The sequence below is a fragment of the Emys orbicularis genome, chromosome 1, assembly GCF_028017835.1.
Source record: "Emys orbicularis isolate rEmyOrb1 chromosome 1, rEmyOrb1.hap1, whole genome shotgun sequence".
NCBI lineage: Eukaryota > Metazoa > Chordata > Testudines > Emydidae > Emys > Emys orbicularis.
In genome coordinates this window covers 358,617,166-358,736,733 of record NC_088683.1, presented here as the reverse complement: position 1 = coordinate 358,736,733, position 119,568 = coordinate 358,617,166, and the positions used below count along the sequence as shown (strand labels likewise).

Here is a 119,568-nt window from a genome sequence, read left to right as displayed (position 1 = left end):
TCTAAAACAGTTCAAGCAATGAATGTTGTTCGTTCCAGGCATGTCTGAGCCACCACTAATATTCCCAGACAGGAGGGCTTAAAAACTTTGAAGCACGGAAATAAAAGTCATTCTTGAGAACAGATTGCTGTAGTTAAGAACATAAGAACAGCCTTACTGGGTCAGACCAAAGGTCTATCTAGCCCAGAATCCTGTCTTCCGAGAGTGGTCAATGCTAGGTGCTTCAGAGGGAATGAACAGAACAGGTAATCATCAAGTGATCCATACCCTGTTGCCCATTTTCAGCTTCTGGCAAAACTGAGGCTAGGATCACCATCCCGACCCATCCTGGCTAATAGCCATTGATGGACCTATCCTCCATTAATTAATCTAGATCTTTTTTGAACTCTGTTATAGTCTTGGCCTTCACAACATCCTCTGGCAAGGAGTTCCACAGGTTGACTGTGCATTGTGTGAAAAAAATACTTCTTTTTGTTTGTTTTAAACCTGCTGCCTATTAATCTCATTTGGTGACCCCCTATTTCTTCTGTTATGAGAAGGAGTAAATAACACTTCCTTATTTACTTTCTCCACACCAGTCATGGTTTTATAGTCCTATATCATATCCCCCCCTTAGTCGTCTCTTTTCCAAGCTGAAATGTCCCAGTCTTTTTAATTTCTTCTCATATGGAAGCTGTTCCATACCCCTAATCATTTTTGTTGCCCTTTTCTGAACCTTTTCCAATTCCCATGTGTCTTTTTTGAGATGGGGCAACCATATCTGCACGCAGTGTTCAAGATGTGTGAGTACCATGGATTTATTTAGAGGCAATATGATATTTTCTGTCTTATTATCTATCCCTTTCTGAATGATTCCCAACATTCTGTTCGCTTTTTTGACTGCCGCTGCACATTGGATGTTTTCAGAGAATTATCCACAATGACTCCAAGATCTCTTTGTTGATGGGAATTTATATATCATGCCATTGTCAGATAAGGCATTACCTGGCATTCTGGCTGATTCCAACACCCAGAATGTAGGAAGTAGAAATGAGGCATTAAAATCAATCCAGATTTGGGCAGTACTAGTGCAATCATTGTCAAGTGTATTAGAATGATTCTTTACCCCCACCCTCTAAATGATGTTCAGTCTCATAATGTCTCTGTTAAAGTATGTTCCATCTACAGATCTTAGCTTTTTCTATGGCACATATTGTACATATTAAGGCCAAAAGGGGCCATGAGATCGTCCAGTCTGACATTCTATGGCCTGTGATACAGAGGAAGCCAGACAGTTACTCTTGTACTGAGACCAATAACTTGCAGCTAAAGCGTATCTTCCAGAAAAGCATTCAGTCTTGATTTTGGACTTCAAGAGATGGAGAATCCACCACTTCCCTTGACAGTTTTTTTCCAGCAGTTAATCATCTGCACTGTAACTAAATTGTGGCTTGTTTCTCAGTTGAATTTGTCTAGCTTCAGTTTCTAGTCATGGGTTTTTGTTATTCCTTCCGCCACTGGATTAAAGAGTCCCAGGGCTGGTCTACACTGGGGAGGGGGGGTTCGATGTAAGATACGCAACTTCAGCTACGGGAATAGCGTAGCTGAAGTCGATATATCTTATTTCGACTTATCTCGGGTCCTCACAGCGCGGGATCAACGCAGCGCTCCCCCGTCGACTCCGCTACCACTGCTCGCCCTGGTGGAGTTCCGGAGTCGACGGGAGCGCGTTTGGGGATCAATATATCGCGTCTAGATGAGACGCAATATATCGATCCCCGATAGATCGATTACTACTCGCTGATTCGGCGGGTAGTCTGGATGTACCCCCAGTTAGTGGCCAGGTCACCATAGTATCTTCTCAAGTTGTAAGGCTTTTGGTTGTGTGTGTACACGCAGTGCCTAGCCCAGTAGAGTTCTGGCCTGTGATTGGCAATACAAATAATAAGAATACGCACAGAAAAGCAGCAAAGTTCCAGTATAGCCATCTTCCTTCTCAGTTACAACCCCCCTCCCATGCACTCAAAAACAGAATCGTTTCCTGCCTTTCCCAGACTCCCTGTTGCACAGCTATGGAGACAGCCCCTGGCTATGCCATGCAGAAGTTGTTACTTGCCACAGAAAGTCATATTGCTCTACCACAACGCCAGCCTCAGCCACTTACTTGTCTGCTCTTTACACAAATGTCATTGCACTTATTCTGTGCCATCCCTCACCTTCCCTGAACTCAGGGCCGGCCTTAGGGAAAGTGGCACCCTGGGTAAACTTGTATTTTGGTGCCTTGCTGCCTCCCTGGACTCCCCGCCCACCCCATCCCATTGCCCCTGGATCTCACTGCCTCTCACAACCCCCACTCATCTCCCCACGCCTCTGCCAGCCCCCCTCTGGCCCCTGCTGCCTCCCCATCACTCCTGAGCCCCGCTGCCTTCCCCCCCATTGCCCCAAGCTCCCTTCCATGGCCTTGCACTCCGGGCTTGCCCTGCTCCTTGCCCCTTGATCACATCGTCCCCATGAGCACACCGTCCTGGGCAGTCACCCGCTTTGCCCACCCATAAGGCCAGCCCTGCCTGAACTGATCCATAAGGCTGCTACCCTGCCAGTTCTTTTGAGTGCCACCTCTACCAGGATGCCATAAAAAACCAGCCGTCATATGATGGTTGGGCTGAGATGCAGTTGGGGAAAGTCTATAACAGGGGTCGGCAACCTTTCAGAAGTGGTGTGCCGAATCTTCATTTATTCACTCTAATTTAAGGTTTTGCGTGCCAGTAATACATTTTAACGTTTTTAGAAGGTCTCTTTCTATAAGTCTATAATCTATAACTAAACTACACCTCTACCCTGATATAACGCTGTCCTCAGGAGCCAAAAAATCTTACCGCATTATAGGTGAAACCGCGTTATATCGAACTTGCTTTGATCCGCCGGAGAGCGCAGCCCCCCCCCGCCCCGGGAGCGCTGCTTTACCGCGTTATATCCGAATTAGTGTTATATCGGGTCGCGTTATATCGGGGTAGAGATGTATTGTTGTATTTAAAGTAAATAAGGTTTTTAAAATGTTTAAGAAGCTTCATTTAAAATTAAATTAAAATGCTGAGCCCCCCGGACCGGTGGCCAGGACCCGGGCAGTGTGAGTGCCACTGAAAATCAGCTCGCGTGCCGCCTTCGGCACACGTGCCATAGGTTGCCTACCCCTGGTCTATAATTTCCTTATTGATTCGTCTCATTACAAACCAGAATAAAAGCCAGTGAACACACAAATGTATGTGTATAAAACAGTAAAGCTTTGCCGGCATTGTTCTCTCCCACCCTTCGAATGTCATTGGATTAGGTGCTAAGGAGACAAAAAAGTCTATTGAAGTCAATGGAAAGACTCCCATTGACTTCAAAGGGGTTTGGATCAGGCCCATATACCCTCTACCCCGATATAATGCTGTCCTCGGGAGCCAAAAAACCTTACCGCGTTATAGGTGAAACCGCGTTATATTGAACTTGCTTTGATCTGCCGGAGTGCACAGCCCCCCCCCCCCCCCCCGGAGCGCTGCTTTACCGTGTTATATCCAAATTCGTGTTATATCGGGTTGCGTTATATCGGGGTAGAGGTGTATGTTGAAAGCTCTTTGGGGCAGGCAATGGATCTTCCTATTTATTTGTACAGCAGCCAGCACAATGGGATGCTGATCCTCATCAAGACCCTTGGACACAACAATCGATCAATCGTTATTAATAATAAAAACACGCTGGCCCCAGTTCTCCCAATACAAGACACAAAACTCGCTCTGAAGTCCATGGGATCCAATGAGTGAAGAATCAGGGTCAATATCAGCAAATAAGCAAATTAAAAATAAAGAAGTTCTGTTCACTTAAAATGACGTTAAATCCATTGAAAACAGACTTTTAGCTGCCCGGATTCCCCAGCCCCCATCAGAGGAATAAAGTACACAAGACAAATGGCATTAAGATACTGCACAAGCAGGGAGAGATGGAGGCACTCCACCAGTGCTAAGTACAAAGGAAAATGAGAACGCTGGCTCCTGTCCTATTAAAACTTATCTAAGATTAATCACTTTAATAAAGTTCCATTTCCCCCTCAGTTCACTAGCAGCTCAAGGCCTGAAAGAGCCCCTCAGAGAGGTAGTTAGTCATGTCAGAGGCATACGATTCCAATAATCAAAAATAGGATCTACAGTCTTCAGAACACCTTCTAATACTGCTCCTAAATGATGGGCTTTGGTAGTGGTGAGATCTGACTGAGAAAATGCTCAGAGCGGAAAGGTTCATTGTACCTTTCTCGCTCATCAAGCATGTGACAGGAAAGAGAGGAAACGGAATGATGAAGCTCAAAGGAGATTCACAATTGGTGCTGACCCACTTGAAGGGGGGAAAAATGTGTCTACCCACGAGTCAAACACCTGACCACACAGACAACCTGAGTGATTTACGAACTCAGTGGGTCTAGTCGTGGGCACAGGAAGAGAGAGGGTTTTTCTCTATGTTGCTAGTCAAAGAGCAAGTGAAGTGTTTTTGGATGATGTCCCTTTAACAGGAGAAAGGATGGGATGCTGGGCTCATATGGTTCTGGGGCAGCTGAGAGCAGCGGCAGTGAGCAGGCAGCTGAAGAGGAGATGACCTTTGGGGGTGGGTAGTTGAGAAGCGGCCAGTGGATAAGAGAATTGGGAGGGGGTGGCTGGGAGTGTGAGTTGGCCACTGGATTGGGAGTGGTGGCTCAGAATGACAGTTGGGAATCATGGTGGCATCTGGGAGTTAGGAATGCCAGTCTGTTTGGTGTATTTATTATTTAAGTGTTCCCATCAAACAGTCTTCTCTGGGGGCATGAACAGAGTTCTTTAAAAATAATACTAAAAAAAAAAAAAAAGACACACCACACACTGATTGCAATATTTGTTGAGCCATGTCAACTAGATTAAGGCCAGGTCTACACTACAAAGGTACATCAGTAGAGTTATGTCTCGCAGGGGCGTGAGCAACATAGTTATACTGACCTGGTGTAGATGTAACCCACTCACCTCCTGGGTGTGGTGTTCTGTCCCCTCTAGTGGCACCGAGACCACTTAGAGATTAATGAGGCTGCTACAGCCTCAGCTAAGAGCCACGTGGCTTTTAGCTCATGCATTTAGCTCCAGAGATCCCAGGTTCGATTCTGCCTGCCAACGACTGTGGTCTGTCGGTGTTACATAGATAACGCTACGGCAACAGGAGAGCCTCTCCCATTGACATCTCCCATTGGCGTAGTAGCGTCTTCACTAAAATGCTGCAGCTGCACAGGTATAGCTACGCAGCACTGTCGGTGTGGACAAGCCCTTAGATAGATTTGCTCAAAAATAAATGTACAAAAATGGGTACACCTCCGACATAAAAGCTGTAGTGCCTAAAAGTGCTCTCAGATTTTGGGTGCCACGAGTTCCCGATGGCCAGCTCAAAACTCCTAATTAGCAGAGATGCTGAGGGCTCACTTTTCTAGCTGACGCCAGTAGGAGCTACAGTTGCTTGGCACCCTTGAAAAATCAAGCTCAAGCTGTCTCAGATTGGGCCCCCAAAACTGGAGGTACCTTAAACTGGTGGACAAGTTCAACAGTGTTGGCTTCAGAGGACACAGTTAGAGGGCCCTCCATTGAAAATGTCCTTCCAGGAGCCCGTAGAGATTTCAAATCTAGATAAGGTTAACAAGAACATATCAGCTAATTTGAATGTACACAAGGGTGCAGGGCATAGGATGGAAGCAAGGGCTGGAATGGGGCTGACTGGAATAACACCTGAGAGCAGGGAGTTGGAATTAGGCAGCTGGTGACTGGGAATGATCGCAATCAGGCAGAAGGGAGTGAGCAAAAGGAAGACAGAAGACGGTGTAGTGAGAGCAACAAGTCCCCCAGGCAGAGCAGAGAAACGGCCTAATCAGGGAAGAAAGGTTGAGCTGGGAAATAAAGGAGATAAAAGTGACCCAAAGAAAGCTTCTGATGCCAGTTTAAGGCTTGGTCCTAATTTCTAAAGGAGTTTATGGCTCAAGTCCCAGCTGCATTTCAGCCTATGAACCACTGTGCCAGCTGTGCTTCTCTGGGACAACACAGATAGCAAAGCCCAGGACGAAACACGTGAGAGCTGGAGACAAAGCATTCTGGGTCTAGGGAATCCAGGCATGGAACAAACTTCCAGAGACAGCCAGGAAAATCTAGAGTCTGTCAGTCTTCAGGAAATGCTGCAAAATCTTCCTCTTTGAAAAAGCCTTTCCACCATCAGAATTACAGAACACTGATCACTGCCACCCGCCCCCCCCCCCCAATCCCCAACCAACCAAAACAGGAAATTCATAACATCTAAAAAAATTAACCGATCACCCCACCCCAAGCAGAGTTTTGGCCCCCACAAGGGAGAAGTGCCAGGGATTCCATGAAGTCTACCAGGGACTCCGCTATTACTATTGATTTTCCAGGGGTGGGGCTAAGATATGATGCTGATCGGCAGAAGTACAAGAACAAACGAACTCTGCTCAGAAAGGTAAATGATGTCCTGGGCCCATCTCGCTGCACTGAGAGGCATGAAGCGCTTGAACAGCTTCTTTGGTCTTTGTTTCTATGGTAAAAGAGTTTCTTTCCACTGCTGTTGAATAGCATTGTATTTTGTAAATGGCAATTGAGGTAAATAGGTTCAGGGGAAGCGCTGAGCCATTGCAGCCAGATGCTGTGGGCCTCCGTAGAGAAGCAGGGGTTTGGCATCATCCATCTTTAGTGACACTGAGATCAGGCACCCTGTGAGCTCTCCAGGAAGTGTTGTGCCATCCCCACCGCTGCAGGAATGTTCAAAGGTGCCAGAGTCACTCCGCTGGCATGGCCCTTCATCGCGGTTGGAGGCTGCAGTGGTGCAGAGAGGCTCTAGCCTCTCCTCCACTGGGAGGCCTGCAGCTGGCTAGCTGCACCCAAAAGGCAGGTGATGTTGGCTTGCAAGGAGGCATGACCAAACAGAGGCAGGGGACGTGCTGATTCAGGGCAGTCCCGCAGCAGCTTCCGCTAGCGAGAATCCTATGGAGCCCCCGGTGGAACTTAAAGTTGCCCCCACAGTTGTGGTGAAAAGCTACCTTTTGGCACAATCTGTATCCTCCAGCACTAGGAAAAGCAAATCCAGCCCTCAGGTTCTAATACCGCCATTATATAAACAGGCATGTCAATTGGTCAGGAAATGTGAGTTCAAAGTCACGTAACTTGTGCCGTAGTGGGGCCATCTGCCTCCTGAGCGCCCCCATGTGGCAGAAGTCACATCAATCTGTGGTGCCCTGCTACCAATGTCCCCCCCATCAAGGCCCCTTAATAACTCACAGTCCACAGGTCATTACAACATTCCTCGGTGCTATTTAATGAGTCCTTACACACTGGCCCTCCAAACCCTGGTTCGGTCACTCTCTCCCCTTCTTCCCAGAGCTAGGTCCCCATTCAATGTCTCGCCAGCTTTACCTGGCTCAAGGTCAGCCATCTGGTTCCAGATGCCAGGCCCAAACCCTTTTCTCAATCAATCTCAAACTATACATATAAAATGATGGGGTCTAAATTAGCTGTTACCGCAAAAGAAAGAGATCTTAGAGTCATTGTGGATAGTTCTCTGAAAACATCCACTCAATGTGCAGCGGCCGTCAAAAAAGCGAACAGAATGCTGGGCATCATTAAGAAAGGGATAGATAATAAGACAGAAAATATCATATTGCCTCTATATAAATCCATGGTACGCCCACATCTTGAATACTGCGTGCAGATGTGGTCGCCCCATCTCAAAAAAGATACATGGGAATTGGAAAAGGTTCAGAAAAGGGTAACAAAAATGATCAGGGGCATGGAACCGCTTCTGTATGAGGAGGATTAATAAAATTGGGACTTTTGAGCTTGGAAAAGAGACGACTAAGGGGGGATATGATAGAGGTCTATAAAATCATGACTGGTGTGGAGAAAGTAAATAAGGAAGTGTTATTTACTCCTACTCATTACACATGAACTAGTGGTCACCAAATGAAATTAATAGGCAGCAGGTTTAAAACAAACAAAAGGAAGTATTTCTTCACACAATGCAGAGTCAACCTGTGGAACTCCTTGCCAGAGGATGTTGTGAAGGCCAAGACTATAACATGGTTCAAAAAAGAACTAGATAAATTCATGGAGGATAGGTCCATCAGTGGCTATTAGCCAGGATGGGCAGGGATGATATCCCTAGGCTCTGTTTGCCAGAAGCTGGGAATGGGTGACAGGGGGTGGATCACTTGATGATTACCGTTCTGTTCGTTCCCTCTGGGGCACCTGGCATTGGCCACTGTCGGAAGACAGGATGCTGGGCTAGATGGACCTTTGATCTGACCCAGTATGGTCGTTCTTATATTCTAATCAGAGCTGGCTAGCCCTGGCCCTTAAGGGGCAAGCCACCCCTTACATGCGCCAGTCTGGCATTTACTTGGTGTGCAATACAAGCATAAATTATACCCCCTTATTGGCATTCTGTGAAAATACAGCCCTAACATAAGGGGATGCAGCTCCCACTGAAGTTAATGGAAATTGCGTCTGCTTCTGCCAGGCCTCTGTTTGCTACCTGGGGATTTGCGGGAGGTGCAGAAGTAAGTTAAAATAGGGGGACTGCTTTATATTACACCCTCCTGCCAGTCATTTTCTGCCAACATCCCATTTTCCTCCCTCTCAGCATGTAAATCACACTCATTTTGCACACTCCCTGAATTCCGGAAGTCACACCCCGTAGCCACTTATGCCCACCTACACCTGTTGGCAATTTACGCCTGATGTGTAACTTACATCAATTTATGTTACTGCTCAATTTCTGTAGGAGATTTGGGGGATTTGCACTTACTGACTACAGGCTGAGTGTGACTGAATTTGCTCTTGTATCTAATCTAGATGGCAAGGACCCAATTCTGCCCTAAGATGTGTGGATATAATAATAATAATTAATAAGCAATAGCAATAATCCCTAGCTTTTATTGAGTGCTTTTCATTAGTAGTGCTCATTATCCCATTTTACAGATGGGGAAACTGAGGCACAGAGAGGAGCAGTGGTTTGCCCAAGGTCACCCAGCTGGCCAGTGACAGAGCCAGGAATAGAACAAAGGTATTTTGAGTCCCCAGCCAGTGCTCTATCCACTAGGCCATACTGTGAATGCCATTGATTTTGCTGGGACTTTTGCCTGTGTTTCAGAGGGCAGGTTTGTTATTTCCAGCCTCCGTTGATCATTTTCTGCCACGTTTGTGCACTGCTGGTGCTCAGTAAATAAGGGATAGTAATGAAAGTGGTACATTTTCTCAGGCTAAATAAAACCACCATGGTAGATCACCGCTTCAAAGAAAGCCACTTGTTTGACAGACTCTGGCTGACCAAGGGTTGCAAGCATTAATGAATAAGGAAGATATAAACCTTTGCAAAGGGGGCAAAAAATGGATCCTGATTTTTGGCCCTGCTTTGCATCACCCACCTGCACGAAACAGCCATAGAGCTGTTTTTCATGGCCCCTGGAGAATTCCCCATGCATGGGGACATCCTTGTATGGCTTGGTGACCTTTCCAGCATCTAGCATAGGGATGTGGCCAGGGAAAAGAGAACATGGCCCAGTGGTCTCTATTCTCTGGCTGCTGGAATGGCCCCTTGCTCTAATTTAGGCAGGGACCAACTCTGTGGCTGGATTTCCCTCTGGCTCAAGGGAACACAAAGGTCGCTGAAAGCCACAATTGTGCATACCCTTGCTGATCTGCACCAAGTACAGCTTGTCCTTCTGGACTATACGCCGGGCATCCTCCAAAGGATCGGTTTGGCTGGCAGTCTGGAAAATTCTAATTCCCTCCAGGGTTCAAAGAAAGATTTTAAATGCCTTGTTAAAACAGATTGCACTGAAGCCAAAATGGGTGAGATTTTGCAGGTCTGGAGCTGGAGCTTGGGGAGGGGAGGATGGCAGAGGAAAAAGCTGTATGAGAAGACAGCGCTGCAAATGCCTTATCTTTACCGGGAGCAGCAGCAGCTGTCTAAAAGCCTGTAGAAGCCAAAGCATCAGTGACAGATTGTTTTATAAGAATCTGGAGCTAGTCCAAAGTAATTATAGTTCCAAAGTCAAGATCCACCTCGATGGCTATTTCTGAGAGTACAATACAAATGAACACCTTTCAGGAGAAAAAAAATATACCCGCTGCTCAGTTTAGGTGCCATGGGGAATTTTTTTTTAATAGCAGGAGTTTTGATAGGCTGTACCTTTTCCTTTAGGTTTCCCGTGCGGGGGGTGTGGGGGGCTGCCAAGCTGTGACAATGTGAGAGATTTAAATCATTCATGACTCAGTTTTTTAAATGGCTCATTGGGACATGGTGCCAGTGCTTTCATCATCAGCGGGATGAGAGACAACGAGTAGGCAGGTAGGAGTGCGAAATTGCTGCTGCAGCTTTTTGGTTGCAAGAGGAAGAGGAAGCTTGAAGAGCTGGGGTTCCCTTTTAGCATAAAGGAGGAGGGGGATCATTTGACACAGTCATTGTCAGAGAAAAAAAGTGTGTTTGAAGCCCAGGAGTGGGCGCCAGGAACTCCTGGCTCCTAATCCACCAGGCTCTCACACTGACTCACTGAGGCCATGACTGCACTACAAACTTTGGTTGATGCAAATTACATTCATAGATTCATAGATTCATAGATTCTAGGACTGGAAGGGACCTCGAGAGGTCATCGAGTCCAGTCCCCTGCCCTCATGGCAGGACCAAATACTGTCTAGACCATCCCTGATAGACATTTATCTAACCTACTAACCTACTCTTAAATATCTCCAGAGATGGAGATTCGACAACCTCCTTAGGCAATTTATTCCAGTGTTTAACCACCCTGACAGTTAGGAACTTTTTCCTAATGTCCAACCTAAACCTCCCTTGCTGCAGTTTAAGCCCATTGCTTCTTGTTCTATCCTTAGAGACTAAGGTGAACAAGTTTTCTCCCTCCTCCTTATGACACCCTTTTAGATACCTGAAAACTGCTATCATGTCCCCTCTCAGTCTTCTCTTTTCCAAACTAAACAAACCCAATTCTTTCAGCCTTCCTTCATAGGTCATGTTCTCAAGACCTTTAATCATTCTTGTTGCTCTTCTCTGGACGCTCTCCAATTGCTCCACATCTTTTTTGAAATGCGGTGCCCAGAACTGGACACAATACTCCAGTTGAGGCCTAACCAGCGCAGAGTAGAGCGGAAGAATGACTTCTTGTGTCTTGCTCACAACACACCTGTTAATACATCCCAGAATCACGTTTGCTTTTTTTGCAACAGCATCACACTGTTGACTCATATTTAGCTTGTGGTCCACTATAACCCCTAGAACCCTTTCTGCTGTACTCCTTCCTAGACAGTCTCTTCCCATTCTGTATGTGTGAAATTGATTTTTCCTTCCTAAGTGGAGCACTTTGCATTTGTCTTTGTTAAACTTCATCCTGTTTACCTCGGACCATTCATTGCCGTACAGCTGCCAAAGTTTGTGTATTGACCAGGCACACGCAGACTTGACTGCTTGCATTGGTGTTGCACGTAGTCACCAGGAGTGCTTGTGCTGATGCAAATTGCGGTGTGCCATGGGTAGGTATCCCAGTGTGCCATATGCTACCATCTGGTGCCAGGCCTTTTGGGAAATTTTTGCAATGTGTTGTGGGATAGAAATGGCTCTCCCAGGAATCTAAGGGTCAAGTTCCCAGCATGCACCTTTCTCCTTCCCATAATGCCATCCGTATCCCATAATTTGCACACCTCTTTTTAAAAATCCCACAAACCTGTGTGGCACTTTTCAGTATCCGCCATCCCTGACAGAAGCACGGAGCCTGCAGAGCTCTGTGCTATTGTGATGAATGTTGCAAATACAGGATGCATAATTCTCCTGTATTTGCAGATCGACAGCAAGTTTTGCAGTAATGGGGGGTCATGATGATTTCTCGGAGGACAGTTTACTGAGGGACACAACAAAAAACAATTCTAGGTTGTTCATGACATTCCTCGAGCAGCTGCAGATGGTGGAGGAGTGTCACATCTGGGCCTGAGAAACAAGCACTGACAGGTGGGATCGCATCGTAATGCAGGTGTGGGACAACAAGCAGTGGCTACAGAACTTTCGGATGTGAAAAGCCACATTCCTAGATCTGTGTGCCATGCTTGCTCACCCTAACACTTCATGACAGGAACACCAGAATGAGAGCTGCATTGACAGAAGCAAATGACACTCGCACTCTGGAACTTTGCAACCCCAGATTGCTACTGGTTAGTGAGAAATCATTTTGGAGTTGGAAAATCCACAGTGTTGGTTGTTGTCATGCACATGTGCAGGGGCATTAATTGTCATCGGCTACACACGACTGATTCTCTGCAATGTGTAGGACAGAGTGGATGGATTTGCAGCAATGGGGCCCCATTGCCTATCCCTATTTTGGAAGCACACACATACCTGTTTTGATACTAGGGCACCTTGCCACAGAGTACATCAACAGAAAGGGCTACTTTTCTATGATGGATCAACGGGGATACTTCATTGACATCACTGTGGGCTGGTCTCGGAAGGCGCATGATGCTCACATCTTTAAGAACACAGGACTGTTCAGAAAGGCGCAAGTAGGAACATTCTTTCCCGGCCAGTGGATTACCATTGGCGATGTAGAAATGCCAAGTGATTCTGGGGAACCAGAGTATCCTTTGCTCCCCTGGCTCATGAAGCCGTACATTGGCTACCTCGACAGCATGAATGAAAGCTTCGGCAGGTGCAGAATGACTGTTGAATGCGGTTGAAGGGACGCTGGTGGTATTTACTCGCTAGATTGGATCTCAGTGAGCAAAATATCCCAATGGTTAGAGCTGCCTGTTGTGTCCTGTGAGGCAAAGGGAGGAAAAGCTGCCACCTGGGTGGAGGTGCAGCAGCGGCTTGGTGAGTTTGAACAGCCAGACACAAGGGCCATTACAAGATCCCAACGTGGAACTATGCGGTTGAGGGAGATTTTGAAAGAGCACTTTAATGATCAGCCATAGGAGTGTTCTCTGGACCTGGAGCTTTGGGTGCTGTTAGAAATTGTGTATTGCTCGCTGTACATTTATAAATATGACTGTTTGCTTTCCTGAGCTTGTGTGTGGTGCATGCTGTACATTTACAAATACTGTGGGTTTTGAGTATCGCTATGCATTCTGCAGTATGTATTGTGAATTGATAAAGATAACTGTTTTCTCCATAAATAGAACTTTATTGGGTGAGAAAAACAAAATGTGCAAAAAAACCCAAGGCAATGTCATACATAGGGCCCTACCAAATTCACAGTTCGTTATGGTCAATTTCACGGCCTTAGGATTTGAAAATTGGTAAATTTCACGTTTTCAGATGTTTAAATATGAAATTTTACAGTGTTGTAACTGTGGGAGTCCCAACCTGATGGGGGAGGGGGTCAAAAACCTGTTATGGGGGGAGGGGTCATAGGATTGCCACCCTCACGTTTACGTTGACATGGTCCAGCACTGCAACATTTTCAGTGTACACATACCCTAAGGAAAACCCACCCCAGAATATTCCATAGCCCAGGGCCTAGGACACTTTCCTGCAATATGAGAGACCCAAATTCAAATCTCTTCTTCATATCAGGCAGCGAGGGGAATTAAACTTGTGTTTCCCATGCCCCATGGGCTAAAAGTTACAAGGTTGGTAACAGCTGAACGTCTTTGTCTGGCTGTGTTGTAAACGGTGTTTAAAAATTACAAGTTGATACGATCTGGCAAATTCATGTCAAATTTACTGTGGGAGCTTCAGGCTCAGGTGCATCTCCATCCTTCCTAGTCTCTCCCTGTAACACATGACAATCTAGTCTCCTGTGGGCTGTAATACTTTGGTCTCATTTCGGTTGATAGGTTTAGTGTGCAGGTGCTGGCTGCTGGCCTGTGATATGTAGGAGGTCAGACTAGATGATCTGCTGGGATATGTAGGTCAGACTAGATGATCTGCTGGGCCTTTCTGGCCTTAAACTCTATGGCTCTAAATTCACTATTAACAAATAACCTATTTGTCCGAAAAATGTGCCTCCCTCTACTGCTGAGGGGCTCTTTTATTAGCGATGGGGAGGATACAGCTCTTCCTTCTCAAGGGCATAGCACCAGATGACTCAAAAGATTTTCGGTGGCAGAGCTTCCCAACCCAGGAAACCTTGACAGCAGCCAGCTGCTCGGCTCCCACATCCCCACCCAGGAACCACCACTGCAGTTGGCAGCAGCAGACGAGTTGGTCAGCAGTGAATTAGTTAACAGCCTTGATTGGGGTCTGCCCTCGTTAGGTTTCAGGGTTAACGCCTGGTCGAAGGGAGGGAGGGAGCTCGTGGCCCCCAGAGCCTACAGCGCTCCACCCGGCCTGCGGCGGCGCCAGGCCTCTCCGCCCCGCCCCTCTTCCCTCCGGCCCCGCCCTCTGCTCGCGCTGCCACACTCCGCATGGCCCCCGACGCGCGCCACGCCCTGCCCCCTGATTGGGCGGCGCGGGCGTGCGGGCGCGCGCCCGTGTGTGGGCGGGGCGGGCGCGGCGCGCGCCGAGTCCCGACTCGAGAGCAGCAGGCTAGGTTGCGCTGTGCGTTGCGAGCGGTTGCGCCGCGCTCTCTCCCTTGGTAACCGGAGTGCGGGCGGAGGGGCGGCGGGGACTGTCCGCCGCTGCCAGCAGCCCCGGGGCCCCTGCCTGGCTCCACCCACCCGGCCGCCGAGAGCGCGATCGCGGGTCCCGCCGCGGGGAGCGGAGCGAGCGCGGGGCGGCGGCGGCGGCTCCATCATGTCGACGGGCGGCGACTTCGGCAACCCGCTGCGGAAATTCAAGCTGGTTTTCCTGGGCGAGCAGAGCGGTGAGTGACCCGGCCCCGCCCCGCCCCGCCCGGGGGCTCCGGCCCCTCGCTCGGCCCCGGCCGGAGCAGAGACCCCCCGTGACCCCCCCCGGCACCCCGCGGGAGCAGGAAACCCGCCCCCGTCCCATCGGGGCCCCGCTGAGCCTCGCACGGGCCCCGGCCTCTCCCTCGGCGGCGGGGCGACCGGTCCCCTCGCCCGGCCTTGGAGCGCCCCCCAGGGTCCCCCGTCCATCGGGCTCTGTCCTCGCCCCCGGGGGAGCTGAGCCCCCCCCTGCCCTGGAGCCGTGGCGGGGGAGCAGCCCCTCGCCCCACCGGCTAATGGAGCCTGCCCGGCGATCACTCTGTGGGGCTGGGCTCGCTGTCGGCCGGGGAGGGCTTCTCGCTCTGCGCGGTGGGGTGTGGGGTTTGGTGCTGCTGGGGCCCAGAGCCGGGCCCAGCCCAGCCCGATGGGGGAGGGTCCCTTCTCCTGGGGCGATTGTCATCTTGCTCGGAGAACGACGGGTTGGGAAACTGCTGCGGGAAGCCGCCCTCTGTCCCCACCTTTCTGTGCATTGATTCATTTCCCCCCGTTGAAATGGTGTTGCTTTCTCAGGATGCAGCTGAATGATGCTTGACTGTGATCTTTACCTTTAATGTTTTAAATTCAGCCTCTCTCTTCTCCCCCCCCCCCCCAAAAAAAAAGAATCAACTGGTGTTTGCTCCAGTGGGGTCAAGAGGGGGAAATGAGAATGGCCAGTACTCCTCTGAATGTATTTTAATTACTATCTATTTGGTAATGGGAGGAAGAGATATCAAATAGTGCAGTTGTGATAGAAGCAGCTGCTGATTTCATATGACCTGGGTTTGGTTGGTTTCCTGGGGAGGGTGGAAACAGAGACTGGTAATTCTGTTAAATAGTGGATTTTTTTAGGAAACTGTGAATTACATTCCAGCAAAGTGTTTCTAACACCTTAAATATTTAATGTAGCAAATGCGAATTCTCTCCCCCTCTTTGATGGAAGAAATCTGAATGCCTGCTTCCTCCTCAGCAAAAGGCCCTCGCTATCTCACCAGTGCAGAGCAAAATCCTGATTTCACTTCCTTGGGAGTGGATTGCTTTATTGAAATATATTGTGTGCATTTGTAAGATGTACTATAATGAGACACTTTGATTAAAGGGGAGCAAAAACATTTAGTCTCTTCTGTCCCTGGGTGGGGTGGAGTTTGTATCTGCTGCCACAGCCAGCACTAATGCGGTTTGACATCTGCCTGGAAAGGGATGCTAATCCTTTTACCTTCTCTGAAATGACTTACATTTTGGTGTCGCTTCAGTCTACTTTAAACTGTCTTGGTGGTGGGGGACTGCTGTTAAAGCAAATCAAGCCATATACACGGGCAGTTCTCTGCCTCTTTCCTTTGTTGGGAGAGAGCTCCTTTCCATATTATGCTCATGGGGTGAACACCATGTGCACAACTTGTATATCTTTTTAGGTAAGTAGCCTAATACATAGGGTGACCAGATGTCCCAATTTTATAGGGACAGTCCCGATTTTTGGGTCTTTTTCTTATATAGGCTCCTATTACCCCCCACCCCCGTCCGGATTTTTCACATTTACTATTTGGTCACCCTACTAATACAGAAAGTGAGGTGCTGCCTGGACAGCCATTTTATGAGAATTTCAGGAGAGGGTTGTGTGTAAAGACACTGTTCATACCAAGTAAGTATTGATAAAAATGAGTTAAAAGTGCTTGCTGCACACCCCTGGGATGCTGCTGCCGCCTGTTTTATGGTGTTGCTGATATTTAGTTTGGGAGAAGCCTTTTAGTGTGGGTCTCAAAGGAAGATTTTTAGCTTCTAGTACTGCTTATTACATCTCGGTAGGTAGCTTTCTTAGTTGACAAATGAATTTCTCACATATTTCAGTTCTATCCAACATACTGCAGACTGCCTAGTGTCTAAATCTTCCAATCCTGTTCATTTTTGTGCTTGAGCTAATCATATATGTACCAGAAAGGTTTACATGATTCCCATTGATAAAAACACATGCATATTTTGGGGGTGGGGGGAAAGGAGATGATCCTGAGTACAATGTAGCAGAATGCTACCAACTAACGCACACTTCTGACGTACATGATTAAATGAGGTCCTCATGTACAGTGGAAAAATCACTACTTTTTCCATGCTGTCAAAGTGAGGTTTAGACAGCTCCACGCCATCTTGAAGTAATTGTGTATGAATTATTTTTTTAGTAGCCTATGTTTGACTTTTCAAGCACTATATGTAATGGTAAGTAGATAAATGTGCCCATAGTGATGTTCTTCTGTGCAATGAAGATAATGCACATGCATCTTTCATTATGCAGTGGCTCAGTGCTGTGAATTTTAATACTGGATTTTGCCACCATTTAGCTCATTCTCCTTGTCCTTTCGGGATTGGTGAGCGAAGGTGCAGAGAAATCTAGAAACAAATGGACCCTTGTAGAATAGCAGTATTTACAAATCAAGCATCTGTTTAAAAACACTGCAACTGGAATATCTTTTTCACTTCCTGTTTAGCTAAATCATTGTCTGCCTTGTTGGAAGGCCATAATTAAAGGTATCCTACTGCTGCTCAGAGGAGAACAGAATGCTGCTTTTGCATTGTTTTCTTTCAGTCACTTCAGAATGGCAAGTGAAATGTTATAGTGGGCTCTGCTGCTGATTAGCTGGAGATGCATGCCAGGACTAAGATCAGGCCTCTTGTGTTGCCTGCAGTCAGTCTTTTCAATAAATGTATGTGCTACTGTTCCGTGATTCTTAATTGGAGTTTGTTAAAGGTTTTAATAGCTTGCACAGGCGATGTAGTAATGTGATCAAGGATAATAATTTGCCATGTGAAACTGGATATGTTTGTGGAGATTTCCGTTTTAAATAAGACACAGAAAACAAAGTTAACAGTAAAAGATGCAAATCACATCGATTGTATTAAGCCATATTACAGCAGCCTTCTCCCTAGGCATGTTTGCTTGGACTGCAGAGATTCTTCCTGATTATGCTATTCCTTGTTATCTGCTGCAGGTTCTGGTGCTGTACTAAGATGCTAGTGCTTCTGATTGTTTTTTTTTTTTTTTTTTTTTTAAGATAATAAACCTCCACCTTCTCCCCATTTCCGGTGTCTCCTCAGTTACTTGTATTGCCTGCCATTCATGCTTAGTTGAATCAATACCTTGAGAGCTCTCCATGCTGGAGAAGGAAAGCTGACACACTGCTGCAGTCTTCTGCCAGTGCCGATCAGTCCGTGGTGGTGTGTTGGCTGGATGACATAAAATCACTTGCAGCTTCTTTCAGGATTTACTGCAAGTTGCTGGTTCTCAGCTGAAGTACATTTTTATTTCCAAACTAGATTAGCAATACTTGCTGCAAATGCTGTGGGTTCCTCACCAGCCTGCAATTTATTCCTTGTCTGGCTAAAAAGAGCTCTGTTTGAACCTTGTCTTTTTTGTCTGTGGTATAAAGACACTTATTAGGCTAGCAATGAGTAAAATTTAACTGGTGCTAGCCTTGATTGAATTACTATTTCCATGATTGCAGATTACATAGAGTTTAGTAGTGTTAAATACGTTAATCTTCCCTGAAAAGACAGAGCTTTGTGCTGAGGATTTAGATGCAGCTAGAGTAAAATATAATATATATATAAATCAGTCTCCTTAGTACCTTCTGATCTTGTTTTCTTTCAGGTGATTTCTGGCAGCCTAAATGTCTCAAGTTAATATTTAATTGCTATTTCTGAGTCAGATTATCAGCTAGAGTGGCACAAACCACCCTTATTAAAGTAGTTTTCAAATAAAATTGCTGTGTGCTTGAAAACTATAGAAAATGTTCAGCAGTCTTGTCCTCTTCATTTTTGTCTTGCATGTATGCTCCTCCTTTCATTCTTGTTATACGTCACCAGTTTCCTATCTGAGCATGCAGGAAGAATTGTATGCCAGTGGCAGGTAATAGAAGTATTACTCTTGCTGATTTCATTGCATGTGTTTATACCGTGAGTTTTATTAGAAAGGAAACCCGGAGGGCATCTATACAGGGACATCAAACACGAAGCAAGAAATCACTTGCGTTGGTATGTCAGGTAGGGGTGGGGAGAGAATGTCTGTCTGCCTTTTCCCCAGGCTGTGGATGCTGCCCTGCAATGGATGACCAGAAAAATCAACTACGTCAATCTGTATCTATCTTGTAAAGCACTTTATCACCATGGTATCTAAGTGTTGTGCAACAGCTAGGGGATATATTTAATTGTGTTTTGAAATGACTTGACTTAATTGGATTAGTTGACACAATGCTGGCCAGTATAGAGCAGGCCGAGTCATGGTTTCCATGTCAGCTAGCCATGGGACCAGAGGCTTGCGTGTGACTACCTGACACAATGGCTATCTCAGCTTGGTCACCAGCAGCTGAGAACAGCATCACCATGTAACTTGATTCTTTAAGTATGATTAAACTTCCAGTGAAGACAAGTCTGAAGAAGCATTGAGCTTGCCTGCCAAAGATTAAAATCTTGTATCCTTCTCTCTTTCTCATGTTTACCCCGTGTGCCATTGTATTTGGGCTATTCTTATTGAGGAAGGGTTGTCCAATGGTTAGGGCTGCAGCCTGGGATTCAGGAGACCTGGGTTTGATTCCTTGTTCTTCCACAGACTTCCCATGTGTCTTTAGGCAAGTCAGTTAAACCTCGTCTGAGTTCTCCATCTGTCAAATGGGATAATAGTATTTCCCTACCCTACAGATGTGTGGTGACAATAATACATCAAGGCCTAGTCTACACTTAACACTTAGGTCAACCTAGCTACATCACTCAAGAGAGTGCAAAAGATGTAGTTAAGCTGCCCTAAACCCTAGTGTAGACGCAGGCTGATGGAATAATTCTTCCATCGACCTAGCTACCGCCTCTCGAGGGGGTGGATTAACTATACAGGGAAAACTTTTCTGTCGCTGTAGCAAGTATCTACGCTACAGTGGTGTAGCTGCAGCTGAGCCACTGTAGCGCTTGTAGTGTAGACATATCGTAAGGGTTGTGAGGCAATCTGATACTACAGTAATGGGGGCCAGATACGTGTTGACTATATATCATCTGTTGGAGGATGGCTTCATTAGAGAGAGAGAGAGATCTTGTGTTTGGATCCAAAGACAGTAGCAGGTCTGTCTGCATTTATGCAAATGCTGTCTACAAAATGCATAGAGATTAAATGATCTTCCCTGCCCCTAAAGGTGAACTGAGTTCTAAAAAATACAACTGCTTAAGGGCTTGTCTACACTACCCAGCGATCGCTCCAGCGGGGGTCGATAAATTGACTGCTGAGCGCTCTCCCGTCGACTCGGTACCCCACCAGAACGAGGAGTACAAGCGGAGTCGATAGGAGAGCGTCAGCTGTCGACTTACCGCAGTGAAGACACCGCGGTAAGTAGATCCAAGTACGTCGACTTCAGCTATGCTATTCACGTAGCTGAAGTTGCGTATCTTAGATCGACCCCGTGCGGTAGTGTAGACAAGCCCGAGTCCACCAGTTAGCCTTTGGATGTAGATATTAAGTAGCTAATCTTTGCCTCACTGTTGTGAGGCAGTGGGTAGATGTTATCCCCATTTTACTGTTAGAGAAGCTAAAACAAAGGTGAAGTACCTTGTCTGAGCCTACTTGACCAATGGCAGAGCCAGGATTAGAATTTAGGGCCCCCGGGCTGCTAATTCCATGCTCTTTCTTCCGGACCACAGTGACTTGTTAAACTCCTTAAAGAAGACAGGTAAGATTACATCTGAAAACAAGAAACAACAATTAGTTCCCTTCTCACTTGCCTGCTAAGACCAGGGTTTGCAGTTCTTTGTTAATTCTAAAAAATTGAACTTACAGACGCCTCAGTTGGCATAAGGAGTTTTATCCCCATATGTGGTGCAGGTGCTGTGATGTATGCTACTGCAGGAAAGAGCTGTGTCTTGAGGACCTGAAATACGGCCCAAATGGGGTAAATGGCTTTTCTGCTCACCTTCTACGTGTGACCGTGTCCTTCTATAATCCTGTAATATCTGAAATTCTCTTGTGGTCTCTGGATCCCTAACTTTCTGGAGAAGTTAGCTAGTGACAGCTGCTTCTGTGCTGGGAATAGTCTCTCCCAAAGGGAAGATTTAAGTCCCTGAAAACATCTTTCCTAGTATGACTGAGCCTAGTGAAATTCCAAGTAAATACCTGCACTCATTTTATTATTTGAGCCCCCTGCAGACCTGTTTATGTGCACAAGCAGACTTGGAGCTCACTCTTCCTAAGTAACTCTTGCTGGCTCAGTGAAATGCTTCTAAACTATGAGGAAAAACTATTTTGACTGCAGCTCTAATCCAGCTCTTCACCATGGTAGTGACCCATGTTTAACTTATGTGAACAAGTGGTGAATTCTTAGAATACTCTGATTGTCTCGACTGGCTCCTTGAGGGGAGTCTGATCTGTTTTGTTCTGCATACCATTCTGAATTCTGCTTCACTGCTGGCCCACTCTGAACCCTGACAAATCACTGCTGTAGCCAGAAGTCCAGCCTGGGCTGCGCTGAGCTGCTAAACAGTTAAATCTTTTCAAAGCTTATTTCTTAGCCCTCAAGAATGCCTGGTCTTAAATTACACTCCTATAAATTGGTCTTGGGACAGTCGTGTGCGCACACACACCCCTCTCCCTCCCCCCAGTAGTTGCACAAAGGAGGTGGAAGATCAAACTGTTGTTCAATGTTTGTTTTGGAATTTTATTTTCTTTCTAGCATTTTCACAAAGACAGAGATACAATCCTTAACATACCAACTGCCAGTAGATGCCAGCCCCAACTAAAACCAATACTTGCCCCAAAGTCCCTCCCCTTCCCCCATACCTGATCATTCTACTGCCATGGCAACAAATTACAACGTAACACCCCCAAGTTACATATGCAGCCCTCCCCAAATCATGTCACTAAACTGTTACCAGAACTGCAGCTAACCCCATCCTACTTGAATAGGTCAGATTTTAAAAATAGTCAACAAAACATAAAGTCGATACCAATCCAAACCTCCCAAATTCAGGGTCTGTTGTACCATGAAGGGGAGGGAATCCCAAAGGTGGGGACTCTGCTTCTGTTCCAGGGAGTTAACCCAGCAACCCACACAGCAAGAGCATCTCAGTCAATCTCTACTGCCATATGTGGCATAGGGTGAGGTGTATCTCCCTGACGGTTGAGGTCAACAGAGATGAGCAGTAACTTGAAATGCACTTGTAACTGACTAGGAAGGAATTGCAAAGCTCTGGGCACTGATGTTCCATGCTCATGGCAGTCACTTGTTACTGCACAAAGTCTCAGGATAGCCCTCAAGAAATATCCCTTAGTAGAGTGCTTGACAGCCTCTCCTGGAAGTGTCAGAAATGGATGCCTATTACAAGGTTTGCACCAGAGAGGAGCAGCTAGAGCTTCCTGGCCTTGTCTGAGTCAAAGGACACTAAGGGCCACTGTGATACCCAAATATTTAGGAACTTTGATAGATCTAATAAGCTATTCCCAAGGCTGAAACATAACATGGGGATTGCCATGCTGTAGGCCTTGCATAAACAATGCAAAAAGAAGTAAGGAAACCGAGGTTAACAATGGACAAAGCATAAACTCGCAAGTGGCCTTGTAAATGATATATAGTGAGATTAAAAAAAAAAAAAAAGTGAGGAGTTGTTGATAAGCTTGCAGCTGCAGCTTTGCTCACTAGCACACTTCGTAGCTCGTGGACAGTTCATGATCTGTACAGGGATTGGTTACAAAAATTAGTAGATTAATCATAAATTAGATCAGTCATAAAGTGCACGATACACTTAATACTATTGATTCACGATTATGTACATTGGATGTGTGGTATGCCCTGTAAACTCCCCCGCCCCCAACTTGAGTCTGATCAACTCAATTGTAGTTTGATTGTATGCCAGTAAAGAAACCGCAGTGATAAGTCTGGGGTTGAACTGATTTGTTGGATTCCCAAGAACTGGATAAAGTGTTTCCCCAGAACTGGCCAAGGTGTTCTGGATAAAGTGAGTGGAAAAGAGCTCTGAGAGAATCCCAACACATGCCAGATTAGCTTAACAGTCCGATATCTTGTCTTCATCCGTGGGCAGAATCAGCTGCTTCAGAGGCATGTGCAAGAAACTCTGCAGTTGGAAGTGATGGAATAACCCACCCCACAAAGAGAACTTCTTCTAACCTCCCTTCATTTAGAGGTTGGCTTATACTCTGAAACATGTGGGTTCAGATCCTTTCCAGCCCTTTAAAGTCTTGCTGTTTTAACTTCAGACGTTACTGTTCTTCTTTAGCAATGTATTTTGTGGGAATGAATTCCACAGTTAACTGACTGAACCATTGTATCAAAAGATAAGGCAACTTACTCAGTAGTTAGCATAGAGGCCACCTAGGCTCATTCCTCTAAATGTTTCCCCTTGTCAGCAAGCACAATTTGCATCCGATTAGGTTTGAGTTGCAGCCAATTTACTTTCTTACAGTTCTTGATCTCTCAAATGCTAGGAAAGTAGTGGAAACTTTATAGTCTGCGTTAGATGAAAAGGAGATGAGACCTCCTAAGGGAAGAGCCTCATTAGCAAAGCTACAGAGGGTCCTGTGGCACCTTTAAGACTAACAGAAGTATTGGGAGCATAAGCTTTCGTGGGTAAGAACCTCACTTCTTCAGATGCAAGAAGAAGAAGTGAAGAAGTTGCATCTGAAGAAGTGAGGTTCTTACCCTCTGTTGCTTTTTACAGATTCAGACTAACACGGCTACCCCTCTGATAATTGGCAAAGCTGTGAGCACAGGGAAAGCAGTCAGTAACAGAATAAAATTGATGTGATCCTTATCAGTTTCACTGCTGCCAACAAGGTTCTGGATAGCTGCTGTGGAAACTGACAACTCTGGTCAGTTTTCGTATCTGTAGGTTAGGAAAGCTCTGAGCCAGGGAGGCAGTGGAGCAGTTTGCAGTCATGGGAAGACAGTGCTGCCTCAGTCCGCTCTTGGAAAACTTTCTTTGCGGAAGTACTTAACTTCTTTTAACGAAGGTGTTAAATTCTGGAAAAGTTGGAGGAATTGGTTCCTTACCCGCTCCCTCTGCCCCTGCCAAAAAAAAAGGGGGCTGGGAGAAAATCCAGTGGATGTCTGGGTTGGAGAGGGAATGAGAGAATATCATTTATTGTAAATACGAAGAGCAAAAGCGCACCGTGCACAAGGATGTGAGAGCAGCTGGAGCTTCGAATTCGGTAGAGGGCATTAGAAACGCAGGTAACTGGAGAACACTTTCTATTACAGAGGCAACTGAATTGCCCAGGAACTTAGTCCCTGGTGCACAGTCAGTTCTGAAGAAATGAACAGGGTTGTTCAATTGTTCGTTTTTAGCTGCATGATTTGGCTGTGTCTAGCACCTGGTCCACAGCAGATTTTAATTCCTCCTTGTTGTAATAGACCTCAGCAGACAAATCCCAATGCTGGAGGCTTGGTGCCTTCTTTTGGTCCTTCCCGAGAGCTGCTGTGACCGGCTTGTTCTTCTGGCTTCACGTTAGTGAGTTTGCAGCAGCAGCAGCAGCTTTTAAATAAAATGTGTCCACAGCTCACTCAAAATGGCTGAAACTCCAACTAAAGAAAATGCTTCATCCTGCAGAACTACTCTGGAGACTTCTGGGATAGCTTTACCTAAGCAGTGCCTGCTGCTACAGCAGACCATCCCTATGCATCTGTGGCCACCTCAGGCAGGCTGTGCAGCAAAAGGAGGCTCCAATTAAAAAGGCTGAACAGACTGATAGCCCCAAAGGAGTTTGGCACAGAGCCTCAGGCAAACCCAGAGCTTTCATCTCTGACCTCTCGAATGCCTTGCATAGTGCTTCCTTGAGAGCAGCTGGAAGGAGCCTGCCCCTGTTTCCGGACCAACCCGTCAACTCATGTTCCCACAGCCTCTACATCCAACAGCCTCAGCCTTCAGAGCCGGCTCCTGCAATCAGTACTTCATGAGCATGCCTTAACTGTCTACTCCTCCAGCTCCCTCCGTTTCCATTACTCTTAAAACTGCCTCAGTTTCCTTTAATCCAAATTTTGCCTCTTCTGCCAGACAACCACCTCTAGTGCCTTTCACTTCAGATCATAAGTCTTCCCTGGCAATTATGGCCCCATCCTGGCTTCTCCTTATTTTAGTTGCTATATAAATCCCACACGCTCTAGAGGAGGACGGGCCTTTTTTTTTTTTTTAAAGCGCCCCAGGTGGAACGCAAGGCTTGTTTCCTACCAGTTTCTGCCTCCTTTCTCTATCGGTGGATGATCTAATCTGTCTCTACACTTGAGAGAGGGCTTCTGAGCCTATAAGAGCACTCAGAAAAATGTACAGTAGCAGACCAGTCCACTCTACTAAATGAAATGCCCCAAGACCTTTCCCTCTTTACCCAGAAAAGGCCTCATCCAGTTAAGAATATGTTGTAGGGAAGTGATGCAATATTTGTGTGGTGGTTGTCTAGATGCCCCAGTCACGAACTGCGACCCTGTTGTACTAGTCACAGCACAAACTTGTAATGAAAAGACAACCCCTGCCCCAGGAATTTGCAATTTAAATAAAAATCCAGAGAGAGATGTTCCTGGTCTACTTCGCTGTGAATTCCCTAATTTAATCCCTTTGGGAGAACCTTGAGCTCTGAAAAGGAATTATTTGGGGATCCTCTCCTGTGGTTCTTGGTCAAAGTTAGTCCTTCGCCCGAGTTCCTGAATGACTGTGTGGATAAAGTGGGTGTGGTAACTTTAAACAAACCAAAAAACCTAACCTTTGACTGTAACTATCATAATTGAATGAGGAGTGCTTGTGGCACCTTGAGACTAACACATTTATTTAAAAATAAATAATAAATTTGTTAGTCTCTAAGGTGCCACAAGTACTCCTTGTTCTTTTTGCTGATACAGACTAACACGGCTACCACTCTGAAACGTATCATAATTGAGTCTTTCTGCACACAACTTGGCCATGTGAGAACGGGTCAGACATTCCAGATCAGCTACTAGCCCTGTCTGTCTGATTCCTGGTTTCAGTGTTAGGCTCTATCTCAGGGGTTGGCAACCTTTCAGAAGTGGTGTGCCGAGTCTTCATTTATTCACTCTAAGGTTTCGCGTGCCGCTAATACATTTTAACGTTTTTAGAAGATCTCCTTCTATAAGTCTATAATATATAACTAAACTATTGTTGTATGTAAAGTAAATAAGGTTTTTAAAATGTTTAAGAAACTTCATTTAAAATTAAATTAAAATGCAGAGCCCTCCGGACCGGTGGTCAGGACCCGGGCAGTGTGAGTGCCACTGAAAATCAGCTCGCGTGCCGCCTTTGGCACGCGTGCCATAGGTTGCCTACCCCTGATTCATACACTCCCATTCTGCTACTTGTTTTAGCCTTTTTAAAGTCCCTTCCACTTTTTCATGCATAAACTGATGGGCTACATTAAGGTTGCCTACCCCTGCTCTATCTTGTCTTTCCAGCTTCTTTCATGAGACAGCACAACAGCTCTTGAGGGCATTGACTGACTTCCCTTACATTTCAGGTGTCTGATCTTTCAGCAAAATGTAAGCTGCTTGCATTACCTTTTCAGAGGACGGGAGGGGGAGGAGAGGAAAGAATTAGTTGAGTGCCTACCTGAGACATGTAGGGAGTGTCAGAATTGCTTTCTTTGGTATGTGTCGAATATTTCAGAGATTAACGCCTGGCAAGTACTTGTCTGAAATGCCTGATTCAGATAGGCCAGACTGCTTGTGGTTGGTCTCTCCAGGCTCTTTGCTTTCAAGGAAGAATTATTTTTTTCAATTGAGGACAGGGGGAGCAAGGAGATGTGGCTCTTGAGGGTTCGTTCTCTCTCTCTCACTCACACACGCGCACACACACGCGCGCACACACACACCAGCTAACCCGGGTTCCTGTCTGTGGTTACAATAGCACTGAAGACCTGGCACTTCATGTTAACTGCTCCAGTTAAATCCTATAAAGGAGCCTGGGGTTCAACTCAAGCATCTAACCTGAGTGAAAAGCCAAGTTGCTGTTTCTTCACTGCTTTTTACCTCAGCTTACCTAACATGGCTTAAGAACACACTTTTTGCAATGTAAACATACCTCCAGCCATCTGCTAAACTGACCACTAATTCCTCATCAGTCTGAATGGAAGTGGGAGGGGAGCTCCTGTTCCGTGTCCAACCATAGATCTTAAAACACTTGTAAAGGTGGACATTTTCACAGCTGGCAGAGGACTGAGGCTCCGCAGCTGTGACTCATGCAGCATTGTGTAGTGAATTGGCAGCTGCTGAGCTGGAATAGAATTTGTGTCTCGACTCCCAGTGTAGCGTCCAATCCACAGGACCACAGTGCCACTTAAAAGCAGTTCCTCCTGCCACATCGAATGAATGCTCTTAATTGTCTGTGTTTTGGAGGGTTTTAGAAAGAAGTGAAGAATGGTTCTAATTAATTGCAAGAACCAACAAAGGTATGTCCCTCCAGTGCTAGATCAGAGAGGGAGGGGTTTAGCATTATTCCTCCTCTGAAGTGTATTGCTTAAGGGGAAGCACATTTGCTCCAAGATATGCACATGCATGGTGCCTCATCTAAGCTTTAAACAACCTGCTGATCAAGAAGAACTGCAGAATGATCCAGTGGACTGGGAGTCAAGAGATTGTTTCGTTCCCAGCCCTGGCACTTACCTGCTGCGTGATTTTTTGGGTCAGTTACTTAATCTCTCTGTGCCTCTGATTCCTCTCCCAGCATTTGGCTCTTTAGAATGCAAGCTCTTCAGGACAGGGACTCTCTCTTGCTGTGTGCTGTGCATATTGGTCTCCAATTTTAGGATGCCTAGGATGTCTATCTTATCAATGAGATTCCATCTCAAGATCCTCACTTTTACCATGAATATCCATTGAGCCCGATACCTTCCAGCCCGAATATGAGAGCCTCATGGAATCCTGCAGACCTTGCTTACACCAAGAGTCTCTAGATAGTTTGTAGGACCCACTGGTGAGAAATTGACAGAGGTACATGCTGTGTAAACTGGGACAGTCTTTCCTAGCTTCACGGTTATGAAGTCAGTCTAATATTCTGAGGGTAGCAACATCTGGGCACAATGACATTGGATTTATAGGGAGAAACTTTGTGGCAGCCATTAAATAGACTAATAAAGTATATGTAATGGCTTTGTCTTTAATGGTGTAATGTCTGTGGAACGTGGGTAATTGGGTTTTTCTTTAAAACAAAACAAAAAAACCCATAATTAAGCTTCACTTTTCCTTAGCTTCTCTTTCTAAAAAGGCTGCATTTTGGGGGAATTTAACAAGTGTTTTGGTCCGTGCTTAGTTACGTTGGTGTATCATTAACTGGTCTAATTGATTTTTCTGTGTTGCTGTGGAATTGCATCATCTAGGTTAAACGTCTCTGTGTGGCATGTAACCCAGACAGGATTGTGTGCAGCTGTGGTTATCTCAGAGCAGTCCCAGGGTGCTCTTCACAGGTATTTGTTGCCAGTTTGGCTCAGCAAATGCTGCCCAAGTTCTTACGGCGTTGTATGGTAAAGTGCACTGAATTTAAGTGAGCACTGAATGTTCATTCTGCACAATCTCTTCTTGCCTGTCTGTCACCTTCTGAAACCTCAGTCTAAATATATGTCTTAAAACTGAGCTAATGTGAAGATTATTCTGAATACTTCTCATGTCCTTCCCTCCCATCCCCCCACCCATATCTCAATTGTCTGTGATTGCGGCAAGGGTTGGAGAGAGAAGAGCCACTAAGGTGGCTGAATTGGGAAGTTCTGTCCCTTCTGCAGAGGAAGAGTTAAGACCAAATGCTAGTCTTTCCACAATTGGCTAGGGAGTGCCATTCATAGCATCTGTCTCCTTCATAGACAGTGGGAGCTGGAGCTTGTCTGAGCCCCATCTTTCAAGCAGGAGGAAAACTGCTGCTGGGCAAGAGGAAAGCTGTTGGCTGCTGGTGGGCATGGTTGGCAATGACCGGGCATGGTGGGAGTGAATTTTACTTGCTGGAGACGGGAAAACATTAGGAGGAATTTAACTTGTGCAGGGAATGGAAAGAAAAAATTGCACACGGATTATAGAGCAAGTATGAGCCCTGATGCCAAGTGAATAGTCTACAACACCACCTTCCTGAATACCTTGTAACACCTTTCTGAGGTACAGTATCCTGATATTTCCACAATGTTCATATGGGGTGGAAGATATTTAGAGAGGTCAAGTGATTTGCACAATGTTGCCCAAGAAGTCAATGGCAAAGCCAGGTCCCCTGATTCTCCTCTTGGCTGCAAGGCCACAGAACATGCTTTCAAGGTTTGTACAGAAAGTACTAAGCAATAGGCTGAACAGATAGACAGCGGCGACTTACAGATTCCACTTGGAAACTGGCAGGGTGGTGATAAAGGGGAATAACTACCAGATCCCCTGTTTGCATTAAGGTGGAATGGCAAAGCCATAGGTAAGGTTGCCTCAGAGAATAATGTTAACAAGGTAAAAGAATGGAAGTAGCTGCTAAATGTTTTGCTTCAGAAATATATACCAGTGCCACCCACCCATACATCTGCAAGCGCATCCTGATTGTTCTCTGCCTCTGGACATTCCCTCGTCTAACATCGCTTTCAGGGCCTGTGAAAAGTCCTTGTGTGTCAAATACTATGATGCTATGAAGGAGGAATTTCTCCCAGGAGACCGATTTAATTTGCTATATATAAACTGTTGCCATTGGACAAATGCTTGATAATGACCAGCCTTGAGGAGCAAGGGGTTCTGCCAAGCTATTTTTTCTTTTATAACTTCTGGGGTGCAATTGTGGATATTCTTTTATGAGTTCTTATTGCTGCTCCGTCGATCAGATAAAACAAGCTCCAGCTCATTAAATTATGTAAATGAAGTCATTGTCTTCCGTCCCCATTCAAAAAGAGAAAATGGAACACAAAGAAGGGTTTGGATACTTGTACCAGCCCATCCACTTGGGGGTGGGAAGGAAGGTGAAAGGGCAGCAAATACAAGACTTCCAAATTGTTCTTTTCATAATCAACTCATTTACAATCCACACGCTTCACCATGGTGACAATGATCTCTGCCTTGAGACTGGTGTTTGCAAAACTACCTTTTGGGCTGAAATCTCTCTCTTCAGACATGACTAGCCCGGCTTTTACGATTCTCCTGAAGCAGTTGCAGGTTGGGGGGAGGGATAGCTCAGTGGTTTGAGCATTGGTCTGCTAAACCCAGGGTTGTGAGTTCAATCCTTGAGGGGGCCACTTAGGGATCTGGGGCAAAAATCAGTATTTGGTCCTGCTAGTGAAGGCAGGGGGCTGGATGCGATGACATTTCAGGGTCCCTTCCAGTTCTATGAGATAGGTATATCTCCATATATTAAGTAACGCTTCAGGGAAAGTCTTAACATCCTGCTAATCTCAGTAGTGCCTGAGGACCACCCAAGAATGGGCCCCATTGGACTAGGTGCTATACAAACACACAGTAGTAGACAGTCCCTGCCCCAAGAGCTTACGGTCGAAATAGACGACATGCTGTTCGGAGGAAGGGATATCACGCAAGCAGAGTAAGCAGTGTGATGGCAGCGAATGTCATGTTAGTTCTGTGACTCTTGTGGGGGGGAATAAATTGTTAGGCAAAAGTCAACATGGTTTCTGTAAAGGGAAATCATGTCTTACTAATCTATTAGAGTTCTTTGAAGGAGTCAACAAACATGTGGACAAGGGGATCCAGTGGACATAGTGTACTTAGATCTCCAGAAAGCCTTTGACAAGGTCCCTCACCAAAGGCTCTTACGTAAATTAAGTTGTCATGGGATAAGAGGGAAGATCCTTTCATGGATTGAGAACTGGTTAAAAGACAGGGAACAAAGGGTAGGAATAAATGGCAAATTTTCAGAATGGAGTGAGGTAACTCGTGGAGTGCCCCAAAGGCCAGTCCTAGGACCAATCCTATTCAACTTATTCATAAATGATCTGGAGAAAGGGGTAAACAGGGAGGTGGTAAAGTTTGCAGATGATACTAAACTGCTCAAAGCAGACTGTGAAGAACTTCAAAAAGATCTCACAAAACTAAGTGATTGGGCAATAAAATGGCAAATGAAATTTAATGTGGATAAATGTAAAGTAATGCACATGGGAAAAAATACCCCAATGATACATACAATATGATGGGGGCTAATTTAGCTACAACTAATCAGGAAAGAGATCTTGGAGTCATCGTGGATAGTTCTCTGAAGACGTCCACATAGTGTGCAGTGGCAGTCAAAAAGCAAACAGGATGTTAGGGATCATTAAAAAAGGGATAGAGAATAAGACGGAGACTATCTTATTGCCCTTATATAAAATCTTGAATACTGCGTACAGATGTGGTCTTCTCATCTCAAAAAAGATATACTGGCATTAGAAAAGGTTCAGAGAAGGGCAACTAAAATGATTAGGGGTTTGGAACGGATCCCATATGAGGAGAGATTAAAGAGGCTAGGACTTTTCATCTTGGAAAAGAGGAGACTAGGGGAATATGATAGAGGTATATAAAATCATGAGTGGTGTGGAGAAAGTGAATAGGAAAAAATTATTTACTTGTTCCCATAATCTAAGAACTAGGAGCCACCAAATGAAATTAATGGGCAGCAGGTTTAAAACAAATAAAAGGAAGTTCTTCTTCACACAGTGCACAGTCAGCCTGTGGAACTCCTTGCCTGAGGAGGTTGTGAAGGCTAGGTCTATAACAGGGTTTAAAAGAGAACTAGATACATTGATGGAGGTTAAGTCCATTAATGGCTATTAGCCAGGATGGGTAAGAATGGTGTTCCTAGCCTCTGTTGTCAGAGGGTAGAGATGGATGGCAGGAGAGAGATCACTTGATCATTACCTGTTAGGTTCACTCCCTCTGGGGCACCTGGCATTGGCCACTGTTGGTAGACAGGATACTGGGCTGGATGGACCTTTGGTTTGACCCAATATGGCCATTCTTATGTTCTTATGGGGTGAGGTTTAGTTAGGAGGGATAAGCTGAAGGGGAGAAGGAGAATGAGGGGGCGGGGCAGGACACGGGAGGAGTGAAGCTGAAGTGAAGAGACTGAGGAGACAGGGAAAAGGTTGGAACAAACACCCAGTTAGCACAGGGCAGAGATAGTTCAGTCAGAACTGTAGAAGGTTATCTTGTCCCTGTCCAAAGGTCCCTGTTTTGGCTGCCTCTGCAGCTGCTCTGACCAGCTGGAGTCTCTGGCTGGTTCCTCTCTGCAGGTTTTTCACCAAGACTATATGGCCGGAGGGAGGGGAGACACCCCTGGATCTTAGTCCCTCATGGAGTGGGTGGGAGGGAGTCTTAAATACAAGCGACCTCAATTGCAGTGGGTGCTCCTTCTGCTATTTTAGAGATGCAGACAAGGGAGAAAAGATTTTCATCTGAGATTTAAAATGAGCCTTTTCCAGTTGGCAGGAAGGAGAGAGAAGACCTTGATGCCAACAGTGGCCAGATGTTGAGGAATGGAGAGGAAAGTGCTAAATGAGCAGGAAAGGCAAAGTCCATGAGTGAAGCTGGAGTGAATCCATGAAAGGCTTGAAAAACCAAAGGCCGCCCCTGGATCCTGGCACAGATTAGTGAGCCAGTGGGATTGGGAATGGGGTGCTGTGGCCATGATGTTTTCTGTACGTGAACAGCATTCTGCATGTGCTAGAGTCTGCTTTCCTCACCAGGAGCCTTGCCTTTAAAGGTGAACTACAGGGCTAAAAATGAACCAGAGATGTGCTGACTTTTTCATCTAACCAGGAAGAAATAAATGTTAGTGTTGCCCCTGCCTCAGTGAAATCTTTTGGAAAATAAGACTAGATGTAGCATCAGTAATTCAGAGCATGGCTCATAAAGATGGCCATTTGCAGCCCTAAGTGTCATTTTTTTGACCCTCTGTGTGCTCCTTAGTCACCCAGCCAAATGTACTGATTTGTATTTCAGTAGTCCCTTGAGGCTTGCAGTCAGGATCAGGGATCCATTGTGCTGTAGAAACAAAGCATGACAGTCCCTACCTTGGAGATCTCAGAGCCTAGATTTGTACCAAGATTTCTGTGCTTCAGACTGTTCCCAGTGTGACCAGCTGAAGCAGAACACTAGGTTAAATGATGAACATTAATCCATATTTGCAGTTTTGTAATAACTTCATTTTTATTTATGTAGGTAGTGAAAACTATTAGAGACCCCGAGGGACCAAGCTGTGACTACAGACCTCTTGTTACAGATGACGAGTCATAGAAATTGGACATAGGGAGGGGTTGGCAGAGGAAAAGACCTAAAGGGATGACATGACCTTGCACTCACGCTGGTCATTAGAAATGACCAGTGTCGGAGGAACGATATTCCAATAGCTTGTGTGCTAGCTTGGGACTTGGGAGGCCAAGGTTCAGTTCCTTGATCTGCCCCAGATTTTTGTGACCTTGAGTAAGTTATTTTAGTCTCTCTGTAGAGTGGGGATAATAGCACTTCCAACCCTCACAGGGAGAGTGTTGTAAGGATAAATACACTAAAGATTACGACATGATCAGGTGCTATGGTAACAGAGATCATATAGGTACCTTACATCCTTCGTGCCAGGAAGCCCTAGATGGCTTTGTTGCTTTTGTTCTGTACTGTACATCCTCAAAGCTAGTGATCATGATCACATGGCACCTTTACAAATGTCTGGTCGGATTAAACTGGTCCACAGAACAAATGTAAGCCAAACTCCTTTTATTGGTAGCCACCATTTATTTCCTTTGGCCCAAGCTCTTGGAAGATGCATCCCAACAATTGCTGACACATTCCAGTCAGTCATGCACTTTCTCAGGCTGCTGTTAATCCTGCTTTCCTGCCTTTGCTCCAAACATGCCCCTTCCTTTCTTTAAAGGTACAGTGCTGTGTATTATCACTGACAAGTTGTTCTTGAGAGAACTTGTATCAAATATTGGAGGCATCGCGGTCCATTCTTTCAGGGGCTTAAAGGTGAGAACTTCCAAGAGGTGGAAGGAAACTTTAACGTAAGCAAATCTGTGGGTGTACTGTGAAGGGAGGTCATTATTTTAGGATTTCTGCAGTATTTGTTGTTTTTAATTTTACAGAATCCAGCCTCTGATTTAATCTTCAGCACTTGTTGCACAGCCTCCCCTGAGTCCAATACCAGAGTAATGGGCACATTAGATATACGTTAATTCAATTTTGTGTCTACCTTGTTAACCTAGACGTTCAGGAAAGTACGGTGGTTGTTTCTGGTGACAAAAGGAGGTATGTTTACTCATTCGCCACTCATCTTTTATGTTGATGTCAAAGGTGAACTGGGACCGCTTAAATTAGATACAAATCTGAACCAAACACTCTGAGCTTTAGGGAAGCTCCAATTTGGACATCCTCTCTAAGTGAAATGCAGTCATAAGGCGTAACAATCTAAGTAAGGCCTTATCCCAACTGGGAGCAGAACTATGCTGGCTCCTGCATAGACTAAACACTAATTTTTGCAACTTCACCCCCACATTTATTCCCCACTTACCCATGGGGGTGTCTCCTTTTAGCCACTCATTCTCCAGAACTAGGTTTTCCTGTCTTACTAACTGAGGGAGATTGGAATTGTCCCTGCCTCACCACCTTTGGAATTTTTTCTACTTAATATTCCAAATAAAAGGTGTTGCCTTAAGGGTGTGATGTGCAATTGTCTTTTTTTAAAAAAAAAACCTTTGGGCTTCTGCCTTTTCTGAGGTGCCCTGTATACAAAGAAGATCTGAACATTTTTCCAGAAACAAACTTCTAAGAGTGGTGTGTTTTTTTTTTTTTTTTTTTTTTTTTTTTTTACATTAGAAGAGTTTAGGTTTTATCTATCCTTGAAAGGGTCTATGAATAAGTGAGATGAGTTCGGGAGGGGAAAAAAATCAAGTGACTAAAAATAAGCAATAGAGAGGATGGGATTTTTTTAGTCACTGTTCAAAACAAGACAAAAAAAAATCTTGCTTTGTTTATACTTCTCTTCAGTGACTGATAAAGATGTCCTCTCTCCAAAACATTAGTCCCTGGAGCAAAATAAGCAGAAACAAAGTTTTTGAAGTCAGTCTAAAATTTCCTCCCCTCTGTTTCTCATTTTTGCTCATTTGGCTTTTGCAAGATCCTCATCATTTCACTTGTTCTCCAGTCATCATAGCCTAGTCTTCTAGGCTAAATAGGCTAGTGGGATGCTAATTGTCCCATACAAATGTACACAAGTGAACTTAGATCTCTTTCAAGTCTTGAGGGTGGAAGCCAAATGCAATTCAGCGTGGGTGGCTTGTATAATGTGCACTTGATCATCTGTATGCACCATAATTAACCAACAGAAACTGGTTGTTTGCCCACTTCTTATCAACAGTTTACTGGAGGAGGAAGGATGGGCAGTGGTTAGGTCTCTAGCCCGGACTGGGAAGACCTGGCTTCAAGTCCCAGTTCCACCAGGCTTGCTATGTGGACCTTGGGCAAGTCACTTGACCTCTGTGCCTCAGTTCCCATCTGTAAAATGGGGATACTAGCACCATCCTTTTGCACTAAAGTGTAGTGAGGATAAATACATTAAAGGTTGTGAGATGCTCAGATACTATGATAATGAGGGCAATATAAGTACTCTAGGTAGACCCAACCTTAAACCTAGCTGCAAAAGTGACCTTTGAAATGTCAAATTCTAAGATGAAAAATAAAATGTCAACTGAGCTTGCTAAAAAATATTCCAGGCTTCAGTTGGCTTTTTCCATTGTAAGTATGTTGGAAGCAAAAATGTACATAGTGGGCTAACGAATTATTAGTTTGCGAGATCTATGGTGTCTGACTGGAAGATTGCTTGCAAGGTCCTGCACAAAAAAGGGGCATAGCTCCAAAATTGTCTTCCTCTTCCACTCCCACAGCTTCCTCTGCTGCCTAGAAGCCCCTGCCCCATTCTCCCTGTCACTCACTCCCATGTCCCCTTTTCCTCTCCATAACCCTCCCCTCCCAGTAAGCATTTGCTTGTGTAGTTTTTCTTTTCAGAAAGTAGTTTCAATGCCTTCAGAATATTGTGCTGTACTCAGATTGTTTCCCCAAAATAAAAAACTCACTTCAATAGATGCAGATTGGAGCAATATGCCTGTTGGTTTTACTTCAGATTTCTGCCCTGGGTTAGATGTGAGCTCAGTGTCTGGGATAGTGCTTAGGTTAATGAGTGTACCATACCAGCAGAGCCACCAGGTCCTGTGATAAAGTGCATTTTCCAGATAGTTCGCATCTCTCTGCACCTGCTCAGTGTGATCCATTAGATGCATTAGCCTTAGCATGCCTAATTGGAGAAACAAACTCTTTTTCAAATAATATTTTAATTTGATTTTCCACAAAGGGCTGGTGGGTGCTGTGTACTCTGCTGGGAGAACCATGGAGCATTTGAGACACTGGTTCAGTGATGGGAGTCCTGGTTTGCTCATTATCTGTAAGCAAAAAAACTATTGCCAGAATTCAGAGTAGCAGCCGTGTTAGTCTGTATCCGCAAAAAGAACAGGAGTACTTGTGGCACCTTAGAGACTAACAAATTTATTAGAGCATAAGCGTTCGTGGGCTACAGCCCACTTCTTCGGATGCATATAGAGTGGAACATATATTGAGGAGATATATATACACACATACAGAGAGCATGAACAGGTGGGAGTTGTCTTACCAACTCTGAGAGGCCAATTAAGTAAGAGGAAAAAAAACTTTTGAAGTGATAATCAAGATGGCTCAGTACAGACAGTTTGATAAGAAGCAAGTGTGAAAATACTTACAAGGGGAGATAGATTCAATGTTTGTAATGGCTCAGCCATTCCCAGTCTTTATTTAATCCTGTGTTGATTGTGTCTAGTTTGCATATCAATTCCAGCTCAGCAGTCTCTCGTTGGAGTCTGTTTTTGAAGTTTTTCTGTTTTAAGATAGCCACCCGCAGGTCTGTCATAGAATGGCCAGACAGGTTAAAGTGTTCTCCCACTGGTTTTTGAGTATTATGATTCCTGATGTCAGATTTGTGTCCATTAATTCTTTTGCGTAGAGACTGTCCGGTTTGGCCAATGTACATGGCAGAGGGGCATTGCTGGCACATGATGGCATATATCACATTGGTAGATGTGCAGGTGAACGAGCCCCTGATGGTATGGCTGATGTGATTAGGCCCTATGATGATGTCACTTGAATAGATACGTGGACAGAGTTGGCATCGGGCTTTGTTACAAGGATAGGTTCCTGGGTCAGTGTTTTTGTTCAGTGATGTGTGGTTGCTGGTGAGTATTTGCTTTAGGTTGGGGGGTTGTCTGTAAGCGAGGACAGGTCTGTCTCCCAAGATCTGTGAGAGTAAAGGATCATCTTTCAGGATAGGTTGTAGATCTCTGATGATGCGCTGGAGAGGTTTTAGTTGGGGGCTGAAGGTGACAGCTAGTGGTGTTCTGTTATTTTCTTTGTTGGCCCTGTCTTGTAGGAGGTGACTTCTGGGTACTCGTCTGGCTCTGTCAATCTGTTTTTTCACTTCAGCAGGTGGGTATTGTAGTTTTAAGAATGCTTGATAGAGATCTTGTAGGTGCTTGTCTCTATCTGAGGGATTGGAGCAAATGCGGTTATATCTTAGAGCTTGGCTGTAGACAATGGATCGTGTGGTGTGTCCTGGATGGAAGCTAGAGGCATGTAGGTAAGTGTAGCGGTCAGTAGGTTTCCGGTATAGGGTGGTATTTATGTGTCCATCACTTATTAGCACAGTAGTGTCCAGGAAATGGACCGCTTGTGTGGATTGATCTAGGCTGAGGTTGATGGTGGGATGGAAATTATTGAAATCATGGTGGAATTCCTCAAGGGCTTCTTTTCCATGGGTCCAGATGATGATGTCATCAATGTAGCGCAAGTAGAGTAGGGGCGTTAGGGGACGAGAGCTAAGGAAGCGTTGTTCTAAGTCCAACATAAAAATGTTGGCATACTGTGGGGCCATGCGGGTACCCATAGCAGTGCCGCTGACTTGAAGGTATATATTGTCCCCAAATGTGAAATAGTTGTGGGTGAGGACAAAGTCACAGAGTTCAGCCACCAGGTTAGCTGTGACATTATCGGGGATACTGTTCCTGATAGCTTGTAGTCCATCTTTGTGTGGAATATTGGTGTAGAGGGCTTCTACGTCCATAGTGGCCAGGATGGTGTTTTCTGGAAGATCACCGATGGATTGTAGTTTCCTCAGGAAATCAGAAATAATGCAATAAGTATAAATAACTTGTCTTCAGTGTCTCGGTAAAAATGCAAAGTGTAAAGAGTGGGATCGTTCAAAAAATGTGCTCACTGTTTGGCCAAATTCCGCTCTCATCGAAGTTATTGGCAGTTTTACTACTGACTAAAATAGGAGCAGAGCTAGGCCAACGCTGCATGCGTTGGACAATCCTATCCAAACAGCATAAACTGTCAAAATTGCCTTATTTGAAGTCTTAACATAGCTAAGGAAACTTTAAAAAAGACTTCGGTAAAACATTCTAAACAAATGGAGACAGTTTCTGATTAGGAGCACAAAATAAGTACTAAACATAATCTGTTTCGACCCTTTGGTTTCCTAGTTGCTACCTAGTTGCGCAATTTAAATGTAAAAAGCAACAGAGGGTCCTGTGGCACCTTTAAGACTAACAGAAGTATTGGGAGCATAAGCTTTCGTGGGTAAGAACCTCACTTCTTCAGATGCAATTTAAATGTAGTCCTACTTGACATCCCTTAGGACACTTGAATGACAATCCAAAGGTGATGGGTTTGCAGTTTCACCAGTTTTAGGAACTTTGGCCAAATATGCAATATCTACACAGAACTTGAATTAGCTCTCATTCACAGTTCCATTGGGAATGTGAAATCCACTTTTAAACTTCCCTAACAGAATTGCTTAGAAGCCTCTTGCATCTTTCAGTGCCAAGGTATCTGTAGTAATGGAATTAAATATAGGATTTATTCAGTAAGGGAAGACTTGCATTTTAAGTTGTCACTTAAACCAACATATGCTGCTCTTCAGGGAAGGGCAGATTTTCTTCATCAGCACTTTTTTCAGAGCACCTGACTGAGACAGAGAGGAATATTTCTAGGCAAGATTTCATATCCTTTTTCCCCCAGAAAAGTTCGTGACAATCTGTGGCTTCTTGTCTAGTATGAATTCTATTTGCCATATAAATTAGGAATTTAATATTCTAAGTTTAAAAAAACCAATCTGGAAATGAGACTTTGCTATGCATAGTTTCAATTTAAAAAAAAAAAAAAAAAAAGCTTCCTCTCAAAAGCAGTGTGAAGGCTGTCAGCAAAGTTAATAAGACTTCATGCGAACTGGTTTCTGTATCCTATTACCATGGTATGGGTATCTAGATTTTCCTGTCTGACATGGACCCTGATCATAGAATCAGTTTGCTGTCTCCAGGTTCAGCTACTGCAATATGCTGTACCTGGGCTTAACTGAACGCAATGAAGAACCTCCAGATGGTATAGCATGCAACTGCCAATCTTCTTACTTGCGTAGAATGGGAAACTTGATCCTCTAATGCAGAACACACCATGCCAGCTCTTGATTGAATACTGAATCCATTTTAACATCCTGTTGATCTTAAAGATCTTTAGTGGGCAGGGCCCCGAATATTTTACACATCCTCTTTCCATGGCCTCGACCTATTATGGCAACTGCACTTCTCAGATACTTTGGCCTACAGCTTTGAAACTCTCTTCTATGAATGACTAGACTACAGATCCTTTCACCTTCTCAACAAAAAACACCTATCTCTTTAAATTAGCTTTCACACAAGAATCTTCATGAAAATACCATGCACACATCATTGAAATATTTGAGGCAAGGGTAGGATAGTGAATCTTTCATGGTTTGCTCTCTATTGTTTTGCTCATGCTTGCATACCACTGTGGTAGGTACGTTACAAATATTTAGAACTTATCAACAGACTCTCTGCATTTAAAATGCCTGTATACTTTCTCCACACTGTTTGTCAGAGATTAACTGTACTCCAACAGATTTTTGAAGTGGCCGGAGGTAAATGAGGAAGCAATGAGTATAATGTTTCTTGCCTTATTAAAGAATGCTCTTCCTGCAGCTTGGAACCCATTATGACTAAAACCATGTGTTTATAAAGGACATGAAATGTGTAAAAAATGAATGAGATTCTGAGAAAGAAACGAGAAGATGTTGCTTTGTTACATATTTTCATACTGCAGTGCTTTGACTCTGATCCTCTTAACCAGCAACATGTGGCAGATTTTCAACCTCCTCTTTTCCACTACTGGAAAAATACAATGGAGAAGTGACTCCATTGTGTTGGGATTTGGAAATGCACAGCTGATTTTTGTGGTTACGCTTCTCAACTTGACTGACTGTGATGAATGGCAGTCTAATCTACAATCTGGACAATGGAACAATGCCATTGGCCCATGTAGGTTCTTTTTCTTGTCTAGACACGACTACTTATATCAATCTGGTGGCGGTTTTTTGGTTTAATCCAAAATATTTAAAGATAGGAATTTTTGTTCAGATTCCACTCTGAACCGTGTGTTTAAAAGAACCCCAAAAGAAGTTGAATTACCCTTTTTGTGTGTAACGGATTACTTAGCACAATACTAACTAACCTCTTAAACACTCTTTCAGATGTTCCTTATTTTGAATAAAAATGCAGCTCATTACTGATGGCTTAATCAAATCTTGTTTTCTATTTATCACAATATATTTTTATTGAGAGCCACAAGGACTGTGTTGTATCCCAAGGGAGACTTAGCCATGCATTAGTAATTAGAGCCTCAGTGTTTTGTTTGCATTAACTGTGGCAGCATTTGTTGTGATTTAAATCATGGTGAATAATGGTGAATCTTGAGCAGGCTACCTTAATTCATGAGACTCTAAAGCATTTGCATTTGGGCAGAAAGAGTGTGCCTAGATGCTGAAATTACAAATAAAAAAATTGATGTCCAGCTTTACGTGTGGCTTGTCGGTGGCTTCTAACTTGGGCTGTGCTAAGCCACTAATAATATCCAGCCTCAGTGTGTAGCATTCGATTTTTATATCCCACATGAATTTTTCAGCATGGATATCGGTAACTTTCATTTACACTAGTGTTTTTTTTACACCCGTTATACGTGAGTTTCAAAAACTTGCAACTATCTTGTGTGTTAGTGAAATAATAGAGCTGGTGCTGGTGATTGCTCTGCTAATACCTAAAGGATGGGATACAAGTGGCTGAAGTCCAGAGACTGCAGCTGAAAAAGGAGTAATAGTTACAAAACTTCTAAACATCTGTCTTTTCCTCTGTTTTTCTAGTGATTGGTGTTGTCATAATCACGCTTCCCAACATTGTCAATCACTAAATAGTCAGTGAGTGAATCTCTGAGTTGGACAGAATTGAATTTTCAGTTGTGAAAACCTGTGAGGTTCAAGAATATTTCCTTCTGAGGCAGGTGGGCTGAAACCCAGGGCAAAATCCAGCAGCCAGAAGGATAGACTTCTTGTAGCTCTTCTCTTGTGCCTTGACTTGACTGTTCTGCTGCCCACGAGGTGTTCTGATCACTCTGGCACTGCCCATTGCATTCTTCTGAATACTTGAAGCTTTGTTTTGAATTCAGCACCAGTACCCTAGGGAGTCCCCGGACAAGACCAGATGTTACTGGATTGAGAGGGCCATGGGGGGAGGGATGGAATGTCTAGTCTGCCTGTGATGGATGAGTTAATCTATTGCTGTCAAGGCTGGTTCCTAGAGAGCAAACATGCTTCTGTGTGCGTGGTCTCCTTTTCAATAGTAGCACTTACAGTAGCATGTGCAAGGCCTTGAGAAATGCTAATATTTAAACTTCCTATTCATTTCCCTTTTAACTTCTTTGAGATCAGCATTTCAGCCCCCTTACATACCTGATGAAAAACAGAAGACTTCTGAAAAATATTCTGATTTTATATTAGTATTTCTGGTCCCTCCTGTTTGAAGGGCAACTTGGTCAAACTTATTTTTGGACGTCCCGTCTGCTCCTGCTGTTCACCATCTGATATAGTCAGGTCTAGCCCATGCTCAAGTGTGAACTACAGCAGTGTCACGGCTGTGGTACCTAAGCTCACCAGGCTTAAGCTAGCATAGGTATGTCTATTTCAGCTGCAGTCATATTCTTTGATTGCAATGTAGACAGCTGCATAGGGATGATAGTGCATCAGTTACACTATATTCTGCTTTGGAAAGCTCTCTTCACAGCTCCAGTACTTCTGCTGTTTGAAGCTTGGCTAATGACAATAGAATGGACTATTGCTCTTTTAAAATGTTCAGCTGTTGATAGCCATCAAAATTGAGCTCCACACCTCTCCAGTTCAGTGTCTTTGCTGCTAGGGAACTCCTTGAAATCCTGCAGTAGAAAAAAATTGAAAGCAGGAATGGAACGGTCTTGTGTCTGGAAGAGATCCTAATAAAAAATACCTTTTCCCACCTTTTGGCTATTGATAACTTTTAAGTACAAGCACCAGTTTTTCCCCTCTCCCTGCCAGTCCTGACGTGCCTAGAAACAGTATTAAAAATGTACTTAAACGGCACTGAGCTCTTAGATCTGTGGCGTAGTAGACCTTTATCCAGTCATCCTTCAATATGTAGCTGTCAGCTATAGAAATCAATTTTCTTTATATTGTGGCATTTGAATCTTAGTGGATTGATCAGATAAAGGGAGATCCTTGAGAGGAATTAAATTACTGTGCTTGGTAAGGCAATTTCATGTCCATTTGGTGCCATTTAAAAGATTGTGTTTGGAGTTTAACGCTTCGGGTCACTGAGCTTTCCTAAACGCCATGTGAGCAAGTAACTATAAAGTGGTCTTGCAGCTGCAGTGTTTTGAAAGCTTGCTGTTGCGCAACTCCTCATTGTGCTCTTGTTCAAAGTTATTAGTGAAGTGCATATTGAGGATGCTCTAGCAGGTGTTGCACAGAGGTGCACTGGTGCCGGTAAGTCTGGCGCTTGCTGTTTGGAAGAGCTGATCAGGTTCTCCTTTGAGCTCTAGGGAAAACGTTGTTTTTTAGTTTTCATAGGCTAAATAAATCACATTCTGAACTTTCCCATGACATCAGACCTGTTCTGTCTCTGGTGTCCTGGGTTTTCTGAGATAGTTTTGTCAGCCCTTCCTGTTAGTTTCTGATGTGTGTTCCTGTGAATGAGTATTTCTGGGTTCCAAATGCCACCAGTGTGGACTGAAGCTGAATCCCTCTTCTGACAGCCAATGAAAGAGCAGCATTTTCATAGCTATAGCCATCTTCTGGGATGTCTCTCCCAATGCACTTCCTGTCTCAGATGGAGTGGCCATGTTCATAAGCAGCTCTTTACAGACAAGCATCTGCCTTTGTTCCTTCCACTAGGTGCACAATATGCAAGTCTTGCCTTCTAACATCCTTCCAGTAGTGTTGTGCAGAAATGGAGTTCTGTGTAAAGTCTGGTGTCTCTGCTGTGCTGGTCCTCCCAGGCAGGGAAGTGACAGACCGCTCCTCTTCCCCCCCCCCCCTCCCCACACCCATCCAGGGAAAAGGTTTTGTTGTCATTAAGGTGGTCTCTTCAATAGAATATTTTGAAGATCAGCAGAAGCTTGTTCAGGTCACTAAGCAGGCTGTGAAAATTAAATACATTGCTTGTAAATACATACAATCCTTCCTTCCAAGGATGGTATCGAAAGCATGTGGAGAGGCTTCCCTTTCCTTGTCATGTACCAAAATAAGCAGCTACCAAAGGCAGTTCATTAGACGGACTAGGGCAAGGACTCCTTACTGAAGGAACCTTTTTCTGAAACACTACCCCAGACTAGCTGGGAGTTCTTCCCATGTTTTTGTTGTAGATCAGCCTAGATCTTGCCAGGGCATGACAAAACCCCCATACAAATAATTGGTTCTCTTCCCAACTTCCTTGCTGTCCCAGTTGTGAGCAGAATTGCTTCTTTTTGGGAAACCTGGGTTCAAATTACCATTCTAGAATTGAGAACCGTGTCCTGAGGGTCAGTACCATCTTCAAATATCTGTAAATACAGAGATGGACCCTTAAATTGGCATGATAAAAGTATACCAAACAGTAGGTAGAGAAGGTAGATTGGGGACTTCTGTTCACTTTATTTCATAATCCAAGAACATGGGGATATTCAACAAAAATTGGAAGGTGGGAAATTCAAAACAGGGTTGTTTTTTTGTCACACATTGCATGATTAGTCTGGGGAACATGTCTGAGGCCAAGAGCTTAATGTGATTCAGATAGGATTAAACATTTAAATGCACATGCAGAATATCCAGATTAGTTATTTCAATACAGGGTATTACCATAATAAGACATATAAGCCCTCAAGTTTTGGGACATAAGCCCCCCTGGAACATTGAATGTTAAGAGGAAACTTTCTCCCCTGGGGCAGCTTATCCTGTTGCTGCCTGGTTTCTTGCATCTTCCTCTGCATCAGCTTGTATGGCCACTATTGGAGATGCGATGTTGGGCTAGATGGACCATGTGGGTCTGATCAGTATGACAACTCGTATGTTTCTAATACAGCAGTGTTGGAGCTTATAAATGAAAGGATGCAAGAAGCAAAATGCTGATTCAGGAATGAACTCTTCTATCAACATGGACGAAGAAGCTATCAAATGACCCCCGCATATTCTTGGTCATCTCACAGCAGACTGAACTTGAAGCAAAAATATTCCTATAGGTGACACTTTTTTCTCTTACTCCTGCACTCCTACCCTCTTGTTCCAAAATCTCCCAAATTTATTCCAAAAGAAACATATACTTCAATAACCAGGGCATCTTTCCCACCCTGCATGTCCCTCGGCCGCCCACACGCGTCTCTCCAGTTCCCCAACTCAGAGCCCTGTAGGTCAGAACACTTGACATGGACTTTCTCCAGGTGGCCATGCTCAGAAAATAGGAGTCCCTTATTCCTCCTTTTCAAAGGGTAAACTACACAGGGCTTGTCTAGGCTTACTGTGCTGCTGTCTATGCCAATGGGAGAGCTGCTACCATTGGCTTAGGCCATGTTTGTACTACAAAATTAAGTCAACCTAATTTACGTTGGCATATAGCCCCCGCAGTAATTACATTGCTTGTGTGTGTCTACACTTTTTGCTCCTTGTGTTGGCGGTGCGCATCCTCACCAGTAGCACTTGTATCGATTGAACTGGCACTGTGGGGGCATTGTGGGATGTTTCCTGAAAGCTAGTAACAGTCGACATAAGCAACGCAGTGTCTACAGTGACACTGTGTCAACCTAACTACATCAACCTTGACTCTGCGCCGCTCATGGAGGTGAAGTTATTAAGTCGGTGTAGCAGGGCAGTAATGTCGTGGGAGCGAAATTTAAGGTGTAGACACTTCCATAGTTAGGTCAACATAAGCTGCCTTGCATTGACCAAACTATCTAATGTAGACCCAACCTTAGGTACTCCACCTCCCGGAGAGGCAGTAGCTATGTCAACAAGAGAAGCCCTCCCATCGACATAGCTCTGTCTACACTGAGGGTTAGGTCAGTATAAGTGTGTCACTCAGGGGTGTGGAAAATCCAGCCGCAGGCCTGGTCTACACTATAGAGTTAGTTGATGCAAGGCAGCTTATGTCGATCTAACTCTGTAAGCATCTGCACTAAAATGTAGCTCCCACCGATGTAACCCACCTACTACACACTGATTTAATAACTCCACCTCTGCGAGAGGTGAAGCACTCAAGTCGACGTAGTGTCAGCGTAGACACTGCATTGCTTACATTGACTGTTGCTGCCTTTCAGAAACCGTCCCACAATGCCCCACGCTGGCAGTTCAATTGGTGCAAGCGCAACTGATGAGGATGCGCACCGCCAACATAACTGAGGTGGACTTAATTTTGTAGTGTAGGCTTGCGCATAGATTCATGACTGTATCTTCAAGCTTAATTCAGCTGGGGCAATGGCATTCTCTTAGACTGACAGGCAAGAAGCATATGTGGCAGAACTGGGAGCTCACTTCATGTTCACACTTTCACAAAACACCCCTTGACTTGACTCAGACAAATCACATGTGGCCTTCAGCCAGACCTTGGAGACTTACACTTCCTTAGTCAGCAAATCTTCTTAAACCTCCATTCTTCCTTGTCTTGACTCATGATTCTTGGCCCAACCAGGATCTGATCCTTCCCAGCCAGAAAACTGCAATGCAAATGTTCATTTTCTGTGGTCTGGCTCTGCTAGTGCAGGCACCTACTTGGAAACAAGATTTAAAAATTTTATTAAGATGTTAAAAAAAAAAAAAAAAAAAAAAAGTGAACAGAGTTTGAGCATAGAAGTTTCTGGTTATCAGGAATAACGTACAGATTATCGAGGGTGCAAAGTTTGGTTTAAGATCAGGCGGCATAAGGAATACATAATCTGCAATATCCCCGATTGGGGGTAAAAGGTTGATGGGTCAAAGTACAGGCATTGAGATATGAGGGTATGAAGTTCATAGAGTGGCTATGTTTGGGTGTGGAGTATAATGAGTGGATATGATGAGTGAGATTTGGTGAGATTTAATGTTCAGGGAGTTTATGGTTCCAGTTCATATGATCCAACGGAGAAGGTCACTTGGGCTTGGTCTACACTTACCCCCCAATTCGAACTAAGGTACGCAACTTCAGCTACGTGAATAACGTAGCTGAAGTTCGAAGTACCTTAGTTCGAACTTACCTCGGTCCACACGCGGCAGGCAGGCTCCCCCGTCGACGCCGCGGTTCCCCCGTCGACGCCGCGGTACTCCTCTCGTCTAGCTGGAGTACTGCAGTCGACGGCGATCACTTCCTGGTTCGACTTATCGCGTCCAGACAAGACGCGATAAGTCGAACCCAGAACTTCGATTCCCAGCCGCCGAACTAGCGGCTGGGTGTAGACATACCCTAAGTCCCTTTCTCGTAGTGGGAGAATGATGTCACTCTGGCTCACGCCTCCTGCTACTGTCGGTGGCCGGTGATGTGCTTGATGTAGATGTCCCTGGACCATCGGATGGTGTCTGAGACCATGAGGCGCCGCATGAGCCGTGGATAGCGTCGACCGATCCCGCAGGTCCGCAGCAGACGCTCGTTGCAGGGCTCTGACAATCAGGGCGTCCATCTGCACCTCGTAGCCCTTTGCTCTCAGGGTGTCAGCCAGGGGGGCGTACTTTTCTAGCTTACGAGCTCGGGCTTTGCGAAATGCCGGAGTCCTGTTCTCAAAGGAGACCGTGACGTCAATGAGGATGATCTTTTTCTGGGCCTCGTTGGTGACGACCACGTCAGGTCGTAGCTGGCTGTCGGTACCAGGGATGGTGCAGTTCATGGAGATCTCCCCCAGGCATGGTGCGATGGCTTTCACCAGGCGGTTCTTGATGGCTTTGTGGCGCAGCTGCCAGGCTCTGGAGTGGGGTTTGCAGCTGCACAGGACGTGGGGCAGGGTCTCGTTGGAGTAGCCGCACTTCCTGCAACGCTTGTCTCGCTTCCCGTGGCGGACGGCTCCGTTGAGCGGGACGCATTTGAGCCGGGCACGGTGGATGAACCGCCAGTTGGTGAAACGGGTGAAGCCGCCCCCGGCAAGGAATACTAAACACCAATGCATCCTAATACACTAGGTTCCTCAAATGAGCTCATTTTCTCCCCTCCTCAGTTGTCTGTTTCCTAAAGGAGCTACTGGAATGTTAATCACTTGATTACCGGTTACTGGAGATAGGGGAGTAACTGGTCCCTTTCTGTAAATTATGGACGTGCTTAGCGGGAAAGCAGTCAGCCAACAAGTAGGCATGAAAATACTTGTTTACGTTGGTTATTGCCAGATTGACTGGAACTGAATCCTTCAGTCTGCACAGGTGACAGGAGAACAAAGTGTTTATTTCCTGCTGGCTTATCCATGGTTATAGCATTCTTGGTAGCTAGCTCTAAAATGCATGTTATTTCTTGCATATCTATATCAATTTACAGTACAAATGATTAAAAATCAGCCTTTGTGTGAGCAGTTAGATACTTTTTCAGTTTGGGAGGAAAACTCTGGTAATCTCAATGTGGCGATTGACAAATGGCTTTGAAATGGTGCCCACCTTCCTTTCTTTTTTTAACGCCGTTTACCTGCATGCAATAGTCCTAAGTTTCACTAACTTCTTGAGGCAGCAATAGAAATGAATGTCATACATTTTTTTCCAGGGTACCAATTGTGTAACTGATTAAGGTCCTTTGGGGAGAATTGTGATTCTCATGTGCATCTGTATCTCTTGGAGAGAGAAACGCTAAACTTGTCAGGAATGTAAATGTTAAACACAGGACCTTAATTTCTCTAGTTTATACAGTTTACATCTTCACACTCAAAATGGAGCCTGTCACCGGGCCAGTGCTCTGGAACTGCTCCGAAGGAAGCCAGTCAGGACTCTGGTGTAGCATGCCTCCCGAGCAGTGAGTGTGTCGAAGGCCAGGCAGTGGGGTCCAGCTCAGTCTGCTGTTGCTCCTTCTCCTGGTCTCTGTCGTGCTTCCTGGGCAAAATGTCACCTGGTCACATCCCCTCTTGGTTCTCAGGTTACAAGAGCTGATGTGCGGGCAGCTGGGCAGCCTCACCTGCCCCGAGGGCCTCAGAAAAAGTCTCACACCTAATTCCCACCACCTAGGCATTGGTGCTGTACGCAGGGAAACTGCGGTACACACAGTATTAATACAGGACCGTAAGGTTCACATGCAACATAACAAGGGGGAAAACCTCACTTTGTCACATCGCCATTACTTACATTCTTGGTCTTCCTTCTGTACTGTCCCTGTTAGCGTAGCACTTCGGGATAAGCTGCAGTTGATCATAAAGTAAATAGCCCTTTTTTTTTTTTTTTTTTTTTTTTTTTTTTTTTTTTGAGTGCGTTCATCTGCGAGGTAGATGTCATCCCTCATTATTTCATGCCATTTCACTCCACTCTGTTACTTCCCTTCCTGCTTGTTCTGCACCAGACAGTCATAAATATTCATGCAGACTTCCTGCCATCCATTTAGTCTTGTATACTTAGCTGATAGTCTGCTTAAAAAAAAAAAAACACCACTCAGGCTTTGTCTTAGCATATGAGAGCTGAAGGCTGCCTAGTGCTAGTGAGCTAATAGGTTAATGCTTAAACCTCTGGTTTTGTGGAGTTGCTGGGAAACATGAAGGTCTCTTGCGGTCTAGGATATTGCTCAGTTCTGCCTTATTTGGGGCACTTGATTTTTCCCTGTTAAAATCCAAGTTGATTAATTCAGAGAATTTCAAATATTCTAGCTTCTTTTTACTGCTTTTATTTCTAACCAGATGCAATAATGAATGTCTAGTCTCCTGTTATTTTTTTTTAAATAAATTGACTGCATCAGATGCTTGCTCATTTTTCTCACCTTAATGTAGCTGTTCTGACTTGTCAAGTATAGTCCATTTTGGATTAATCTTCTTTAAGGGCTGAGAGGCAACTAATTACAGTATCAAGAGAATAACTGTTAAGATTAGAAGGAAAATGGCTACTAGGTGCCATCAGTCAAGACTGTGTGATAAATTCTCCAGCTGTGGGATGGAGAGCCCCAGTGATGGGGAGAAAGGCGCACACACTCTCGAAGTAGCTTACAGCACTGGCTGTTTCATTCATTCTTCTGTCAGGTGGTGCACTTTGACTGAATTCACTGTCATCTTGTAGAACTCCCAGTTCTTGTGATGCTGGAAGAAGCAGTTCTGTTCTCACCTGGGGAAAGAACATGATGATAAATTTTAATGGGCACAAAAGGTAACCAGCTGTGAGTGTTGAAAGATAATGGCAGGGATAGTAACCCTGGAGACTGGAAATGTCTGAAGTGAGCAATACTTATCCTTCCAGTAGACATGTGCTTGAGGTTTGGGTGCCAGTACAGCTTCACATAATGGATTCATAGATATTTGGGTTTCTACAAGGTTACATTTTGTAGCTGCAAATAGCTCTTGTTGTCACTAGCTTCTGTAGAGCTTCTCCTCATGGCCACTGGTAAGTAATGAAAATTCAAGCACAAAACACTTAAATGCATCTTGCCTGTAGATCATTAGTCTGGCGCAGGGTGGCTACCAAGCGGATTGAATTCCAGTGATGCGAGTTCTCAGCTGAGGAATCCTTGGCACCAGATAGTGTTAAGACTTTACTTCCGCAAGCAAGTGCTGCCCAGCCAATCTCCGCTGCCACAATGACGTGTTAGGTGAAAGGTCTCTCATGTAGCTGGGCACCTGGCCATTTATGGGTTTGAAGATAATTACCAGCGCTTTGAATCATACCCAGTTATTGGGTTCATTCTGGCCCACTCCACGTGGGGGCAGCAGTCCTACGCTACTTGGGATTTCCATGTGGATTTTGTCGGTTGCCCCTAGGAGTCAGCCTTGACCGCAACAGACACACAAATGACTGAGGTCTGCGTAACAAGCACTTCAGACATCCAGAGTTAAAGGGAACTTTTCAGATGCTTGGAGCTGTGGACAGTTACCAAATGAGGGCAGGGAACAGAGCGTATGAATGGAATGGGAAGGAACAGAACACACAGGAAGGGCACAGCTCTGGCCTGTGAAAGGAGAAAGCGTGTTTGGAAGAAACAAAGGCGAGGGAAGAGAATCTACAGGGAAACAGGCAAAAATGGTAAAAGGAGAAAAATGAGACACTGATTTTAGGCTGGTGAATTTTAATAGATCTATTACCTAGACTGTTCTGTCAACTCTGTTTTTAACTTCAGGGGATGAGAAGGTGGGGAGAAGGCAGGTGGTGTAGCAGTCTGCTGCTGTGAAGGACTTGAGCCAGCCTACTTCTTTGCATGCATAATTGTAAGAGGCGATTCAGCTGGAGCAGGTATCTTCCTTTTGAATTGACACTCCAAAGGGACAATTATTCCTCCATTCTCCCACTCCCCTGAATTTGAATTCATGTGGACCCATTACTATATCCTTGCTAATTTGTAGAATTTATGATGGCAGTTTTCCGCCTTTCTGCTGTGCCACTAACTGATTGTGTCTGAAATAACTGCTGAGTCTGGTGAGATGTGCAGTGGATTTAAGGTCCCTGAAATACTGTCGCCATACAACACAGATTTCACTGTGTGCACGCACACATTGAACCAGTATGGGAATTAGTAGGACTGTGCCATTAATGTTTACAGGATATAAAATTCAAACTATAGGGCAGGCAGATAAACTTCAGATTTATCCTCTGGTTCTTTCTTCGTAGCCTTAATTCATCTTGGGTACTACAGTGATTGAGTGCTCTAGAAATACCTGGGCACTGGTTTGTCTAATTCCAAGGGCTTGTCTACAAAGAGAAGTATCCTGGAATAGCTACTTGGCATTAGCTTAAGCTAAAACGCACAAAGGCACTCCTAGTGTAGAATGAGTGCTCGCCACAAGAGCTAGTTGTGGAATAGCTGTGGCACTTTAAATTCACGCCCTAACTTATTTTGTAATAGTTTCCCTCGTGTAGCTTTCAGAATCTAGGCCGTTATCTCATGTTTGGGCTACAGCGATCTCTTTCTCTCCAGTCTGAAGGCAGGTTAACACTCCAGTAGCAAAGTCCATTCAGAATACTGCAGTCAGCATCTATCTTCCTAGTTGTTGTTGTTGTTGTTTTTGTGTGCCCCCCCCCCTTCGGTCCCTCTTGAGGCTTCCCTTTTTCCTCTGCGTTACAGGCAAACTTCTAGCTTTTACTTTTCAACACTTTCCCCAATTTAGCACCCTTGTCCTTACCTATTCTCTTATTACACCAGATTGTGACTCTTCCCCTTTGCTCTGCTAACAATGCTAGTCTCATCTACTCCCATAAGCATCTCTGTGATTTCTTCCCCACTGCCTCTTATCCATGCAATGCTCTCCCCAAATTGGTTCACACATATCCTTCATATCCCTTACGGACCACTTTTTAAGCAGGAGGACTTTCAGATATCTTAGAGAAAGGTAATGGTGTTTTTAGTAGTATTGGTAGTTTGGTTGGTGAAATGCCAACAAACCTCCGATAAGATGAAAAATGTATTGTATTGGCAAGCTTCAGCTCCGCAAATTCTCATTGGCCCACAGTTCCTGTCAAGTACAGGAATGTACCTGTTAATTACATCTGTCAGAGAGCGCATCACAGCATCAGCAGCACCAGAAAATGGCGATATTGTCCTTTTGACAGCATTAAATTGATGTATGCCCAGCGCAAGGGCTTATCTTCACTAGACTTTTTTTCTTTTCTTTTTTTACCTTGAGAGAGTTGATTTCCAGTTAACATTAACATGCCCGTAAAGGCTGGTGGGGACATTCCCCAAATGTTTGATGCAGACTATAAAATTGTTCTTCAGCCTAGGTCAGTGGTTCTCAAACTTTTTTTTTCATGGACCACTTGCAAATTGCTGAGGGTCTCGGTGGACCACTTAATGATCTTTCCAAGTGTTGTCTGTACCGTTAGCTAACTATTATAAAGTGCTTTGGATAAAAGCGCTATATAAAAAAAAAGTAATAGTTAATGTTTTTTGTTTTACAAATAAAAGCACACAACTCATATTTTAATATCAGTAGTTTTACTTTTCTAATGTAATGGATGTGCCCTCTCTCCCCTGCCGTGGCAGCCCGCAAGCTGGGGCTGGGAAGGAGTGGGGTCTCCCCGCCGCAGCAGTCCCTGAGCTGAGGCTGGGAAGGGAGGGGGTCTCTCCCCAGCAGCCGCAGCCTTGGAGCTGGGGAAAGTCGCCTTTCTCTGGCCGCCGCAGCCCTGCACATCCGAAATTTCCCCCACCCCTTCTTCTCACCCCACTGCCCCCTCCCATCTACCCCCTATTCCCCCCAAGGCCACCACCTCACCTTACATGTGCATCTTCTCCAGGGTCCCGGCACCTAATTAGTGGAGCCACGCCTGCGCAACTCCACTAATTAGGTGGGTGGCCCTTCATTCTCTCGTGTGCGGCTGCCCAGGCATGCACCTTAGAGGGAACTATTCACGGATCACCTGAATGGAGCTCACGGACCACTGTTTGAGAACCTCTGGCCTAGGTTGATCCTGCTTAATGTGGGTACCAGAAAGTGAAACTGACTAAATGATGAAATTGACTAGTCTAGTCTGTTTTTCATTGTCTGGGATGAATGAAATACAAAATCTGCAAAATGATCTTTATAATTCTTCTAGTTTTAATAATCATATATTGAGTAATACAAGAAAATGCAAGTATCTGATTTTTCTTAAATATGGATTTTAACCCCAAATCCATTTAACTTCTTGTATATTTGAAACTTATTGACTGACTTATTGAAAAGGATCTTAAATAACTTCTGAAAAAGGCAAATCTGTTTTTTACAGGAACGGGATATAAATTTACAACCCAGATTTTTAACTTGGCTGGGGGATGAATTCTCTGGAAAAGAAACCCCATTTACTTTGTGTTTACATATACAAAGAAACCCTCTGCTTGTTCAGTATGATGCAAGAACAAATATTATTGTGACCTTATACAGTTCTCTCCAGTGGTAACAGTCCATAATGTTCCCAGATTCTGGAATCAATGGGAGACCCAGTTCAATTCTAGAAACTAGTCTGGAAGGCATTCATACAGTTGGTTACGCACTGGGTGGCCAAAATATACTGTTATTACCTGATACTTAGACATTCAGTATTGCTCTTTCCTGTCCAAGGAAATAAACACTAACTTGAGTTGGCCAAAGATTTGTTACAGGTAACAATCTTGAAAATTAAAGATCACTTTTATGTTAGACACAAGACTCATTCTTTAGGGTGTGAAAACCACAAATTGACAGGGGTTAGGAATAAACGTCTATGGGCAGATTTATTACATCATTCTCCACTGCAGGGCTTTTCCTTTCTCTGCATCTTTTGCTACTGGCCACTGTTGGAGACAAGATACTGGATTAGATGGTCCACTGGTCTGATCTGGTATTGCAGTCCATTTACACAAGGAGAGCATCTTCCGAACAGTGAGAGCAATTTGACAATGGAACAGCTATTGAGTTCCATCAATGAAAAATATTTAAGGGTGAAAACTTCTGTAGGCAAAGCCTGTAGTAAGAAGAAAGGGCTGGAGTGCGTGAGCTGAAAGGTCCTTTTCACCCCACCGTCTGATAGACTTGTGCTATCCTCTTCATTCCTGACAAAATACAACTTTCATCTTAAGTAAACTTAGAAGCAATAATAAATTTCCTGTAATTAAGTAAATAAATGAATATTGGTTGCTGCTGGCTCTGTCAGCATCCACAAGAGAATCAGCAAGTTCTGCTTACTGCTTTGGGGAATGAAGCAGAATTTCCACTGCATGATAGTGGAGATTATAGAGGAGGATTTTTTAAAATAAGCTGCTTTAATCACTCTCATATTCCCGTTCTGCAGTGGGAGAGTGGGCTGACAAATCTAAAAATAAACTTCCTTGATGGCTGGCTCACATGGATCGTTTAAGTCAAGTATGAACATGCCCACCTTTGGGGTTTCTTTTTAAATGAGTCTAAAAAAGGCTTTCATGCATCCCAGTGTGCTGTGTCTTTCCGCTCAGCTACACTTCTTCCCTTTCTGTGGCTTTTATTTCTAGCTCTGCCATAGCTTATCTCTCGTGTTTCCATGCTCTCATCTTTCTGATCTTTGAGATCCCATGAATGTCCTGTATACTGAGGACTCAAGATTAGTTTGATATCAAAAATGAGAAAACTTCTAGGACTTGTAATTCACCATACTGCAGCTTTGTGAGTGTTGGCTAAAGTGCAGTGTCAGGTCATCTGATCCTGTCACGAGCTGAGTTAGACACAGAATAGGGTTAAATGACAATAAAAATGCCTGAGCCTTGCACTACAGCTGTCATTAGTGAAGTATACTATGGTGAATTATTAGTCCTAGTATAGACAAAAGCCAGTAGGAATAGCTTTAGAAATCCACACTGCAGATTCTACACTGAACTATCTTAGGTAGGATGGGCAACGTGTAGCTTTCTAAGAATCCACACCCTCCACTATCTCCCCTAAAGGAGACCAGTGAAGTGTGGTGACAGGGACTTAAGTTTCTGCCCTTTTTTGCTTCCTTACAAAGCCCACCTGAAAGGCTTTTAAAGTTTCCCTCTGCTTAATTTTTACCTTTAGAAATAACAAGAATGTCAAGCCTTAGTTTTTCTAGAGGAATTCTTGGAGGACCCAGAGAAATGGATTGGAAGTTTTCCCATCTTTTTACCAGAGAAGGCAGGGGCTATTGAGTCTTTCAACATATCCTTTTTTTGTCTCCCAGTTTTTCTCCAGGGTATGTGTTTGTGGGGGTGAGAGAAAAAAATAGGGGGTTATCAATATTTTGAGCGCTGAATAAAAACCTCTTCCACTCTGAATCAGGTTTCACTGCTCTCTGTCTCTGAGCTCTTAACGTTTGCCATCCCTGTTTTTCCTGGAAGACTTTGTGTAGGAAGCTTGAATTTCTAATTTAAAACAAGCAAACCCCTAAAAAAGGGACAGGAAGGATTGTCTGTCTTCATATATCATAAAGAAGCAAAGTGGCACAATCCCAATTTCTTTTTCCTTTGTGGGTCACTTTTAATTACTTTGCCCAAACTCCTTACCAAACTCCTGCCTGGCAACAAATGACCTTCTAATCCTGCCTTGGCAGGAAAACGATTTTGCATGATCTAATGGGTCTTTTCCATCTCTAATTTCTGTGAGTCTCCCTAGTGACTCATTATAGCATGAAACAAAGAGCACTTTTTGTTGCACTGCCAGTAGTGGCCAATAGCATATACTGTTAATGTGGGCAAAAAGGCATAGTAGAGACCTATTATTAATCAGTTTTATTAGTGGATGGCTCTTGTGCGGTGTCTACATCTCTAATATGCAGTGCAACGGAAGCAGAGTAACATAACATCTTTCAGGAAGCAGATAAACTTTAAATGTGCATGGTAATTTGTCTGATCAAAACTGTTAGAACCAGAAGCTTATCACCTTGACTTCATTTGTATCTGAATACTCCAGGAAATGCATGTGTCATTTGGTTCTAGTCTTCCTAACACAGGGCGTTCGTCAAATGGACTTGATCAGCTTTTATGTGCTTTGATTTCCGAACACTGATTTTTTTGGTAAGGAAGTGATCCATAGAAGAGGGCCAGTTTACAAAGTACTGTGTAGAGCAATTTGTTTCTTTTTAAACTTCGAAAAAAGCTTGATATTTTAAAAAAGCAATATAACATATAGGGGCTGAATGGCCTAAGTTAATGGAATGGGAGTAATAGAGCCTGGCTCAGCTCTAGCCTGCGTTAGTAATGACCCCAGGCCTGATTTACAAAGTTTTTTGTGTCTGTAAGTGCAGGTAGGCACCCGGGGGGGCTTATAAAAGCACCAAACTCCCTTTGAAGTCTCTGTAAGTTAGGCCCTCTCTAACATGCCACAAGGTGCCTGTATACACCTTTAGATACCTTAATACCATTGTAAACTTGGCCCCAAGTTACTCCCACCTTAGCCTGTGTGAAATGAATTGGCGGTCTCACTGGACAAAGCATTCATGCCACAAACTGCTGCTCCTTCTGGTACCCTTGTGGTCAGACTTAGCAGAGCTCACAGGCTGAGTGGGACATGGAGACTTCTGTCCTACACATCTGGTCTCTTGAGGTCAGGGCTGGGACATGCTGGAGGTGCAATGAGAAGGGAGCCTGCATTGCTGCTGTCCCTGGGGCTTTCACAAATACACTGTCTCCAGCACCTTTCATTAGCCGTGCTGCCTTAATCCCTTCCTGTAAACCACAAAGCATGCTTCCCACCTTTATATATTGTAACATGCTATTTTCTGGTTGCCCAGAGCCCTGCAAGATTGGGGCACTGAACTCTCACTGTAATGGAGTTGAGGCCATCCAGCTGCTCAAGTGATCCTGCCCTTTGATTGTTATGACGTGCAGAATGGTCACACCCTAGCACTATGCTTTTTAAGGAGACATGTACGCCAGTTCCCCCATGCAAGGAGCCTAATTTGATGTGTTGAGGAGAGCTGAGTAGTATGAGCAAGGAGGAGGACTCGTCCAAGTCCTGCCTGCTTGAGAGGGGAGACAGGACAGCACTTTAGGAGGCAGAGAAGAGTAGATCTGCCTTAGGGTGATCATCATCTGCTTTTAAAAGCCCTCTGGGAGATGCATTCTTACTGGCAAAGGCTGTATGGTCCTGCTTCTCTTTCCCACCAGTGAGTTGCTGCTAATGGAATTGGCTCCTGGAGCTGGGAAAACATCATCCTACCTCGTTTAAATAACTACTGGGGGGAGCAGGAGGGAATGTCGGTATCTTTCCAGTTCTGGCTTCTGCCTTCAATGCATTTGGCTTAGGTAAATCTTTTTTTTTTTTTTTTTTTGATTTAAAAAGATGCACATTTAATGCTCTTCAGGGGTGCCAGACGGAATATGAAGTCTTCTAGCCCCATGACATAAGAACATACAAATGGCCATACTGGGTCAGACCAAAGGTCCATCTAGCCCAGTATCCTGTCTTCCGACAGTGGCCAATGCCAGCTGCCCCAGAGGGAATGAACAGAACAGGTAATTACCAAGTGATCCCTGTTGCCCGTTTTCTGCTTATGGCAAACAGAGGCTAGGGACACCATCCCTGCCCATCCTGGCTAATAGGCCTTGATTTATCCATGAATTTATCTAGTTCTTTTTTGAACCCTGTAATAGTCTTGGCTTTCACAACATCCTCTGGCAAGGAGTTCCACGGGTTGAGTGTGCGTTATGTGAAAAAATACTTCCTTTTGTTTGTTTTAAACCTGACAGTTCTAGCATGACCAATGGTTCTGAAAGCTGCCCATCATCCCTCAGTCTTGACCTTCTTCTAGTCTCCCGGCCCATGTGATCCTTGGCTTCTGCAGAAACTGTCTGCAGATGTTCAAAGTGGTGGTGTCTGACACAGACAACTCCACTACTTCTTCTTAGCGTAAGTGCACCGTGTCTCAGGCGGCACATGACCAGGATTAATCACCGAATTTGGTCTGCTGGTTGGATAAATTAGCTTCCCCAGCTCGGGCCGGGTACTGATGGGGAGTGCAATGTGGACGCTGATCCAGGCCTCCCAACATCATCACTAGCAACAGAACTCAGGCCATCAGCTCATCTCGTACCACCAGACTGGCATCAGTATCTCCTACCCCCGTGGTTTGGACATCCTTTAGGGGAGGATCTATAAATGGAGTTTCTCTATGTCCTAATAAAGAGGAGAGGATGGAAGATGATAAAATACAGGTAAGATCTGATGAGAAACCGTCAAAAGAAAAAAAGAATCCCATTCAATTACATCTTGTAATGGAAGACAGCTAAAAAGTGACAAGTTTTTAAAGTGCTTATATACCAATGCTAGAAGTCTAATTAATAAGATGGGCGAACTAGAGTGCCTCTTATTAAATGAGGATATTGATAATAATAGACATCACAGAAACTTGGTGGAATGAGGATAGTCAATGGGACACAGTAATACCAGGGTATAAAATATATCGGAAGGACAGAACAGGTCGTGCTGGTGGGGGAGTGGCACTATATGTGAAAGAAAGCGTAGAATCAAATGAAGCAGTCCAGCACTGTAGCATTTATTTCACAAAGGGGAACTACACAAAAATGAGGTTAGTTAAACAGAAATTAAAAGGCACAGCACCAAAAGAAAATCCCTGCAAGCTGCATGGAAACTTTTTTAAGACACCATAATAGAGGCTCCACTTAAATGTATGCCCCAAATTAAAAAACATAGTAAGAGAACCCAAAAAGAGCCACCATGGCTAAACAACAAAGTAAAAGAAGCAGTGAGAGGCAAAAAGACATCTTTTAAAAAGTGGAAGTTAAATCCTAATGAGGAAAATAGAAAGGAGCCTAAACTCTGGCAAATGAAATGTAAAAATATAATTAGGAAGGCCAAAAAAGAATTTGAAGACCAGCTAGCCAAAGACTCAAAAAGTAATAGCAATATTTTTTTTAAGTCCATCAGAAGCAGGAAGCCTGATAAACAACCAGTGGGGCCACTGGATGATCGAGATGCTAAAGGAGCACTCAAGGACTATAAGGCCATTGAGGAGAAACTTAAATTAATACTTTGCATCAATCTTCACGGTTGAGGATGTGAGGGAGATTCCCAAACCTGAGCCATGTAGGTGACAAATCTGAGGAACTGTCCCAAGTTCAGGTGTCATTAGAGGAGGTTTTGGAACAAATTAATAAACTAAACCATAATAAGTCACCAGGACCAGATGGTATTCACCCAAAAATTCTGAAGGAACTCAGATGTGAAATTGCAGGACTACTAACTGTTATCTGTAATATATCATTTAAATCAGCTTCTGTACCAGACGACTGGAGGATAGGTAATGTGACGCCAATTTTTAAAAAGGGCTCCAGAGATGATCCTGGCAATTACAGGCCGGTAAGCCTGACTTCAGTAATGGGCAAACTGGTTGAAACGATAGTAAAGCTTCAGACACATAGATGAACATAATTTGTTGGGGAAGAGTCAACATGGTTTTTGTAAAGGGAAATCATGCCTCACCAATCTACTAGAATTCTTTGAGGGGGTCAACAAGCATGTGAACAAGGGGGATCCAGTGGATATAGTGTATTTAGATTTTCAGAAAGCCTTTGACAAGGTCCCTCACCAAAAGCTCTTAAGCAAAGTAAGTAGTTATGGGATAAGAGGGAAGGTTCTCTCATGGATTGGTAACTGGTTAAAAGATAGGAAACAAAGGGTAGGCATAAATGGTCAGTTTTCAGAATGGAGAGAGGTAAATAGTGGTGTCCCTCAGGGGTCTGTATTGAGCCCAGTCCTATTCAACGTATTCATAAACGATCTGGAAAAAGGGGTAAACAGTGAGGTGGCAAAATTTGCAGATGATACAAAACTACTCAAGATAGTCAAGTCCCAGACAGACTGCGAAGTGCTACAAAAGGATCTCTCAAAACTGGGTGACTGGGCAAGAAAATGGCAGATGAAATTCGATATTGATAAATGCAAAGTAATGCACATTGGAAAACATAATCCCAACTATACATATAAAATGATGGGGTCTAAATTAGCTGTTACCACTCAAGAAAGAGATCTTGGAGTCATTGTGGAGAGTTCTCTGAAAACATCCACTCAATGTGCAGCTGCAGTCAAAAAAGCGAACAGAATGTTGGGCATCATTAAGAAAGGGATAGATAAGACAGAAAATGTCATATTGCCTCTATATAAATCCATGGTACACCCACATCTTGAATACTGCATCCAGATGTGGTTCCCTCATCTCAAAAAAAAAAAAAAAAAAAAAAAAAAAAAAAAAAACAGAGAGAGAGAGGAATTGGAAAAGGTTCAGAAAGGGGCAACAAAAATGATTAGGGGTATGGAACGGGTGCCGTATGAGGAGAGATTAATAAGACTGGGACTTTTCAGCTTGGAAAAGAGACGACTAAGGGGGGATATGATAGAGGTCTATAAAATCATGACTGGTGTGGAGAAAGTAAATAAGGAAGTGTTGTTTACGCCTTCTCATAACACAAGAACTAGGGGCCACCAAATGAAATTAATATGCAGCAGGTTTAAAACAAACAGAAGGAAGTATTTTTTCACACAACGCATGGGAACTCCTTCCCACAGGATGTTGTGAAGGCCAAGAGGGTTCAAAAAATAAGTAGATAAATTCCTGCAGGATAGGTACAGCAATGCCTATTAGCCAGGATGGGCGGGGTGTTGTCCCTAGCCTCTTTGCCAGAAGCTGGGAATGGGTGATGGGATAGATCACTTACTGATTACCTGTTCTGTTCATTCCCTCTGGGGTACCTGGTATTGGCCACTGTCGAAAGACAGGATACTGGGCTAGGTGGACCTTTGGTCTGATCCAGTGTGGCCGTTCTTATGTTCACATGGAGCTCCTCACAGTTGGGAAAAGTCACCTGAGCAAGTCTGAAAAGGGGGAGACCCTTAAAATCCCCAGTTGGAGACAATTGACTTTTAGCCCTGAAGTGAACATAATTGACGATCACGTTGTATACTCCTTCAGGCAGAGGAGTTTGAGCTACAGCATGTGAATAGAACCTGGTTAGCATTTACCTTTTGTTGCATTCTCCAGATCAGGGCTAACCTTATGACTAATATGCAGAGGCAGAAAAAACTCCTGACACTGATTTTTAGCCTCCTTAATATTTTTCTGTCTTGTGCAGGTCAAACAAGTTCCCCAGAATCTGGGTCTGGTGCTTTGTATGAGAACGAATCTTGATTTTCTTTTCCTTTTATCTGGTTTTATTTGCTAGCCTTTCATCATTTCTAACAGCTCCCTGCTGTGACGTCCCTTACCTCATTATGCAGTTCAGCATGTGATTGCTGAATCTCACCTTTGATTTTCTTTATTTTGGAGAGTCACTAGAAAGTAAATCTAAAGCAGCTATTTTGGCTTTCAAATATGCTGTTGATAACTAAAGATTTTTTTCCCCTAACTGCCAGCTCACCGTACCATGTGTAGGCATTGCAGTGTTGGCAGGAGTAAAAAAGTAGCAAAATAGCAGCTGATTGGACTCTGAATACATGCAGTGAATATGTTAACAAGGTGCCATTTTATTTAGTCATTCTTCTGATCAGACCCTCTCTCTGTATAATTGGATATTTGTTTTATGGGTATGTTTTGACAAGCAAAAAAGGTGTGTTAGCTCTCCAGTTCATAGAATTTAAGGCCAAAAGGAACCAATGTATCATGTAGTCTGACAGGCCATAGAACATTATCCATTAACCCCTGTATTGAGCCTAATAACTTATGACTAAAGCAGATCTCCCAAAAAGGCATCCAGTCTTGATCTGAAGACAGCAAGAGATAGAGAATCTATCACTTCCCGTGCTGGTTTGTTCCAGTGGTTAACTACCCGCACTGTTAAAAATGTGGGCCTTATTTCTAATTGGAATTTGTCTGACTTCAACTTCCAGCCATTGGTTCTTGTTCTGCCTTTCTCTGCTGGATTAAAGAGCCCTTTAGTAGTACCTGCTACTTTCTCCCCATGAAGGTACTTCTACACTAGGGGTGGCCAAACTGCAGCTCACAAGCTCTATGCGGCTCTTTTACAGTTAAAGTGCGGCTTGCGGAGGCCCCGCTGCTCCATTCTCCATCTACTAGATGGAGGGGGGTGGTGGTTGGGGCTTCTGCCCTGCGGTTGGGAGGGGCGGGGGGGGGGGGGAGAAGGGCTTCTGCTCAGCGGGGAGGGGGGTTCTCGATGCTTTAGACCCGAGGGGTATGCCCAAACCCCAGCATGCGCCTCCCATGGGGCAGGAGCCCTGGCAGGCCCACCCAGCTCTCGAACTTCTGAAGATTATTGTATGCGATTCAAGAAGGTCAGTAAGTTTGGCCGCTCCTGTTACAGACTGTAATCAAGTCACAGCTCACTCCTTTTGACAAGCTTAACCGATGTGAGCTCTTTAAGTCTCTCGGTATAAGGCATTTTTTCCAGCCCATAATCACTTTTGTGGCTCTTTCCTGCATTCTCTCCATTTTTTTCAATATCCCTTTTAAAAAGCGGACACCAGAACTGTGTGTTCTGTTGTGTTTGTGTGTAACTATATGTAGTTGTTCCATGATCTGGCTCACTGGTGCCATATACCTCCCTTCTCTTACCTGCTACTCCCCTGTTTGTATACATCTAAGGATGGCATTAGCCCTTTTTGCCACAGCATTGCACTGGAAGCTTGTGTTGTCCCCTAAATCCTTTTTTATCTTAATGTGAATGCAGTGCCTTGTTAAGAGGCAGGCTAAGGTGTCTGAAAACTCATTGGTTGGCTGTGTTGTAGCCTAGAGGAGAACATGGGCTATAATAGAGCCGGCCAACGCTGCTTTAAATGTGTGAACTTGCCTCTTAATGAAGCTTTTGAATCTGATTGAGCTAAACATGATAGGGTATTTTTCCTCCATTTGCTGATTGAGACATGGCCAAAGGCTCACACCTGTCTCCTTTTCTGCTTTCCTCTGGATGCTTTTCTCACTGGTTTCCTTCATATTTCCAACCAAATTTCTGTATGTTCTGTGTGTTGATCTCTAGGCAGCGAGCCTCCCAGCCCAGATCACCAGACTCAGGCTAGTGGGGCTCATAACACTCTAACCCGAGCTGTGTGGACAGCTCTTTGAAGTTGTGGGATGGGCTGGAGCTCGGGGGCTAAAGTCTGGGGGCAGCGGGGGGAGGGAGCTTTCGAGCCTGAGATGCAACTTCAAAGCACCATCTACACAGCTATTTTTAAAGTGCCAGCACAAGCCCGGCAAAGCTGAGGCCTTGTCTACACTACCGAGTTTTGTCGACAAAAGTTATGCCGAAGATCAAAAAGCGCTATAATTACATCACTAGTGCATGTTCACACTATGCTCCCTCTGTTGGAGGAGCACATCCACACTTGGTGCTTTATCATCGATAGTGAGAGCAGTGCACTATGGGTAGCTATCCCACTGCTACTCGCCACCTTCTGCAGCTAGGCGTTGTGGGAAGGTGGAGTGGATCGCAGTGCATCATGGGTGTGGACTCAACATCCCATGATGCCGTTTTTTTCTGTCTCAGCATTCCATGGGCTTCCAACTCGTTTCGCATCATTTTTCAACAGCCCCTATTTACTGTGCGCCCACCGTCTCTTTCTGAAAGGATGGATCCCGCACTGTAATGAACACCTCGTGGCTCGTCATGCAGTATATCATGAGCTCCCAATCTGAACCGGAATCAGAGTTGCTTGCCCTATTGTATGCCATGGAAAGAAACAACACCAGATTACTTCTTTGCATTCACAGAGCAGCTGCGCACGGTGGACCGTCGCTTTTGGGCTCAGGAAACAAGTACTCAGTGGTGGGATCGCATAGTTATGCAGGTCTGGGATGATGAGCAGTGGCTGCAGAACTTTCGGATGCAGAAAGCCACCTTTCTGGAATTGTTTGGGGAACTCACCCCAGCACAGTAGCACAAGGACACCAAAATGAGACTGCCCTCTCGGTGGAGAAGCGCATGGCAATCGCTGTGTGGAAGCTGACCAATCCAGACTGCTCCCAGTTGGTTCCAAATCAGTTTGGAGTCAGAAAGTCAACCTTTGGGGCTTCGTAAATGCAAGTGTGCAGGGCCACTAATCGCATCCTGCTATGAAGGACTTTGACTCTTTGACACGTTCATGAAATAGTGGATGGCTTTGCGGCAATGGGATTCCCTAACTGTGGAGGGGCAATAGATGGAACACATATTCCAATTTTGTCCCCGGACCATCTTGTAATGGAGTACATCAGTAAAAAGGGGTTCTTCTCTACGGCATTGCAGGCACTTGTGGATCATCGCAGGCGTTTCACTGACATCAGCGCAGGGTGGTCTGAGAAGGTGCATGACGCACACATCTTCAGGAACACTGGCTTGTACAGAAAGCTGCAAGCAGGGATTTTCTTTCCAGACTAGAAGATTCCAATGGGGGATGTTGAAATGCTCATCGTGATCCTGGGAGACCCGAGCAGGATAAGCTAAAAAAGATCACTTACCAGGGTTCTCCTCTTCTGCGTCATGCACGCCAGAGACGAACTGCTGGGCCTGGCTAGACTTCTCTGGAGTGGAAAAGAGATCCTGACTCACTGCACCAACGACTACCCTGCCCTGGTCTCTACATCGTCCTCCAATTCAACGTCCTTATCCACGACTTCGCCCTTGGAGTTAAGTTCACGGTTGGCCGCCTTCAGTCCCACCAAAGTATCCACAGGGCTCTTGGCGGTGGAGGTGGCGTCACTGCCTACGATAGCATCCAGCTCCTTATAGAAGCAGCAGGTCTTCAGCACAGCACCAGAGTGATGGTTTGCGTCCCTTGCCTTCTGGTATGTCTGCTTCAATTCCTTAATTTTCGCTTGGCACGGCACCGTGTCCCATTCATAGGTATTGAAGTTCTTGCAGCTGGAGCGCAGCTGGGACTGGACAGCCTACTCTCCCCATATACTCAGCAGATCCCACAACTCAGCTGTGGTCCAAATCGGAGAGCGTTTGCTGTTTGGAACCGCCATGGTCACCTGGGAAAATGCAATATGAGTTCTCCATGCCGAGCAAAATAGGAAGTGGAATTTCAAAAATTCCCAGGCCTTTAAAGTGCGAGACACAGATGCCTGTGTACTTGGGTGCAGGACAGTGGAGTTCAAACTGCTGACTAGAGTGGTCAGGATGGGCATTATGGGACACCTCCTGGAGGCTATTTACAGTGACAAAACCAAGCGTGCTGTCTACACCAACGCTTTGTCGACCTAACTGCCACAAAAGGCTCTGCGCCTCTTGTCGAGATGGTTTTATTTTGTCGACACAACTCAGTAGTGTAGACTAGGCCTGAGTCTGTCAACCTGGGAAGCCCGCCGCCATAGGCAGTTTAGACTTGTATCCTGAGTCTCTCTGGCACAGCTATTACACTGCTCCATCTAGTGGGGCAAGGATTTTTATTGCTCCTCCCTCCCCCTCCCCACCATATTTTGACAGCGATGATCATTTTAGAAGCCTTTACCCTTCGTTGATGGCTTTGCTGTCTGCATTCAGCTTTGATTCTCCTCCCCCAAAAACATATTGTCACGAAACAGAACTTTGTTTAAAACCAGTCCTCTGTTTCAGGTGCTGTAAGTCAAGTGTATGTTCAGTGGAGACTGACACAGTTCTGTTCCTGAACTGTAAACTGAGATTGATGTGAAAACAGAACTTGAATTGCTGTGACTTAAGGGCAAAAGCAAACTGAACTCTGGCTCCATGGCCCTCCCTCTGTGTAAGGTGAATGAACAATAATCAGCTTGCTAAAAAGGCCATATCTACATTACAGGCGCTACAGCTGCATAGTTACGGTGCTGTGGCTATGCCGCTGTAACCCTATAGTGTAGATGTGGACTACAGCAACGGAAGAGGTTTCCTGTGCTGTAGGAACTCCATTTTCCTGAACGACAGGAGCTAGGTCAGTGGAAGCATTCTTCATTGACCTTGCTGTGTCTGCACCGGGGGTTACGTTGGCACAGCTATGGTGCTCAGGAGTGTGGAGGTAATGCAGCTCTCCCTTTTTCTCTGTTCTGCACCCCCTGGAAATCACTGCACTGGTGCTTGTGGAAGTACAACAGCGAAGCACAGTGCATAGCACTTGCTTAGCACTAGAAGTACAGTGCAAGGATTTTAAAATGCCAGACTGATGAGGCACAAGAAGGGATTTGGTTTCACCAGCCTAACACTCCTCCACCTCTATTTTCTCACTGACTCCTTTAGTCTAAACTGGCACAGAAATAAGAGCAAGTGGTGGACTAGGTAGAAAAGGAGTTTGAGAGTCAAGTCACTTGTGTCCTCATCCCAGCTTAGCCACTGACATGTGTCACTCAGAGGCTTCGTGTGCCTGCCTGATTTACAATGGGTATGTTACTACTTACCTGCCTCTCAGGGAGACATGAGCGTTTGACAGAGTGCTTTGAAATCTCTGGTAAATGCTATTGTAGCACCCAGTACTAATAAACATAGTGGTGGGTTTTGTTCATGAAAAATGCGAGACTAAGCGAAACGGTGTTAAGCAAATCCAATTTCCCCATAAGAATTAATGTAAATGAGGGGGTTAGGTTCCAGGGAAATTTTTTTCACCAGACAAAAGACTAGCTGCAACGGGCTGCTCTTCCTGCAAGCAGTAGACAAAGCAGGCGGCTGCCAAACGACGTTAGAAGGGAGCATTGCACAACTTTAAACGAGCATGTTCCCTAATTGATCAGCAACGTAACACCAAAACAACGTTAACCGGGACGACTTTAAGTGAGGAGTTACTGTATGCTGCAAGGGGTAATACACGTGTTGTCCACAAGGGTGGATCGAAGCTAATGTGGTGGTGAGGAGTATAAACTAGATCCTGTCCAGGCGTTTTGTGAGCAGGGGGCCTGCCAACTTCACCAGTGCATTTCCATCCTGTCTTGTGGTACCAACTATACTAATGTCTTTCTCCTGCACAGTGACTGCTAGTTACGTCATGTGCATGTGCAGTGTGAGTTAATGGAGATCAGAGGTAAAATTTTCAAAAGTGAGTAAGGCCAAGATGAACAAAGATGTTTAGGCTCATAACTCCCATTGAAATCTAGCTAGGAACCTAAATACCTTTGTGAATCTGGGCCTAAGTCACTTTTGAGAATGGGCACAGTTGGCTAAATTTTAAAATCAAACACAATAATTTGAAGTTAATGTTGTAGTTGGACTTATTATCTTTGCTTGCTTTTTTTGTGTGCATTTAACTTAATTTCTTAAATATCTGAATGGCTTTCAGAAAAATGATAGTGATTATTGCAACAATTACATCAACTGAGTTCCCTTTTGCCCTTGGCCAGTTTAATTGCATAGTATTGATGGAATACCAGTTAAAACTGGAATGCCGTGTTGGGTCACTTGTTCTAATTTCACACTAAAAACTGTTCCTTGAACCTGTTTTTCTCTTTTCTAGTGGGGAAGACCTCCTTGATCACCAGGTTCATGTATGACAGCTTTGACAACACCTATCAGGTAATGCAATCAATCTCAGCATTTTATGGGCCCAATCTTGTCAAACCGTTATTCACATGAGGACTCTACTTGACTCCAGTGAGTGAGGGTTTGCTGATCAACCAGTATCCTAAAGACTGGGAAGAAGCTGTTTGGGACTCGAGGGTCTGTGGAGCATAGAGGGGAGAAATGAGAAGCTCGTTGTTTAAAAAATGTGTGTCTAGCTCCTGCTCTGTGTAGCTCAAAAGCTTGTTTCTCTCTCTCTCTCTCCAGCAGAAGTTTTATTACCTCCCCCACCTTGTGTGCCCAATATTCTGGGACCAACACCGCTACTGCACCACTGTATAAAACTATTAAGGACAGGTCCAGGCATAGTTCTCTCATATCCCACCTCGGGTTTGAACTGGCAGCATGGTTTCTGACTGCTGGCAACAGAAGGCTGAAATAGTGGTTGCTGCTACTTACTCTGTTCAGCTCTGTAGAGCCAACACAGCTGTGTGTTAGCTGGATTCTGTTCTGACTGTACATGAGCAAACCATGTTCCGGTTGACTCATGAGCCAGGAAGAACCCAGCTCTCACATTCTAGGTTGATCTTGCAAGGCAGCTACGAAAACCATTGTTTTTGTTCATAAGTGGAGCATGTTTGCTCTGGCAGCCATCAACCATGAAACCAAATGCCACTGTTACAGAGCCCCTTCTCGAAACAAATCCACATTACGTTACTTACTTACAGTCCCATCTCACCCATCACCTGCTAAGCACTTTCCAAACAGACAGTCCCTGTCCTGAAAACCAGTCGTCCGTCCATCCATCCAGCCATTCATTTAAAAAAAAAAAAAAAACACTACTGTAGTTGTTCTCCACTTAAACTTGTAAACGCATTTTTGGGAGATTCTGTCAATAGCCTTCTCCTCTCCTCCCCCCGCCCCCCCACCCCACCCCCAGCCTTATTAATGGTTTCTTTCCTGTCTCTCCATAGCTTTCCATCACTGCTGCTAGGCAAGTCAGACAGAACTAAATGCAAGTTCCCATTAAATCAGCAGTGTTAGCAAAGCTTCCATGGTGTAGGATGACTACAGTACACATTAGCCTCTCCTGGGAGCAAACATCCTTACAGATTCTGCCCACAGTAATTACATGGACATGTTAAAGCAGTTCTTTTATTTAATCATCTCTCTTTCCCACAGTACTTTTTTCTTTCAGCTCTATTCTTTTCTCTGTGGAGCCTGTGTCCTAGTTTTACTTGGAGAGCTTTGACCCTCAAACTTTATGTTAATGCAGCTGTTTCCATGGGGAGAGGTCTGATGTAATAAACTAAGTGATTGCAAAATGAATGAGTGAGACTTAAAGTTAGAGAAATCTTGGGGGCTTATCAAATAATCAGTTTCAATTTACCTGCCATTGATGTGTGCCTGGCTTTGTACTTGTATGGCACCGTTCACCTGAGGATGTTTAGTTTTACAAACATGATCATGACTCAGAGGCAGGGAAACATTATTCCAGATTTTACATAACAAGAGGGGGGGAGATAAAGTTCCAGCAGGTTAAGTGACTTACCCAGGATCGCACAGCAAGTCAATGGCAGAGCCAGAACCCAGATTCCCTGCAGTCCAGTACCAAGTTGTGAATAGTGGAGCCCATTCAAACGTTCAGTACTGTATCTTGAACTGTGTTTGGCTAATTCTAGCTATAGGTGGGTTGACAGATGAGCTTATTTTATGGACCCTTCTGACAAATTTGGGTGCACTCTTTAGTTCTGAAAGCTTCCACAACCAATCACTGGAGCCATATTTGTCGGGTTCAGCTATAAATAGGAAGCTTGTGTTTGATAGAATATTTTTTGCTTTGTGTGAGTTTTTTATTCCCGAGTCGCCAAGTAAGAGGCGTGCTGCTGTTGCCCATCAGTTATTAATAAGCTGGTTTCAGGAAAGCAGCAGTTGTGCAGACTTACAAATCAGCAGAGGGTTCCCTGCTGTGTGTTTGGGGGAGGAGGGGACACATGAGAAATAAAATGTCACGTTTGGCAAAGTATGTTCATAACAGGGATGGAACCCTTTGCCTGCAGGTGAGGTTGGGAGAGGCTGCATTGTAGATATTATGCAGTGCTGGAGAGCAAGGAAAGGCCAGCAAGGACAGAGGCCCCAAATTCCTGACCACATTTTTAAACAGCTAAGTAGCAACTTACTGACCACTTGCTCTTCTGTTTTCATGCTCTTTCTGTATATGGCCTTTCTAAAAAACATGTGGTAGCTCAACCACAAGATATGGGCTTGATGCAACAATTACTGAGTGAAAGTTCTATGACTATTGTGCACAAGCTCATACAGAAAAATAAGGCAAACATGCCATACCCCAGGGATCTCCAAACTCAAATGACCACAAGGACCACATGAGGACTAGTACATTGGCCCGAGGGCTGCATCACTGACAACCCCCGGCCCTGCCCCCACTCCACCCCTTCCATGAGCCCCGCCCCTGCCCCGCCTCTTCCAACCCCTTCCCCAAAGTCCCCATCCCAGCTCCGCCCCCTCCCTGCCCCTATTCCAACCCCTTCCCCAAATCCCTGCCCCTGCCCCGCCTCTTCTCTGCCTCCTCCCCCGTCCCTCCTTGAAAGCGCTAAGCGCTGCCAAACAGTTGTTTGGTGGTGGGAAGCGCCTGGAGGTAGGCAGAGGAGGGGGGACGCGGCGCGCTGGAGGGGGGCGGCAGGTGAGGGGAGCTTGGTGGCTGCAGGAAATAACTCAGAGGGAGGGCGGGGGGGCCACAGGGAGCTTGGCAGGCCGCAGCAAATAACTCCGCGGGCCGCGTATTTGAGTATTTGCCATACCCCCATGGGCAAACACTTGTCATAAAATGATCACTCTATAACTGACCTCTCAGTCCTCATCCTCAAAGGAAACCTGCACAACACCTCCAAAAGACAAGCTGGGAGCTTAAATTCATAACTTTACTAATCACTAAAAATGAGGGTCTCAATAAAGACACTGGATTTATGGCTGATTACAACAATCTGTAACCCATTAACCCTCCTTTTTTATCCTATGACTGCAGAAGTGTTAATGGGCTACTGTACCTTGAATGGTCTCTTAAAATGTGTTAACTACTTCGCTAAATAATCTGTTCCACCTTGTATTTAGCTGTGACACTCATTTCCCAGACATGAAGTCCTCTGTATAGCTTGAAAGCTTGCCTCTCTCGCACCCAGAAGTTGGTCCAATAAAAGACATTAGCTCACCTCCTTGTTTCTGTTATGCAAGAGAACAGACTAGAGGATTGTAATGGCCCCTTCTGGCTTTAAAATCTATGATTCTGTAAGCATGTAGAAATGGAGGGAGGATGGTCTTGTGGTAAAGGTACCTGCCTGGGACTCAGGAGATCTAGGCTCAATTCCTGCTCTGCCACAAACTCCCTCTCTTACTTCGGGCAAGTCACTTGTATTCTGTCCATTCCCAATCTATAAAATGGGGATAATAACATTGCCCTACCTCACAGGAGTGTTTAGGAAAATACTTGGATACTGTGGTGAGTGGGCCATATAAATATCTAGACAGATACTTACAGTGGATGGGGCCCTTTATTCCATTTAGGTCCACCTGCCTCCTTTAAATTTGCAGTTGTGCCTCACAACGTATCTCTTACCTACAGAACCTGTAACTACTTGCTTCTGTTGGTTCCACACAATAACACCTCTGTGTGTGAAGAAATGGTACCCAAACTTCCCTAATTCTTGCTCTACTTTAGCTTAATTTCATGCCCACTTATTCTTGTATCTGACAGTAAACTCTAATAGGCTTATAGCCTCCTTCTTACTTCAAGTCTGCTAATCCGCGCTACAGGTTTTCCCATCTCTGTGCAGCTGGGGACAGAACCAGAGCTGGCTTGCAATTCCTGTCTTCCTCCCGTCAGGAACTTGAACAGATGCCCGGCTTCTGTGTCCTTTCTTTGATGTATGTTTTATTGTATTTAAAAGTTTAGACTCCTAGGCCTTGACTGCACTTGCGGCGGAAGGTAGGGTACGCGTAACTACATGCTGCAGAGAAAGGCAGATGGCATCCAGACTCACTGCGGGATGTAGCTACCCATGGCAGTGAAAAGCTCTGTCAAGGGGAGGCAGTTGCCCCTGCCAGACCCTTTTCCTGCTGCCAGAATCTTTCACTGCGATGGGGAAACGCTCTGGCAAAGAGGAGGCAGTGAAATACTACATAGCAGTATCGACATGGGAGGCACTGTTTGGCATATAGGGTACATACCCACAGGGTTCAGGCATGTCTTTACTCACCTAAGCGGTGCCTCACCATCTACCCTGCTGTTTATACCAATGCTAGCTGGGCGTCGGTACGCTACACGCCGCCACAAGTGTAGACTTATCCCTAGACTGCCTGTCTTCTTGCCCTTGCCCTCTATTCTCACTTCACATATTATTATTACATGGCTAGAACTGTGCAGCTGGCCTCTGACTCTACTCAGTGTGTCAATATCAAATCTTCATGCTTATGAAGATCTACACAGCATAATGTTATTTCCTATCCTTTGAGTAGGAGATACTGCAGATGCAATGCCACGTTAATGGGAGACCACTCAATCTGGGATGCAGAGATATTTGTGTTGCGTCTGATCTCCTTTAATGAAGATGGAAACTTTCATGCATAAAAGACATTTCACTTAAAAATCCTACAAGACGTATACCCAGCCCTCAACCTGGCATTAGGGCACAAAGGAGTCTCCATGCTTAATACCTTGTGGGGAAATACGTTGCTTTAGGCACACTGGCATTCCTACCAGGGTTACAACTTGAGGTCTTATACATACCTACTTTTTGGGGTAGGAAAGGCTAGTAAAGACTTCATACCACACAACAGTGTTCCATCCTCTTCCCTAGAAGAATCAAAGTGGCGAAAGGAGTGGAGAAAGTTCTGGGTAATCAAGTCCATCCCTCAGCCAGGACCGCTGATCCGCTGTTTTTGTTCAGTGTGAAGTGCCCCTAATGATGACCCCCTCATGTCTTTGAGCTAATCCAAGGAATTACTTTTATTAAGATGCCTGTTGGAGGTGGATTAGTGTCGTATGAATCTTGCTGGTATATGACAGCTGGGTCCAGATGTTGAGGGACCTTTCCAAATTAAATGCTCTTAAGGTCTCCACAGCATCAGACATTGTTACATCAAGACTTGTTTTGACTGGGGAAATTTCCCAAAAATTGCAAATCAGACTCATTTGAGCTGCTGTTGTACATGAAGCTCTGGCACAAAGCAGCTGGGACAGTCTTCTCTTTGAGCTCAACCTCCTTTTTACTAAACCTGTTGTAAAAACGATGTTGGTCACCAGGATGTTGTCTTTACTGTGGCTCCAGCTGGATCAATTTGAATTTTTGGTGTGACGCTGGGTTGTGTGTGGTGCAAGATCTTAAGGCTTTTCTCTATTAAATATTGTTTAATTGATCAATGAAATCTGTAAAATATCAGGGAGAATGGAAACTTTCTTGAGGCAAACTTTAATGTAGCTTTTCTGTTTATCAAAACTTTGTAGCTTGCTTAGCACTGGAAGGGAAATGTTCTAATGTACCAGTCTACTGGGTCCCCCAATTTGTATATGTCAGGGGTTCTCAAACTTCATTGCACTATGACCCTCTTCTGACTACAAAAATAACACATGGCCCCAGGAGGGGGGACTGAAGCGTGAGCTGACCCAAGCCCCACCATCCCGAGTGGGGGGGCCAAAGCTGAAGCCCAAGGGTTTCATCCTCAGGCGGGGGCCTGTAACCTGAGCCCCGGCTATGGCCGAAGTCTGAGCCCCAGGCGGTAGGGCTGGGGCTTGGGCCCCAGTCAGTCTAACACCAGCCATGGCAACCCCATTAAAACGGGGTCGTGACCCACTTTGGGGTCCCAACCCACACTTTGAGAACTGCTGGTATATTTCATCTGCTCACTTCTAAAGTTTGGGATCCTTCACAATTCTTGATGATGGAAAAGCTTTTGGGTCATCCGCGTTGGAAATCAACCTTGTTTCTTTCATATACCTCCCTCTGGCTTCCTCCCAAGATGCTGGCTTTCTGTAGTGAGGAAAGGTCTTGTGCATCAAATACTGCAGCGAGCAGCAGAGGGAAACTGAGTTGGATCATGCAGTGTTAGTCAGTTTCCTTTTGCAACTGGCTGGTTGCATGAAAACCACCCATTAGATTGTCCCCCAACCTATTGGGAAGTGTGGCAAGCAGATGGTAGAATGCCTACAATAAAAAGGGATCTTGTGGTACAGAAGCATTTTTGGGATAGGGGTTCCTCTGATTTTTTTAGGATGAAGCCTTCTTACCGTAACTTGAGGAAGACTAGACCCTTAATGGTTTTGTTTCAGTTGATACCAGGTTGCTGGGACTCCGCTTGTCTTCTGGGCTTCATTGATATCGTTTAATGGTACTGCCGCATCAAGGGTCACTCTGTTAAAGCCATGGTAGTGTTAGTAGCCCCAGTCCCAGGTCAGTCACACACCTGCAATACACAAAGCTGCAGCGCTGTTTCCCAATCCTGCACTAAATATTAAACGCAGCATCACCAAGGGAATGAAGACTTGAGATCAGTGCTACCAGAGCTGTTTTTAACACGGTTCCTCCCTTTCCCCCCCATTTTGGTTAAGCTGGCGTCAGGATTTCTGTTGCTATGCTCCAGTAATGTCTAAAGGCACAAAGAAAACCCTGCTGCCGTATGCGTGTCTGTGGAATAAATGACCAAAGTTGTGTACAAACTGTGGTTAACTTAATTAAAAATGTGTCCTTTTTATGCTGTAATCTTATGCTACTAATAGGCACTAATTTTGCCAAAATCTCTTTCACCTTATTTAGGGATGTACTTAAGAGCCTTGAGGCTTAAAGTGGAAAAAGCCTAACCTGTATCTTGCTTACAAATCCCACTGAAGGAAAGCGCTATCCCATAAGTATGGCCCTCAGATCAGCTTGTGCCAGATCTAGTCAGGCATGACAATTATTGAATACCCTCGAGAGAAACAGATTACACCCATTTCGTTTTTTTATTGAAATCTGACACAATTTTTTTACAGGCAACAATTGGCATTGACTTTTTATCGAAAACCATGTACCTGGAGGATCGAACAGTGAGTAAGATTTTTGCATGATTTTTCTCTAGTCACTTTGAAAGAATCTGCTATTCTTGGTACGTTTTGTAATCTGTCACAACGTGAGCATCCTTCAGAGTTCTGAAGTGGCCTGGAGGTCTGGAAGTAACCCATCCTGCTACCATGCAGAAGATCTGTGTCTGACTCGGGCTTGGTCCCCTGCTTCTAGGCTGTGCTGTGGAGGCAACCTGGGAATGTAGGGAAATGAATGTTTGCCACATGAGGTTTTTCACAAGTTTTGAAATAAACCATATTCAGTCATTCTTGATTTGAATAGTCAATGTGATACAGAATTTGGGGAGTAAAGGAGGAAAAAGTGCATGGCTGGGGGAAGGTTTTAAAGAGTCTGCTGTTAGATGGGGTTTTGAAAAGGGGCACCCGCAAAAGTTCCTAATATGTGGCTGGGGGCTGAATATAAATTGGATCATAACTAGAACTGTCAGTGTGTTCCCCAACTCAGCAGGGTTTAACATGTCATTTTAAACAGAATATGTATAACTCATAAATATATGCATGTTTACTCTGTTTAGCACAGTACTGTCTCTGAAATTAAGCCAGTGTTCCACAGAAATTAACGCCATGGTCCAAAATTAGCTCACATCCTTAATTAAGAAATACAGCAGTGGGGTATATATTTGTAGAACACAAATTGTACAACTCTGCACCAGCTGATGATATTGCGTAAACTCACAATAAATATGGTTGCATTTTAAGTGATCTGACAAATTAGCATGCTTTTCCTAAAGCAGTTCAGGGCCTTAGATGCTTTTCTATATATGTATGTATGCTGGTTTATAGAGCATCTTGTATTTTCTTTCAGAATCTAAGTGGTAAGAGAATTTCATCCTTGTCATCTGTGTTTATCTCTGTTACTTTGCATTATGGCTAAACCTTACATGCAGCTGAATGACTAACATTCATCCTCCTTGACAAAGCATGTTAGTAGCCACTCCAGTGGCTTGGCAGCAGCTGAAGACTTGCATTTAGAAGTGGTCTTGAATGCGATTCTTCCAAGCCCCTTGTCGTACAGGCCTCTCTGGTAGTGATGCACTTGGGCCCCAGGAAAAATGGCAGCAGAGCATGAATGCCTTCTGTGGGCAGATGGGCAGACTGGCACTTGCCTCAGGTTTCCTGCCCGTCCTGTCTGGCTGGAAAACTCAGCCATCCTATTGCCCACCCCCTAGCAGTGGGAAGGGGCTTTTGAAATACAAAGAGGTGGGAAGTGAGTGTGAAATATAGATTCCTCTGGACTCCTTTCTAGACCAGTTTAGGCAAAGAATACACTAGCTTAGGCTGTCTACAGTACCGCTTATGTCTGCAACATTTATGTTGCTCGGGGTATGAATAATATTCCACCCCCGAGCAACATAAATTACACCGACATAAGCACTAGTGTGCACAGCGCTGTGTCAGCAGAAGAGCTTTTCCCGCCGGTAGAGCTTATGCCGCTCATGGGGGGGGGTGTTTTTCTGCTGAAGGGAGAGTTCTCTCCCGTTGGCATAGAGCGTCTTCACCACACGCATTGCAAAGGCGCAGCTGTGCCATGAGTGTAGAGATGGCCTTAGATACCACTGTGGATGGGGGGGGGGGGGTTGCCACAAGGAGAGGCAGTTTGCTACTGCTCCCAGTCCCAAACAATCCCCTGCATGAGTTATATTTTTATTTAGCTTTTAAAAAACCAATCCAATAAAATGATTTACTCTTTATTTTTAGTGGCAGTTTGGCTTTTTTTTTTTTTTTTTTTTTTTTTTTAATTTTCTCCCATCCCACAGATCAGGTTGCAGCTGTGGGATACTGCGGGTCAGGAACGTTTCCGTAGCCTCATTCCCAGTTACATCCGTGACTCTGCTGCTGCTGTAGTAGTTTACGATATCACAAGTAGGTATACTGCACTGGGTTTGACCTTTTCTTATTTTTCTTGCTTGTTTGACTGATTTTGTTAGGTACGGTTGCAATTATGGGACACAGCAGGTCAAGAGCGGTTCAGGAGCTTGATTCCTAGCTACATTCGTGACTCCACTGTTGCAGTTGTTGTTTATGATATCACAAGTGAGTGGGGGGAATTCTGCATTTCTGATACTCTGCTCTGTCATTCTCTAGCCTAGCTCTGCATGTCATATCACAATCATGTGGTTGTTCTTCATACTGGCATGAACAGTGTTTCCTTTTACTGTAGCCAAGTTTTTAAACCAGGCACTTCTGATCACAGCTGTTTGTAGTGATGTATAAATGGACTTATAAATCTCCCTTGCTGAAATAATACATTTATGACCCTTTCTTATCACATGGTTTGTCCCAAAGCCCTGAGCACTGGCTGGCCTAGTCTCATCTGCTCTTCTTTTGGGTACCATCTCCATCTTTGACTTGGTCTCAAACACCTGAATCACTTGCTTGCATATCTTTGAATTTCTAAATTAGAGCTTTCCCATTGAGACCATTTGAGAACTGCAGCTTGCTTCACTCCATTGTCCTCAAAATCTGGGTGTGGGCTGGGGACGGACATGCCACGTTTTTATCTTAATCGGTCACTTCCATTTTCTGGTATTTAAAGCTCCATGACTAGGGATTTAGCCTTTTAATAATGTACTCTTTCACGTCATAATAAGGTATGTACAATTTTGAGGACTAAAATGTTAGTGCTTTCTCACCTCCACCCTGAAGACTGGTTTAAAAGGCCAGAATAACCCTCATTTATTGGCTTTTAATTTTTAAAGAGCAATAATTTTGTTAAAGGAGAAATAAACCTTCAGAGGTTTTTTCCATTTTAAATCAATAGTGACTGGATGAAAGTCCGATTCTACCCAAATCCAAAAAGGGCTTACCCTTTTATTCATAAATACTCTAGAAGATTATAGCAAGAATAAGGGCTTCCCTTGTACATTTATTTTAATTGTTATAAATAAACATTTTAAATTGAGCTAAAATTGCATGATGGCTGTGAATTTTGGACTTCTCTACTGACCTAATGATTATTGCCAAGTACTAAAGCAAAGCTTTATGCCATTAAGCTGTTGGCAAGTGATCAAGTCTTAACCATCTAAGACTTACAGTATTTCACTGTACCATTACAAAGCCAACAGTTACCACAGAGATCTCCCTATTTAAGTGTAGGCAAATACTTTGGCATCTCAGATACAATAGCTACGATCACTGAGATGTATGTTAACTGTTAAATTGAATGGTACAGCAGTTGATATTATTGTTAAGAACACAGCTTTGCAGACAAGGTTATTGTATATTCATTAATTAATGCCTATTTCTAGAATCTTGTTTTGCAGCGTAGATGTTCATTACCTGTTCTACTAAAGCTGCTGGAATCTGGAAGGGGCTTTTAGTTAGAAAAGTGCCAACGGATCCTTTTATGTTTGTTTTTATGTAAACAATTCTGAAATTCTTTTGAGGTCAGTGATCAACCCAACAAGAGTTGCTAGTAATTACATAAGCTAAATATTCCTAGGAGAACAAGCCTAAAACTAGTGATCACAAAATGATTAAGCAACACAAAGTGTATAAATGCTGTTAAATGCTTTTTAAAATCCTTGAAACAGTAGGGCCCTCTTACCAATGCATATATTCAATGTTTTTTCAAGTCATGAGTAGTACAGATTAAATAGCAAAGTTATTAGGCCCCCATTCTGTATATAAAATACGTTAAACTGCAGCCTGGTGTAAGTGTCTACACTACAATGGAGCCCCCGCCGATGTAAGTTGCCAACTAAATCAACTTACTAACTCCACCTCGGTGAGAGGCGTAGCACTTACGTTGATGTAGTAGAGTGACGCAGTGTCCATGTCGACACTGCGTTACTAACATCACCTGTTGGCTGCCAGCCCCGTGCAGGGCTGACAGCCAGAGCCCTCCCCGCCCCAGCACTGACAGCCTGAGGTGTCAGCACCGGGGCTGCGGGGCTCCAGCTGTCAGTGCCCCACAATGCCCTACTTCAGTTGGTGGAAACTCCTGGTGAGGGATAAGCACCACTGACAGAAGGAGCGTGGTATGAATGTGAACCTTCACTTTAATTACTGCGGTGGCTGTACATCGACTCAGCTTTATAGTGTAGACAAGCCCTTCGTTCAATCAAGTGAAATAACAGTTCTTTAAAAGTAGTGATAAAAAACTCTTCATAAATTGCACTCTGATATTAAAAGTCCATTTATAATTGGATAGATTAAGTTCAATAGCAGGTGCATTTAAAGCCAAAGGGTAAAAACCAAGACCCACTGAAATAAATAACAAAACTCCCATTGACTTCCATGGGGTCAGGATTGCATCCATTGATTCTACATAACCCTAATGCACCAATTACCAGAGAATGTGAGGCTTTTATTCAAGATTTATGGCTGTATTGGCAGTGATCTGGGAAGAACATTTTACAGTGACACTCATCTTTGTCCGCTCTTCCTTACTAGATGTAAACTCATTCCAGCAAACCACAAAATGGATTGATGATGTCAGAACGGAAAGGGGCAGTGATGTCATCATTATGCTAGTGGGAAATAAAACAGATCTAGCAGATAAGAGGTACGGAGAAATAATTCTTCTTTGTACATTTTTCTTAATCATATTGCCAATCTGCTGTTGATTTCGCTGAGAAAGCTCTGTTTAAAGTGATTCTATTATTTTTGGCCCAAAATCTAGTTTGTTTAAATTATGCTGAAGCCAGATGTGAATAGAAATTTCTTTATTTAAAAAAAAAAAAATCAGTTGAAACTTTATTTAAACATTTCCTGGCTTGATTGTGAGCCCACAGGACAGGTAGGGGTGTGTGTGTATGTACAAACCAGAACCAGCGACATCCACAAGAACCAGGAAGTGAAATTAACCAGTCTAGCTTCAGTGTCCAAGCTGAGTGAAATGTAAAAAGTCAATAGCATCAGTGAAAGAGTAAACTAGATTTAAAACGTTTGTTTAATAATCTAGGTTTAGTGCAGGTGACTAATTTAAATGATTATCTTAAATATTCCTTTAAACATTAGTTTGTTTTTAATGTAGTTAAAATTAAAATCTAAAGCATGTTTAGAATTTTGTTTAAAAGAGAAGCTTCTGTTGAACTGAGTGATTTTTCTCTCCCCTTCCCCCCCCCTTGTCGTACCTACTGTAATTTTTAGGGGGGAAATTTTTCAGACACACTAATGCAAAGTTGCACTGGCATTTGGACATTCTGCTGCCTTGCTACAGTGGATTTATGCTAATCTCTCAATATACAGTGGTACAAAATAGTGTCTTTTTAAAACATAAACACACAATGGCAGTATGTCCTTCTGAACATGACAGTATTATAGCATCAGACTGGTTAAAGTGTAAATTTCATGACATTAGCTTCCTATATGTCATAATGGTGTATCACAGGGGTAGGCAACCTATGGCACGCGTGCCAAAGGCAGCACACAAGCTGATTTTCAGTGGCACTCACATTGCCCGGGTCCTGGCCACCGGTCCAGGGGGCTCTGCATTTTAATTTAATTTTAAATAAAGCTTCTTAAACATTTTAAAAACCTTATTTACTTTACATACAACAATAGTTTAGTTATATTATAGACTTATAGAAAGAGACCTTCTAAAAACGTTAAAATGTATTACTGGCATGTGAAACCTTAAATTAGAGTGAATAAATGAAGACTCGGCACACCACTTCTGAAAGGTTGCCGACCCCTGGTGTATCATAAACTTGAGTTCAGGGAGAAGCTGGGTATATGTTGAGGACTTTAGGATATTTGTTTGGCAGATCGTTAGCTTCTTTAAACAAAATAAACTTAAATACTTTAACTTAAATACCTTAAGCAGTTTTTTCATACTTTCAGGTTACATACAATTATTTTGAAAGATGTTAAATAACCATGTTAAGGTTTAGCTAAACAGGGCAATAATTGCTAGTTAGCACAGCCTGAGAACACTTAATTCTTATCAAGCCATACAAGTGTAGCTTCCTGGCAAGAAATTTAGAAAATGGCTAGTGGCCACCTTGGCTTTATTACTGAAAAGCTTAGAGTATTGTTCCACAGAAACGTAGGGCTGGAAGGGATTTTGAGAGGTCATCTCGTCCATCCCCACACGCTGAGGCAGGATTGAGTATATGTAGACCATTCCTGGTAGGTACACTGTAGAAGTCCAGCTTGTATTCTGTAATGTTGTGCCCTTCCTATGGTGGGTGGCTGGAGACAGTACCTAGCAGGTATAACTACATATGTGTTGGCACTGTGGAGACATCTCTTGGGCTGGAGGCAAAACCCTAATTGTCAGGATGTTCATATCATTTGCTCTAATGTTCTTTTCTTCCCCAGGCAAGTGTCCATTGAGGAGGGAGAGAGGAAAGCCAAAGAGCTGAATGTAATGTTCATTGAAACTAGTGCAAAAGCAGGATACAATGTAAAACAGGTAAGTGACAGGGGGCAGTGTGTGCTGTGCACTCAGTCTGCTGGAATATTCTTACATCCTGTGATGAACCAGGGTACAGCATGCTGCATGGCGGTGGAGATAAGGAAACTGGCTAAGGACCCTAGAGGAACATCTACTCTTCAGTCCGCAGACAGCATGTCCGCGGGGTTTTTAGCTGTCATTTGAGAGACCCACCTGCAGTAAATTGCTTGGAACCCCATTTATCCACTTTGAAAGGATGGATGATTTGTCTGGGATTGGAACCATAGGACTCTGGGTATACAAAAGCTGATTGGACTAGTTAGCATGGTTGAAAGTGTGGGAAGTCTGGGGTCTCTGACCTCTGGCACTGATTTGCTATGGGACTGTGGTAAAATAGGAAGAATAATTAAGCTTCACCAGGATGATAATTATTTGGAAGGCACTGTAAGTGTGAATTAAGTATCGGGGGTAGCCGTGTTAGTCTGTATCTACAAAAACCACAAGGAGTCTGGTGGCACCTTAAAGTAAGTGTGAATGATCATTCTCTGACCTCCAGCCCATCCCCTCCAACTACAGACTGATAGACTTTAAAGTTGGGAAGAGTAATCTAACCGCTTTTTGCAGTGCTGCAGCATTCAGATGAGTTGCTGCCTTTTAAATGCTGAACTGCCAAATGAAGTTCTTTCTGCCTGTTTAATTGAAGATAAATTTTCCATTTGGCAAATAGCTAATCAGCCTAAGCAGTAAAAGCTACAGCACTAACCTTTCGTCTGATGAAGTGGGCATTCACCCACGAAAGCTTACACTCCAATACTTCTGTTAGTCTCAAAGGTGCCACAGGACCCTCTGTTGCTTTTTACAGATTCAGACTAACACGGCTACCCCTCTGATACTTAGCACTAACCTTGTGTGTTTACATGCAATAAAATCCCTTTTGTTTTTTCTTGCCCATGTAGCAAATATCTGTAATTGCAGAATATGCACAAAGGGTTAGAGCCATTCGTGTTCACTCAGAGGCCAGAGCAAAGATGGGGTATGGTGACACAATTGCTTTACTGACTTGGCATTTCTCATATATTGCCCATTGCCTCTAAGATACTTGACAAGCAGCCCTATGGTGAAGGGCAGTGAGGTGTTAAAAGATGTAGAACTCTCCTGTTGAGATACCTAGGAATGAAACTGCAAAGCATCTAATGTATGAAGCACAGAATAATCAATGTACATTAATAACTGTATAACCCTATTGTATCAACTTACTGCACAATTATATACTATAGTCTTGTATACACTGTGTATCCAAATTAATGTGTCAAATACTAAATGCCCCCTGCACACCAAACAGTAACTTATTACATAATCTTTTACCAGTAGTTAGCTTGCTACATGATTTCAGTGTTAAAAACATGGTAAGAAATCAAGCTGTTTTGCTGTATTTCAAATCTCGCATGATATTCTTATCAATAAACTAGGCAAATACAACTTAGATGGGGCTACCACAAGGTGGGTGAATAACTGGCTGGATAACCATACTCAGAGAGTTGTTATTAATGGTTCCCAATCCTGCTGGAAAGGCATAACGAGTGGGGTTCCTCAGGGGTCTGTTTTTAGGACCAGATCTGTTCAATATCTTCATTAACGACTTAGATATTGGCATAGAAAGTACGCTTATTAAGTTTGTGGATGATACAAACCTGGGAGGGATTGCAACTGCTTTGGAGGACAGGGTCATAATTCAAAATGATCTGGACAAATTGGAGAAATGGTCCGAGGTAAACAGGATGAAGTTTAACAAAGACAAATGCAAAGTGCTCCACTTAGGAAGGAAAAATCAATTTCACACATACAGAATGGGAAGAGACTGTCTAGGAAGGAGTACAGCAGAAAGGGTTCTAGGGGTTATAGTGGACCACAAGCTAAATATGAGTCAACAGTGTGATGCTGTTGCAAAAAAAGCAAACGTGATTCTGGGATGTATTAACAGGTGTGTTGTGAGCAAGACACGAGAAGTCATTCTTCCGCTCTACTCTGCGCTGGTTAGGCCTCAACTGGAGTATTGTGTCCAGTTCTGGGCACCGCATTTCAAAAAAGTTGTGGAGCAATTGGAGAGCGTCCAGAGAAGAGCAACAAGAATGATTAAAGGTCTTGAGAACATGACCTATGAAGGAAGGCTGAAAGAATTGGGTTTGTTTAGTTTGGAAAAGAGAAGACTGAGAGGGGACATGATAGCAGTTTTCAGGTATCTAAAAGGGTGTCATAAGGAGGAGGGAGAAAACTTGTTCACCTTAGTCTCTAAGGATAGAACAAGAAGCAATGGGCTTAAACTGCAGCAAGGGAGGTTTAGGTTGGACATTAGGAAAAAGTTCCTAACTGTCAGGGTGGTTAAACACTGGAATAAATTGCCTAAGGAGGTTGTCGAATCTCCATCTCTGGAGATATTTAAGAGTAGGTTAGTAGGTTAGATAAATGTCTATCAGGGATGGTCTAGACAGTATTTGGTCCTGCCATGAGGGCAGGGGACTGGACTCGATGACCTCTCGAGGTCCCTTCCAGTCCTAGAATCTATGAATCTGTGATTTTTACATGGTCTTGCCAAGCACAAAATACTTAAGTAAAATAGAATATAAGTGACCATCCAGGGGGCGAACAAACATCATTCTGCAAACAGAGTTTGGCTTCCAATCAAAGGCGACTGTATGGGAAGCCTTGAGTGTTCTGAAGTGGTTATTTAGGAAGGGGCTGCCTTTTGGAGGATGCAGGTTTCACTGCTAATGAGGAATGGTGGTGACCACTCACTTTTTGGGGGGTGGGGAGAGAAATCCTCTGGACTTACCCAATTTATATTCTCCTCAAGGTTACTGTGACTCCCTGTCCAGGCTAGGAAGACAACATAGGTCTCCAAGAGCGAGCTAGCTAGCTGTGTTGGACAGGGACATCTGGGTCCTCCGTGCAGTTAGGATAACCCAGAGAAGCCATTGGATAAACAAGCATGTGTCTGGGCTTCATCTGGGCATAGATCTCGCATGAGCAAATGACACAAGGTGCAACTAAAATAAGCACTTACACTGTGGTCACCTCATTATGTCATTAAGGTGGTGGTGGTAGATCCATTTAATGCATTATGTGAGGGCAAGCTTTAGCTTTTTGTACTGTTCAGGAACTTTACTGATCGGATTGTAAGCACAAAGAAGCTATTTCTGTAGTTGTAGCCACAGTTGCCAACTTTCACGTGGTAAATAAGCACCCGACTTTCACAATAAGCCAAAAATTTTAAAACAAGGCCAAAACAAGCCAATCCCTAAGAACCCTAACACTCTGTGACTAGATCCCCCCCAGCGTACAGTCTGGACTGTGGTGGGCCCGCTGTGCACCCCTGACTCTCTTCCCCCCGCTTACCCGTAGCCCTTGCTTCCCTGCTTGCCAAGAGCCGATCGGGGGGGAAAAAAGAAGCAACAAGCTACAATAAGCTACAAGCCAAAAACTAGCCAACAAGCAATTCACAAGCCAATTAAGCCAAAAACAAGCTCAATTTCTGTTTTTTGTTTTTTTCCGTGGGTTTAACGTGTCTGGTTGTAGCCCCTTCCCTGAAAGAGAATTTTAAGAAACATATCAAAGGTTCTGTGCAATCAAATGCCTTTAATTTCTTAGTTTTACAAATTGTCTTGCAATTAACTTTAGCTAAACCTGGACACAATTTTTGTTCTATTTTCTGAAAAAGAAGATTCAAAGGATCATCAATAGGATGTTTTTTTAAACTATTGAATAAACTAAAGATTTTTGGATGCAGCAGAGTTTTTGTTTAGTATTGTATTCAGCAAATCACAACGGATGGTTTTAAATCATTGGAGGCTATTACATGGCATTGGGTGCCATCATAATACAGATGATTAATAATTCATACACCTGTCAAATCTTCATGTGGAAATGGACAGCGGAAAGCTTAAGTGAGCTCTAGCTATAAGTGAAGTCAGTATAAGCAAGTACACTCAGATGGGCACTTGACAAGAATTTAGGAGAAATTGTTCTTTCTGTCGGTTTTGATCTGCGTAAAGCAGATGGGATTTAGATTTTTAGAATCTTCAACAAAGCAAGCCCAGAAACACTGCCTCAACGTCCAGTAAAAGCTGTTGCAGAAGCAGGTCCCAAAAGGGAAGAGACAAGAAAGAGCATTAGTCATTCAGTTTTCCATTTTCTTTGCTGCTGCTTTCATTGAATGATCTCAGATTATCTTACTGAAGTGACAAAGAAATTCTACCCCAGACAAAATGGGAAAGGTTATGAATAGCACCTCAGAATGGGTGCAACCCCTATGACCTTCTGCGTGAATCACCATTTTTACTAAGACGGTATGAATGGGGGCAATCAAGGTTGACCTTCCCATGGCTGATAACTTCTATTCATAATAATGTGATATGAGCTAGCTCTGCAGAATAATTACTGTCTTAATCTTCATACAGAAGTTGATTCAAGTGTTAAATTACTTTAGTCCTGAAATGCATATTTTGGATATGTATAATGAAATGCATTTATGTAAAATTCTAGATCAATCAGTACTGCATATCAAGCGTTGAAGTAAAAATGAAGCCTAGAATAATGGCAAATCGCTAATTTGCCCATTTCAGGATGGAAATTCGCAGAAGATTTTAGCAGTACATTTAGTATGCAGGTTTGGTGCAAAATATGGTGGCCGATTGCATTGATTAGGGAATGTGAACTAATCTTTGTCTACTCAAACTGTTGTAACGTAAGACAGTTTTTAACTCTGTTACAATTCTGAATGTAAATTGTCAATACCTCCTTCAGCCACCATAGTCATTCCTGAAGGCCTGGCAGGTTAGTCCTGCTTCCAGCCTGTCTTTTCAGGGCAAAGTCCTGTTCCAGTAGCTAAACCCTTCAGGCTTAATGCTTAGTTTAAAGCTGGCACAGTGGATGACCTTGGAACAAAACTTTGCAAACAAAGTTATTTGGACACAGACAAACTTCCATTCTTGTGCTAGTAGATCTTTCAATGGCTTTCTGTACCTTTGACTATAAGGTGTTGACTCAAATACAATATGTAGTAGGAGTGAATGGAATGGCGGTTAGCTGGATCATCTTATTCCTTTCAGATCCCTGAAATTCATGGTGAGCCCCTACTTCTGTTCCTTAAGGCGTCACATGTAGCACTCCACATGTTGAGTACTTTCATCCATCCTCTCCAGCATATACAATAACTCCCCACTTAATGGTCTCTCGCTTAACGTTGTTTCGAACTTACATCCCTGCTCAATTACAGAACCTGCTCCATTTGAAGATGTGCAATGCTTCGCTATAACATTGTTTGACTGCCTGCTTTGTCCACAGCTGGCAGCCCCCCTATCAGCTTCCCTATGCCCCCCCCCCCCCACGGCGCCTCCTGTCCGCCAGCAAACCCTGCAGATCAGCGCCTTCCCCCTCCTCCTCCTGCCTGCAGCAATCAGCTGGCTTGTGGCGTTCAGGAGGGAGGGGGAAGGAGCAAGAACTCGACGTGCAGGCTCCCCCTCCTCCCCTGCCTCCTGAATGCTGCGGGCAGGAGGGAGCCTGCGCGCTGAGTCCTCGCTCCTTCCCCCTCCCTCTTGCCCCCTGAATGTCACAAGCCAGCTGATTGCCACGGGCAGGAGGCAGGGGAGGAGCGAGGACGCAGGCATGCAGGTGGGGGCTTGGGGAAAGGGGTGGCGGGCCGAGGGTTGAACCCCCCGCCCCTGGTACTTGCAGAGTAGGGGAAGCTGCCGCTGCTTCACAACATGCTTCTCCTAGCCTACAGCACCTTCAGCCTCCTTCCCTGCCTCATTGTCTCCAGTGCCAGTGGGCTGTGCCTGTATGGGGTAAGGTGGGGGCACCTTCCAACTATAGTACTGTACTATATGGCAAAAAAAAAAAAATTCCCTGGAACCTAACCCCCCCCCATTTACATTCATTCTTATGGGGAAATTGGATTCGCTTAACATCGTTTCACTTAGTCGCATTTTTCAGGAACAGAACTGCAACATTAAGTGAGGAGTTACTGTACCTCACATTGAGACACCATGAATTCCAGTGTCACTAATACATGTGGATGACACTGAGCTATGAGTCCTTCTCAAAGCACCTAGTCTCATAGGTCTTATTGGTTGAGCAAGTGCCTGGAAGCCACAGTAGGTTAAGTTTGAACCAATCTTAGAATAAGTGAGGGTAAGAAGGAAATATTTTGGAATCTATCCAATACAATAAACTCATTGATCAAGAGCATCAGCCTCTGGTTAAGAGCAGGGTGTCACAGCGGTCATGCTGAATTTTAATGCTATCCAAATTATTTGTTCTCAGCACTTGGGCACTGTGATAGATGCCTTACAAACTCTACAATGGTTCAGAAGTGGTATTTGCCCGATATGTTTTGAAACAATTCTTGAAATATAGCGTGTAAGAAGTTTAATCTCTCATTCCACCAGGGCAAACTAATGGGTAATGACATCAGGCAGGAGACAGCAGCCCCAAGACTTTGCTCTTAGCTTCAGTCACACCTGTGCTAGCCCTTGCCCTAGTGTATCTACGTTTGTGCTTTGATCTCTGGTTCATTCTGTGTTGCTGGAAAGCAGTGAAGAGCTGGAAAGGGTGCAGAGCCTGGGCTCATTCCACCCATCATGCAGCCACAGAGGTCCCTTGCTCCATAGTGTGCCACTAGCATGCTGTGGGGCTGCCACATCTCATGGCTGCTCTCTGGCAGTGAGCTCCCTGCCTCTTCCGCCAGAGAAATGCAGGGAGTGGGTTCTCGGGACCTGAGCATGGCAGGTCTTATGTAATGTTCAAGACAAGGACAGAATTGACCTGGCTTCCCCTCCCAAAGAGACTTTGTGGGGCTCCCCTTCCAGAGTAGTGGCTCTCCCCCTTCAGGCCCTAAAACCCCATTTGGTTTCCAGGAGAAGAAAGGAAACATGAGCCCACAGGAAAATAGTGCATTTAACAGAGCCCTTCCCGTCTTGAGGAGAGGAGTGGAACGCATGTTGGTTAAGCAGAAATCTTTGTTCTCCAGTGGTTCATAAGCAGTCAGGTACCTGACTTGATTCAGAGGCATCTGGGGCAGTTGGAGGTATAACCGTTTGCAATCAACTCAAACAGGTGGGAAAAGGTTTGCACCAGCAGATAAACTAGCTTGGAAGTCTGGGCACATGAGGCTTTTTCCAATTGCCTTGGTTCCACCTGGTGTTTGCATTTCCCCATCCTCGCCCTAGGAACAGCTCTAATAAAGAAGCTGATGGGACAAGTCTTGTCCAGTCTCCTAGCTGCACATTCCACCAAGACTCTCAGGCTTCTATTCTACTCCCAGATCTGTTGGTTCAGGGCCCTCTCCAGACATGCAGGTGCAGATTTCTAAAGGTATTTAGGCACTGAACTCCTGTTAAACTCAATGGGGGCTAGGCTCCTAAATACCTCTAAAAATCTGAGCTCCACTCCCTACACATGTGACACTCCTCCTGGCTTGGGAAAGGAGGATACCTGAAGGAAAATGGGATGGTGAGCAGCGTTTCAGACACCCTTCTGGCTTGAGGGATGGTCTATTCCAATAGCCTGTTAGAATGTTGGTAAGGGTGCTTCCTGCAGTTAAAGTACTTACATCAGAGCAAAATTGTCCCTTCTGCTGATTTAGAATTCCTCTAAGTGAGTTTCAGCAAAGCCCCCCAAATTTCTTACAGATTCAAGGGGCCACTTCAGGATTAAGGGGAGGCTGGACTGCTTGCTTAGATTTATTTAACAGTAATTCTGCCCTACTGCAAAATTCTCTTTATTTGTTCTATTTGCTGGCACAAGCAGGGCTATAAAAGGCTTTGAGATTTATGCTCTCCAGGGTGTGTGTCACAGACTTACAAATCAACAAGCCAACTGAGCCCAGAGTACATTAGAGTTCACTCCACTGGCTCTGGTGAAGTCTCAGCAGAGAAAGGGGAGGTTTCTGAGGAACTCTTACGGCAGCTATCTGGTACGTTCTACATATGTTCTCAAAGAACATCAGGCTGAATGTGGCATCAAGTGATGTGGCATTTGACAGGATGGGTTTCTCGTAGCAGTAGTTCAAGAACCACAGCCCCATGAGGTAACCCTGTTCTGTAGAACGGGCCAAGTCTAACAGTTCAGCACTTTCTCCTGTCCCTGTGATTTTTGTCTTTATCTAACAGGGAAGAATTGCTATCTGTCTCTCATCACTGTCCCTGTAGAATGAGACCTCTTCCTAGTCACTGTTCCCCTGGGACAGACCCCAAAGTCTCAGATCTAGTACCTGGGACAGAGACCACCCTTCCCTTGCCATGTTGCTGAATGGACAGTGAGGGAGAGGAGGGTTGAGTATGGAAAGAGTTGAGTGCCCCTGGTTTAAAGAGAGGTCTATTTAATGTTCCAGGCCTGATTTCCTTATGCTATTCTACACAGTTAGATCCCCAGCTCAGTTGGATCAATTAGCTGGCACAGGAAGTGAGTTGAAACTATCACGCCAAAGGGGTGGAGTATCTTGACTCTACTGAACTGGCTACTCTCCTGCCTGATGTCACTGGAGGAGGAGCGACCCTTCAGTCTGCTGTGGCAGAATGAGATGTGAAAACTGCCTGGGCAGAGATTCTCCTTGTGCCTGTTGCTCTTTCGTGCTCCTGTGTTTCACCCCCTGCCTTTGAAAGGTGCCAAGTGTATGCGGCTGCCTGTGAAATTCCTAAGTCAGTGAGAGAAAATACACTGACTGCTGATTTGGGTACGGAAGCTACTGTGAAGGAATAAGGTCTCTGTGTACGAGGCTGCTTTCTAGCCATCCTACTTTCCCTAATTGGATTTATTCACACACGCTCTGGCTGATAAGCACATGGTTCATAAAAGGGAAAGTAGATTTTCTTAGCTGCCAAATTCCCTTTTTTTAGTCCAATAATTTTTGTTGAAAATGTAGCGAAAGGCATAATTTTTGTGCCTTGCCAGACTGTAAAGAAGGGATTGCTGTATTAAATTTACCCTGGCTGTCAACAGCTGGCTTTAAATGCCATAATCTAATCAGTTCCCATCAACAGATTCATTTTTTTTAAATGTTAATTTTTGACTGAATTTGTGACCTTGACTTTCAGTGCTGGTGAATATTGCTAGCGTGGGGGTGGGAGGGAGGATTTGTATTCTGTAACCCCTTCCTTCCAGGGATCTCGGAGCACTTTAAACAAATCAGCAGAGTACACTGGGAAAGAGGGATTCTCCTAAAAGCTGAGGCACAGACAGGTTACGTGATTTGCCCAGTATCATACAAGAAGTCTGACAGAATAGCAGCTATTTGTTGGTGTTCTCTATAGAGCCTATTGTGGTAGGGCCAGATTTTCTAAAGAGCTCCACACCCACAGTTGGGGTCAGACTTTTAGACCGGTTCAGCTCCTATTTAGGAACTGGAATAAGTGGATAGATTTTCAAGATTACAGCATGTTGGGTGCTGAGCTTTTGAAAATCAGGCCTGTAGGTGTCTAGCCTGCGACCCCTCAGCTCCTTATCCTGCGCTCTAACTACAAATATCCTTCATCCTCCCATCCTTTTTTGTCTTGCGTCTGTTTAATTCTCCTGAAAATAGCAGGTGAACTTGTACCTGGTTCTGAATCGCGCAGTGCCTAGCAAAACCAGATTGAGTTCTAGGATACCTTAGCTTATAAATGTTCACGTGTCCCTCTAGGTCGGGTTTACCTGGATTGTGAGTTCCTCCTTGGAGGTCCAATGCCTCCCTTCATCTTTCTCCTCACTTGCCTTTACAATTTCATCTTAAAACCACTGCTGCCTGCTGAAGTACAAAGCCGCTGCTGCTCCTCCCTTTCTTTACCCCTAGTTTGCATGTGGGGAGCTTCCAGTGGCTTGTTTTGTCTCCTCCTTGGCTCTTTCCCAGCACTTGGATATTTCGAGGTTCAAGAGGGGGGTGGTGAGGATGGTCGTCCAGCAGTTAGGGCACAACCCTGGGACTTGGGGAAACCCAGGTTCAATTCCCAGTTTTGCCACAGACGTCTCCTGTGCCTGGGGAAGTTACTTAGGTGTTGTGCTTTAGATCCCCATTGTACAGATAGAGAAAATAGCAGTACCCTGCCTCCCAGGGTAATTAAAGAGAGTGAAGTACTCGTACTACAGTAACGAGGTCTGTAGTACAAGTACCCGAAAGACATAGCTGGGCGATCGGATTGATGACGACTTTGAATTTCCCTTTTCAGAAGTATGTACTTTGGCCTGGCTGGTAAAATAGCCATAGGAAGGCACTTGAGTTTTTTTCACTTTGAGTGTTTCGTCATCCATTCTGTGAGCATCCTACCATTTTTCAACTGCTGCTGTGCATCTAGTAGATTTATTGAGCTGTCCATAACCAGCAAATCTGCTTGAGTAGTTCAAATTATTTTTCTAATGTGCATTAACTTGCATTTGTCCACAGTGAATTTCATCTGCCATTGTGCAACCCATTTGGCTAGCTTGAAATCCCTCTGGAGTTACTCAGGTTAGATGAACCTAAATCACCAATCACTCACTTGTCTGCGAATCTTGCCAGCTTGGTAGTTTCCCCCTTCCTCTCCCTCCCCTTTCTCCAGATCATTTAAGAATGCATTAAAGCTTACTACGGCTCCTTGAGGCATCCAGCTTTTTGCCTTGTTGAAAATAAACATTTTATTCCTTGTTTTCCCTCTTAGCCAGTTTCTCATGCTTGGCAGAACTTTATCCCTCTCCTCTTGGCCCCTTAAGTTTCTTTAACAGCTTCTTGCAGGATTGAAAGTCTGAATTATATCTGCCGGTTCTCTCTCTGCATTTACTGACATCCTCGAATAATTCTAATATGTTTTCTACCCCATGCCCACGCTTATCTTGGAGATTTGGAATTCTATTTTTAAGGTTCAGTGGTGTAAATCCGAGTCCACCCCTCCTGACTTTCCTAAAGAGAAGAACAATGCTTGTGTGGCAGAATAGCCATCTGTAACCCAGAGGAACAGAGTAGCTAGGTCTGTTTGTATATGGGATTTGGTTGAGTATACCTGATGTGGAGTAATAGGTCTTAGTTCACTTGTGGGTTACTTGGGCTTTGCCTATAATATAGAAGCCTTATTTTTGGAGCTCAGGGAAGAGTCTTTTTTCCCCAGCATAGATCCTGAAGCCAGACGAGGCTTTTTCTTTTGGACTAACAGGAAGATGTGAGAGTGGAACTAGGCCAGGTTAAAAAAAAATGTAGAGAGCGGGCTCTCTTATCTGAGAATCTGGATTAAATGTGCCTGAAGTGAAGGGTGAAGTGAAGCATCCTTGAAGTTCTAAAGGAATAGTTCTATTTTTGTGTCATTTGATGCATGTCCTTCACAAATGAAATGCTTCAGCATGGGATGGGTGACTGCCTAACTTACCTCCAGATCAGTTTGCCATCCTCCAGTATGGTATCAAGTATCAGGGGTAGCAGTGTTAGTCTGTATCCACGAAAACAAAGAGGACGAAATGGGGTTTTTTACCCATGAAAGCTTATGCCCAAATAACTCTGTTAGTCTTTAAGGTGCCACCAGACTCCTCGTTGCCAGTATGGTATAAGGGTTCAGTGGTTGCTAATGTATGTTTTGGTTGGCTGCTCAGGCCCTTCATTCTTAAATTCCTTCTGCACTCTTGGCTTGATACTGTTGGGCCTGGTGACTTCCTGCTCTTTAATTATTTTGTGCCCGCACCTTCTCTTTTGACACCTCCATCTCTCACCTTCTCTGTGTCGTTCCAGGGCTGAGAATGCTGAGAGCATCCTGTTGAACAGAAGTGATCGCTAGGCTACATTGCCCTGCAGCTCAGTTTATTATTTATGCAGCCATCATAAATGTTCACGGTGCTTTTAAAGGCAATTTCCCTGCCCTGAGGATCTTGCCATCTGTGTTCAGTTTTTCTTGTGCGAAATTTTTAGAGGTGACTACGCTTTCAGCTCCTAAGAAACACGTTCACTGTGTCTGAGACAGAGCTGCAGGACTTCCTTCAGCAGAGATCTGGCCCTGCAGAGGCCACAAGACCTAAGAGAGAGCCAGCTTCTAATGATTCTTTTACAGGGGTGGGAAGGCTGCCACGTCCCCTGACAATGGGATGATCCTGACGAGAAACTTGTGGGCCTTTTGATACGAGTTTGATGTCAGTTTGTATTGCAATGTGGTGATGAAACAATCCTGCCCCAGAAAAGGCTAGATTATCTAATAGGACTGCTCTACATCCAGAGGCCAGTCATGAGGGTGGCAGCCGTGAAGTGAGACTTGCATTCCTTGCTGGAGGGAGGCATTCATTATAGGACTCAACTGAAAAAGCATATTGGTGCCTTAAATGTAAAATTTGACCAGCTTGGTAGTGAATGTTTGGAGAACAAATGAAATGCTAGGCAGGAAAGGATGAATTGGTAAAGAGGGAATTCAGACACTGCCAATAACGTGTGACCACGTTTGGCTTATCCCAAAGTCACTACCGAAAGAGAATAAGGCATTTCAGTTCTGGAAGAGCAATGGGCACTAATATAATACTACTAGACTCTTAGGACTGGCAGAGGAAGAAGAGATGGGATCTTAAGTAGCTTCTTGGATCACTGGCTGTAAAGATTTCGCCTCTTAAGGAGGATGATCAATTTTACATTGAGAGAGCCAACCAAATCCCTCTTTAAATATGAATAAAAGTAATGGGGTTGGCAGGGGTGTCTGCAAATGATTTGATCATAATGGCCATGAAAATCCTGCTGATCATATGGGAAAGAGGGAGACTTTATCTCTCCCCGACTTCCTCCTGTGATCCAGGCAAAGTGCCAATGTCTTTCTGGTTTAAAAAACGGCCTCTTGAAAAATGCATTGGAGGCAGTGGTGCTTTTCCTAGCAGTTACGTATGAAGTATGCTGGCAAGACTCTATTTTGGGAAGCAGAAGTTGGGGAATGGATGTGAGACGGGAGCTAGAAATTGACCATCTGATAGGATGTCTTGACACCAGAACTCAAGCTGGCCGGATACTTAAGTCTATTTCCCCTCTGTATATTAACATGCCAAATTGGTTTAATTATTTCCTGATCAGCAAGTCCTTCCATTCATTCACACTTGAGAAGAACAGGCATTTATCCTATAGGCTTCCTTGTCCACCTGCCTCCCATCCAATGTTGATGGACAGTATTGTTAAGCATCTGACAAGCTGATGTGCTTTGTCAGTATTTCTTGTCAGTGGCTGCTCTTTATTGCTTTATCGTAGCTGGTGTACGAGAATTCAGTTCAATCTATCAGAGGTTTGGCTGACTGGATAGTTCAGGGGAATTGCGGGAGGACCTGGAGACCAGCACCGGGATACGAAGTTTTATACTTCTAGGTCATTGGTTCAAATCCATCCCAGATTGGTGCTTCAGCCATCAGAGTCTGACTGGGCCTGCATGAAATAAGTTTGTTCTGTTCTCAGTTCATGTGCCAGTGAACATTGCGCATGTGGTGGTGGTGTTGGCTAAGGACCGAACGGACATAGTCGATTTTTGAGATGGTCCCTTCTTAGCGGAAGTGCAGTGTGCTTCAGGTGGCACATGACCAGGATTCATCACCAAATTTGATCATTAGCTTCCCCGGCTTGGGCCGAGTGCGACGTGAACACTGATCCCTCAAGGACAGGGATGAGATGTTGATAGGAGCTGTGGGGGGAACTTGCTTTGCTAATGCCTCTCTTGTACCTCTTGTTAGTTTGGCACCACACCTTGTAGCAGCCTGCCACCGAATCAGTAATGACAACTGACATAGGGCAGACTCCAAACGCAGTGTGTAGCCCTGCCCTGGGAAGATCATGCCTACATGTGATAGAGGTGAAGGGTTGGTCTGTTTTATTTCAGCAACATTTGCATTGCTGGTCATGCCAACAAAGTGGTGTTGACTTTCATTTCAGCATTGTTTTCAGGCAGTAAATTCATAGTATGAACAGGTTCACCCCGGATGTGTCTCGAAGTAGCTCTCGAAGTTCTTCAGTTTCCTGCGGAAGCTGGGTTATTAGAGTAGATGGAGGAAAGCTTGGTGTTATCCAAGGAGATCGGTGAAAGAATAATGGGATGCCTTCAAAGGGACACTACTATAAGGCTGACACAATGACCGTGGGGTTCAGATACTTGGTGTCTGTTTCTGTAGCAAGCATTGTGTCTGCAGGTTATAGTCTGGGACTCCTCAGCAGCAGTTGCATGTATGTGCTCAGCCAACTGATTGCAAAATTCCCAAGCATCTGGAATCTTCCAGCCCAGTGCCCATGGTGTCTACTACTGGGCGTGTGCTGTGTACACTAGCATAGATCCAATCCTCTGCTCTTGCTGGGGTTGTTCCGCAGGGGCTACAGAAAGAGGAAAAACAGGTAATCTCATGCAGCTTCTCTTTTCACACCCCAGAGGCTCAGACTTGAGTCTGTACGTAATTCCCAGAGGCATTGGGGGAAACAGAATGGCGCTCTGGAGGGCTGTGCCAGTCTCATCTGCTTGATGTGGCTGGTTCTCCCAGTGACTCTGGAGAACACGGTTCAGCACAGGCACAATCCTTCAGTACATGATTCTCCTGCAGGAAAATATCAGAATTCCACAGGGCGAGGGAAACATTTCCCATGTCACACACGAACTCCGAGGTACAACGTTAAGAAATACGTTCTAGACAGTGGACTAGTGAATGGGATTGGTGGCATAGGCCCCTAGTGGCAAACGGTTGCAGGTTGTTGTCTGTCCAGAGGGCTGGGGAAACGCCATCTGGCAGACACCGCACAAAGCTGAGCTCCATGTTACAGGAAAGATACTGGCTAATTGTAGAAGGCACAGAAGAGGGGGAAAGGTAGGGTTCAGCGTAGTCCCTCGCTTTAAAACACCACGTAGCTGGACATGCCAATGGAAATGTGGTTGGACAGGTATGAATTAGAGGCAAGAAGTGTGCATAAGTGGAAAGGACAAACAAGCATCTGACAAAGAAAGCATGGCAAGCGCCAGACTCGCCCTACACTTGAGGCATACGCTCTCCTGCTAGAACTTGGCATCGGTCTAGTGCATGGTACGTCGCTCTGAACGTGTCACCGGTAACTAACACTTAGCTTTCCATGGAGTTGGCAGGCTCTGAATTCTCATGTTACACATGGGCAGACTGTCCGAGGTGAAGTGATTTGCCTAAGGTGATTTGCCATAACCAGGATTGGAACTCTGGGGTTCCTGTCTCCCACACGGAGTTCCTTGTTTCCAAAGACATTCATGGATTGTTTAACTGTTACTATGTAGCTGGTGAGTCCAACTAATTTAACTTCCAGTGTTAATGAGGATGTGCGCTTCCCGGTGTCCCAGATCCAAAGGTTACTGTGGGTGTTGGTCTCTTAGGGTAGCCAGTGCAGATTTTGAGATGATAGACAGGCATGTATGAAGTCATTCTGTTTTGTCCGGCAGAATTGGAACACGTTGTCACAAATGTTACTACGCTTTTAATCAGTTTTATCTTTCTCTTTTTCAGCTTTTCCGACGTGTGGCAGCTGCCTTGCCTGGAATGGAGAGCACACAGGACAAAAGCAGAGAAGACAGTATCCTTTACGTGTTCGAGCCATAATTCTGTGGATGTATAGCTAGGGGTTTTCACGCATGGGGACATGCAATCCCTGGGTAACAGACACAGGATGGGGGAGGGAGAGGTATAAATATAAAACCTGCCCCTGGTGGCCATCTGCCCACCTGTTGTTAGTTGGCTAATTGCTTATAGGCATCACAGAAGCGTGTGTTGAGGAAAGGGTACGATCCTTACAGACTAGTTCAGCAAGGGTGTTCCAAGCTGTAGGCCTTGGCTACACTTGCAGCTGTACAGCGCTGTGAGGTAAACCTGTCTTCATACAGCTGAGTAGGGGAAAGCGCTGCAGTCTGTCCACACTGACAGCTGCCAGCGCAGTGGCGTGGCCACACTTGCAACATCTGCAGCTGTGTTGGGAGCGGTGCATTATGGGCAGCTATCCCAGCATTCATGTGGCTGCAACGTGCTTTTCAAAACGGGGGTGGGGGGTGGGGTGGAGTGTGACAGAGAGTGTGGGGGGAGAGAGAGTGCTTTTTGGAGTGTCAGCTCTCTATTTTGCAAGTTCCGAACTCCCGGCCCCTTGTTCATTCATTCACTCACTCAAAGCAAACAGCAAACTGTTTGCTTTTTCTCAGGCCTTGGCTACACTCGGGACTTCACAGCGCTGCCGCGGCAGCGCTGTGAAGCGCGAGTGTAGTCGCGCCGCCAGCGCTGCGAGAGCTCTTGCAGCGCTGTATGTACTCCACCTCTCCGAGGGGAGTAGCTTGCAGCGCTGCGAGCGAGCGTGCAGCGCTGCAGGCACTGATTACACTGGCGCTTTACAGCGCTGTACTCGCTGCGCTCAGGGGGGGTGTTTTTTCACACCCCGAAGCGCAGCAAGTTGCAGCGCTGTACAGCGCCAGTGTAGCCAAGGCCTCTGTGGCAGGAGCTTTGAAACCGGCACTTCTGCATTCCTGCAGCCAGTCACAACAATGGAGAGGATTGGCCACTTGACAAGGTGATTAGTACAGCGCTGCAAGCGTTTACACTCACACCTGTGAGACGTAGCCACTCCGCTGTATCTCTTATGCTTCTCGGGGAGGTGGAGTACCTGCAGCGGTGTACCCAGGGAGATACAGCGCTGTAAGTGCCCTGCCAGTGTGGATGGGGAGTGAGTTACAGCACTGGGGGAGGCTTTACAGCGCTGTAACTCGCACGTGTAGCCAAGGCCGTAGAAGCAGCATGGAAGAAAGTGCACAGAGACTTGTGGAATAAGCTGTAAAGAGGCTGAGGGAGGTGTTGAGCCGAGGAGCACTGGTGGAGTGGAGAGGTGAGGGTTATGCAGTGACATGAGTGGATAGGTGTAGGGATGATCAGCTGGGAAGTGCCTTGGAAGTGGGACAAGAGGCCTGAATTTAATGTGGTGGAAAAGGGGATTAAAAGGAAGCTGACATGGTCAGATCACCAGGCAAGAGAATTCTCAGCAGGGCTGGCTCCAGGCACCAGCAAAACAAGCAGGTGCTTGGGGCGGCATTCTGCCACCGGCCATCATAGGCGCCGACGCCGGGGCATGGTGAAAAAGTGCCCCAGCTCGCTGCCCCAGCTCGCCTCCGCTCCGCTTGCTCCCCTGAGTGCGCCGCCGCTGTTCCGCTTCTTCCCCCCCCTCGTCTGAGAGGGAGGGGGGAGAAGCGGAGCGGCGGCGCACCCGGGGGAGTAGGCGGAGCGGAGGTGAGCTAGGGCGGGAGGTCGCGGGGGCCCCGCAGGAAGCAATGAGGGGGGAATGCGGCACGCCCGGGGGAGGAGGCGGGGCTGGGGATTTGGGGAAGGGGTTCGGAAGGGGTGGAGTTGGGCAGGGGGGTACGAAAAAAGGGGGGGGCGGCCAAAATTTTTTTTGCTTGGGGTGGCAAAAATCCTAGAGCTGGCCCTGATTCTCAGCCCAGCATTTTGAACAGGTTGGATGTCAAGGAGGCTAAAGAGGAGTTTGAAGTAGTCAGGAGAGAGCCCTGAAAAGTTTGTGGTCTGGACAGAGAAGGCTGGATCTGAGATGTGTTTTATAGAGCAGTGGTTCTCAACCAAGGGGCCAGGGGCCCCTAGGGGGCTGCGATCAGGTTTCAGGGCGGCTGCCAAGCAGGGCCAGTGTTAGACTTGCTGGGGCTCAGGGCAGAAAGCCGAAGCCCCACCACATGGGACTGAAGTCCAAGGCCCTGACTCCTGCCACACCGGGCTGAAGCCGAAACCTCAGCAATGTAGCTTTGCGAGGCCCCCTGTGGTATGGGACCCCAGGCAATTACCCTGCCTGCTACCCCCTAACGCTGGCCCTGGCTTTTATATGCAGAAAATCAGTTATTGTGGCACAGGTGGGCCGGGGAGTTTTTATAGCATGTTTTGTGGGGAGGGGCTCAGAAAGAAAAAGGTTGAGAACCTCTGTTCTAGAGGATGAAGCTGCAAGTCTCGGGTGCCAAACTGAGGCCCGAATAACAGGAGATCAAAGCATTGTCAGTGGCTAAAGAATGAGGAGGGCTTAGGGGGGACGACAGCTGAATGGAGGCAGGTCAGGAGTGTAAAGGTAGGTTTCCGAGTAGCCTGCAATAAAGATCACTCATTGTCGAGAGAAAAGGCTGGGGGTGACCTGACAGGAGCCGCTCGGAGAGAGGCATAAGGGGATTTCCCCAAGAGATGCTTTGCTCAGAGGTAGGAGCTCCAGGTGATAGTCACGAAAGCCAAGGCAGGACAAGACCTTGAGAAGTCGGGTGCAATCGGCAAACTCCGCACCACCTGCAACCCTTCAGTTGCAATCAGCCTCTGACCTCTTCCTGGCCACATCTTGGGACCTCTTCCTCCCCCATCATCTCTGCTTCTCTCGACACTGCAAGGAAGAAGGGAAATAGGTCTTTTATGAGCATGGGGGACATGAGCATGCTTATCTCCAGGGGATAACGCCAAAAGGGAGAGCAAGTGTTGAGAAAGAGAGGGCATAAGAGTGGGAGTGGATGGATTTTTTGTGGATGGTGGTGGAGGAGTTGGAGGGTGAGAGGTGAGAATCAGTATGGATGATAAGTAAGTAAGAGTGGAGAAGGAGGAGAGGAAATCACAGCAGATCTTGATGATCTTGTTTGAAAAAGCGGGTGGAGGATAGAGGGGAGGTTTTAGGGGATAATCTGGTTCAAATACGTAGCTGGCATTGTGAGCCAGTGAAGGTGGAGCTCTGTAGTACTGTTTGGCAAGGAACGAGGCAGGAACTGTAAGAGTGCACACCTGCAGTGGAGGAAGTAAGTGGATCAGATGTAAACTGAAGGCCTTTTAAGCATCACATTGGTTGCAGAGGAAAAACCATGATTTTAGCAGCTGTAGGTTGCAGCTGCTAAATCCTGAGCTTTGCGTGACATGTACTTGATTAATCAAGGACCTTTTCTCAGCAGCACACAGCTGACAGGCTAATCAGTGCCCATTTTATTAATAATAAGGACAGTGTTAGATCTTCAGTCCCTGCATGCGGTGGCTCCTGCTGCCTCCATCAGGGAGTTATATCCAGTCTCCAAATGGGAGAGCAATAAAGCCACTTCCAGTTGGGCTTTCTGCTGAGTGCAGATAGCAGAACAGCTTGTCGCTGTGTCCCCTCTGCTGTAGAAGCAGGTCAAGACCAGTGGTGAGTTTTTTCCCCACTGCCTGTTTACAGAACCATGTGGGTTCAAGGAACTTGGGCTAAGCATCAGGCTTTCATGCTCCATAACTCATCTGCATGGTGTTGGCAGAGCTGTAGTTTTAAGCATCTTCCTCAAACAGCTTCCTCTTAACTGTGAGAGGATTTAGAGACTCAAAACTACAAGACAGAACTGTAACAAAGGACTCTTCAGTTCTTTGTTTCTTGCTGACCTCGTCCTTCCCCATTTATCTCCTTCCATTCCTTGTAAAGAAAAGCTTCCTCCCCAAGAGTAGATACTTGGTGTTACCAGCTGCACGAACTGCGTGCCACCCCGAGCTAGCTGAGTAGAGACGGGTTTGAGACTTGTGCTGAGCTGACATGAATCGGCGTGTTTGGGGGGCAGTGTTCAGTGCTCCGCCTGTGATCTCTGGGTGCACTGTAACGATGGAGCGTCAGGTTTGGGGATCCGAGCACCACAAAGGGAGTCGTTTATTAGAGGCTGTGTCAGAGGGGAGCGTTTGAGTGACCTTGTGCCATTGTTCGCTATTGGCTGTCATTGCAAGGGGTAGGTTTTGGGAAAGCAGCACACGTTGCTCATTGACACCAGTAAGCAGCAGTGAGAGAGTTGGGGGAAAGGATTCATGGTTCTTTCCCACAAAGGTGTTCTCAGCACCTGGGAATGGTGCGGTAGTGTGGGAAGGTCAGTGCTCCTAAACCCCATGATGGGTATGGTAGGAAAAGAGATGGGGGATTAGAACAAGCTCCTCTAGGAAGTTCCAGGTTGACTGAAGACTCACTACTGTGTATAGTGCATTTAGTGTTCCTGGCCATGGAGTAGATGCTATGGGTATAAGTAACTGAATGCACGTGTCTGTACTTGGGGATTGTCTTTTTCTGATCCAGTCTAGGACCAATGCCAAAAGTTACAGATTCAGTTAACAGTGCCACAGCATCCTTCTAAACCTGGTAGATTGAGAGGCTGAACCTTAAATCTCATCTTATTACCCTCTTCTTTCCCCCACTGCAGTTCTGACACACAATTGGCAATTTCTGGGCAGTGACTTGTGAGTGATTGGAATGCCTTATGTTAGGGGTGTCAGACTCCTTCTGCAGCGAGAGCCAAATTACCGTCTCTCACTCCGTGAACCTGGAGTTCAACTTTCACTAGTCCTTTGGGCACGTAAGCCTCCTCACTTTCACTCTTCTTTCCTGCCCCCTCCCTCTGTCACGTACTGCTCCTAGATACTGGGGCTGTGGGGTGGAGTGACAATGGTGGGGCGGGGTGGGGGGGGGAGGCACTGTTTTCTCTGAGGCTGGGGTACTTAGAACAGCAGGAAGGTGTGGGGGAGCAGAGAAGCATCTGCTCTCCTGACCCCATTGCTATGGGGCTCTGCAGTGGCAGCGAGAGGCTGGGAAGAAGTCTCTTTACGCTGGGACATTGCAGCCCTTGTAGGTGCTCAAGGAGAAGGGGAGTGAGGCGGAGGAGCGCAGGTGCTTGTGACCAATCAGGTATGAGCTCTTAAGCTCCTCCCACTTCAGGGGTCCAGCCCTGTTGAAGTGCAGGCGCTGCAGGTCCAATGCCTTTGAAGTGTGGAGGCGGTTGCAAGCTGGAAGGAAGGGTCCTGAAAGTAGGATCTGCCCCGCATGCCATGTGTTTGACACCTGGGCTTTATGCCATTAGAGATCTGGGTTCCTGCTTTCAGAGGAGATACAGCTGCAGTGTTGGCTTCAAAAAGATGGCTACTAAAATGGCAAGATAATCAGGACAGCTCCTATTTATAATCCAATCTTCACAGTTTGCCAGGCCTAGGAGACAAATACTCTGTACCAGTCGCTCTCCGTCTTCCCTGGCCCACAGAGTGGTTGAAAAATTGTCCCGGGGTTCACCATAGCCCTCAGTCCTCTGTAAATGGAAAGGATTGTGGGCTTTGGGCCATGGGGGGGGGGGGGAGTTTCTGAAGGGGGGTGTGGAGGGGTTAATGCTGCTGAGATGAACTGGGCCTTCCTCACCTCCCCGGAGCTGCACACAGGGAAGGGGAGCTGCAGGAACTGCTCTCTGATAGGTGGTGAGAGCAGGGCCGAGGGAAGGGAAAAGAGAGCAAGCGTCTCTCTGCTCTTGCTGGGCTCTACTGGCCAGTGGGTGTCTCCCCACCAACTGAAAGCTGCTGTTCTCTACCACTGGAAAGCAAAGACTGAATATAGTATTTGTTTCTAGCCCTAGTGGTTTGAGACCCTGGACATACAAGCCATTGTCGAGCTAGCCATGCTTTAGAGACTGTCTGAGATGTTCAACCTGCGTGCCTTTCATTTCCTACTATACGAATACCTTGGAAACAGGAAGAGGTGATTAGGAAACAGCAGGGAAGGAAAGATCTTACGGGGCGGGCACTGCATTTCTAAGAGCTTGGCAGGGACACCCCAAGCCTGGCCTGGGCACGCCCTTGGGTAATTAGCACAAATCTCAAATCAGTAAAGGGGGCTAGGAAATCTACCTTGATTTGTGTCTGAGGCTGGGATTTTCAAGGGAGGTGCCCCATTGAATGCCAGTGGGAGTTGCTGCCTAGCTGTGTTAGGCTTCTCTGAAAATGCCAGCCGAAAGCCCCACCTAGAGGCAGTGCAGAGAAATATGGCAGAACGAGGATGACTGTGCCCACCAACATGGCTGAGCAAGGCTGGCTTTGGACCCAACAGGGCCAAGGGGGGAGTGCTCCCACTTGTTCGCCTTAACTTACTTCTTCCAGTGATCGACATAAAACTGGAAAAGCCTCAAGAGCAGCCCGTCAGTGAAGGAGGTTGTTCCTGCTAATACCATGTTGCTTCTCTTACCTTCCTCCAGAACATCACTGCTTCCCCTCCCTTTACTCTTCATTGACTGCGGTGTGAATATTGGCTTGAACTGTCCCCTTTCAGTAATAACGTATTGCAATTCATCGTTGCTGGCTGTCTCGTGGAGATGATCTCTTAGCTTCACAAGCGCGCACACACAAGAAAATGTCAGTGTCTTCATTATTTATAAGAAAAAAATAAAGCCAAAATATTCCAGCATATTCCAGTTATAACTTTAAAATTATAGGTACAATTTCTTACTATTTGTTCCTTTTTTAATGTTACGATATTGCTCTTTGAAATGATGGAAATCGAGTGAGTTTTGAATTGGACTTGGTTAAGAGGTATGTGCAGAATAACACTTCTATCTTACCCACTTGATTTCGCTATCAAACTGGAAATGGCTAGACAGCAGTCAAAAGAGAGGCAGAGTTGGCTTTTCCTTAAGGATTAGATGCTGCCCTTTCAATATAAAATAAACAAGAGCTATAACATCCTCTATGCTGAGATGCTCTGAATCTTTTTTTTTTCAAGCCCCAAACATTTTGGAAACCTGAAACTTTAGCAGGGCTTTGATGCTGAAAAAGGCCACTGAGTCTTTTAGTCTTTGCAGAGTCAATATGGACAAATTTCCAAGAAAGCAGACCCAAAAATACTAAGTGTCTTTCTGATATTGATAAATGGCTCTTTTTGGGAGGGACACGTGTGCTAACGAAACACTTTTGCGGGAGACAAGTAAACAGATGTCTTGGATACACAATTAGTTTTAAAAGCATTTTTTCTTTTATGTAGAACTCCAATAAAGTAAATTGGAACATGACGTTTTGGATATTGTACCGGGGAGAAAAGCAATTTTAAAAAAAGGAATTTTTAAACAAAGTTCAGCATCAGCACTAAAAACAATTTTGTCAGTGGATTGGCATGTCCAAATTGTAGCAGAAAGACAAAACAGCATTTGATGGAACAAGTAGAAATGTTACAATACTTGACAGTTAATATGGGGTGGATTGATTGAGGATCAGCTCGTGGGTTTCCTTATCATGGTCCTAAGTAAATTGGGGGCGGGGGGATGTTTACTTGTGAGCCTATTAGAAGTAGATTTGAAAGACCCTAAGTGAAAAAGAAGGGAATTTTAATAGGATGGAAAGAAACTTATGATTATGCAGACGTATGCCTTTAATTTTTAGCATTTTTTATGTTGGGTCTTCCAAGTTGGTTTAGTTTTTTCATTAGATCTGTATAGTTTGGTTAAATAGCTAGTAATTTAGTTTTATATTTAACTAAGCTACAATTAACCATTTTTCTTTGATATTTATTTCTCGGCTTAATTTTTTTTTTTACTATTTTCAGTATTTTTTGTTTTGCTGAGGAATCCGTGTAGAGCTTTGCCAGTGTTGCAAGATGTAGCTATCCAAGAAACACAGAGAAACCAATACACTAGACGCGCACCCTCGTAATCTTTACTAGTCCTTGTGAAATTGCTGTGTCAGTTAATAAACACAATTGTAAATACATTGTTTGCAGGAAGAGTATTGCTGAGTTACAGTGCAGGGAAAAAATTCCCAAGTCTACCTTACACGCATTACTTAATCGACGGAGTCTAAAGATGGAATTGAAAACACTCAGACTCCTCCCTCCTCCCCTTCCCCCACTGAAAATAACCAACCCCGGGGGAATAATCCCCCTCCCCCACTGCTGTCACCTGGCAATATGCAGAGAAGGTGTGGAATTCTGCATTCTGCAGTTGAATGTCAAATCAATACCTGCCCGGGGTTTATAATAACTCTGCATACCAATAACTTAACATTAAAGGCAAAAATGAGATGTAAAGTGCTTTCATAATGCAATATTAAAGGCGATTTTTTTTTTTGACGTGGCATGTCTTGAAATAAACAGTGAAATATGATGAAGGATCATATTCTTTATTTCAAAGAAGCTGATGTGGGGAGGAAAACCTGGCTACTTTTCCTGTATTGTAGTCGCCTTTATTGTGCAAAAAACAAAAACCCCATCTTGCTGCTTTTAATATTCAGTTTTCTTTGGCTTAGATTCTTAAAGTAATTCAGTTTGTTTTGTAAACAAGCGCAGCATTTTTGCCTCCAATAAAGTATAAGGAAAACACTAAAACACGGTGCTTGAACAGCAACTCTTTGCCCTAAGCTTGAAACGTTTGACAAGCCAGGCCCTAGATAAGTCAGATGCAGGGCCAGCTTTAGGACCTGCGGGGCCTGATTCGAATACCCGGCGGCGGGGGGGGTCCACTCCGGGTCTTCCGTGGCACTGAAGGACACACACACACACCCCGCCACCGAAGACCCGAAGCGGACCACTGCCAGGTGAGTAAAAAAATTAAAAAGGCGCCTAAGGCGTGGGGCCCGATTCAGGGGAATCGGCCTAAAGCTGGCCCTGGTCAGATGATTACTCAAGCAAGTAGTCCTTACTCAGCTGAGTCGTCCTCCTTATTTTAATGGGGCTACTTGTGCAAGCTATGGGCTGCTCATCTGCGTAAGGGTTTGCAAGATCAGCCCATTAGGACTTGCCTTTGCCTGAAAATGAGTGTTAGAACCTGACCTCGAGGAGTCGTGTCTTGAACATGTTCAATACTTTGTGGTTGCATAAACCAGGACAGCTCGTGTGTTGAACATTTTCAGTTGGTCGTGGTAGATTCCCACTGAAACCAGGGCGTACCTCTGACTAGCAGACTTGTTTAACACAACTTGTCCCTGCATCCACTGACTGCAGTCGTATATAACATCGTGTTAGCTTCCATGACTCCCAACACATGTTCCAATACTACCCTGTTTTCTAGTGAAAGGAAGCCCCCGGTAATGTACATGGAAGCAGAATGTTTGTCTGTTCGGTGCTTCCTTATTCCAAGTTGTCTAGCTTTTCTTTCCATTCACGCTGCCAGTTGACCCATGAGAACAGGCTCGTTTTTAAAGACGGTTTTAAAACAGTAAAAATTTCCGCTTTGTTTCTTTTCCCCTCCCCACTCTGGCTTGATGATGTACAGTACATTCTGCAACTGTCCATTACTCACTTTTTGTCTTGATGCAAAGTAGTTGAATAAATTGTAAAAGGGGGGAAAAGGTTCCTTCTCTTCTTCATGTTGGAATGTCACTGGTACCTCAGCTCTGTTTGATAATATAAAACAACAAAAATTCCTTAGCGCTTGAACTAAATAAATACCTGTCTCATTGGAACTCTTTGATGGCTCTTTTCTCTGAGGACGTGGTGGGGGAAGGAAGGGACTCTGATTTATTTACTTGGCAGGAGGCTTGGATCTCTTTTCTCTTGGAACAAGAAAATAGCTCTATCTACCTCCTCCCACAAAGCAAGCTTACTGTGTCCATGAAATACTCTCCAGTCTAAGCTACTGTGCCCTGTTCTGAAAATTTAATTTCACAGAGAGCATCACTTGTGCTTGTCTTGTGGCACAAACTAGAGCAGCTTTTGCAACGTTAGCTCTTGGCTGTAGCAGTCACTTTTTTTCTCTCCTTCCCCTGCAGCTGGTGACCACCTTGACCTTGGAAGTCAGTAATCTGTCCTCTTTTTTCTGTTTTAAAATCCTTGTAAAGAAAAAATGGCCGTCCCATAAGCAGGTAAGTTGGTGGCCAGCCTCTGTGTTGAACCCCGTCCGTTGGCACTGCCTGTCCTCCTGTTCAATTCGTACTCTAACATCCTAGAGATCGCTCCAAGACTGGGGGTGGACCGAGCTCGTATGGTGCAGGCCTGTGCACAATGGAGAGGAAGCCACGACCGCTCGTGAAGATCCTGCTGGTAGGCTCCAGCTTAATCAAGGAGAGAGATGGTCGTTGTGGGAATTGCTAGTGAGGAAACAGCAGTAAAATGCTGAAGTGCTGGTACATGTAGCAATGACTGGGAAACACTAACCAAGACCATGGAGGGGAGAAGTAAGGGAGAATTCCATAAGCACTTAGGGCCACCAATGTGTGAACCACGCATGGCCTAACATCAAATCATTGGCTTAGTGTCCCAAAACACACAATGAAATGTCATGTCTTATCAACTGGTTCTCCAACAAATGAACTTTTGGGTTTCCTGGTAGCTTTCACGTAACAGTACACGAGGCAGTGGCACTAGTATCAGTGGGTGCCCTCAGGCGATGAGCCATACGTGTATCCATTGGCAGGGGATGAGGAAACGCTGAGTGGCATTGTAGAGGGGCTCAGACCCGAGAGCTCTAAAAACGGCGTCTGGTTGGAGGGAGTTGGAGAGCTCTGAAAGCTGCACTCTTGCTGTGCTCGCGCTCGTTGGGGTGCGGTCGCTGGGGGAGGTCCCTTCCCGCATGAGTTACATTGACCTGTTCTCTAGGGCTCAGTGATCCCAGTTGTGCAGAGAACATATGTGAAGTGTTTCCTGGGGCAGGGTCTGCAAAGGATGCTACTGGCCCTATTATATGCCTTCACCACCCCCAGAAAGGGTGACTTGCTAGTCCTCCTCTTTCTCCTGGGCAGGATGGCCCAAGTCCTATGGCCACCCCATTTCTAATCCAGAAATGTAGCCCCCGGACTAATGTCCCAGCGAGCAATGAGCTGAGTGGCCAACACCTTGTAACTGTTGCCTTCTGGGACCTGCTGCATCTGTTTGGCTTTCCCTGTGGCTGAAGAGGGATAAAACCTTGGATGGGGCCTCTAAACCCCTCTGACTTTCTCCTGCTCTTGCATTGTCGTTCCTGAGCTCCGGCTGGGCTGTGTCTCAGCCTACTAGTGCAGCTGTATTTGTGTCCAAGTGAGGAATTCCTCCTTCCAGTGGGTCAGTGGTTTGGGGTGTGGCAGCTGTGTGGGACGGCAGGCCGTAAAGGCCAGTCACAAGCCCTGAAGCTTAGTTTCTGATGGACTGCGACCGTCTAGATGCTCAGGTAGTTCTGTGGTATCCTTGCATAATGGCCTGGGGGCTGAGAAGAAGCTCTTGTTTAAAAGATGCTGTGGTAGGGTTGGGGGGACATGGGAGATAGAGGTGTTGCAGCTGAAAGAAGTAGCCAAGATAAAGCTTTCCCCTCTTGAGCCCAAGCATGATTGGGAGGGGTTGTACTCCTGTGCGTACAGGGCCTAGCACTCCGAGGCACTAATCCCTGGTTGTGGCTTGTAGGCACTACTGCAATACAAATATTCAAAGCAGGCTTCCTGGTGTAGTGCTTGAGCCATTCCTGTGGGACAGGGGTGCATTATTTCTGGTTTTAAATGGATAGTTTGGGATAGGAGGGGAGATACCTGGCATAAGCAGTCATCTTTGCTGGCCACTCACAATGATGCCCAAGCAGCTAGTAGATACTGTTGGCTTGGGATCTATTCACTGGTAGTTAGGAGCTGAAACTGTTAATATGGTAGCACGTTTTCCACAACAGTCGTGCCCAGAGGCAGGTATGGCTATTTGCCTTCCTTTTGTATGTAACTTAAGTGTATTAATAATTTGGAGAAAGTCCAGAGAGCAACAAAAAAGATGACAGGTCTAGGAAACATGACTGATGAGGAAAGATTGGGGGGAAAAATTGGGTTTGTTTAGTCTGGAGAAGAGAAGCCTGAGGGGAGACAAGTCTTCAAGTACATATAAGATGGTTATAAAGAGGAGGGTGATAAATTGTTCTCTTATCCACTGGGGACAGGACAAGTTATGGACTTAAAGTGCAGCAAGGGAGATTTAGGTTAGACATGAGGAAAAACTTCCTAACTGTCTGGGTGGTTAAGCACTGGAATAAATTACCCAGGGAGCGTGTGGAATCTCCATAACTGGAGGTTTTGAAGAACAGGTTAGACAAACCCCTGTCAGGGATGGTCTAGATCTGGGGCTGGCAAACTCTTTGGCTTGAGGGGCACATCAGGTTTCCAAAATTGTACGGAGGGCCGGTTAGCAGAGGTAGTGCCTCCCCAAACAGCCTGGCATGCCCCCCCCCATCTGACCCGCCCACTTCTTGCCCCGACAGCTTCCCTGGGATTCCTGCCCCATCCGTTCCCTGTCCGTCCCTGGACCCCCCCCCCTCCTGACTTCCCCCCACTGCCCCATCTAACCCCTCCTCTCATTCCTGACTGCCCCCCCAGGACCCCTGCCCCATCCAACCACCCCTTCTCCCTGACTGCCTGTGGAACCCCTGCCCCTGACTGCCCCCTGCCCCCCCATCCAACCCCCCCTCCCTGACTGCCCGCCTGGGACCCTTGCCCCCATTCAATCCCCTGTTCCCCACCCTCTGACTGCCCTGACCCCTATCCACACCCCTGACCACCACCCCAAACTCCCCTGCCCTCTATCCAAACACCACCACCACCACCCCCGCCGCCCTCTTACAGCGCTGCCTGGAGCACCGGTGGCTGGCAGCACTACAGCCGCGCCGCCCAGAGCACCGGGCCAGGCAGCCGTGCCGCCCGGCTGGAGCCAGCCACGCCACCGCGCAGCTCAGAGCACCGGGTCAGGCCTCTGGTCTAGATAATACTTAGTTCTGCCTCAGCACAGGGGCTTGGACTAGATGACCTGTCGAGGTGCCTTCCTTCCAGTCCTTCATTTCTATGATTCTATTCAATAAAAAGTTGCCATCAACCTTATTAATATAACATTAAAGTTACAATGGCAACCACTCAGATGGCAGGAAATGCAAAAGTTCAGGATCCCCCTAATAACCTCAAATCTCCCATGTGGCTCAGAGTCACTCGAGTTACTAGCAATATTAAATGTAACCAGGTGTGTCACTCTGGACGAGTTACTTCGGGTCTGTCTACACTTAAACCTCCACAGCGCTTCAGTGACGACGCCACTCCGCCAACGGGAGAGCTGCTCCCACAGATGCCGTTAATCCCCCTCCATGATGGGAAGAAGCCTCCTGTCAATTTAGCGCTGTCTACACCGGGCATCAGGCCGGTATAACTGCGTCGCTCAGGGCTGTGGATTTTCCCACCCCTGCGTAGTATATAGCAATGCACATTTATAGGGTAGACCTGGCCTTACTCTCTCTAGTACTTATCTGGCCCCTATCCCTGTAGTATCGAAGAGCCTCACAACCTGAGAGGTAGGAAAGTACTATTATCCCCGTTGTGCAGATGAGGAACTGCTTCAGTTTCCCATCTGTAAAAGGGGACAAATAATCCTTCCATCCTTTTTCTTTTTAGGCTATAAGGCTTTCTGGGCAGGGACTGTCTCTCCTGTTGTGTTTGGACAGGGGTTAGTGCCGTGGAACGCTGCTCACCGCTAGAGCCTCTAGGTGCTATTCTAATACAAATCTAATAACCTGCGTCCCCACTGGGCCCACTTTACTCCGAGATGCAGGCACAGCTGTAAGTGGGTGCGGTGGCAGATTCACCAATAGACGGTCAGGGCTCAGTAAAGGAAATGCAGGGAAGCTGAAAGCAGTGCTCTCGCATTCAGCTTGTGCTGTACGATAAAACCTTTCCCAGTGTTAGGGCTTTATTTGATGTAAAATGTTTATAATAGATAAAACGAGGGGAGAAGGGGGAGTAGCATTCCTGGGGCACCAATTTCAGGGCCAAGGCTTGAGCCTCTACTGATCAGCAGCTGTTAGTAACTGGTGCCTGCTCCGTGGTCTGTCTGAAAGGAGCCATTCTTACTGTGGGTCCTAGTGGACCTGTATCCACACCACAAAACCTTTGATGTGACCTGCTGGGTGCTCCCCCCCCCCCCCCCCCACTGACCACTAACTGCCCTTATTCGTGGGTGGAGCTTCCATCCCTGCACCAGATCTGTAGGCAAATACAATCCCTTGTGGCCCATTTCACTCCCACTAAACTCCACAGGAAGACAACCCAGCAGGAGGCTCCTGGGTTGAGGCTTGTGGATTTGATCTTAGACGCGTGCCAGGTGTGTGCACAATACTAATAGTCGAACCCCATGTACACCCTGAAGACGCGGTGCAACCTCCCTGCGGCCAACAGGCTACCCTGCTGCAGCTTGAGCATGCATCAGGGACGTTGGCTGGGGGAAGGGTTTTGATAGGCCATCTTCACAGTGCCACCTGCTGGCTGATGGCTGGCATTGCAGCAGTAGAAGTAGCAGATACAAGTATATACTGCCTGGATAAGACCACAGGAGACTGGCAGATCAAAGCATAGATTTAAAGTTCACGGTTAGGCTGGATGGGACACACCTATCCAGGATGCTAATCACTCAATTCCCTCCTGTGCCATTTTGTTTTAAACTATAGCTTCTAGCTCATTATTCCACATTAAACAGAAATCTTCCATGATCGAGAGTGAGGAACAATTTTTCTTCTCCTTCTCCCCACATGTTACATGTCGTCTATATGGGGCATTCACTACCCTGGGAGCTCATGCAAGTCAGATACGTGAGCTGGATTTTAAAAGGGGGCTGGATAATTTGAAGATCAAGAGAAACACTTAAGCATCATGCAGGGTAAGCTATCCGAGGACGCAAATCCTCTACCTTGCTCTGTCGATAGAGCCCAGGAGGCTCAGGAAATAAAATTCCAGCAAACTACAAACAATATTGTTGTGAATAATTTCACTTTACTCTGAAGCATCAGACAGGAGAGTGGATGTCATGGGCTAGTGGTTGGATCCAGTACAGTAAATCCTATGCCACCCATGTACCAATATTGTATTGATTCTGACTTTACTCAAGGCAGGAGCCTCTTCCCTCTCATCATTCTGAGGGCGAAGTATTTTGGGAGTTGCTGGATGCCATTTAAGGTTCCAGGCTAAACTCTTCCAGCATTGCCACCTGTTTTCCAGGCTTTGCATATAAATGAAACCAGTTGAAAGCGCTCATTGTCAGCCACCCAGAGAGATGGGCTGGAACAGCAACAGCTGCTGGCTTGTGTCAATTGCTTGATTAAAGTTACCGCTAATTAAAGCACCTAAATCACTCCATCTATTTTCCTTCTGCATAATCTGTAACGTCAATCAGGGCCACAGCGGTGGCAGGGTTTCTCTGGCTCCAGAATATTCAGGTGATAACATGGTATCATTGGAAGTGATAAACATTTCTAAAGCTAAACGTGGACAGACCTTACCATCGCTTATCCGAGCTAGTGAAGGGCGATTGAGAGAAATAATGTAGATTTGATCTTAGCGAGACAAGGGGGAGCGGTAATATCTTTTATTGGCCCAGCCTCTGTTGCTGAAAGAGAGAAGCTTTCGAGCTACAGAATTTTTCGGTCTAAACTCAAAAGCTAGTCTTTCTCACCAACATTACCTCACCCAGCTTGTCTCTCTAATATCCCGGCTCCAACACAGTACACCAACACTGCATCAATTTGATCTTGGCATTTTATAATGGGATGCTGCTGCTTTACGTTCAGATAAATAGGTTTTGATCAGACAGGGTGTGTAAAGTTAGCTCCAGCTGATCTGAATCTTTAGTCATAGACGGTCACCGCCCTTTAATTCACAAGGCTGTCTGTACGGAGGGGCTCAGTTATCAGTCTGTTGTGCCTTGTCCCTCTCTTGTATGAGATCCTGTTGTATTAATCCTCAACTCCGCTTTATTGGGCTTGTCCCTTTTTGCCCAAGCAATTAGCCAATATTTGGTGCCTTGCTGGGTTGTTTCTGGCAGGAGGAGAAATTGATGATACGAGTCAGCTCTTTCGTTGGGCCGATCCCGTTTGTAAACAAAGACTGCCCAAAGTCCTGTTTCCCTGAGCACAGTAGGATCAGACACCATCAGGCACTTTCCTTGCTCACAATTTTCAAGCCGCCTGTTCCGTGAGTCCTGTGCCTCCTCTCCAGGCCACGCTCCCCGCTGCTGTGCTGGCTCGCTGCCCCAACACACGGCTGCAACCAATCAACATCCCAGCTCCTGCGTTTGCACTCAGTCGACATGTTTTAGCTTCCATTCACTGCTGGCAGTGCCTTAGACAGTGGCTTCTATTATTTCAGCTATCACTAGACAAAGGGGTATTTAATTGCCCCCTCATTTAGCCCGAATCAAGAGTGCTTAATACACCCATTGATTTTTTTTTACTAGATCTCTGACTGGTGACCACTGTTAAGGCCGCGCAGCATAATAGTAGTAAGTGCCGAGAGGCCTCCAGTGAGATCTGGACCATGTTGTGCTAGGGTCTGCACAAACAGGGGGGAGGGATAGCTCAGTGGTTTGAGCATTGGCCTGCTAAACCCAGGGTTGAGAGTTCAATCCTCGAGGGGGCCACTGAGGGATCTGGGGCAAAATCAGTACTTGATCCTGCTAGTGAAGGCAGGGGGCTGGACTCGATGACCTTTCAAGGTCCCTTCCAGTTCTAGGAGATAGGATATCTCCATTAATTAATAATTAATTAATTAATTAACGCAGTGTGAGATACAGTCCATCTCCGCCCGCCCCCCAAGAATTCAGTCAAAATAGACAAGATAAAGGAAACCGCCATGGAGAGGGGGCTGGCTGGGAGGCTTTGTGGTGAAGGTTGTGGACTGAACTTCTGGAGAGCTGAGCTGAGTTCAGTTCCTGCTCTGCCATAGCCCCCCCCCCCCCGCCCCCATGTGTGACCCTGGGCAAGTCACTTAGCCTCTCTGGGCCTCTGTTCCCATCTGTGCAATGGGGATAAAGCATGCCCCCACCTAGAGCGGTGCAGGGAGGAGGTCTGTGTGTTAGTAATTGGGAAGTGTTCAGCCAGTGCAGCGACTGGGGACATAAGTACCAGAGCTGGGGTGAGGTGGCTTCCTGCAGTCTCCGCAGGTCGGGGGAATGCTGGGAATAGAACCCAGGTCTCCTGAGTCCTGGTGAGGTGCCCGAGCCTTGTGCAATCTTTATACTGAATGAAATGCAACAAGCGGAGGATGCAGCAGCGGGATGCGTAATTTACAAGCCTGCAAAAGGGGTACGTTCCACTGGCACTGCTGACCTGCCCGGGTCGCATATGGTCTTGTATAGCAGCCCTCTGACACAGAAAGATACTACGCTACAGCAAGCCTGGCACAGACACGGCCTGACAATCTGAATGGACAAGAGGGAAAGGGGCAGAGAAGGGAAAGACCATTATCCCCATTTTACAGATAATCTCTCTGGCCCTCAGCTCCCCAAGCTCACACAGGGAGTCTGTGGTAGAGTGGAGCATTGGACCCACGAGTCCTGGGTCCCAGGCCAGTGCCTTAATGGCACAGCCATCCTTCCTTCCTGCCTGTGTCATGCTCCCGTTCCCAGTCGCCGAGTCTTCACCTCACTGATGGGAGGCTGTGGGGGAAGTCCCAGCAGAGGGGATGAGCTATGAAGTCTTAATTAACCGCTTCCTCACTGAGGAGGTTCCAGGTAAGGCCATGCTGGTGAGACAGGGTGGGAGCTTGGTATACCCTGGCCTGAGCCGCACCCCCATGCAGAGAACAGAAAACCTCCCTCTCCAGGGCTGGCAACGGTGCCTTTTTCGCAAACATTAATGCCTGGTTCCACGTCTGCTAAGACACAGATGGGGGTGTGAATGGGTGCCATGGTCGGGGGGAGATTTGCGTAGGAAACACAGAGCCAGCATCGGAGCGGTGTAACATCTGGAAAAACACCAGTCCCTTCAATGGGGTCAGCTTGGATTTGTACAGGTGTCACCAAGAGCTGAAGCTGCTCGATTGAAATGCGCTCGGTTCCCCAAACCCCGGGGGAAAGGAGAACGTAATGTGTTTCTCTACACACAGAGCAGCCCTTTGCTTTCACTCAAGCTGGCACTTACTTTAGATGACCACAAGGAAGAACAAAAGGCCTTTCTCTAGGGGAGAGCACAGTGTGGGGCGTGGGCTACACTTAACATTTAGGTGTACGTAGCTACGGCGCTCAGGGGTGTGAGAAATCCAAACACCTGAGTCCTACAGCAATACCAACCTGACCCCCAGTGTCGACACGAGGTCGATAGACGAATGCTTGCGTTGGCCTAGCTAGTGTCACTCAGGGAGGTGGTGTTCCTACAGCCAGGTTAAAACCCCTTTGGTGGGTGTAGGCTGCAGCTACTCCCAGATTAACTCCGGCACCAGAGCTAGGCCGGGCTAGTCCCTGTAGCGTAGGCGTGGCCTGTGTCTCATCTGTAGCAGGCTGCAGCAACTCAGAGCAACCGTGGCTGTGTCTGCACCTAGGGAGGGTTCTTAGAAATTTAAAGGTACAGGAACGCAGAAAACAAAAGCACCGTTACATAGCCAACATCAGCTGTTCAGTGCACTGTTCACTCTGTGATCCTATGTGTAGGGTTCAGAATAATGTCTGCAGGCTCCCACCATAGGGTTTGGTGCATGAGACATGCCAGAGGGCATGGGGGGCGGAGAGAGAGAGATTGAACAGGAGGGGAGCAGAAAGCTAGTTTCTTGTGCCTGTTGCTCCTTAGGTGTCGCAATCAGATTGGACCTTATGCCTTGACCTTATTAATTGCAGGGTGGCGAACTGGTGAGCAGGGGAGCATAGATCTATCACAGGGCCAAACCCAAAGCTTTTTTGGCTTTAATGTCAGGGTCGCCCCTTGCTGCTGCTCGGTTCTGTCGCGGGTGGCTATCCAGAGGAGGCTACCTGTGGCAGTGGCTGGGAAGGATCAGTCCCCGGTGCTGAGGGGTTTGCAGCACATGGAATCCCACAGGGAGGACGGGAAATGTGCCTGGCCATGGCTCCTGTCCGCTGCAGAACCTGCGCTTCTCTGAGCTGTCTGTGCCGCTGTGGCTGCAAGTGGGGAACAGTCAGAGATGAAATTTACAAACCGAATGAAAAATGGTCTGGTCCCATGCAGTGAATTGGGACGAACGCCAAAAGCCATAGAGCTGGTGGGCCCACCACGTTCAATGGGGAAAAGCCAGATCAAAGTATTGATCTGAAAGAGAGGCCCTGAAGGTGGAGAGAAATGGATAGTCAGCCAGCCTGGTCTCGCTCCACAGCTTGAAAAGAGCTCAGCGGCCGGAGCCCTGCCTCTAATTTTATTTTCTTTGACTGATATACGTCGTCAGCGTCCTTTTTTTTTTTTTAATTCCAGTACTCTTCCACTCCAGCAAGGCAAAAATAATTGCAGGTGTCCAGGGAGGAGCAGCATGAAGGAGAGCGAGAGAGAGAGTGTGTGAGAGAGATCAGACATGTAGCTGAGCAGAGAAGCACAGAAAAGAATATAAATAAGTGAGTGAATCAGATTCCGGACTTAAGACAGGAAATAACAGAGATCTGAGAAATGTGGCACTTGTGGAGATGTGGAAAGAATTCCAAGAGCCTAGTGGAGCTCCCCTCTGAGGAATGGCGAAGCGAGCTGTGTGGCATTAATGACGCCTGCTCAATAAATTCATCCTGATTGCAACGTTGCCAATTCTCATGACTTTAACTGCAAGTTGCACCAGTTTGGGTGATTTTTCTCAAAGCCCCAGCTCCTGGAATCAAGTGATTAAATAAGAACCTCTGGGTTTTTTTTTTTAATAAAACACTAATTTCTAGTCCTCTTGGTTACAAAGGAAAACATGAAACACAAGTGAGTGCGATCTAAAGGCTCAGAAACCAGAAGGTTTAAAAAAAAAAGAGAGAGAGAGAGATCCTAACACTTATTTTCTTTAAGCTAATCACGATTTTTGGGGGACCAGACTCGTGAATTTTGAATGCTCAGCGTTGGCAATACCATGACTGATACAAGTGTAGTGTACGTATCTACAAACTCTCGTCAGTTTCTTTACTGGGACATTTCCTGGATGGAGACAGTTAATATTTCATCACCGGAAAATTCTGGGTCAAATCTGCAAAGCAAGGAGCCCTAGAACCGTCTGTGCAAAGTGCTGGTCCCTGTGAAACGTAATCGGCGAGAGCGCTGTTGAGCAGTTAGCGCGGGGGACTGGGAATCGGCGTTCCTGGTTCTGCTGCATGACCATTATCTTAGCCCCTGTGCTTCCATTTCCGCTCTGTGAAACGGCATTAGCGATGCACCTTCCTTGTGGGGCGAGGCTGAATGTGTGCAAAGTGCTGTGAGATCAGCTAAACGCCGCACGCCGAATTATTCAAATTAACTCCAAGCGACGGCCTGTTCATCTCACCTGCCAGCTGCCAGGCTACCAGCCCGCACTCAGCAGCCACACACTCCAGCGCCTGACAGTCTAGGCCGTGAGGGACTGGAATGGCCTAATGCCCTAGGCTCTGTCTATTTTATTTCACTGGGCCCTGGTAAACAGGGTTACTGGAGCAGTTCCTGACACAGGCCTCGGGCAATGGCAGCAAGAACAGGGCCGGCGCAACCCATTAGGCGACCTAGGCGGTTGCCTAGGGCGCTACAATTTGGGGGCCAGCAACCGCGGCGGTATTTCGGCGGCGGGACCTTCCGCCAGCTCTGTGGGGGGCGGCATTTCGGGGTGGGACCTTCCGCCGCCTAGGGCGGCAGAAAAGTTGGTGGCGCTTCTGAGCAAGAACGTGAGCAAGTCCCCTTGTGTGCTCAAGCCGACAGGGCATAAGGGCCCCTGCAGTGATTATCCTATCAGCACTGATTGGCCAGTGGGATTGATTTGTGCGCGTGGCTGGAGAGGATGACAAGGAATTGCCGCCGAATCTGCGGGACCGGCGGACCTCCCGCAGGCAAGCCGCCGAAGGCAGCCTGACTGCCACCCTCGCAGGGACCGGCAGGCCGCCCCCCGCAGCTTGCCGCCCCAGGCACGCGCTTGGAGCGCTGGTGCCTGGAGACGCCGCTGACCCTGACAAAGATCAAGGCTTCCTTGTCATCCTCTCCAGCCATGCGCACAAATCAATCCCACTGGCTTATCATCGTTAGCACGGATGCACTTTTTACTCTTTTATATTAAATTTCAGAGGGCGGGTCGCAAAACTGTTTCACTCCAAATAAGGGGGTTGCCAAACTGAAATGGTTGCAGGCCAAGACCCTGGAGTCTTACCAAGCTGTTCGGGGACATCTGCCAACTTTGTAAGATCAGGGGAACGGGCACTAACCACTCTTAAGCCAAGGCGTCTAAAAAACCCGGGGGATTCCTAAAATGGTGGGTCTATTGCAGCTGAAATGGGGGTGGGGCATCTCATGCTGACTTGGCAAGCGGATGAGTGCCCATGGCTATATGAATGTGTAGCCCTGTGCTCCACCCCAGTAAACTCCCCTCCCCCCGTCTCTCAAGGGTCTATCTGAAGTATCCCTCTCTGCACTGACAGTCCTGTCTTAATTGGAGAGAACCACGTTTTCCCCTGCCGCTTGATTCTGCTGGTTCAGTCTCTGTCTGAGCAAAGCTAATTTCCTGGCCGTGAACGGAGGCGAGTTCATTTCGTGTTTGAGACAGTCGTGGTGTGTCAATGGACGAGGGGAGCATCCTTTTGCTGCCTTCACTGCATTGTCTGACACTCAGTCAAAACGCCTCAGTGGCTTTTCAAAAGACTTCCTTGGCTGGTTTCCTGGTGACAGAGGAGGGGAGGGGCATAGAGAAGAGGTGGCACAGGTGCTTATGTACTGGCAGGAGTGCTTATGATACAGTTTGGTAGTGATGAGTTTGGTGGGGAATTCTCTGGGACGCAGGACACAGGCTATCAAATGCACCAGGACTACAAGGGGGGGAAAGTCCTTTAGCAGCCCGTGGGATACTCGGAGCACCATGTAGCCACTGGCTTTTAGCTGCCCCCAAGCACTCCCACAAGACCATTTGCAGGCATGAGCTGAGCAGGATTTGGACCAAAGCCAGCACAGAAACAAAGGAGACGGCTGACCGGAAGCGTGACTCAGAAACGACAGAGAAGATGCTGTCTGTAGCAAGGCCAAGAAGTGTGGACAGTTGGCTATTTCTGCAAGATCTTCACAAATTCCTGGGGCTAGAGGGCAGGGAAGTGAGTACACGTCAGCCTACAGAAATCTGCCAATCTGAATAATATGCAGATTAGGGTATTAAAGGAAGGTCCTGTGCTACCAATAGTTATTTCTGAACAATCCTGCAGGCTGTGGGGCAGTCCATCCTTACCAGTGTGGTACAGCCTAGTAGCTCAAGCAGTAGTGTGGGACTCAGAGGACCTTGGTTCTAAATCTGGCTCCACCCCAGGCCTGCAGGGTGACCTTGGGCAAGTCACTTCCCTGCTCTGTGCCTCAGTTTCCCCATCTGCAAAATGGGGTTAATGATACTGTCCTGCTTTGAGAGCTACGGATGAAAAGAGCTGTGTAAGTATTATTAGGACCAGGAGACCACAGAAATGAAAATGTGGCACATATTAAAAAAAAAGAGAGAGAGAGAGAGAGAGGTGATCCTGCAATTGCCATTCCTAATTCTAACGTTTTGCATTGCTTTGCTAGATGAGTTAAGCGAGGAAAATAATGAATGATGTGATGGGAGAGCGACAAGATTAGCTGCTGGAGGGAATGCCATAGATGGCCTTGATGTTGATACAGCCTCTCATAAAAATCTTACTCTCAAAATGACCCAGATACAAATACTGCCCCATGGCTTGAAAAACGGTGTATAGGCCAAGTGTGGGCAATGGCTGTATCAGATTGGGGAAGGTGTCTGGGAGGGGGGACACGCCCCGTTTCATGAATGAATGAATGTCATTAGCATGCAGCTTGTTTCCTTGACAGATCAGAGCTATACTAGATTCAGCGGAGTTGTGAGGCCAGAGAAATAACACCACAGAAGGGTTGTGGAGGGCTGGAAAATGTAGGTGGTAGATAAGGAGAATGCAGGTGATTACATCTGCACCCAGCTAACCCTACAAGTGAGTTCCCATGTGAGTCCGGGAACAGTGACGCACTGTTGCTATGGGCCTGCCCACGGGGTACCTCTGCCACAACTCCTTGCAGAGCCCCCTTGAAGTGCGGGATTTTGAAAGGCCTTTTGGGAACCAGAGGGAATTGTGGGAGAAGAGGTCAAACCCCCACAAGTCCATGCATGGGCAACGGCCTCGAAGTCCCAGACTTGTCTTTACTCTCAGCTGCATGAGGCTTTGAAATGTCAGAAAACACAGACACTTCCCAGAACTTACTGGCCTCTGAGACAGCTGCTGAGGAGTAACAAAGAGCTGATGCCCCCAGACAGACTATCCCCAGCTTCAGCAATGATG

General features: G+C 45.5%; 1 protein-coding gene across 2 annotated transcripts; it reads left to right on the top strand.

Annotated features, from left to right (window-relative positions):
- The first annotated feature begins 14,751 nt into the window (after positions 1 to 14,751).
- On the top strand, positions 14,752 to 104,536 carry RAB6A (RAB6A, member RAS oncogene family). Of its 2 annotated transcripts, none has more exons than XM_065423301.1 (8): positions 14,752 to 14,830; positions 67,169 to 67,227; positions 74,252 to 74,305; positions 76,270 to 76,375; positions 78,737 to 78,848; positions 80,609 to 80,702; positions 96,135 to 96,201; positions 102,546 to 104,536. In XM_065423301.1, the coding sequence occupies exons 1-8, from the start codon at positions 14,761 to 14,763 to the stop codon at positions 102,608 to 102,610; spliced, it is 627 nt and encodes a 208-aa protein (XP_065279373.1). In that variant the 5' UTR covers positions 14,752 to 14,760; the 3' UTR covers positions 102,611 to 104,536. The 2 variants fall into 2 exon arrangements, with proteins under 2 accessions (XP_065279373.1, XP_065279374.1); XM_065423302.1 differs by lacking the exon at positions 76,270 to 76,375 and adding an exon at positions 76,099 to 76,204.
- The last annotated feature ends 15,032 nt before the right edge of the window (positions 104,537 to 119,568 follow it).

Coding starts and splice junctions, on each gene's coding strand:
- RAB6A (XM_065423301.1), top strand. CDS start 14,761: ATGTCGACGGGCGGCGACTTCGGCAACCCGCTGCGGAAATTCAAGCTG. Junction 14,831..67,168: donor TTTCCTGGGCGAGCAGAGCG/GTGAGTGACCCG, acceptor TCTCTTTTCTAG/TGGGGAAGACCTCCTTGATC. Junction 96,202..102,545: donor GGACAAAAGCAGAGAAGACA/GTATCCTTTACG, acceptor TACTTCTTCCAG/TGATCGACATAAAACTGGAA.